Source organism: Zosterops lateralis (genome assembly GCF_965231275.1).
Source record: "Zosterops lateralis genome assembly, chromosome: 16".
NCBI classification, from domain to species: Eukaryota; Metazoa; Chordata; class Aves; order Passeriformes; family Zosteropidae; genus Zosterops; species Zosterops lateralis.
Window position 1 is genome coordinate 9,218,083 of NC_139776.1, and position 128,223 is coordinate 9,346,305.

General features: G+C 49.7%; 5 protein-coding genes across 7 annotated transcripts; 3 read left to right on the plus strand and 2 right to left on the minus strand.

Annotated features, from left to right (window-relative positions):
• Positions 1-312: 312 nt before the first annotated feature.
• ADA (adenosine deaminase) lies at positions 313-19,658 on the minus strand. 2 transcript variants are annotated; one of them, XM_083873106.1, is made up of 11 exons: positions 19,568-19,658; positions 12,356-12,417; positions 9,079-9,201; positions 8,821-8,964; positions 7,902-8,017; positions 5,509-5,633; positions 3,828-3,899; positions 3,461-3,562; positions 2,665-2,732; positions 2,122-2,251; positions 313-1,720 (listed from the first exon to the last, which is right to left on the minus strand). In XM_083873106.1, the coding sequence occupies exons 1-11, from the start codon at positions 19,601-19,603 to the stop codon at positions 1,619-1,621; spliced, it is 1,080 nt and encodes a 359-aa protein (XP_083729232.1). In that variant the 5' UTR covers positions 19,604-19,658; the 3' UTR covers positions 313-1,618. The 2 variants fall into 2 exon arrangements, with proteins under 2 accessions (XP_083729232.1, XP_083729233.1); XM_083873107.1 differs by lacking the exon at positions 19,568-19,658 and adding an exon at positions 13,341-13,407.
• A 19,455-nt stretch (positions 19,659-39,113) lies between these two features.
• On the plus strand, positions 39,114-44,967 carry CCN5 (cellular communication network factor 5). 2 transcript variants are annotated; one of them, XM_083873338.1, is made up of 5 exons: positions 39,114-39,500; positions 41,759-41,975; positions 42,628-42,879; positions 43,062-43,255; positions 43,757-43,860. In XM_083873338.1, the coding sequence occupies exons 1-5, from the start codon at positions 39,441-39,443 to the stop codon at positions 43,778-43,780; spliced, it is 747 nt and encodes a 248-aa protein (XP_083729464.1). In that variant the 5' UTR covers positions 39,114-39,440; the 3' UTR covers positions 43,781-43,860. The 2 variants fall into 2 exon arrangements, with proteins under 2 accessions (XP_083729464.1, XP_083729463.1); XM_083873337.1 differs by lacking the exon at positions 43,062-43,255 and having other exon boundaries at positions 43,757-44,967.
• Positions 44,968-49,119: 4,152 nt separating this feature from the next.
• Positions 49,120-51,374, plus strand: LOC310916094 (P2Y purinoceptor 1-like; the record flags this gene model as incomplete). Its single annotated transcript, XM_083873379.1, has 1 exon — positions 49,120-51,374. One exon carries the CDS (start codon positions 49,120-49,122, stop codon positions 50,170-50,172), a length of 1,053 nt encoding a protein of 350 aa, XP_083729505.1. The 3' UTR covers positions 50,173-51,374.
• An 11,796-nt stretch (positions 51,375-63,170) lies between these two features.
• KCNK15 (potassium two pore domain channel subfamily K member 15) lies at positions 63,171-67,706 on the plus strand (the record flags this gene model as incomplete). The annotated part of the gene is made up of 2 exons (XM_083873442.1): positions 63,171-63,462; positions 66,793-67,706. Exons 1-2 carry the CDS (start codon positions 63,180-63,182, stop codon positions 67,704-67,706), a joined length of 1,197 nt encoding a protein of 398 aa, XP_083729568.1. The 5' UTR covers positions 63,171-63,179.
• Positions 67,707-70,910: 3,204 nt separating this feature from the next.
• Positions 70,911-125,917, minus strand: RIMS4 (regulating synaptic membrane exocytosis 4; the record flags this gene model as incomplete). The annotated part of the gene is made up of 6 exons (XM_083873214.1): positions 70,911-78,653; positions 80,548-80,687; positions 80,934-81,035; positions 81,675-81,787; positions 94,939-95,080; positions 125,821-125,917. 6 exons carry the CDS (start codon positions 125,915-125,917, stop codon positions 78,435-78,437), a joined length of 813 nt encoding a protein of 270 aa, XP_083729340.1. The 3' UTR covers positions 70,911-78,434.
• Between the last annotated feature and the right edge of the window lie 2,306 nt (positions 125,918-128,223).

The window sequence follows — 128,223 nt, forward strand, 5'->3', positions numbered from 1 at the left end:
TCAACTGTCCAGAATCCAAATAAGCAACTCTTCTTCAGAAATAATTTTTGGAGAAAAATGACCCAAAAAAGGCCTGTTTCTTACCACAATCATGCCCCTAAAAGTGATACTTTATCTTTTGCTTTATAAAAGTAAGAAAATCACTCTCTAATCTTCATTTATCTATGTGTATATATGCACCACGTACTTCAGAGATGAGTATTTTACTCTGAAGACCAATATGGAAGCCCACAAAGAATGGAAATACTCCCAGCACACCATCACTGCTGGCTGAGACTGGACCAGTCCATGGTCTGTCTGTGGCAATGGTGACCATGGCCTCTTGTCAAAGGCAACTTTTTGGTACAGTATCTTTGGAGTGAGCATCTTGGCAGACCCCTGGGATGCTAAAGCACACCACACACTCAGGTAAGAAAACAATGGTCTCTTCTCTGGATGCACAGCTCTATTGCTTATTGAGTAAAAACACTCTAATGCCATAAAATCACTAAGGAATTTTTGGTGAGTTTCTCTGTATAAATTCTCCACCAAACTGAGGATCTGAATTCTAGCCAGTGTCATAATTGAGTGAGAGAAGCAATCAGATGGGACCCGAGTCAATGTGTGACACTGGGTCCAAGTTAATTTACTTATTCAGCCTTAAGAGTGCCTAATGACTGTGTCAAATCAGAATGAGGGCAGAATCATTAAACCAGGCAATCAATCACTTTTTTCCAAGTCCTAAACAAAGGTAAGAAGAAGATCAAACTGCAGTTCTCAGGAGTTCTCCAAGATGAGTAAAAAAGTGGGAAAAATCCCAGAAGGCAGATTTTGGCCCAAAGTGATAAAATTATGTTCCAACTTCCTATGCGTGTGTGAGCATGGTCATGGCCAGCTGTGAGCACAGCTGGGGCCTGAGCCCAAGGTGTGCACCTCTGCAGCACTGACATTGGGAGGCCTGATACATGGGAGTTCTTGTCCAAGAAAGGATGCCAAAAAATATTGTATTTTGTTTGAAATGCCCTTTGGACCTGTGCACGGACAGGGGCACCAGCTTGCAGCTTGTTCTTGTTCCAGTCTTGTTAGTACAAGACTAACCCTGGGTAAATATAGCTGTGACCAAATCCTCCCACCCACAGGGACAGGAATAAAGCCTCTGTGTGTGAAAAGGTCCCTGCCAGCACTAGCACACCTCTTCCCTGGAGAGGTGAAGATTAACCCAGGCCACAGCCAGAGTTGAAAGTGGTTATTTCAGCACTGCAGGCAAGGGCCAGGCAGGTCAGTGGGGCAGGACAGGTAAAACAGGGAAAGAGAGGGGAAAAAAACTGTAGGGGAGGTTTTTCTGTTTGCATTGGCAGTACAGAAACACCAGCAGATGGAGGAGGGAGTCAGGCCAGCAGGCAGATCCAGTCTGCTTGCACAACAGCAGGATAGGAAGCTGGATATCCATTCAGAAGAGAGTTTGTGGGGTACAAGTGTATGTGATAGCCTGATTCTGATGAGCATTGTAAGGGTCAACACAGGGCTGCCAGGAACAGAGACTGACTCTGGGCACCTCTTGCCAGTGCTCCCACTGGCACAGAGCAGAGTCAGGCATGGTGAAGAAGGGCCCTGCTCCACGCTGGCTCCCAGGGACAGGTCACGATGCGTTGGGGACCATCCCATAGGCTTCATACAGCTTGTTCAGCAGCTCCTGCTTCTCCTTCTCAGGTAAGAAGCTGGACTGCGCTGCGTTGATGTTCTGAGAAGGCAGAGGGGGAACACAGGGACATTGAGACACATCAGACATGAACACACAGTTGTGCACATCCCAGCACCTGGCTCTGAGCAGCAACAGGCAAGGGAGAGTGTAAAGTTTCCACTCTCAGATTTGTTTCCATGGCCTTATTTTATGCCAACTGCTCTGGCCCATCACTAGCAGCAGTCCCAGGAGAAATGAGACCAGCACAAAGCAAAGGTCTTTAAATACTCTGGAATTTTTGAGATATGTACTTTGAGCCTGGTCTTACTTTCCTGCTTACAAGGCCCGAGCAAAATTTTCTGGTTTCCATTAAAAACTCTTCTGCTTATAAAGAAAAAACCAGCAGTTTGTTCTGGGCTGCACTGAGACAACAGCAGAGCACCCAGCCAAGCCAAACTTACAACTCTCTTGAACTCCTCTTCAGTGAATCCCATGTGTTCCTTCACGATGCCATAGTCCTTGTCAATGGTGGAGTTGAAGATGAGAGGGTCATCCGTGTTTAGGGAATAGTTGGCGCGATCTTTCTTAAATCTGTAAGGAAATCAGGTTGAACTGGTGGGCAGAACATCGAGTCTGATACTGTGCAGCTCTCAGGGTAAAATGTAGCAAAAACAAAGACCTCAGGGCTGTCTCTGCAGATGGCATTGCTGGAGAAAAGCACAAGGCTCAGCTTGCCCCCCCAGCCTCTGCATTGACCTGCCAGGAGTGCCTGGGGTGCAGCACCTCATGCCCCATAGCTCAGAGCAGGGCAGCAGGGACAGGACAGCCTCACCAAGGGACCCCCACACCCCTCCAGCTGCACCAGGCTCTCCTGTGCCAAGGGACATGGATGTGCCACATTGTCCTACATAATTAGATATGCCTTAGCTTTGTAAAGCAATAAAGCAGCTGTCATCAACCCAAATCCTGGTAATTTGTGATTTCACATAATTGAGAAGTCTTACTGTATTACAGGATGTTTGGTGAAGTCCGGAGAACATGCTCCAGTGAGATAACTGGACCAAGGGCAGACCTGTTTGGGAGAGTTAAGCATGAAAACCAGAATCAACCACATGGATCTGAACCCCAGCTGTGGACACGTAGCTCAGCACACTGGTTAAACCAGATTAGAACTGTGGTCACAGCTGCCTCTCAGCACTACCCTGACAGACCAGTGCATGTCCCAGGACATGGATGCACATGACTGTGACAGGGGCCATGGGATGTTGCCCATGGCCAGTCAGGCACCAGCCCTGTGCCAATCACAGTTACAAAACCACTTGCATTAAGTACATATCCCTCTATTAGTTAGATATGTCCATCCTGGAGAAAAGCAAAAGAGATCCTTACATGCACTGTGACTCCCAGGCATTTTCACCCTCTAACCAGACTTGCTCTGGTACAGCAGCCTGATTTACAGAAGGATGAGCCTTCAGGCTTGAGGTGTATAAATCAGTGAATAAACCCTGCAGAATTTATCCCTGGGCACACAAGGATCCATTCTTTCTGCTAATTCCCTTCCACAGGCTGCTGTGCTCAGCAGTGCTCCCTACAGCACATCCCAGCAATCAGACAAGTTTGTCCCCAAGGTTTTTCCTGTGGAGCTTTGGGCATCTGGGCTAAACACAACATCACTGTATGTGTGTGGTCATCACTTGGGTGTCAGGTCCTGTCCCTGGCTGTAGCACAGCTCGAGTGAGGGCTTGTTTTCCACTCAGACAGCAGCTACCTGGTTGTCACACTCCCACCACACCTCCTTACCTCAAAATGCGTCTTTATTTTCAGCAGCTCCTTGTAGAGCTCAGGGTCCTCCACAACATGGTATCCATGGCCAACACGCTCGGCCTTCAGGACATAAACTGCCTGGAGAGCACAGGAAAAGCACTCAGAGCCTCCAAGCACAGCCCAGCCCCTGCCTGCCCAGAGACCCCCATCCCACTGCAGGTACAACCCTCACCACCCAGCTGGCCCCTGGGATGTCCTTTTCCAGCCATCAGGTCAGATCCGTGCCCATGCCCCCAGTGTTCACTCTGCTGTGGGTATGGGGAGGACTGGGATGCCTCTGTCCCCAGTGCAGGACACGTCACACCCCTGTCCCTCCCTGCCCTGAGTCAGGAACTCCTGGTACCTCCTTGACCATGGCAGCCGGGCCAGCCTCCCCGGCGTGGACAGTGCGATGGATCCCACACCTCTCAGCCTCCTGCAAAACAAGGGAGAACCTGTTCCCGTCCCATCACCTGCAGCAAGGTCAGCAAGCTCAGGGGCTGGCACTGCTCTTGGGGGCACAGCAAGGCTCCTGAGCCAACAGCCCACAGATCACGAGCCTTGCAATCCAAGGGCTGCAAGAGCTCAGTAATGTCACATGGAGAGACACTTAAAAATCCTGGTTATCTTCCACTGGAGCCCAGCCAGGCTCTTCACGGGCTTTTAATACTGGGTGAGTTCTCCACTGCCTCCTCTCCAGACAGCAGCAAGCTCTGAGCTCCTCTTTGTCCACCCACTTGCCTTTCTGCATGAAACTTGCAGCAGTTTCACACTTTGGAACTTCTACATTTTTTGGCCAGCTGCAGCCACGTGGGAGGGTGCAGAAGCACCCCATGGAAGAGATGAAGAAATGCTCTGACACTGAGCACCTCCCTCCTGTAAGGGGCTGGGGGTGGAGGCAGCCCAGCCCTAAGGACCCTGCAAATGCAGCTGTGGGACAGCTCCACGATCATCCTGAAAATTTCTTTGCCAGGAGGTCACAGGCCACCTGGGCTTTGGGAAGCCATGGAGCCTGGAGGGAAGCCTGGCTCCTGCTTTGCTGGAGAAGGGCCACCCAGCTGGCAGCAGCAGGCAGGCTGCAAGCCTCATCTTGCAGCAGACATTCTCCACAGACAGTCCCTTCAGGGAGTTGCACTCAGGAATGTTTTTTTGTTTACTTAATACGTATGGGAGAGGGGTTTGCCTCAGCATCTCAGAGCCTGAGTGAGCCTCTGGCACAGAGACAAGATGCATCCTTCAGACAGAGGAGGCTGGACCTGGGTACTGCTGTCCCACCAGGGCAGGATGAGACTGCCTTGCCCTCAGTGAATGAACCCTGTTCTCGTGTCATTGTTTATAATCACCTGTTCACCCAGCACAGCAGTGCAGGCCAGCCTTGTACCAACTCCCACTGATGGGCTGAAGACCCCAGGGTAGCCCCATGTATTTTCAGACCTGAGCACTGCTTGCAAACCATCATCCTTTTTGTCAGTGATGGTGCACAACCTCCTCCTCCTCCCCCCACTGATGGTGGGGACTAACAACCCCAAATTTCCACCAGCAAAGAGGAGTGAGGGTTTCCCCTCCCTTGGAGCCACACCAAGGCTGAGGTTTGGTGAGAGCTCCCGAAGCCATTCCAGTGTTTGCATTCGAGATGATCAGATAAAAGCCCTGCAAATGTGTAGCTTCTCCTCTGCTCCTCGGGTGCTTTCTGCCAGACTGGAAAGGCCAGTCTCTTCCAGCCTTGGCTGTGCTTTCCCAAGCCCCAAGAGCCAACAGCAGTGGGGTGGGGGTTGATTTGGGCTCGGTGTCACTCATGTCACGCTCAGTGCTACAAGGTACCGTGCCAAGCCCCAGCTCTAAGGCCATGTTTTAGCAATGATTCTGCCATTAATCATTTAGGAAATATAAACAAATACTTCTGCTATTTAACTGAATGTTTTTAATAGCTGCAACGAATTTTTAATCTGTCCCAGCTGTTTGCAGTTTGAAAAGCATCCCTTCACATACATCCCCTCAGTATATATTTTTCTTGTAATTTCTTTTTAGAAACTTATTCCACAAACCTCATAAGCCTTCTTATGCTCAGAGTAATCCTCCACCTTCAGGGTCTCATCTCCAGCCAGGTCAACAGCCACCACAGAGTCATTTCGATACTTCTTGCAGAGCTCCACCACCTCTGGAGACCAGCCTGGAAGAGGCAGCACCAGGATTCAGGAGGAAGCATTTGTAAGGCTCACACCTTCAGCATTTTTCTAATCAAATCCTGGTCCTATAACTACAAGGCTAGAGGTATTTTCTTTGGTCTTTTCCAAAATTTGATGCTCTAAAAGAAAGCTGGCAAACTCCTAGAAAGGTCTGTCACCTCCATGATCTTCAGGCAAATAAAAGCTGTCAACTGATCAGTCTGCTGTCAATGAAAGGGAAATCAAATGCATTCACCAGCTATAAAACTGCTCTCATCATGTTTTTCTGCTCACTTCAAGCAGGGGAAAAAGAATTGAAAAACTTCCAAGCAGTGGTGACTGCTGCTGTTGGCTCAAGGTAAGATGAACTGCACTGCCCTGGGGCTGTAACACGGTGTGCTGGAAAAATCCCTCAACTCCTGAGCTTTCACCCCTTCTGGGGCTGGGCAAGGTGAGGGTAAAGGCAAGAACTGTCCCACCAGATGAGCTGTGTCAGGGAGGAGACTGGGCTGGGAGGGATCTCTGGGGGGCCCTGCACTACAGCCATCCCTGCCCCGCTGTAGGGCATCCTTGACTCTCCCAGGGACTCTACTCCTGGTGGGAAGGAGCTGAAGTTTTATCGATTTGCCATCAGTGAAAAAGAGACTAACAAGTATCTTGTGAGGCCAACAACTGCTTCAGAGTCCTCTCTGGCCAGGAGAGATAACCTCTGAGAAAGAAACTGCATCTACCAGCTCACATAGCACTTAACCTTAGCAGAAAGGCCAAGAAACAGAGACAAACAGTGGTGTTAATAATTAACAGGCACCTGCTGTGTACAGACTATCCCAAATCATATGAACACACCAGGATGATGTGTGCATCTATTTTGTTTTCCACCATTTTCCAGCTTGCTGGCTTAGAGTCATTATTTTATTAACAAGTTTAATGTGAGTTACCTCTGGCTGGTATCTCTGCCTTTCTCTCAACAGTTCATTAATTACAGGTGGCTTCTCACAGTGCAGCACATCCTGCTAAAGACTCTTTATCAAGCATGTCACTGGTTCTGGGTATCAGGTGGTACCCTGGGACACAGATATGAGAATGCCACCTCTGCTGGTGGCAGTGCAGTCAGGCTGCACACATCCTTGGATGCTCCTGCCACCTCCTGCCTTTACCACTTGTGCACTGGCAGGGACTGTAACTGCAGATCAGTGTGACTGTGCCTTACAGCTCTCCAGTTTCTACAAAGAAAAACTTTTGTTTCCCTAGAAACCAGAAATACAAGGATCAAGTTTTCAAAGTGTTGTTTGGTGTTGACTGTGCAGGCAAGAAAAACAAAACAAAACAAAACAAAACAAAACAAAACAACAAAAAAACAAACAAACAAACAAAAAAAACCACTCTCAAATCTACCAGCTTCCAAGAATATGATTTTTCACATTTCTAGACACAAATTAATCATGTACTCACTAGGAAAAATCTTTCCACCATATACCCAACTAAGCCTACATAAACTGGTGTGAGACATGAAGATACTCAGAATAAAATCTTCACATAAAATATCTACTGTCACACAGCCTCTCTCTGGCTGCATCCTTCCCTAGAGGAAGATGCTTGCAAAACTCAGCAGCTCACTGAAATGCTGAAAGTTGAATTTTCTTCCTATTCCAGCTCACAGCACCTGTTACCAACAAAGTTCTTTGTCAGAGCTGCTGATTTTATAAAAAACATTTTATATATGTTTTAAGTACACCTGCCTTGCATTTTCAGCTTAAGCCAGCAGAGACTGGCTGCTGGCAGAGGAATTCTCTGGCTGCCCCATGACCCAGGCTAAGGAAGGAGCATCCTGCTGTAGGACCAGGGCAGGGAAGTGTGAGATGCCATGCCTGGTCCTCCCTCCACGACCATTTGCCCTCAGACCCCCAGTCACTCATGGCAGATGCAAGTGCTCACTGTGCCAATGGCTTTACTGGCCCAAGGTGAGCTCTGGCCATTGGGCAGGGAGCAGAGATCACAGCTCTCCCAGGAGAGGACAGAAGAGCCCCTTTTGCCCCTCTAGCAAGACCTGTCAGATGCTGGTTGTACCCACAGACCCCCACTCCTGCATCCAGCAGATCCTTGCCCTACAGTGAAAGGAGCAGAGGACCCAGAATCTCCTCAGCACTGTCTGGTCCTGCATCAGCCCCTCAGACTGGGGCTGTCCCAGACCCAGGGCCCCAGACCCAGGGACTTTCCCCCCACCACGCCTCAGGGAAGGGGAGCAGAGCAGCAGGGGAGCTGCAATACATTACTTGGCATATGGCGCATGCAGCATAGAATAGACCTGGCTTTGATGTGGAAATCCCTTTCTCCATCCTTCAGTCCCTGATTTACGAGCTGAACCACTTCATCTGGAGTGAGGTCTCCCCTGCAGGGAAGAAAAGCCATCAGCAAGAGGCCAGACACTTGCCAGGGAGGCAGGCAGGAGCCAAAGCTCCAGCCCAGTATCCCCTGGAAGGACAAGGCTGCCCCAGGTTCCACCCAAGAGACCACCCAGAGCACCTTTCACACCCAGTACACAGCACTGAGGCAGGCACAGATGACACTAAGGTTTAGAAAGGCCTTGGGGAACTGGGTGCCCATCCTGCCTGAGCAGAGAAACCCCCTCTTTGCCAGAAGAATTCATTAGGGCACACAATTCTCTGCAGCCAGGCAGGGCTGCTGCTGCCCCATCCAAGCCCAGGGCTCAGCACCTACCACAGCACAATTTGGAAGGGCCCCAGAGCACAGCATTGATTTAATGAGAGGCCCATATCACAGAGGGGATGACATCAAAGGAAGAGATCAGACCATGAGCTTGCTCCAACACCACTCACCACCTCTGCCAGCTCAAATTCCCATTTTGTGGTCAGGGACTTCATATATGAACATTTCTTTCCCTCTCACAGGGAAGGGCTTCACCCAGATGGTTGAGCACAGCTGCTCTGCACACACAGAACTCGCTGCCCAGAGCAAGGGATGTTAAAACACTGCAGCACACAGAGGTATTTAAGATGAAAAACCCTATGGATGGGAGAGAGAGGTGGAAGCATGCTGGCTCTTGCTGCATGGGAGGAGAGAGGAGGTTTGTTACAGCAGCCTGTGAATGCACAGTGGCTGACTGGCATGGGGATGCCTTCTCCATGCCCAACCAGCCACCCAGCAGCTCCCCAGCACAGCAGGATCACTCACTCAGCTTGTCCCCAGGGGATGGGAGTGAATCCAGAGTTGGCCAGGAGGTGAGGGCTGTACCGGACCTCCACGTAGCTGACTCCTTCCTTGGCTTTTGTTTCCACAAACTCGTAGGCAATTCTCTTCACTGCTTCACGGTCACCCCTGCAGGGATAGCAGTGAGTCCTGTCACCCTCAGGACCCACAGGGGATCTCCAAGGCTGAGCCAAGGGATCCTGCCAGCGTTGAGGGAGAAAAAGCAAAAAACAGGGTACTTACGCAATGGCAGGCATGTAATAATTAAATTTCTCTAGAAACTTGGGAAGTGTCAGTGGTGTGTCATAGCTGACATAACTCATGAGCTCCTCAACAGTATTCCCAGGGAGAGGGATGCCTCTTTTCCTGGAAACGAAGTCACATATTACATTAGAGAAGGTTATCATATTTTTAATCAGCCCATTTTATACACCAATCCCATCCAAAGCTGGCAGCATCGACCACCATTTCCTCATAGGAAAGGTACAGCACACGCTGTCCTTCCAAAATCTCCTTATGGATGGAGCCCTGAATCTCAGCAGAGAGGAAAGCAAAGCACAAACAAACCAAAATACAAGCCCAGGCTGACCCGGCAGGAACACAGCCAGGGCACATTTTAAGCTTAAGAAGGAGTTCATCTAAAGGGGCTCTGGATTATTTCTTGGCACCTCCTAGACCTAGCAGCAGAATTGCCAAAATTCTTTAGCAAAGTTAATTTCCACTTATGCAGGCTCAAAGGATTGAAAAGTCAAGGAGATGCTCTAAGGCCTGGGATCACACAGGCAGAGGTGTCGTGGCTTGTGGGTTTAGTGCCAGTGAATGAGCTGCTTCCTGAGCCCAGCACCCTGGTGGCATCTCCTGTGACAGGAACACCTCCCACACAGGAACAAACAGCAACAACTGCTCTCACCAAAGGGACAGACGCTCTAATGCCCACAGAAATGCTTCCAAGAGGGAAGAGGCCATTTTTCCTAGGAGCAGCTGGAATACCGAGTGGGTGAAGGAATTCCTTCAGTCAAGATCAAGGGGGTAACAGCTGAGATCAAGGGGACTGCCAGCCAAGGGAGCTGCATCTTCCTGAGCAGGCTTTGCCACCCCTCAACCTCTGCTACCCTGCACAAGCCAAAACAAATTTGGAGTAATAACCAGACATTTGTTTTTAATCCTCTCTTCTGCCACAATGAATTACAGCTGATGGATGGGGGAACTCTGCTAATAGAGACAAAACACCACAGACAGCTTTAGTGCTGCAGTGCCAGGAACCATCCCAATGAGCCATTCAGGGACACAGTCCAAAGGACCCCTGGGCTTGGTAAACACTGCTCCTTCCCCACTCAGCCAGGAAGGAAACCAGCCCCACGTTCAGCCCTCACATACAGTCTGCACAGATTAAGTTGCTGGCACTCAGCAGGGAACACTAATCACTGCCAAGGCATCGGTTTTCCTCTCTGCCTTGCCCTTTCCATGGCACTGACACATCAGTCTTTGCTCTAGGAACCAACCTGTGCCTTCCTCCACCTGCCCCAGGAAAGTTTCCTGCAGCAAAGCCATTTCCCTGACCTCTTTTGTGTGCTTCCTGAAGCACTGCCTTCATGCAGGCATCAGTGGCAGAGCTTTGGGATGATCCACACTGGAATCACGCCTCTGGATGAGGAGAACTGGTGGATAATGCCAGTGTGACTTTTGGAGCTGCTGCTGCCCCATCCATCCAAGTCTCTTTGTAGGTGGATTCTTCTCAAAGCAAAGTGGCCCGAGGGGAACATGTTTGTCCTCACTGCCACCTCGGTGTCCTGCCCAGAGCTCCCTCCAGCCACGGGCAGCACCACACACACCATCCCACCACAGAAAGGGCACCTCTCCTGGGGACACCTAGTCTCTGTGAGGGGTCTGTCACAGCTCTGAGCCCTTTGGCTGAGCAGGAATTATGCCAAGACTGACCCAGACCTGATGGAATTAGAGGCAAAGTTTCTATAAACAGCTGAGTTCAGCAGTGCACTGCCCAAGGGGGTTTGTGCATCCCAGGAGCCTGGAGTTCTGCCTGTGTATGTGGTCAAACAGTACCTAGCAAAATTATTTCCAGCTCTTTACCTTTAAAAATAGACCACAAGCAGCTTTCTGTGCCCAGGGTGAGGTTATTAAGGCAGTCAGTCCCCTACAGCCTTCTGCACTGCCCCACTGGTTTTTCTGTGTGTGAGTGCAAGTTTTAGAGCCCATGAATAGTACAGCCTTGCTCCACCCGAGGGCTGGTAGCTCAGGGGGATGCCAGGGCTGTTTAAAAATAAGAGGGAACTCAGGACACACTCAGGCAATGAAGGTTTCTGCCCTAAGAAAGGATCCTGGCACAGGATCCCCAGACAGCCAGTGCCTCCTGGGTTTCAGGGCTCTTACAATTCTCCTAGGGGACTACACTGGCATTTTCTGTTTGCAGACAGAGGGACCCAGCAAAGCTCCAGGGAGTCAGCACCAACTCTTCTGTTCACTTGGACCTGTATTCCAGCCCTGCAGCTCACCAGCAGGAGCCCTGACTTGAGTTCACCATGCCAGCATCCAGCAAAAGACAGGATGGACAGCCCTGACCCACTCTCCTCTCTCTGACTACACAGCAAAAATAATGGTCAGGCCCTGCAGACAAAGCTACTCCAGAAAGAATATTTCCCCCTAGGACTGTACTGCCTTGGAATCTGCTGGGCTCACGGGATGCCAGAACTACTTCCCTTCTTCCTCAGAACTGACTTCCTCCCGAAAATACCAGAGCTGTGCCTAAGAGCTGTTTCCCAAAATCCTTACTCTTGCCACCTTCTTCATCTGAGAGTATCAGTGACAGCTGGAAGAAATCTTGTTTATTTTGCTTACAAATGTGGAGCCAGGCCCTTGCACAGGTTAATCATTCACCCCATGCTTCCCACACAATCTGCACTGAAGGAAGATGCACGTGGACTCTGTCAAGGAAACCACCCCTCTCTAAGTCACTGCCAAGTGCTTCCCTGGATCACCCCCACACCAGAGTGACTCCTTGGCTGCAGACAAATCCAAATGCACATGGCAGCAGGGCAGGGAAGGGCACCTGAGCTGGTTTTCCCTCCCAAAACATGGAACAGTACCATCACCAAGACAACACTCCCAGCCTGCTGTCATTCCACTTGGTTTGTGATTAGGAATGTGGAAAAAGGAATGAGAATAAAGCACCTCTGCTGTGCCCTGGGTACACTTCAAAGGCAGGCAGCTCTTTATGAGACATTGTCTGGACTTTTCTCATGGTGGCTCCTCTGAGCCTGCCCAGCTCACAAATCCACCACCACCTCATCACATTCCTGCCACCTGGGGAGCCCCACTGTTTTCTGTGGTGTGCTCAGTGTCCTCACACTGTGCAGTCAGGTCTGGGCAGAGACAGAACCAGCACCAGGCAGGTCTGCTGCCTGCAGGAGCTGCTCTGTCACAGATCTGGAGAAGCAGAAGGGAGGATGCATTTGAACTGCAGCTCCCAGAGTTTCCCCAGAGTTTCCTTTCCCCCACAACTCACTTGCCAAAGTACAAGATGGTCTCTGGTCTGATGGCTCCATCCAGGTGGACATGAAGCTCTACCTGCAACAAGAGAAATGTGTCAGGAACTCTTGAGCTGCAACAATAATTCAGAGAGAATTGGTGCTCACATGGGTATAAATGTAGCCAATACAGGGACAAAGTCACAACAAGGAGGCATATAAATGTTTTTAAAATATAATCATTATAAAGTTTATTTTTCAATATCTAAATATTGCCTAAATATTTTGTTATGGCTGCTGCAGCTCACACATTTAATGAATCTTTAGAAATTTATCCTGTTTCCAGTAATTTTTAGGAACTGCTCTATCCTTATTTAGAGTTCAGTAGAAGTGAAAAAAGCAAACCCCAAACCACCTTCATTTTCCAGCTTGCTTCCTCCTTGAAATCACAGGCAACCAAATACTAATTAATTTCCTAAGAGTCATTACACAAAAACTTTGACTTCACTTCCAAGAATCAGCTCCTGATGGGTTGTTAATTACATGGTATTATCAGGGCTTACAGGCACTCTAATCCTACACAAGGGGTCAGTCCCACGGCACAAAGGTGCTGTAAAAAATAATAATAACAAGTTACCCCATAGAGCTAACAAGGTTTCAAAATAAAACACTTAAATTTTTACTCATTAAAAATGAGACAGTAACTCAGGTCTTTTCACTCTCAAGACTTATTCCTCATAATTGCTGAAACATTGAATTTCAGAGAAAGAGATCCAAAAAAGCAAAAGCAAGCTTTTTCTATTAGCCAGCTGGGGCTTTTGGAGGAACATGACAAATGTGATTTGGAAGTCGATCTGGGAAGGAAAATATTAGCTGCAAAATGTTTTAGCTAGATATCAATCTTTCCAGAACTGTTTTCTTTTAAGTAACGAAACAGCCAACAAAATACATATTTGATTTTATCATATTTTCTAAATGGAACTGTAGATTAGAAACTTAATACACAAGGTTCCTTTTACTTACATCGTGGACATTTAGTTACAACATCTCTGCATTTTCCTGCAGAGATGATAGCTGCAGGGTGCCAAGGGTAAGAATGGAGTAGGATTCAGAAGAGGACTGGATATTTGCATGGATAATTAAACTACCCAGGGTTACTAATTAAAACCCACAAACCCTCTGGCGTCAGGGTATGTATCAAACAATAACTTGAGGAGCTGGGAGAAAACTGAGTGAGCGGTGCCTGCAAGTGTCCCAGAGCAAGTGAGCTCCTGGCACAGGGCTGGCAGTGCCCACCTCTGGGGCATGCACTGATGCCCAGGAGCTCATTCCCAGCCCCACACACAGCCCTGCACACCTGCCCTGCAGGCAGAGCCACCTGACTCACTGCCGGGGCTTTCACTGGCCACTTCTGCTGCCAAAGGCAGGGCAGGGACAGTGCTGGAGCTCAGGCCATCTTCACATCATGGCCATGAAGCTGCCACTGAAACACTGGTGGGATGCAAAATGCAGGTGGGGCAGGCTAAGGATTGCCACCAGCAGTCTGATCTATCAGCTGGCCCAGGAGTCACAAACACGCCCACAGACACCACTGATAGCAGATGGCAAAAACATGTCCCTACCACTTCTCCTACCCTTAAGATATGATCTGAATCTACAGAGAGGAAGATTTAAGAAGGGCAAAACCTGATCTTTCTCCCCTCCTTGACTTATGCAATCCTGTTTATGAGGACTAAATGTCCTACAAAGCAGCAGATAAAATAACAGGATACAAATGTGATATGCATTGCCAGATGTGGACGCCTGGCATGTTCTCCACTCTTGAGCTCCAATTCCTATTTCAAAACCATGCAAGATCCATTCCTTGAGGTATTCCAACAGTCCTTATGACTTTCTGATGGAGTTACAGGCTTGAAAGTTGGTCACATTGGATTTAAAAACAAAGCAACCTGAACCTGTTGAGGTCTTCTCCGTCAAACACTTTTCTAGAGTTTCCTGCAAGAACATCCCAACATGACATTTCCATCAATGAGAAAGCGGATTCCATGGCATCCTTCATCTATGTAAGTCACCTCCTCCTGCAACTTCTGCAGGTGAGATGCTTGTAAATCAGCAAGTTCCTCTCCAATATCAGAAACAGACTCTTTGTCCCCTGCCAGTCTTTTTTTTGGGTCTGGAGGCACTTAAACCAAGTGCTAAGAAACTCTTGTGCAATGCTGTTCAACGCAAAAAGTTTTGGGTTTCCTCAAGAGCAGTGCTTCAGAGCAGAGTTTTCTGCAGCTGTGAACTAATCTATGCTATTTAGATGGCCAAAGGACATTCAAGAGAAGATGGAAAGGTGTGCCTACAGGGCTCCAGATAAGGATGCAATCAGCAGAGGCACAACCCAGCAGCTCATCTGCCTTGGGCACCTTGCTCTCCAACCCTGAGGGCTTCCAGGTCTGTGGGAGGCTGCTCACTGCAGATTACATTTCAGCTCTCTTCTTGCCTGTTTGTTTTGAGTAAACAAAGCACAAGTCTTTTCCAGATACAAATGGGTGACACGACCTTGCCTTAAGCCAAGGAAAGTACCCAGATAAGGATGAAAGGGTTTTCTCTGAACTGTGGCTCCAGGGGACGATGCCTGAGCAAGCAGAAATTAGGTGAATGCAGCAGCCCAGTGCTTCTTCCAGAGCTCTCTACTCCTTAGCACACAGCTCCATGTGCTTGTGGTCTACCACTCCAAACCCTTCAATTTATTTGCAGAGAAACCATGAGCACACATATTATATTGGGATCTCAACACCTGGTGAAGGATCTGAACAGCACCACAGGCTGCACCAGCACTGGACAGGAGCCTTCAACCATTCCAGGACCATTGATCATAGAATCACAGAAAGGTTTGGGTTCTAAAGGAACTTAAAGGTCACTTAGTTCTAACCCCCCTGCCGTGGGCAGGGATGCCACCCACTAGACCAGATTGGTAATTTCCCCTCTCACAGCCCAGCTGGATGTGGTATCACCTGTTCTGATGAAGAACAAGAAAGCAGCAGAACTCTCCAAGGCTCTCCTGAGGAAGGAGCTTTGTTCTTCTCCCAGGTACAGTGAGAACCCCTCTGTCCCTCCTGCACCTCCACTGACCTCCCACCAGCGCATCAAAAACCCAGAGTGTAATGCAATACAACTTTCAGTTTCACTCCAGACTTGTTGAAAGCCAGAGGGATGGGTTCAAAGAACGTTCAGAAGGCTTTAAATTGTGCATCCTCAGCACAGACAGCCCCCAGCAAGGCCAAACCCAGACCAAATCCAGCGGTTTCCACTTTTATGCAAAAGAAGTTTTAGCTCAAGCACAACATGTGATTCATTAGTGCAGATATCAGCAAGTTGGTTCAGGTTTTTAAAAAGGAGAAGTTTTAAGAGCTCTGGCTTGACTTCTCTGAAAATGTTGTAATGTTTTCTTTGAGACGTTATAAGCTTAAAAAATAAATTCAAACACAAAATGAAGGTACTCAAATAAGCATGTTCCATTCCAAGATCAAGTCTGATTATTTTAATTTTAGTGAAATTAAGGGGAAAAAGTTAACCAAACATTCAAAGTACTTTCATCCACAGTCAACACAATCTCTCCATTACGGTTTGATCAGTGGACCATGGCAGAGCAGTTACCTGCTCAGCTTGCCCATTACAAGGCATAAAAAGAGCCATTCAAGCTAAGGCACTTGAAGGATTTTCTGTACTAGGTGGTTTTAGGGTCTTTTTTAAAATATGTACAAAGAGCAAAGCCAGTCTGCCCCTTTTATTGTGGGGTTTCCAGGAGACATTAATAGATAATCAGGCAGCTGATAAAGCTGCATCATTTTGAAACCCTTAACAGTGACTTTGCCCAGGATTATTTATCAGTCTCTTAAAAGGTGGCAATTGAGGTTCATTCTATTAATCTCAATGGCTGAAAAGCAGGGTAGTTACAGCTGTAATTTGTCAATTATTAGATAAGCATGGCAAATCACTGCAAAAAAAATCAATTAATTATGTTCCCCAAAGACTGGTTTTATGGAAGTGTGCTGTTAGGAACAAAGAGTTCCTCATCTTAAGTTCATCTCAAATGCTCATTTAGAAGCAAGAGGTGAGAGTGCCCCAAGAGAGTTGTGAAGTGAAGTAGCACAGACCTGAGGACAGCACAAATGCATTTGGGAGATGTACCTGTCACATGCTTTAAGGGGTGAGCCTTTAAAAGATAAACATGGGAGAATACAAGCCCCACAGTGCTCCACTGCAGGAAATATTTGTGCTTTCTACACATCTGGACAATGATTCACGGGTTTGGTGGCTGAGGAAGAGGGGGGTGCTCCAGTGCTGAGCAGTCTTTAGTAGCACCCTCCTGGCACCAGCTACTCGACCTCCACTGACCTCAGTATGAGACTCCTGGTGACATTAATAGGTGATGGTGGCTGTGTCATCCCAGGTGATGGTTCCCAGGGGGTGGCAGGGCCATGTGCCCACCAACCCACCACAAACCTCACACCCACACCTGGCTGGAGCAAGGCACAGCTTCAGAGCAATGAACAGAGTCCTGGCTCTTTGTGCAGCACCAAGACAACTTCGTACTATCACCATGTTTGACAAGTGGATCTGGGAAGGTTATCCAAGAGTGTCCCTGTACCCATTATTAAGGAATTGAGCACACAAAGTACCACTGTGTGTTATGGCTTGAGCTCAGTGCAGTCCCAGCAGCACCAGGCTCTGACCCACACCAAGTCAGGGGTCAGGCTGTGCACAAGGAGTGGACAAGCCAAATCCAACACACCATCATGCACTTGCCATCCCCACAACAGTCAAGGAGAGTCTGCAGCGCTACAGGGAGTGGGGCAGGACATCCACCCAAACCCTCTGGGTACAGCCAGCACAGGCACCTTTGGTACCACCCAGGCTGGCTCAGCAGCCCCTCTTCTCTGAGAGGCTGACACACACAGTGTGCCCTGCAGGAGCACCTGCCCCATGTCACCTCATAGTTATTTTGCAAATGAGCTACACCAGCCACTGGAGAGAGTGGGCCTGACCCCAGAAACCCCTGCTCCCATTCTGCTCTCCACAACACAGCTCAAGGCACATGGCAGCTGCAGGAGAAGACAGGCACATGTCCTGAAGCCCCCAGACTGGGGCTGGCCTACAAGAAGAGGGCAGTGAGCAAGGACATGGTCTCTGCTCTGGTTGTGGAACAGAAAGGGTGATGGTTGACATCAAAGGAACATCAACCTTTTCTGTTCTTTTATGGCCTGTGATAAGCAGGGTTCAAAGTTGTCCTCCCACAGCTCCCTGTTCATCCCTGCAGTCACTGGGAGTCAGCGAGTTCATGAAAAACACAGAGGCTGCCCCAGCCTCACATTCAACTGGAGCTGAAGCTGCTCCAGTTACCAGAAACATCTCTAAAACACAAAACTGACCATTCCCAATGGCAGAGGATGCAGAGGAATGAATAGGGCTTATTAAATGACTTCAGGCCCATTTTTTTTCCCCCAAGCCTGACTTAGCAGGTTCACAGGACTGAAAGGGACTGCCTGAGTCAGGAAAACCAGTCTCATAATTGCCAATAGCCAGACAACAGAAGCCTGATCTTAGCAGTAAAACCCTGCAGTTTTTCCTAGGTCTTTCTCTTTGGTATCCCAGTCTCCCACACACTGGAAAAGTGGAAGCACAAATGAAAGAAGAACTTAAGTTGCTTCTCTTGGCCAAAAGCTTAAAATCACCAGGGTGAAACAGCTTTTTTTCTTAGTGAAGCTAATGAAGCACCACCACCTCCCAACACTGAAGTGGATTTTAAAAAGGTTTTAACCATTAGCAGCTGCCAGTGCTCCCTGCATCTTTCTATCAAGGTTTGCCTGCTATTGCACAGATCAGCTTCCTGGAAAGGGAGCCACAGTGATGAAATGAAACATGAAACAGACCTGTGCACACTGCCCTGTCCAAGTATGTGTGACTTTCCTGGTGCAAACTCAACTGAGAGATAAACAGTTTGGGTGTGAGAGAGGATGCAAACAGCAGCAAAACCCTCCAATCCTTTAGTGGTTTTGGAGACAATCTTCTTCTCTGGAAAAGCCACAAGCAGTTGCCACCACTCATGTTCTCCCAGAGCAGCACCACATCTCTCACATCATTTTTCTTGGTCTCCTCTGCCTTGATTCCTGCTTTCCCACAAGAGCCCAACGTGGCAGACCTGCTCCCTGTGCAGCACCTTACCCAGACCACAGCCTGGGAGCTGAGCCATCCTGCAGCACAGGCAGTGCTCCTCCATCAGATACAGGACTATTGCTACCCACAGCTGTTTTATCTTCTTCCTTCTCTATTTTACAACCTGGATAGTAAACACATTACCTTATGATCCTACCAGAGTATACAGGGCATGGAGAGAGTGAAAGACTGGTGCCTGCTGTCAGAGAGTGCTCCAAAGTGCTGTCATGGGTATCTGAAGAATAACTGAACTAAATGTATAAGAGAAAAAAAACCCAACAACAAAACCACAAAAAAACCCCAACTGAAAGCACCCAAAAGCAACAAAATCAATCCCCAAAACAAAATAAAAAAAACACAAGAGAAAACACCTGTTTTAGCACACAACGACAGTGGTTGAGATGCAGGGCCCTTCAGAGCTTGCCCTGTTCCCCAGGCAGGACACCTGTGCATCCCCAGCCCGGCAGAGCCGTGTCCCCGCAGGCCGCTGGGATGAGCCTGGACCCGCTTCGCTCCGGCGGGATGTGCGGGACACCGGGGATGTGCGGGATGTGCGGGACACCCGGGATGTGCGGGACACCCGGGATGTGCGGGACACCCGGGATGTGCGGGACACCCGGGGACAGCCCGTGCCCGTCCCTGCGGGGAGCACCGGGCCAGGGCAGCCCGGCTGGGACCGCGGGGTGACAGCGCCCACCGAGCATGTCCCGGGGGCACATCCCCAGCGAGCGGCCCCGGCCGTGCCGCAGTTCCCACCCGGCTGGGCGGGAGAGAGCAGGTGCGTCTGCCCGGCTGCGGGGCACGACCGGAGCGCGGCACTTCTGCACCGAGCACGGCACCTCCGCCCCGGGGACAGAACCTCAGCCCCGGGGACAGAACCTCAGCCCCGGGGACAGAACCTCAGCCCCGGGCACCTCCGCACAAGGCACAGAACCTCAGCCCCGGGCACCTCAGCCCCGGGCGCTCCCCGCTCCCGTTCGCAGCCCCTCGGTGCCGGTGCACGCCCCGTTCCCGGCGCTGCGGCCCCGGCAGCGCTGCCAGCTCACCTTGGGTCCCCCGAAGATCCTCTGTGCCCGCTCCATGCTGCCGCCGCCGCCGCCGTTACCGCCGCTCTGCCGCCGCCGCTCCGCGCCCGCCCCGCCCCGCCCCGCCCCGAGCGGCACAGGACAGCCCCGGCTGGCTCCGTGTCGTTCCTGCCCCCTGCCATGGGCAGGGACACCGCTGCTAGTCCAGGCTGCTCCAAGCCCCGTCCAGCCCAGCCCTGCACGTTTCTAGGGATCCCGGGGCAGGCGCGGCTTCTCTGGGCACCCTGCGCCACTCTCAGCGTTCTCACAGGGAAGAATTTCTCCCTCGTGTTTAATCTAAAGCCACCCTTCCTGCAGTCCCGCTCGTGTTTCCTTCAGGAGCTGAGGGCCCAGGTGGACCTGCTCCTCCAACGATAACGCGGGCAGAAAATAGAACAGGAAAACAGTCTCCAGCTTTGGTTGCAGTCTCTACTTGTTGATTGCATTCAACAATGTTTGTTTTAACCTTTCCTGCTCTCAAGCCTGCTGCTCGGTGACTCACTTTATTTTGTCTGGTGGCTTTCGGTTCACCATACATCTGCCTGCAGCTCCTGCAAATTCACACTCAGCTTTTCATTTCCTATTTTCAGTGGCCTGTTTTATGCTGCTCCTCTTCCTCCTACTTTCCTCTCCCCTGGGTGATGCTTATGGCAGCCCACATCTTTGGAGACAGTGAGGAAGGAAGCCACAGAATGGTTGGGAAGCTCTGAAGATCATTTAGTCCAGCACACCAAATAATACAGTTTCATCCAGAGTAGGTTGCACAGGGTGGTGTCCAGGTTGTTTTTGAGTATCTCCAGAAAAAATTACTTTCAGAGTAGTTCTGCCTGCTCCTCTCTGCATGGATTCTCTGATGCTGAGAGCAGAGATTCTGGCACTCCAGACCTAGCATCCCTATCTAGCTAAAGGCAAATTTGCCAAATGGAACCTTCCCTAGACTGACCCTTGAGGAACATCCCTGGGGCCCATATGCAGCCTTGGGTGAGATGAGATCTAAGCTTCCCAAAGGCACTGACCAGAAGGCAGCTGGTATTTCCAAAATCACTGCAGAGCCAAGGACCACAGTTCAGTTCAGTTCATGGCAGGAGTTCACCTGCCCAGGTGAGGCCACCCCAGGCCACAGGCTGGGCCTGCAGGGAGCCTTGGAGACAAAAGTCACTATATCGATGAAAAATACTATTGTTACTTGCCGTGGTGCGTAAGCAGAGAAAGCGCTTGGGGCTGTAGTGGTGAACACTACCACAAATGGTTGCAAAATAAAGTTTCCTCATCTCCTTTCCCCAGCTGTGTTTACTCCAGATGGACACTGTTTGTGGAAGCTGGCAGCAGGGGATTAGCTACACAGAGCTCTGCTTGTGGGGCTGGGGAAGGCTGGGTGCTCCTCCAGCCCTGTGCTGTCACAGCCAGGTGACAACAACCAGCCCAGGGGAGTGAGCAGCCCTGAAAGCAGGGGCTGCAAGCTGGTGCTGGCACTGCCTAGTGAGTGCAGGACATGCTACAGCCTCACTGCTCTGCAGGGAAATGTCACTGGCCTCCCTTGTCGCTCTTCCCTGGCTTTGCCATGAGAGCAGTGATGGAATTTCTGCCCCAAAGCCAAGTAGGCATTGAGAAAACAGTAGTTTTTCAGCTCAGATCCCAAGGTTATTTGGGTATGTGCACTGCAGTGGAGCCTGTGGGAATAACCCAGGGCTTGGCTAGTGTGGAAGGTTCATCAACATGTTCTCTTTTATTAAATACAACCTTTCAGGGATACCCTGACTCCATCCATGCTGCACAGACAAAGCCTATTAGCCACAGCTAACAGGCAGAAATATTCTTTACAAAATAGTGACTGGCAGGGGAAAGTGATCATTAGCTGCCAAGTGTGGGGCCAGCAGCACTCAGGGCTTCCAGGAGACTGCACTAACCAGGCTTATGGAGAACCAGCAGGAATAAACAGCATATATTTTAAAATTGTTTCAAGCTCCCATAGCTTTGAAAGTCCTGAATTTGGAAAACACACCCCTCCCCTCCCTGGGTGTGCACAGATGGTCTGGGCACAAACAACATGGTCCAGGCAGGGTACAAATTAGCCACTGGGTGTGAAACTGCCTCTGGGCAAGGAGAACTCTGGCTCACATGGACCATTTCACCTGCATATCATGGGCTTTTTTTAATCAGCCAGCTGAAAAACATCTATTTTATTTATCTATAGATAAATAAAACTCACAGCATCACATATTTGAGGTCTGACTTCTGGTTCAAAGCAATTACAACATAAATGGCCCTGTGAATGGAAAGTGCTTTCCAAGGATCTTTTATGGGCACAGCCCTGCTGGTGTGTCATGTACACTGGGAGGACAGAGGTCAATTAGAGCATTTATTAGAGATTAGAGGAAATTACAAGGTAAAAAAAAATAGCCTGCGGGTAATTTTCTGCTGGGAGGAGAGTTGATAGCAAAGGTCAGAAAGAGCAAATGGAGCTGAACTGGCCCTATGGACTGGGAATGGTGCAGTAAGGGGTTTTTGATGGGTTTTTTTCTGCTTAACAAATACACGTGTGCTGCAGACTCAGCTCTTTCCAGGAGTGTCAGCACAGTGCATTCATTGGACACCAGTGTGTTGCAGAGCCTTAGAAACACGGCTTGGGCTGATTTTAATTGACCTGACCCTGATCCACTTTATCTATCTTTACCACTGGCTTAATCAGGTGGTTGCAATAGCTGCTGTGCTGTTGGTATTAAATCTGTGTTTCCTTATGGGAACACCACTTCTCTCTGCAGCCAGAAGGCTCAAAAATAACAAATCTGTCTTTTAATGGTGAATTCCCACTTGGGAAACCAGAGGGGCACAAATAGGGCCCTGTCTGGACAAGCACAAGGATGCTCTGGGGCCATCCTGGAGGAAAGCAACTGCTCCTCTGCCCATGTGTCTGATCCCTGAGGTTAATTGTTTATCTTCTGTATTTTTAGGGAAAATTCCAGGCAACAAAGTAGGGGTAAAAGTGATCTTGGAAGCTTTTCCAAAGCTTATTTCCCAGGAGCTATATTTAAACCTGTTCCCTTTCTCTTGCCCCCAGAAGTTAATACCAGCTGTGTGTCAGGGTTGCTGACACCTGCAAACAGCTTTCCAAAAATAATAAGAAGTGTGTTTATGCTGGGCTTAGATCTTAAAAAAGGCACTTTTCTATTTTGGTTTGGGGGTTTTTGTTGGTTTGTTGGTTTTTGTGAGATACCACTCACTGTGAGTATCTCACTACAGCCTATTCTAAGTGTCTAATGGAGGAAAATGTGTTTAGATTAATTAATTCTATCAGTATAAATGCCACTGTCATGTATAAATATGACATAATGCTGTATTGGTTGATTTGCCAGATGAGACGTTCTCAGCCCAAACATCCATTGCTTCTGCAAAATTTTTGGTTTTGAGACAAAGCCTTAACTTATCTCAGCAATTCCCATTTAATTTCTGCAGCTTCCCTGCAGGACAGGGAAAACCTCTGCCCCTGGGTGAGCCATCACTGGAGTCACTGGTGGGAACTCAGCTGTGTCCCTTTTGGCTCCTGCTGGGGATCATGGGACTCTGTGGCCAATGGGAAAGGCAAAAACCCCGCTGAGGATCCACCCTGCTCCCCAAGGGGACTTCATTTCCCCTCTGCTCTCAAAGGAGCTGGAAGCAGACACAGCACTGGCCTCCAACAGCAGGAGCAGATCCTTCACTGCCCCTGGTCTCAGGCAGACTTTCTCCCAGCTCTCCATCAGCAGGGAGTGGGTGCTGGGTTTTTCCTAAGGATTTTCATGCAACTGCTGGGCCAAGAAAGTCAGAGAGAACAGAGAGGGCCACCAAGCAGGTCCTCGAAGGGCTGATGACACTTCATGGGCACCACTGGGCAGACCCCTCTGGGGGGCTCCTGTCTGGCACTGCTCACAAGGAAACCACAACCCTCACACCCCTAACACAACACCAGCCTGAAAACAGAAAGAACCTCTGCAGTAGAAACCCTCTGAGACACACCCCAGGGCTCCCCTGTAAACAGGTTGCATTTTCCCATTTTGGGGCATTTTTGAGCAGCACAGAAATTCACACCCAGCTGATGGCATGCCCAGCATGGGCACAGCCCAGGATGGAGCCACTGGCAGAGCCACGTGCAATCCTGCAATCCTGCAATCCTGCTGCATTATCCCCTAACCAGATTAGGGCTGTAACACAGAGGGCCAATTTGCACCCAGCATCATGTATTTCAACTATTCTGAGCATCTCCTGGACAATAAGGCTACCTGAAATGAGCTAGGGGGGAGTTGGACTGCTCCAGACCCCACCAGACAAGTATGCCACGCCCCAAGATTGGTATAAAAACAGCTTGGAGAGTGAGAAAGCAGAGAGAAGGCACAGAAACACTGCCAGTGCTTTGGGCTGTGGGAAAGAGCAGTGGTCTGAGTCTGGCAGTGTTTCAGACTTGGAAATCCCCTCAAGATCCAGCCTGTGGGATGTCTAAGGATAAAGGCAGTCCCACTCTCACACAGCAGTTTGGGTCCCAGGTGAGAGGAGCACACAGTCCCTGCAGTGCAGAGCAGCCTGACCTCAGCAGAGGCACCACCCTGCCCTCTGATCTTCCTGCTTGGTCAGCCTTTATCACTGTTAAAATCCAGTGTTCAACTTCCTGAACGGGGGCATTATCATCACAAATGGAAGCAGGGTCCACCTTGCCAGAGAGCTCAGCTCCTCCTGGGCTCTGGCTGCTCTTGGATTTCTCTTGTGGGTAAAGACAAGGAGCCAACTCCACACTGTGGTAAGGTGTGACCCTGTTCCTCTTGTGCCAGTGCTGTCCAGAGGAGCTGAGAGAAACCTGAACCAGCCACAGCAGCTAAGACAAAAACCCTCACCAAGATGTGACCTCTGATAAGGACAGACCAACATCATTTTATGCCAAGATCATCCTGAGGAGACCAGGAGATAAGGAGTGGTGGGTACCAGGCTTCCCTGGCCAAGTGCACCCACCACCTTCACCACAATGGATGATGTCTCAGGCACTGGGGAAAGCCTTTGTTGCCAGGGAATTACTGAACCTGCTTGCAAGACTGCAACCACCTTAATATGGTGGGGTGATAAGAGATTCCCCCTCCTGCCTGGGTCAGTGCCCAGAGACCCCCACACCCTGCAGGATACTGAGGACTCTTCTGGTGCCTGCACACCAGGGGACTCCAGCCCAGGTCCACACCAGCCCCTCCCTGTTCTGACCCCAATTTCCACAAAGAGAAGCCCAGAGACGAGAGCAGCACATGAGCCAGGCGTGTTCCAGCACATCCCAGAGGGTTCCGACACCATGCTGGGAAGGTCTCCGTGCAGCTCAGTCTGATTTCCAGCAAAAAAGGATGTGGGGACACGTTCCTCTTTTGTGTTCCTTAAAAGAGTAAACACAAACCTGATCATAGCTGGGTGTGGCAGAGCCGTGACTCAGCAATCTGTCACCCCGATTGCCCTCCTTACACCAACAGAGACAAGACTTGCACCCACATTCACCCCAGTCTGGCACAACCAGCTCCTCCTAAGGGTTTGTAGCACCATCTCAAAAGGTTCAGCTCACCTGCAGACCAAAACCTCCACAGGAACAGCACTGTGGCTGTGGCTGGAACATGACCCCAGTACCCCACTCTGACCTTCCTGCCCTCTCCCAGAGAGCTGGAATAGCCCTTCTGGGTCTGGCCCTGAGCACCCTGAGCCCACAGCAGCCTATTGCTCTGGGACCTGTTGGGGAGGGGGGAGGGAAGTGTTCCAGGCCCCATCCAGAACTCATCACCCCCCACACCCCTTCCTGCAGCACTTCTCTTGAGGCAATTCCACTGGGAGCAGGATGCCCTGCTCCACCAAAGGGTCACTGAACAGGGCAATGCAGATGCAGCTCCCAGGCTGAGCACAAGCCCAGCTGTGGCCAGCTAACACATGTCTCTATTCAAGTCCACTTTTTGAATGAGGACCAAGAGACACACGGGCTGACACCTCTGATTTTATCTCTGCAAGGCAGGCCCAGGGGAGCCAAGGCTTGTGCAGATATTCACGTATGCAAAAGCTCCACAGCCTCAAACCCACAGTGCCCCGAGCTCTTCCCCCCATGATCCAGAGCTGGACGAGGAGCAGGTCTCCATCCTCACAGACAACTCACAGCTACGTCCAGCGAAGGAGCTAGATCAGATGTCACACCACGTTCCATGGCCAAGTGCTGCCTGGGAGTTGCAGAGTCACTGGGCAGAGTGACAGGGATCCCAAAGGAAACCTCTGGCCAGGGTGCTGCCTGCACAGCCAGCAGCTGTGACCAGCAGGACAAGCTTCTCTGGCCCCAGAAGAGACTCTGATGCCCGGGGTTTAACAGCACATGTCACACTGTGGAGGGCTGAGCTGTTCTCCAGCCCTCAGGGTTAAGCAGGTAATTGGATTATCAGCACACGGCCAGACACTGCCACCGGGCCACTGGAGGACAGAGGGGAGCTGAGGACAGCGTTTCTCAGGGCTGTGATGCCACAGGTCAGCCCCGTGTGTCTCACTGGAATGGCACAAAGAAAAAGAAAGGGAAAATGCTTTTGCCGAATCTGACCTTCTTAGAGATAGTTCGGATGGGATAGAGCACCAGGAAATAGAAATATCAGCATTATATTGCCCCCCTCAGACTCTTTCTAATATCACAGCCTCAGCCCAGGCTGCTGCCACAGCAGGAAACCCCAAATCTCCCCAGGTAAAAGCACAACACATCCCCTGCCCAGGGGAATTTAGGAGCTTCCAGTTGAACCAAAAGCCCCTTCTCACTCCCCACAGGGTGCCCAGACAACACCTTCTGGAGCCTGGTTTGTTGTGTGGTGGATTCCCACACACCCCAGGGATCCACAGGATCAGCTTTGTGCTTCCTCAGGGATTTTAGCTGAGCTCTCAGCCCTTCCTCACACACTCATTTTGGGTGGCACTGGGGCTTCCCCCAGTGGAAGGGGCAGCAGGGCTGGTCAGCTGCTGCAGGATGCAGGAGACACAGCTCACACGTGGGGAGGTGCCCTCTGTGGAGTCCCTCAGTACTGGGGAAAGGAGGGCAATTCATCCACTCAAACCCCCACCACACCAGGGAGTTAACACTGGGTTATTCACAGATACAGGCTCTGACCAAGCCATCCTGCTCAGGTGTAATGTTGGGCCAGAAAAGGGAGCAGCACAGACACGGAGGTGGCAGCCAGGTCCAGCCAAGAGCACAGATAATGAGGGAACACCACAGTGATGGGGCAGGTCCCAGGCCAAGCCAGGAAGTCAGTCTGACCATCAGGGCCAGGATCAGCTCCAGGAGCACCAGCAGGTCCAGAGCAATGGTGCAGGGATGACACTGAGCCAGGAAAACAGCCAACAGGTGGAAGGACAGAAGGACCCATAGCCAGGCACCAGTGTGGCTGTGCTGGAGCTCAGCATTGCCCCAGCACAGCCAGGAAGAGTCTGAGGCTCTGGGCTGAGCTTAAATACAGCTCTGAGCCCATAGGGATGGGGCAGGTGAGCTGGTCAGGGCCATACAGCCCATTAGTGCTCTCAGGGCTCTGACACTTGTAAATCACATCCTGCACAGCAAAGCTGGGGGGATTGTCCCCACTCTTCTGCCACCCTGACCCTGTAATGCCCTTAAACCTGGCAGACAGCAGAGTTAGTCCTGGCATTGGTCCATCCCTGCTACTGCTCCGCCCTGCCTGTAGGTGATTTTGGTTCAGGAGATGTTCTTCAGATTTAGAATCTGAAGAGCAGAGCAGTAACTTAAACTGTCCTCCATGATCCCGTCTCAAAGATGCCATCCCAGGATGTCCAGATCACTCATCCTGAAATGCCAGTGAGGGTCTGGCTGATCCCAAACTGAGCATTCATATGAGTTGTTGACTCCTCAAACAGGGCTTGCTGAGCACCACCAGAAATAGGAACACCAGGAGCTACTGCAGGCAGGGAAAGGCTGGTGAAGGGGAGAAGAAGCAGAGGGAGAAGGGGAATAACCAGGTGTTCCCACATATCTCCCCAGTGCGGGCTCCTGGCAGGACTGGTACTACTGGGCTATACTGGAGCTCTGCCTGCCTCCTGTCATGGCAAAGGTGGCTGCCAGCCCCAGGCCCAGCTGGTCACAGCCTCTGCTTCAGCAAAAAATGTTTGAAGATAAACCAGTCTTCACTGTTTTGAGCTGGAATTTTCTGGAGCATCTGGAGATGCTTTAATTTATCTAATCCAGGGCCCTGACCCAATTAATATTCAAAAGGATCTCCTGGAGCTCTTGTTTTGTTCAGTTCTCAGCTTCAAGGGCAGCAGAGAGAAATTAAAAACAGATTATTAGGAATAAAAGAGCTTCAACTTTTAGGCAGCTGACTCTAGTGAAGTTGGCTTCGTTTCCAACCAGGCGTGATGCAAGACTGCCTAGAAAGAGTTTCTCCCCAGCGGCAGCAGAGAGGATTTCCCTAAAGCAGGAGGGGAATATCCAGGTGTGGCCCCGCTCACACCCGCAGCATCCCCGGCTCCGGCTGGGATGAAGCCGCGTGTGCCCGGCCAGGGGCACGGGGAGGTACCGGGGCTGCGGGGACAGCCGGGGAGCCCGGGGCACGGCCCGCAGCCCCCGGGGACACCGAGCACGGCCCGCAGCCCCCGGGGAGACCGAGCACGGCCCGCAGCCCCCGGGGAGCCCGGAGCACGGCCCGCAGCCCCCGGGGACACCGAGCACGGCGGCCACCAGAGGGAGGCAGAGCCCGTGAGCTGCCGCCGGACCGGGGATGGGGGACCGGGGCTGGGGGATCGGAGATGGGGGATGGGGGATAAAGGATCGGAACTGGGGGACGGGAGATAAGGGACCGGGGATAAAGGACCGGAGATGGGGGATCGGGGCTGGGGGATCGGAGCTGGGGGACCGAGGATAAGGGTTGGGGATGGGGGATTGGGGCTGGGGGACCAGGAATAAGGAATTGGGGATAAGGGATCAGGGCTGGGAAACCGGGGATAAGGGATTGGGGGATAAGGGATTGGGGATGGGGGATTGGGGATAAGGGATCGGGGCAGGACTGGGGATAAGGGATTGGGGCTGAGGGATTTGGGCTACAGTGCCAGGGCTGCAGCACCAAGGCAGCCCCACCACAGGCAGACCACGGGTCCAGTCCCCAGCCCTCTGCCCTGGGAACCTTCAGTTCGTCTGCTCGGGTGAAGAGGCCGAGCACCTGAACACACAGGTTATGGCTAAATCCTTCCCAAGGGCTGTTTTCTCCTCGGATGCCAAGGCTCTGTCTCATTCCCAGCTCACACCAAAGATGTGGGTTGTGGGTAGGACACCTTGCAGGCCAGCAGCAGGACCAGGCAGAGAGGAACACCTGGGAAATCCCTGTGGTTGAGCTATCATCTGTAAATCCAGGTCTATCACTGTGCATTACAGATGGACTGTCAGGCAGGTGCATTTAGCAGGGCAGGAGCTCATGGGGACGGGCTGTCAGTCCCCACTGTGCACCCTGTGTCAATGGTTCTGGCTCAGACCCAGTTAACTCCATGACAGATTGCATCAGGTGGGGTCAGAATCCCAGTCCTACCACAGGTTTGGTGCCCAAATAGGCCCCAAATGCACAGTCAGGAAGCCCCCAGTGAAGCCCATCATTGTCACACTCTGTGAGTGAATGGTCCCTTTGGATACTGCTGACACAACACTGCTGAAAAACCTGAACTCTCACTGCCAGCAGAGACTGGGCACTGGCAGCTTCAGACGTGCCTGGAAGAGGCAGCTGAAAAACTGCAAAAATGTGTGGACTGTCAGGGGCCAGAAATCTGCCAGGGCCAGGAAAACATCCAGTGGAGGGGAGGGAAACATGGGGAAGCTTCTGGTTGTTTTTAAAATCACACCATGCCAGGTTCAAGCATAGACTTTACAGTGACATGCAGGAGAACTGTCTCTTTGACACAAAAGTGGCCCAGACAGTGACTCACAATAGTCCAGTGACATTTTAAACACCTGATTTCCAGATAACTAAGAACAACCTGAGGTCAACCCTGTCAGTTGCCACGTTGTGAAAAACACACTCCTTGCAAAAGTCAGCCTTTTGAGGGATGTTGCACAAGGGGTGGCACCTGGACATAGTGGAGCCAGTCCTCTGGCACTGTCAGCATGCTCATGTGGCCAGGACAGTGCCAGCAACACTCCAGGCCAGTGCTTGGCTGCCTCATGGATTTCCAAGACAGACCAAAAGGCCAAGGCTGCCCACCCTCAGCTTCACCAGCTGAAGAAAGAAATTGGGGATGGCAGAGGAAAGTAAACCAGGCCAGAGGACTCATTCATCCTCCCGCTCCCGGCTGTGGTGCATTCCAGGCAGTCTTACTACAAGGCAGCATTTTGTGTGCTGCAATCTATCCCTACACACGCCTGCCTCTCATCCTCTGCCAGGCCTTACTCTCATGAGGCACCTCGAGCCGAGTCTGTAATAAATCAGGCAGAAGCCTCCATCCAAGACACGCATTCCCTGTGTTGTTCTGCTGAAAAATGAGTGCTGCGCTTTCCATGTGAACACCTGCAGCAACCAGGCAGCCGTGCTGACCCGGGGTGTGCTATTGCCTCCCAAATCAAAGGCACGTTGCTGTTCAGACACTGTGAAACTGTGGCCAGTTTGCTGTGCTTAGGACTGGAATTTGGCTCCCATACCTGCTCCTCCAGCTTCTGGGAATCCTGGTGTGGCTCAGAGCTCAATTTCAATCCATCAGCCTCTGAATTCAGTGATGACCATTGCTCTGTAATGAGCTGGTGAGACATGGGCAGCAAAATCCTCCCAGTCAAAGGAGGCTGGGAGGAAGACCTGGGGATGGGTACATGCAGTGCATGCTGGAGGGATGTGCCACAGGCATCTGGAGAAATATCTCCAGCAGAAGAGGTGAGGGCAGGGAGATTTTGCCCAGGGCTTCTGTGGTAACATCCTGGCAGATCCAGCCTGGAGCAGGAGCACAGCTCTGACAGCCATGGGAGGAAGAGCAGCAGCTCAAGATGCACTTGAGGAAGTCAGGAGAGTGAGCAGAGGCCGGACACAGGTGCAGCAGGTGGCCACACTCCCAGTGACAGTGGCCAGTTCCGCAGCAGCGGGGTCAGTGCTGGTCCCTGCAGGGACAGTGGCTGGAGGTGAGGAGTGCACAGCCTGAAGCTCCCTGTGCTCCACAGAGGAGCATGGCCTCACTTGGGGCAGCTGGAGCCAAGGCCAAACTCATCTGGCTTTGCTTTGCACACTGCTGAGATCCTTCTTGTGTTTATTTTCATGCTGATCCCCAGAATGCAGAGACAGGCAGGAAAGTGAGATCTGAAAGCAAACAGGAAAAAGGCAGGTTCTCTTCATTTCTATTTTTAACACTGCAAACAACATTAGTGTCATTATATTTAGGAAAAAAAATATTCAGAATGTTTCCTGTCTCCCCTTTCAATACCTTCAGCTATTTCCTTGCAGATGTTTCCAGGGGCCAGGGCTCAGAGGCAGAAGGAGCAAGGCTGGGCTCTCACCCTGCAGACAAATCCTGGGAGAGGAAATTTGGCTCAAAGCAGGTGCCTGTGGTCCTACATGGGGACAAGGAGGACAATCAGGCCATGGAGGATGTGTCCAGGTCCAAGCAGAAGCTGTGTGACCATGCAGGACCTTTGAGCTGCCTCTCTGTGGGTTGTGGCACCTTTAGTGCCATCACAGGAGGCACAAGGTGAGTGTGATGCAGGGGAAGGCACAGCAGCATTGGAAGGTCGGGGTTACAGGGGGAGGCTGCAGCAGCCAAGGCTGGAGGCACAACTCTGCCTCTCTGCAGGGACCCCGGGCTGAGCAGAGCATCCCTGGACCAAGCTGCTGGTCAAGGGGCTGCCCTGCAGGAGAAGTTGCACCACTTCTGGTGAGTCTGGGGTGAACTGTGGCAGCAGCAAAGAGAGATCTCAAAGCTGAGGTCACACATAGAGAGTGGCTGGTGTCCCTTGGAGCCAGAGCCTCTGCACTTGTCCCTTGTCCCCTTGCACGTCCCAGGCTGGCTTGGCTTCTCCTGCACAGCTCGAGGATCTTCCCTTTGTTCTGACAGCCCTCGGCTCGTTGCCTCACACTCCAGGACTGCGGTTTGCCAAGTGTTTGTGTTTCATCCTCCCACAGATGATCCAGAGCAGGATTTCTGGGTGGCAGGCCAGCAGGATGGCTTCCCCTGCACGGGTGGCAGACCACAGCTCAGCAGGACCACAGAATGGAAGGAAAACCGGGATTTGAATGTGGTCAGCTTCTGGCAGTGGAGAGGGAAATGGCTCTGCTAACCCCAACCACGCTGTGCTACGTGTGGTTTCCAGCAAAATCACACAGCAGCATTGCTCCATGTGGCCTAGGGGGCTCTCTGCCCCAGGAAGGACATGGATAATGTTGGAAAAGTATCATGGACAGCATACCCAGCAGTGAAATCATCTCAAAACATTCTCTGCAGCCTGGGCCAGTAGGGAGGGGAGAGGAGCAGCCTGGCTGCCCCACACACACACTGCTCTGCACACTCCAATTGCTGTGCTGGTGACAGGGGTTCCAGGATGCATTTTCCTTTCTGGAGCTTGGTTCATGAGAGGAGCTGCCTTGTAAGATGCTCCTCTGGGGTTCTGGCTGACTCCAAACCGGCTGGGAGCAGCTCCTGAGACAAGCTGAGCCATCACCAGCCTTGGATAACCAGTGCAGACAGCCACATAAGTCAAACACACCCTTTCTCTATCTCCCTCTCCAAAACCCTGCAGCAGGTGGAAACCCATCCCAAAGGGATGTGATTTGAAAGTACAGGAGAGATGCCTTGCAATTCCCAGTCCAGCCAAGCTCATCTTCCTGGGAAAGAGCAGGACAAAAATGAGACTGTAACAGCCATTCTTCCCTCTCCTCCCCATGTCAGAGAAACCACCAGTTATGGGAGACCCCCATGCCCCAAAACACCTTTTCCCTAGCCTCAGCTTGCTTTCACAGGGAGAAATTCCTACCACCTTCATATGGCCACAGGCATCATTCACAGGGACCTGCTGCAGGGCACCTTGGAATCACAGGATGGTTTGAGATGAAAAGGATCTTAAAAACCATCTAGTTCCCAATCACCTGCCAGGCCAGGGACACCTTTCACCAGACAAAGTTTCTCCAAGCCCCATCGAATCTGGCCTTCTTCTCCAGGGATTTCTCAGGCTCCTCCTCCTGCTCTGCTCCTGTGTGTGCAGTTCCCTCAGACACAGCCCTGCCCCTCAGGAGGAAACACCTCTGTGCAGATGGACACCACCCTTGGCACATCTCGGGCTCAGGCAGCAGGAGGTCTGAGGTCACTGTCCTCTCCAGCTGTGTCCCCATGGTCCTGCAGTTCTGCATTGCCTCCTCAGTGCCCACACAGAGCCCCTGCCTGGGCTGTGCTGGGTGCCAGCCCACCAGAGCCTCCCCACACTGTGGGGGCCACCATTGAGCCTGGAAAAGGCCAATCTTGGCTGTTGCTTTGTGGCCAGAGCACAGAAGAAGCCCAGCCAAGCAGGCTGGTTGCTTTTATTTAGACTCAGATCCTGTATGAGGCTGTCCCCTCCCTGTTCCTTTGGGGGGATTCTCATTTGGGGGCCACCAGTTTGCATTTAGCAAACCACTGCTCTCCCACCTCCCACAGCAGCAGGTCACCGTGCCCTGTGCAGCCCAGCAGCCAGGGGAGAGAACACCCAGCCAAACACCTTTTACAAATCATCCTGCATAGTTCACATTCTCGGCCGGTTTATGAGCATTTTAGCTCCTCATATTGATCAGGGCTGGAGCCGAAGTAATTACATTAATCAGAAATAATTTCCCATGATTTTGAGTCATATTTGAGCTGGTGCCCAGCTCCTCTGCTCACCCCTCTGCTCTCTGCTCCCTGGTACATACTTTCCAGGCGACATCGCTGTTTCCACAGCCATAGTGAGACCCAGAGGTTTGTTTTTCTCAGCTGGATCCCACACAGACTCTAAAGGTTTCAGTCGTGTCTTTATTGATTTGGCTGGGGAAGGGGACAAGTGGAGGTGGTTTATGTGAAGTTCATGCTTGGGAAATGTCCTCAGATGTCTCTGGCAGCAGGAGGGGGCATAGGGAAGGGCTGGGGGTCTGTGACTCCTTGGCATATGGAGGCATCACTTGCTTCAGCTTTTCCAGTCTTGCTCAGAAGATGGAGAGCAAGCCCAGCCGTTGCTTTATTCCCTGGGGTAGAATTTGGAGGTGGGACTCACCTGCAAAGCCTTTGACATGAGTCCTGGGGAGAAGCAGCAGGTCCCTGTGCCTGGGCTTGGGTGGTGACCAGTTATTTGGGGTTTTCAAGTGCTGGATGTGAAGGGTGAACTGGCAGCTCATCACTGCCCCCCAGCCCTGCTTCCCAAGGTCTATGCTGAAAGCTCCTGCAGGAGCCAGGCTTCTTCCAGTCATCAAGGACACTGAGGAATTCCCACTTCACTGCCTTTGGGAAGGTTCCAGCCATGACCAGGGTTTGCAGAGCATCCACTGGAGATGAGGAGGGCTGTCTTTGCCCCAGGTCACTGTCCCCTCCCCAGCACTGCCCTGTCCCAGCAACCTGGATTCACCAGCACCCTGAGCTGCTCCTGCTGCTGGTGAGCCAAGGCCAGCCCTGGGGATGTGAAGAGCTGTGACATTTGGGAACACACACAGCCTGTGTCACCAAAACCTCTTCCAGCACCACACACTTCCCAGGCACAACACCAGCTGCCTCATGTGTGCAGCACTTGCATCCTCAAAACCCTCACCAGAGTCACAGAAAGCAGGGCTGGAAGGGAACACAGCCATCACCAAACCCTCTCTAAAACAAAGCTGATACAATTACAAGGTGAGTTTGGAGACACCTGAAGCACCACTGGCTGCACATCAGTGAGTGCCTCCATTTGCAGGGAGGCATTGCATTTCTCTTTGATGCTGCAGGGGACATGGCAGCTGTGTGAGAACACACAGCACCCTCCAGCAAAACAAGAACTGAAGGAAAAACATGGTCTATTTTAGCCTGAAACCACGAGAAAAAATAGAGGTAGTCAAAAAGAATGAGTAATATGATCAGGAAACATGAGTGAGGCATCCAGCTCCATGGAAAATACAAAGGGTCTGTCAGTAACCACACAAGGCCAGGATCTGGGGATTATGTCTTGTCTGGAAGATAAAACTTCTAGTGATATTTTTTAAAAGAAGTTTATGTTTGATTATGTTTGATGCTCAATTAAAAAAAAAATACTCCCAGAGGATCATGATATTAAATCCATGATGATTTCTGATACTGTTTTCCAGATAATAATGGAAAACCTCATCTGGCTGAAGTTTCCAAGCTTGTTTTACAAAAGTCTTGTTCTTTGAGTTATCTGAGTGTTTAACTTAGTGGGACAATTATGAATTGCTCTTGTCTGGACTGCAGGAAAAAAAATCATACAGAAGTATTGCCCAGGGTTTGATGGATTTGGTCTTTGTCTGTTGTCCCTTCAGAACAGCTGATACAAGGCTGTGCTGTGCTAATGACAAGCCCCTCAGTCTGAAGGATGAGCTCTCACTACAATTTTGGCAAAGCCAAGCCTTTTCTTGGTTGTCATAGTCCATTTGCTCCTCATGTAATCACTCAGCTCCTTCCTCTTGGCAATGTCAGACTTCGAGAGCAGAACCAGCCCCAAGCCCCATTTATCAGTGCTTCTTTCTGGTGAAACCTACCTAAAAATGTCTGGGAAACAGTGAAGGATCAAGTGTCCCCACCAGCAGGCCTGGTTCCTGTCTCTCCTTTGGCAGAGGCAATGCCCAGCCCCTGCCTTGCTGGCCTCACCCCCGTGCCTGGGAGCCTGGAGGGGTCAGCTGCTCCCAGATGTAGCCAAGGTTCCTGGTGCAGTTGCCTGACCATCAGAAACTGGACGGCAGCCCCGAATTCTTTTCTCACAAGTCACTTGGCCAGGCACCAGATGGTAAATACTTTCAGTCCCTGCATCTCGGGTCTGGGGGGAGGCAGTGACCTCAAGGTAAAAGACTGCCTGGCCCTTCCCTTGTCCCTTGGGGTGGCTGGTCCTCCCAGCCTGGCTCTGCTGCCCAGTGAAGGTGTGAGAAGCAGAGGGAATAAAACTGCCCAGACAGGGGTGGAAATAGCCATCACCACCTCTCTCGGCTCTTGCTGTTTGAAACTGGAGCCAGATTCATTCTGGGTAGGAAACAATTCTCCCATCCTGCCAAAAGCAGAGATATTTCAAAATTTCCCAAAGCCATGGTGTTTTCCAGAAGTCTCATGAAAAACATCCAGCAGCCACCCCAAAGTGTCCAACAGCCGAAGGAGACCTGAGGCATCTCCATTTCAGCTCAGGGCTCTTGGTTTTTCGAAGCTGGATGCATGTCCAGCTTTCCACCAGTGCTGTCCACCTCTGTGGGCAGCCCTGCTCCTCTGCAGTGGGGATTTGAGCCAGGAGTGCCCAGGAGCAAAGGGAATGTTGTCCCCACTAAGCCACGGAGCTGGGCTCACCCTAGACCCACATTTCACAGCCAAGACCCAGGACAGCCTCACTGCTCCCTGCCAGAGATGGACATCCAGACCCTGCTCTGGCTTCTCCCAGCTCTAGGGAGGGTGCTTAACACATGATGTAGAGTAAAGAAGGGGGATCTCCAGCAAAGGAAAGGCATGAAGGGAGAATATGCTCAATATCCATCCCAGATGGATGCAATTTCAGCTGAGCAGGGTGTGCAAATGAGAGCCTTTCTGTGTTATTCACGATGGCACGTTAGAACAGCAAACACATGAAAAACTCAGCTCTCTGAAATGTAAATTCACTGGGGCAGTTCCTTCATTTCTATAGAAACAGCCAAGCTTGCCAGCGGCTAACTCAAAGGAGATGTATTCAGATCCCTGTATCAACTATTTTCTTGCACAACTGACCACAAAAAAAAAAAAAAAAAAAAAAAAAAAAAAAAAAAAAAATATATATATATATATATATATATATATATATATATATATATATATATATAACCCCCCCAAAAAACCTGACAATAATACCATGGAAACTGCAGAGTGAGACATATGGACTTAATTACTAGCTCAGAAATCACATGTATGGTACAGAACACTTATAGGGTACGTGCTCCAGAGGGGAAGGGCTATATCTGAGTATTTATAAAATGAACTGCTAATGTGCTGTTCTGGTGCAGCTTTGCACATCAGAACTGGTGCAGGGGCTCAATTCCCATGCCAGGCTCTGCCTGCAGCCCCTGCAGTGCCAGCACAGCCACCTGGGCAGGCCCGTGGGACCCAGAGAGGTGGGAGAAGGGAAGCTAAAGCCCATGTCACCCATGGAAAATCCTCTTTGGGAAGGCAGATCATGGGAGATTTCGTGGGTAGTCCTCCAGCCAGCTCCACTGGGCACCTCCAAAACCCAGCAAGGTACCAGTGAGAATTGCCAATGCCATTGGCAATTGCATTGGAGGTGTGGGCAGCTTGCCAGGCATGGGATGCTGGGTTTGGCCCCATCTCACTGCTTGACTTGGGGGTGTTGAGTTGATTCAGGCTTGGCTCAGGCTCTCTGTCACTGCCTGAGCTCTGACAGCTTCTGACATCAAACCATCACAGTGATGTCACCTCACTACCCCTAAATCTCAGTGACATCAGGTGAGGGGGGAAGTAAAGTCCCCTCTTGTTCAGAGCTGAGTAGAGAGAAAAGAAAGGAGCTGACCCTGTAGGCAGGACACATCAGTGACAGGGGTTTAATGTCCACTTGGCTGCTGTGGGCAGCCCTGAGCCTCAGCCTGCCCTGCTGCCCCTGAGACCACACACACGGGTCTGTCAGCTACTCCAAGGGTCATTCATTGTGGGGAATGAGAGGCTTTTATTTCTGTTACCAGCACGGGCACCTGATTTCTAACTGGGAAATGAACTCATGGCCATTAATCAGGAGTCCCTAATAAACACAAGCCTGGAATAATTAATCGAACTATCCCCTGAGGCAAGGCTGGATCGGCACTTTGGCTCTCCCCAGCCACTCCCAGGATGTTTGGCTGAGCCGGAGCCAGTGGGAGGCAGAAAGTGGAACATGAGAGGTGTCTCCAGCCTTAGGTATCAAACCCTGGGGCTTGTGAGCACCTGTCAGTGGTCCTGATCCATCCCCCTGGCAGTGAGTTCACAGCCATGTGCCGTCCTCACACCTCCTGTACCACAGGCAGGGCTGCCAGAGCAGATCCCTGACCAGCAGGCACGGCCTGGGTGATGCCCGGATGGGGCTCCAACAGGCAGAGCGGAGGCTCCGGGGCTTGCATAAGTGACAGCAGCTTTTGGAAAGTGCCCTGGTATTCCCACAAGCTGCCGCGAGCTCGTTAACAGCCCGAGTGCAGCTAATGAAGCACAGCCAAAGCGGATTTCGGGGCGGTAATGTGAGAGATCAGTCTGTGCTCCTCCCTGCCGGGCTGTGCCCGCCCTGCTCCACGGTTTGGCTTCCAAGCTCTGGCAAGCTGGAGCTGAGGTCAGGATTGCTGCTCAGGTGACTGAGAACCTGTTTCACAAAAACAAAACAGAGGGGGAAAGGCCAGAGGGAGAGATGGAGCATTCCTCTCAGTTGCATGGTTTTGGTGTTCTGCTTATAGCAGCCAGCACCTCCTGTGTGTTTGCAACACACACCTGATGTCCAGCAGCAGCTCTCATCAGGCCTCAATGATACAGGGAGTCTGTGCAAGGCACCAGGATCCATCCCTAGGGCCAGCACAGGAGCAGTAGTCCTGGCCCCAGAACACATCCTGCAGGCAAGGGGCAGGGGTGCAGGAGAGGAGCCAGGGAGAGCTGCAGGACATCCTGCATCCTTATGCTCAGGCCTCTCCTTTGAGCCCTGGGCTCACAAATTATCCTCTCATATCTTGTGATAAGATCTGGGGAATGGGAATATGGAGAAGTGGCTCTGTCTAGGGTAGGTATTGAGGTGCTAAAGTTTGTCTTTCCTAAGAGCCAGCCTCACCTCCTCAGCCACGGGGGGCAAGAGAAAAGCTTGCACAGGGCAGACTGAGAAAGCATTAGGAGACAATGGCTGAGCACCTGCTTTTCTTCCCCAAACTTGGATTTCTAATTCTCACAATTGATTGAAAAGATCATAATACTTCAGGGGCTGAATTTACATTTGCAAAGCTTGAAAACAGCAGTGTCAGACTGCAGCCTTCTCTGCATTAGGTACCCAGGATAATGCAACATGATGTGCATCCAACCACCCCAGGCCAGGTGGCCACAGTCCCTCTCAGGATGGGGATGATGTGGCAGCACCACCACAGCAAGTCCTTTTCCAGCTCCCTTGTGTGACTCACCCCTCTTCCACAGCCTGCCATGCACTGGGTGCAGCATTAAATACAGGGGTGGATGTCCTGTTGCTGCCTGGTCACAGCATTGTCCCAGGGTCACAGCATTGTCCCAGGGCAGCAGGAGGGACAGTCTTGCCAATCTCCTCAAACCCCGGGAGGAAGACACCAGCTCTGCCTGGGCAGACCTTGATCAGTAGGATAGGGCATGAAGCTTCCCTCCCAGGCCAGGAGAAGGAAGCTGGATCACCCCAGCAGCCTGGCTCCCCAGCCTCTCTCCCCTGCTCTCCAGGGACAGCACAGCATCCCTTCCCTTCACTCCTTGTCTCCGTGGACAGCATATTCTCACCTTGAGGAGAGTGGAAATGGCAGCTGGAATGTGGGCTGGAAAAAAAAGAAAGGAAAAAAAAGAAAATCTTGAGGCTTGTCCAAACCTACTCATGTTTATATTGGAGCCTGTGAGTGACATCAGAGCAGGGAGAGTATAAACACCAGCAGGACCTACTCTGGGCTTTAAAACCTGCGAACACGCCACTGCCTCCAAACTGCCTGGGGGGTGATGTGCTGAAGTGGCACAGGGGAGAGAGAGCACCATGAAGCTCCACATGGAGAAGCAGCTCCTCTTCCTCTCTCTGCTCTGCATTCTCTCCAAGGTAAGGGAGATGGGGCAGCTTTAGCCGTGGAGCAGCCGGTTCTGGCAAAGCGGGGGCAGGAGGGACGGGGGTGTCGCCACGACTCGGTGGTGTCGCCAGGCTGTGGTGGTGCAGGGGGCAGAGCTGTGCTCGGGAGAGGTGTCTGAGATGAAGCAGCAGGGTCTGAGCGTTCCTGGGCCCAAGGCTCCGCTGTGCGAGTCCCTGGAGCACACAGGAATGCCAGCTATGCGCTGCTCTCTCGCCGTCCCTGCGCCTCTCCGGGCTGGGCTGTGCTCTGTTCGGTCCCTGCGAGCCAGCGAGCAGCAGCTGGGCGGGAGCGGCTCCTCCAGGCTCCTCCAGGCTCCTCCATCCCCGCCCAGGCTCCCGAGGCAGGGGCCAAGCCACGAGCACCAGCCCTGGCATTACTCAGCTCTCCCCACTTCTCAGAACGCTCACACCAAGCCAGTGCCTCCGATGGGATTTGGGTTGTTGGAGAGATTTTATTTATTTTTTCTCTTGGACTCTGTGAAAGTATTTGCCTATGCAGAGAACAGGAATGTTGAAAAATTTGGGGCATCTCAGCTCCAAGTTCTAATTGCTGCTTGAATCCCCCAGCAGGGATGTCGTGGCAACGTCGTGCCTATTTGACTCTTTTCCCAGAAAGTTCAGATCTCTGACAGGAGCCACATTGTCATCTAAAGACAAGTAAATTACAAGGAGCAGGGAAAAATGAATTTATGGCTTGGCTAATCTTTCTAAAACATCGATTTGCAATAACAACCTCCTGAAAGATGAAAAATGCCCTTGGCTGCCTGGGTGAGCTGTAACAGAGCAATGATTCTCGCCCCAGGTGCACACGAGTGCCTGGAGAATCACCAAGGACCATCGTGCTGCCAGCCCAAACCTGGCCACCACAGCCAGTCCCTCGGTCCCTGCCACATTAATAATGCTGCTCACTGACAGGACTAGAACAAGACCCAAATTACCCAATCTATTTTGGATAGATTTTAACTCCAGTTACTGGCACTGACACTTCTACAGCCCCATGAAAAGCATCTGAACTGCTGCAAATGGGGAACTGATAGAGCACCAGTAGTTACCCTCTCTGTCTGACTGATCATGTCAGACCTGATGCCACTGGGAAAAACTGAAAGAAAAATTGCATCTAAAACCTACATGGTCTGGCTGAACCCATCACTATCCTGGCAGGCTCAGCAGTCACACCAGTACCTGGACCAGGGCAGGGATGAATGTTTTGGCTGCATGTGCCAGCATGTGCAGGGCTGCTGGGGGCTCACAGGCACTGTCAGGCCAGCACTGGCCAAGGATTCACTTCCAAACTGCAGAGCCAACTCTGGTGGCTTCAGGCTCTCTATGCAATAGCTCTGTCACATGTGACATGATGGGAGCTCAGGAGCTCCTAAAGAAGCTGTTGGTGCCAGGGTGGGTGTGCAGGCAGGATGAGCCAAGGGTATAAACATCCACCTGCACAGGTGAACTCCTATGGGCACCTCCCTGGCAGACAATTGGCTGAGCAGGCAAAGGACTGCAGTGCACAGCCCTGCCAAAGTGATTACTCAGTCTAGCCACGAGGGAAAACAGCTCCTGGTCCTTGAAAACGTGCCTATCTCTGGGCTCCTCGCCCACTGGGCCAGGCCAGGTGAGGATGCTGCAGCCAGGGACAAGCAGAGGATGCAGCTGGACCAGTGAGGAATGCAGTGAGGTCTGCCTGGCTTCAGATCCCCACTGCTGATGCAATGTCCTGGTTTTTGGCATGAATGAGAGCTCTTAAGACTGTTGGGAGGTGCTGTGCACTCACCATGTGAATTCAGTCCCTCAAAGCCACCTCTCCAGCTGGGCACAGCCTGATGCCCTGGGGGAAGGCATGGGGGTGGGCTGCTTTCCCTGCCTCCCTCCCTTGCTCTCTCCCACTGGGCTGCTTGAACCCACTGACCTCATTAAATAACCACCACTGCCTGGGATGTTCACCTTGTAGCTCCATCCTCCTCCTGTGTGTTCAGAGCAGTGGCACACTGAAGTCCCCATCTTGCAGAGTGCTGACCCTCTGAGCATCCTTGATTCTCCATGTTTTTCCATAGCTGCCCTTCAAAGGGGACACCAGCTTTCCAGGATGCTTTGAGATATTCCCATGGATTTGCAGAGCCTCCCTCCACCAAAAATCTGCCCCCATGACTGAGACAAGGTTACCTGGCTGTCCCAGTGACAGAGCAGCTGTTAGCCAAAAAACCAGCTGTATGGATTCAGCTTTGCCTCCACAGGTTTGTGCCCAGCTGTGCCGGAGACCCTGCTACTGCCCCTGGGTGCCCCCCCGCTGCCCCCGCGGGTCCCTCCTGGTCCTGGATGGGTGTGGCTGCTGCAAGATCTGTGCCCGGCGCCTGGGAGAGCCCTGCGACTTCCTGCACGTCTGTGACCAGAGCCAGGGCCTCGTCTGTGACTACAGCTCGGCACCTGCAGGGACAGGAGGCACCTGCAACTGTGAGCACGGGGGTGCCCGTTTTCCCCGGGGATACCCCCACACTCCAGCCCAGCACACAGCCCAGCTCCAGCCATGACCTCACACGGCTGCAGGCACCCCACAGCACCACCAGGGAAGTGGTTAAGGCTGGGAAAGCTGCTTTCCCGAGGATGATGAATGCAGCTTGGCCGTGGGGCTGTGCCCCATCTCCTGCCAGCTCTTGTGCTGCCTTCTGACTGAGAATTCAGGGTGGTTTCAGTGGGAATGGACAGGGGAATCCCAGGGACACTTGGCAGTCACCCAGCCAAGATTGGAGCCTGGGGCTCCTGCAGAGACATCTCAGAGAAACTTTTCCTAGCCTGGAAAGCCTGAAGGCAGGGTCAGAGCCAAAGGGCAGGGAGGTTCTCACAGCTTGTGAGCTGTTGCTTTGGAAAAACAGAGAGATGAGGAGAGAGGGCAGGGGAGGGGAGGAGATGGGGTGATGAACATCCTCCTGCACACCCATGTCTGCCCTGCACACCCATGTCTGCCTTGCACACCGCTCAGGCACTTCTGGGGTCCCCCCACTTCAATCCCTTTGTTCAGCCCCACAGTTACCCCCAGCACTGCCCCCCGCCATCCCCATCTCTGGGTCACTCTGTCCCTAACGGGCTCCCCGGCTGTCACTTGCAGTTGAGGACGATGAGGAGGGCTGCGAGGTGAACGGCCGGCTCTATCGAGACGGGGAGGTTTTCCAGCCCAGCTGCAAAATCCAGTGCCATTGCTTGGACGGGGGCTTCACCTGCATCCCGCTGTGCCAGGAGGATGTCCGGCTGCCCACCCCGGACTGCCCCTACCCCCGGCGCGTGGAGATCCCCGGGAAGTGCTGCCCGGAGTGGATCTGTGAAGCCCAGGACCAGCACCTCCTCCGGGATGCCCGGGCAGGTAAAATGCAGGGCAGCTCCGGGGCGGGGCGGGATGCCCACGGGGGTCTCTGGGGATGGCCCCTTCACCCCAGGCTGTGAAACATCAGCAGGAGACACTCACACGCAGGGCTGTGCCTTCAGCATCACAGGGCACAGCACCTGCCTCCAACTACCCTTTCCCCCTGCTGTCCTCCCTTGCAGCCGCCGGGGCGGTGTCCCCAGTGCCGCGATACCCGTGCCAGGAGTGGGGCACGGAGTGGAGCGCCTGCTCGGCCACCTGCGGGCTGGGCTTCGCCACCCGCGTCTCCAACCAGAACCGCCTCTGCCGGCTGGAGACACAGCGGCGGCTCTGCATGGCCAGACCCTGCCCGGCCCTGCCCGCGGCCTTCCCGGCGGTGAGTCAGGGCTGGGGGAGCCGCTGCCCCCGGGGAACACGTTTGGCTGACAAAGGGAAGTGCCAGCCGACACGGGATCCCCACTTACCTGTGGGCCCCCCTCAGCCATGAGCTGACCATGAACCATCTCCTGAAACTTTGCTTGGCAAACAGCCGATGGCAGGTGCAGAGCAGAATTTTGGGGTCTCTGGATATCTGCATCCAGGAGCGCTGTGGGTCCCACACAGCTGAGCTCGGCCATCCCTCCCTGTGACCAGAGATGGATTTGCAGCTCCTGCCTGGCTCCCTGGGCACCCCTGGGAGGTGGCTCTGCCATCCTTTGATTAGCCTGGCACAGCCCCAGTGTGGACACTGCTAATCTGCCTTTCTGCCATGCAGGTGGCACATCCTGCCCACTTCTTTCCCCCTGCACTGCCACTGCCACTTGCCCCTGCTCCCCAGCTGTGAGGGACACACCACCACCCCTCCATCTCCACGCTGATCTCTGTTCTGCCTTTCCAGAGGGGAAGAGGAGGTCGTTTGTAGCTGTGCCCGCCCTGGATTCACCCCGGAGCCAACGCCTCATCCCGGCAAAGAGTCTGGCACACACCCACGGCACTGTGGTTATGGTGAGGATGGAGGATGTTTCCACTGGGAAAACAGAGAAGAAATGATGGATTTTGGCTGCAAAGGAGGCTGGAAACAGAGAATAAGATCCCCGTGTCACCCATCACCTGCCTCCCCTGTACACCCCTCTGCCCCAGGCAGGGTGACTGGGCAGCATTCCGAGTTCCTTAGGCTGAAGGACATGGGAAATGAGGAAATCCTGCTCCAGGCATAAAACCACCCAAGAAACCAGGAATTGATCCTTTCCTGGATCAGTGGGGCTTCTGAACAGGTGATGCTGCTTCTCCACCACATCACACAGCTCTGCTTTGCAGGGCCTTCAAGACAGACCATCTCCAGCAGCTGGAAACCAAATTCCCTGGAGGGAACCCTCATGCCCTGGGCCCCCAGGGAGGGAGCAGGTCATCGAGCTGCACCCCACAAGTCACTGCCACACCAGGCTGAGCTGCTCGGCCATGCAGGAGCTCAGCCAGCCCGTGGTACCCACCCTGCAGCCCCGCAGCCTCCCCGGGCATGGGCAGGGTCCTGCTGATGGCAGCTCTCATCCACCTTCCCCTCCAGAATAAACACGAGCCTTCCCGCTCTGCCTGGCCTCCTCCTCCTCTCCAAAGCGCTGGTGGTTTGGCAGGGCCGCGGCAAGGCAGGGGCTCAGACAGCGGAGACTCCGCTCCGCAGCACCAGACATTCCTTCCCCCTGCCATCCGAGCACATTCCCCGCGAGCCGGGGCCAGGGGAGAAGCCGGGAAAAGAGAAAACAAATCGCTAAGATGAGTCGGGACCGTCTCCCGAAGGGCTGGAGCTGCTCCAGCCGTGCAGGAGTCGGAGCAGAAGAGCTGCTCGGCTGCTCTGGCTGTACTTTCTCCCAGTAAAAAGTCCTTGTGGACGATGGAAAATGCAGCCCAAATGCCCTCTAACGGCCTCGCACAAACGTGCAGGGGGAACCCGCCCCGGGAAGGGCGGCTGGAGGAGCAGCGGTTTGGGTGACGCGTCCAGGTGAGAAATGGACTTTTTAGATCCGTATTTCTAGAAGTAAAAAATAAAGATGTGCTCGTCCAGGTGTGGAGCTTGTCTGTGCAGGGTGAGCCCAGCCCTGCTGCTCAGGGCCAGCTCGGTGGGTGCAGGAAAGTCCTGGCACAGGTGGGGCAGCTTGGAGGCACCTCAATTCAGGCTGCTTGGAGTAAGAGAAGGAAAGAGGGAAAAAAAAAATGTGAATCAAAGCAATGAACACATTATTAGAGTTTATTCTATTCTGGGTTAAAGCCTTCACTCTTACCCAGCCATAAGCTCTGCTGCTGGCACCAGCCCTGGCCATAGCAGTGCCCAGGCCTCCAGTGTTGGGATGTGCAGGAGAGCAGGGCAGGGCTGCACTGAGCTGAGTCTGCAGCCACAGGCACAGCCTCTGCTCAGCCTCCCAAAAATCAATGCTCGAACTCCCCTACAGCTCATCCCTCCTACTGCCAGCCCCACACTTCCTCCAGTTGCCCTGGACTGGGATCTTCCCACCATCACCAGCTGACTGTGCTCATGACCAGGCAGGGGATACCAGGGCAGATCTGGGGGTGAAGGGGCAAAAGGATGAATGGCAGGGGGAGCTCCTCTCTCCAGCCCAAGGAAAAGCCTCCCCAGCAGCAGCAGAAAAAGCAGCAGAGCCAAGGCAACTCACCCTCTCCCTCAGGCCCTGCAAGAAACTGAAAATAAAATGAAAGTCAAGGATGCAGTTCAGTCACCTCTTGGGGGTTAAAAAAAAAAAAAAAAAGAGAGAAAGAAAAAAAGAAACCTCACTGCTCTTGCAGTAAGACATTGCCTACAAAGAGAATTATTTACTGCAATCATCTGGTGCTCAGCCTGAATACAAATCATTAATTCTGTTTGATAGGGACACATGGTGAACCTCCAGCAGGCAGCAAATCGCAGAACAAAAACCTTTGGTTGACTTTTTTCGTTCTCTGGTGGCCATGCCAAGCAAGTGGTGACCTAAAGCTCATGTAAACTTCAAAACTACCACGTTCCTCGACTGACATGGATAAAACGTGTTGTGGGTTCTGAAAATCCTGGTTTTAAGCCAGTTCTTATTCAAGCATGTTGGGACTCAGCCACCAAGGCTGGGGGAGCTGCCAGGGCTGTCACACACTCTCAGATCCTGCCTAGCCACCTCTGGGTGATGGTAAAAATCAGAAGGTCATTTTTCAGGCAGAAACCTGCAATTCTCATCTGGAAAAAATGACTCAACACACCTCTGCTATAATTATCTTTTTTTTTCCCCTCTGCAGAATGTCTCCCTGATTCACTAAGCATCTAAATAATGAATTAATGATTCCAAATAAATCAGAGTTATTTTCCCCCATGAATACAGGGAAATCAACTCTTGCAATTTGATTGCCAGTCTCACAATATTTCCCTCTAAAGCCCTGCTACCCTGGAAACGTGGTTATTTGAGGCTCTGACGCAGGGTCCTGGCTTTGCCTGCTCGTGTGGGGCAACAGAGAAATATTCCACCCCATCCACAGGTAACGTGTGAAGATAAAAATCCCCAAATCAAAAGAAAATTCACTCCTGTCCTCAAGGCACAAAGGCACATCTGCACACAGCTTGGGCTCTGCCAACCCACTCCTGAGCCAGTGATGAGCAGCAGATGACAGCTCATTTCTGTGCAAGCACACGCAGCAGCTGAAGGAAAACTGTCTTACTGGATGAGTAAACAACATGCATCAGAATTTCTTTTCCAAGCCATTCTCACGACTGATGATTTTTAAATGCACAGAGTTGGGTGAGAGAGGGCTGGATGAGCCCTTTATTAAAGTGAAAGATTTTCAGAAACTGAGCACAGGAATGCAGTGCTCAATTGAAAAAAAAAAATCAAGTAGATCAAATGGGTTTTTTTATTTTTCCTGGAAACACACGATTCAGGTTATGTGTTTGCAGGAGCTGTCTTGGCCCTGTGTGCTCATCCTGACATCAGCACTGCTGTTGCCTGCCAGAGCCAGGAGCCAGAGGGGAGTGTCCTCATGCAGGATGTTTGGGCAGAGCTGCCAATAGCACCTGTATTGTGGGGGAAACCATGGGTCAAGTGAACACCTAAAACACACGGGAGGCAGAAACAAGAGAAAAGCTCCGTGATTGTGCCTCCAACAGGTGCAGGGAACAGGAGATGTGGAGGGCTCCAGCCATTCGTGAGCAGCTCTCCCCATACCCTGCCCTGCTCCTCTCTTCCCACGGCAGGAGGCACCAACTCCAAGCTTTCACTCTCAGGACAGGGAAAGCTTTGCCTTCGTTGCAGAGAGCAGCTCATGACCCTTCCCACGATCACAGAAGTCCTCCCAGGCAGCTGCTCTCAGCTTCCCCAAAGGTTGATGCTGTCGGCCTCAGTTTCCCCAAAGGTTGATGCTCTGGGACAAAGGGAACTGCTTGCAGTCTGTTCCTCTCCTCTCACTGCCCTTCCACACCTCCATAAAGTTGCTCAGCAAGTGGCACCCCAAGCCCGGGCTGCAGGAGCAGCTGAAGTGCCCAGAGGTGAAGGGGGCAGGATGGAGTCCCCTCCCTGAGTGCAGCCCATGGAGCCCCTCTGCTGCTGCCACTGCAGGAGCACAGACCCGCCACAGCCTCTGCAAACCACAGACAAGCCATATCTTCACCACACGGAAACAGCTTCTAGACTTCATCTTTTCGGTGGCACACCCACAGTGGTGAGATTTTATTACACAGGCAGGAAATAACCCACAATGTTTCCCACCGCTTATCGGCTCCGGCGAGCGCTTTCTGAAGTCGGCAAACACACCGGGGCTGTTGACACCCAGCTCACCCCTGCCCCGCCCGCGACCCGGGCACCGAGTGCCGAGCCCGGGTGTGAGATGTGCAACTGCTCCCGAGGAGGGAGGGATGGATGGGCAGGGCTCACCCTCCTCCTCCTCCTCCTCCCCGCTGCCTGCTGAGGTTCCAGCCTCCTCCGGAGTCAATTCCCGGAAAGCAGGCGGCCGTGGCCCTTGCAGAGCCCAGCCTTTCACCTCGAGCCGGTTCCCCAGGGTCGTTTTCCTGTGGCTTATCAGGGTGAACCTTCTCCCTTCTGTTTGCTCCTCCGTTAACCCCCGCGCCTGCCTATCTGAGTGGTTTCTGGCCCCGTTTGTGCTGCAGCAGCTGCTCAGCGATGCGATCGGGGCTGCCCTTCCTCGGGGTCTGTTTTGGGGTGGCCGGTTTTAGCTCTTGCCCCAGTTTCACAGTATTTGGGTGTCTTCTGCCCCACGGAGCAAAGGAAGGGCACAGCCCATCTCACGTCCTCCCTGCACGGGTCCGCACCGCTCGAAGGAGGAACGGGGAAAGGGGTTTTGTGCCTGGGGAGGGAGATGGGAGTGGGCAGCAGGAGCAGCTGTAGGGAGAGGGCAGCTATCGGGCAGGGCTCACTCTGCCTGTGCTGGGGGCACCCAGGCTGGCACATCTCTGTGCCGGGGGTACCCAGGCTGGCACATCTCTGCCGGCTGGCGCTGCCTGCGGCACCAGAGATGGCAGCGTGAGCCCCCGCGGCAGCAGGAGCCCCATGGAACGCTGCCAGTCCCCTCCTTACCTCGGCTCCCGGTCCAGGAAAAAGGCTGTCAGGAATGGCAGTGAGGGCAGCTCAAGGGGTGCAGCCTTCCGGCCCCCGGTCTGGAGAACGGGGAGGATTCTCCTGCCCGGGAGCGGGACAGAACAGAAACGGGCTGAAAGCTTTGGCTGCCCTCCTCACATCCCTCTGCCACCTCCCTGCTCCCTCCAGGCACTCCCAGCGCCCAAAATAGCCAAGGGGCTGCGTGTCCCTGGCTCCCTGCTCCGGGTGCCTCAAGTGGGCTGGGGGAGGCGCCCGGGGAGCGGCGGAAGCCGCTGCTCTGAGGCTGCTGCCGGCACATCCTCCCCGTGCCCCGCGGGAGAGTCCGGCACCCTGCAGTCCCAGGCCGGGCTCGGCAGGAGCGGAGAGGTGAGAGCAGCCCCTGTGACAGGGGAAACAGCGTGCCAGGGGACACGGAGCTGCCGCGGGCACCGGTGTCCCTGAGCAGCGCCACTGGGTGTCCCCCCGGCAGGGCTGTCCCCCGGGCAGGGCTGTCCCCCGGGCAGGGCTGTCCCCTGGGCAGGGCTGTCCCCCCGGCAGGGCTGTCCCCCGGCAGGGCTGTCCCCCCGGCAGGGCTGTCCCCTGGGCAGGGCTGTCCCCCCGGCAGGGCTGTCCCCTGGGCAGGGCTGTCCCCCTGGCAGGGCTGTCCCCCGGGCAGGGCTGTCCCCCGGGCAGGGCTGCTCCCATGGCTGCGGACGCTCTCTCCACGTGGGCCGGCAATGGCACCCGGGCTCTTTGCCCCGTGGATTCCGCCTTCACCGAGCGCTTCCTGCCCCCCGTGTACCTGACCGTGATCCCCCTGGGGCTGCTGGGGAACGCGCTGGGGCTGTGGCACCTCTGCACGGGCCCCCGCGATGCCGCCCGGCAGCCCCTGAGCCTGCTGGTGGGCAACCTGGGGGCGGCCGACCTGCTCTATGTCAGCACCCTGCCCTTCCTCGTCAGCTACTACCGGCAGGGCAGAGAGTGGTACTTCGGGCAGGTCTGGTGCCGCATCACCCGCAGCCTCTTCCACCTCAACCTCTACGCCAGCATCGGCTTCCTCACCTGCATCAGCATCCACCGCTACCTGGGCATCGTGCACCCGCTGCAGGCTCGGGGCAGGTGCCAGGGCGCGGCCTCCTCGGGGTGGCTCAGCCTGGTGGTCTGGGTGTGGGTCATTGCACAGATTGCTCCTGATCTCGCCTTCAGCAAGACGGGCGGCACGGGGAGTACGTGCCACGACACCACAGGGAACGAGCACCTGGGTGTTTACCTGCCCTACACCTTCGCTGTCACCGTCACTGGGTTTGTCATCCCGTTCCTCATCATCGTCGGCTGCTACTGCCGCGTGGTGTTCGTGCTCTGCAGGAACGACAGCGTGGAGCCCAGCCTCAGGAGGAGAAGCATCGGCCTGGTGGTCCTGGTGATGGTTCTCTTTTCCATCTGCTTCCTCCCCTACCACATCTTCAGAAACCTCAACTTGTATTTTCGCTGGCGACCGCCGGGGTCCTGCACGCAGGCTTCGAAGGATGTCTACATCTCCTACCAGGTGACTCGGGGGCTGGCCAGCCTCAACAGTGCCCTCAACCCCCTGCTCTATGTGATCACCAGCAAGGACTGGAGGTCCCGGGTGAGGAGCATCCGCCAGAACGCTGGGTGCTGTCTGAGGCCGCCCTTCCGCCGCCAAACCTCCCGCCAGGCAGCTGGGAAGAAGAGGAATGTCAGTCTTTGTCAGGGGGAGGATTCTAATGAGCTCTGAAGTTCCTGACACCCCCACTTCTGCCACATCAGCTTGTGCTTGGCCCCTCTCTGGGGGCAGCCCCCCGCCTTGGCACCTGCTTTGCAGAGATGGTGACAGCAGCGTCACGGGCTCCGTGCTCACAGGGGACAGACAGGACTGACTGTCAGAGAGAAAACAGGGACCAGACTCCAAAAGAGAAGCTGCTCAACTCAACCATTTTGCCTACAGCATGCCTGCAGATGGAAAGAGATGATCACGTTTTCTCCAGTCCAGAGTGTTTCCTTCAGGCTCTCGTGCAGCAGGCTGAGCTGGTTAACATCCCCCTGCTTCCCAGCTCCTCTGTGCCTGAGGGATGGGAGGGAATGACACCTTGTCCCTCCCCTGCATCCCCTCTACTGTTGGTGGGTTTCAGACAGGATTCCCTCTTTCACCTGAGAAGAGGTCCTGCATTGCAGAACAGCTGAGAGGGTGAATTTTTTTTGCAGCAGGGGAGGAGCTTTGGAATGGAAATATTCATTTAAAAATCAGGTTTTAAGTACATTACTAAGCTGTGCCAGTTCCTGGGTGACTGAGCTGTTTCAGGATCTGTGGGATCCTCTACTGCCCACCTCTTTAGCAGAAGAAAAAGACAGTTTTGGCATTACTCCCTCTCTTTTGGAAGAGCACATAGCAGAACTAACAAATGGGCATTTTAAAGTTTTTGGAGGCTTAGTTGGAGTTTTATTTTGGGGGGGGAATGACTGCAGTAGCCTGAACTGCTTTCAGTGAGGAAATGCCAGGAGAGTTTGCAAATCTTCAGGTGGATGCTTGCATCCTGCATCCAGCCTTGCCAGGGCATTAGATATGACTTGTAAAAATTAGATATGCAAATAAAAAGAGAAGCAGGACTGGTGTGAAGGTTTGTGAAGGCAGGATGCGATGGTGAGGTAGCTGTCTGTTGTCACCAGGGGTGACAGATTGGTTTTTGATCTTTTGTTGTTACCCACAACGAACAGCTGTTTCAATTCAATAATGTGATTTGCAGCAACAGCAGCTTTTGGAGCCCAGCTGTAGGAAGTGGACTGTGAGTTAAAATCAGCCCTTTCTGGGAAAGCACTGGCCCACAGACGGATGTTGTGCTGTTTTCCTGACATTTATCTGTGTCAGTTGTTCCTCACACAGACCCACCTTAGCTGGGCAGAGGAGGGAGCACAGCTGGCTTTCAAGTGCAGTTAATGTGTTTGCAGTGCAAATAAACACCTCATGCTTTCACTTGTGAGTCGTCTGGCTTCTTTTAAAGCTTTATGGGAGCCTGGGAGCCAGCTGGCCGTGGGTGGGAGCAGGGGCCTGCCTGCCCAGGGAGTGGTGATGATCTTCCCAGTGCTCTGCAGACAGGGAACGGCTGGGAGACTGCAGGCAGCTGGGGGAGAGTGCTCTGTGACAGGCACACACTGAGGGGTCTGCTCAGCACCAGTCAGGGGTCCAGCAGAGCCTGAAGTGTCCAGCTCCCACCTCATCCAGGGGAAAATCAAAGATAAAGCGTAAATTCACCAAGATCTTCTCTCTCTGTAGCAGGAAGATTGAGACATTAGGATCACACCTGGTCCCTGCTCCTTGCACACCTGCTCCTGATCTGGGCTTCTCCAGAGCTCTGAACTCTTCTCCTTTCCTCAGAAAACACCCATGCCTCTGAAAGCTGTCCAGCTCTTCCATCTTCACACATGGGTCCTGTCTAAGGTGCTACAGCTCCCCACAGAACCACCCTTGGCTCCCAGAGCCCAGGGGAGCTGTGACACCCTGTCACTGCCCCCACTTTGGGCAGGATTGTTTGAAATAAAGCATTCCCTGCATGCTGGCGAGGCAGAGCTGCGTAGGATGTGCCAGCAAACTCTGCTCTCACCCCCTGCATCCTGGTGCCCAGATGTGTCTTCTTATCTTCTCCAGTGCCCCCTCCCTTCACTTTTAATGATGATTTAAAGATCTGTGTCTTAAGAAGCATCTCTGAGCCCCAGAGACAGTTGCAGGCATGAATCTGCACATTTTTCTGTGTTCTGTATCTGTCAAAGCAGCAAAAGCCAGTCAGGATCTGTGTGTTGGGCTGATGTCTGAGATATTTGGGGAGGGATTTTTAATTCTTTGTTAGCCTGTGACTTCACAGTCTGGTTGATTCTCAGACAGTGCTACTTCCCGTGTGAACTGGAGGAAATGAGCACTTTCCCCTTATTAGGTGTGTGTGTAATTGAGACTCAACCCCTGGCACATGAGCCTCTTCACAGCTGGTGATGGGGCAACAAAACTACCCTCATTCCTCCAGCCTTCCCTCCTCCATCCCTCCTTCCTGCCCTCATTGCCAGGGAGGTTCCTTCCCTCCCAAAGAGCAGCTGCTGCTCTCTGTGGCACAGGGAGGTGTGTGGTCACTGCAGGGGTCCTGCTCAAAACCTGTGGGCACTGCTCCCCCCTCAAAACCTCCCAGGGCTCTTTATCCCCTGGAACCAGAGGGTGGGATTGTCCCTGGAGCAACCAGCATGGGCAGCACCCTGTCTGTCCCAGGTCCCACTTGTGGCATGGGGAGAACTTTCAGGAGAGGGTAAACAGGCAGGGGAGGTGGGGAGCTGTCATAATCCTCCTTCCCCTTCTCCCAACACACTGGCAGAGCCACACACAAGCATTTGCTTCTGGCGGGAAGGGGCCAGTGCCACTGGAGAAGCTGTGCCATGGTCACCTTTGAATCATCAGCCCTTTGGGGCTCCTGGCTTATGATGAGCTGAAAGTTCCTCTTTCCCTCCCTTGGCTGTTGCCAGGCTTTGGAGATATCTAAAAGCAAGTGAGAGGAATCCCACCTGCACTCTCTGCTTTTCCCACAGCTTCTCTGGTACAGCAGCATGGAGCAATGGTCTTGTCTGCAAAATCAATTTGAAAGCAGATTTTTAACTCCTTTACCAAGATTACACCCAACCAATAAATCAAACATGGTGGGAATTCTCCTCCTGACACTAATGTGATCAGGATCAAGCCTGGAAATTTGGCAGCATTTCTTGCTTCATTAAATAAACCACTCTTGGTTGAGGATATGTTGCAAACACAGTCAAGGTTTGTTATGTTACAGAGAACTTTGGAGCTGACAGCCCAGGGAAGCCAGTCAGGCAGAAAAAACAGGCACACCTACAGATGCACAGATGTACAACCACTTTCTTCTTTCGAAATGCAGAACTGTGTTTTTTTTGGGATGCAAAACACTTCAGAAGAAGAAAATATTGCTATCAGCAACATCTAAATTCACAGAACTCAACTCTGATTAATTCTTTATTTCATTTTGCACACATTAGCTAAAATCTGGCTCTGACTCAGTTCAGGGGTGTTGGTGTGGCCAGTGGAGCCCTGATTGCTAAACAAGTGTGGGTTGGCTGAGAACCTGGGCTCGTGCCTTGGTGTCAGAGACTTCCACAGCCCAGGAGAGCAGGAGCTGCTGCACACGAGGGCTGGGGGTGCTGAGACACCCCTGTGGGGCTGAGATGGTGCACAGCTCCCTGTTGGACAAACAGGACATGGCTATAAGAGCCCTCAGCCCAGCAGAGGTGTGAAGACCGTGTGTGAAGCTGGAGGAGAAGCAGCCAGAGCAGGAGGGTCTCTCAGGAATGGGTCCCCATTACTGCAGGCACCCAGCAGTAAGACTTTGTGGAGCATCTTTATCTTTTACAGCGTGGTGAGAAGTTGCAGTGTGCACACAAAAAGGGATGAGTCACTCAGGTCACTAATGAAAGGTCACAGCATCTTCAGATCCTTTGAGAGGTATTTATTTTTTCAGCAAAACAATTTCATTGCTTAAGTACCTTTGGCTGCAGTGACAACAGACCTGACAGGTTATCTTATTTACCAATGATATCGACCAGGCTGGGGAGGAATAGTAGATGCAATTATCCAGGTGAACTGGGAAAAATGGTAAATATACCTGCCCCTGGGGTGCTGTCGGTGAATATTTTAATAAAAGAGAAAAAGCTGAGTCTTTGTCTGTACTACGTGGAGTGCTTTGGCATCCGAGGGACCGACAGCTTGTGCAGAAGAGAGCAAATCACAGAAATAGAACAACACTTAGCGTGCCTGTGTGAAGCCATCAGCCCGATAGTACTCCTGCAGTGCGTGCAGTTATAAATAGGTGATGCCGTGCTGCGCGGGACCTGCGGGCCGGGAGGGCGAGGGAGCGGCAGCCCCGGACACGCGCTGCGCGCTCCCGGCCCGGCGCGCATCGCTCTGTGCGCTACACACCACTGCGGCTGCACCCTGCGGGCACCGAGCTGTCCTGGAGGACTCGCCCAGCTCAGCTTTGAAAGAGTTGTGACATTTTTTACGCCGTTCCTGTAAATATCCGCCCGCAGGATAGCACAGGAGCGGGGCAGTGAGAAAGCCCCGGGAGATGCTCAGGGCACCACGACCTGTGCTGCCTCCTCAGCATCCTGAAGGAAGCTATAATTTGAATTTTGCCCAGCACCTCCGCTCTGTCAGGAGCAGGAGACGCTCAGATCCAGCCCGGCTCCCTGAAGAGCCCTTCGTGCCAGCACACTGCCCAGCCAGCGTGAAATTCTTCTGCTTGTTTGGGCTTACGGGCAAAAAGTTTACCCTGAGGAGCATCAGAGAGCTCCCAGGCTTCCCAAAGGTACCACAGCTCCTCCTTGGAGAGGCTGCTTCCCTGCTGTGCTCAGGACATCCGAGGACAGGACAGATTAACTCTGTCCTGGCTGCCTTTGCTCACATGTGGAGGTGCAGAGGTGCAGCTCTGTGCTCAGCAAAGGTGGGGTGAACACACCACAGCTCCCAGTCTGCTCTTACCAGCTCAGGCCACCCTGCAGAACCTCTGTGTCTGTGCAATGGGGAGCTGCTGGCACAGAGGAGAGCTCAGGGGTGGGTTCTCTAGTGGGGATGCCAAGAGCCAGGCATTCTCACGGATTAGGTGTTACTTCGTTTGGAGGCAAAAGTCCCCCTTTGGAAGTGTGTTGTGCTGGTCACACAGTGCCGTGCTGAGAGTCCAGAGGAGATGGGGATGCAGTTCCTTTGGGATGCAGCTCATCCAAGAGCCCAGCAGTTCTGCACTACCCATCATGAGATGCTGAAGCTTCCTCAGGGCTGTTGGAGAAAAGAATCTTTCTGTGTGCAAAGCTGAAGCACCAGATCCATCCCTGTAACCAATATCCCACTGCACTGGGCTGGGGTGTGGGAAAAGCTCTGGCAGGGTGCCCCAGGGCAGACACCAGCAGCACAAGGGGCACAGTGAGGGAGAGGGACTTCACAAGCTGAAACATTATTTTCCTTTCCAGTGGGACATGTAGAAGCAGAGGGTGGCTCATGGACAAAGCAGCAGACTGGGAGTACAGGACACATCCTCTCCCAAAGGCATAGCACAGGGATGAGATGTGACTTGCAGCCACAGCTGCCATTCCCAGCCTGGGTGGAGCTCTCACTGCCTCCATAACGGGGGCTGTTCACAGTTCTCAAACCAGAAACCCACAAATGACCGTGCTCTGAGTCTGTGCCAGGTCCTGTGTGGAGGTGCCCAAGAGATACCCAGAGCAGCACCTCCTGTCACTGCTCAGAGCCTCAGCTCCACCTCAAGAGACACTTAAACAAAGGACCTAAAAGTCAGTTAAATGTTTCAGGTCACAGAGAAGCTTCTGGTTTATTTTCCCATTTACCTCAGGTGGTTTGCCTGCCTCCAAAAAGCCTATTGTTAGTTTAATTCCCTCTGACTGATTCATGGCAGATCTGGCATCCCAGTGCCTGGAACAGCTGTGATTCCTGTGCCACCATTTGCTGTTCCCCAGGGACACCCCACAGCCCCTGAGCATGGCTGGAAAGAAAGGGCCAGGGCTGGAGCAGGGTGACAAGCAGCTGGGCCAAGTGAACACAGGGACATTTTTGCATTTGCAGTTCAGAGAGGATGAGTCTTACCTCCCCAGTTAGTCCTTCTGGAGAAAAGCCTGGAGAGAAACAACCGGAAACTCTTTGTATACAAACAAGACTTAGTAAGATCTGCAGTTTTAAGGTGGAGGAAGAAATAAGTCCCTAGCACGGTGCTTACACTGCAAGAGAAAACAAATATTTCAATTTGTTCTGTTCATTCCCCACTGGGAACCTGCTGTGCTCTCAGGCATGGGCAGCAGGAACACTTTCACAGGGCATTTACAGCTCCCTTGGTTGGAAAATCACTCGTGGCCCCAAATCCAGGGCCATTCTGGCCAGTGGAGTGTGGGACCAGCCATGGAGCATTGCTAGCTCCATGGGGGAAGAAAAATGAATCTTGGGGGAATCAGACCCTGCACTGAAATAAGTCTCTGCCTGGCTGGGAACCTCAATCAGCCTCTCAGCACCGGTTCATCAGAGGAAAACAGGAAAAGACATCTTGAGTTTTACTTATAAATGCACTTTTCTCCAGTTGAAGTCCTGGGGCCGGTTTGTTTCCTAGCAGGTTATTTTTAGCATCGAAAGGAGCCATTTGCTGTAAACTGTCTGCCCGGGGAGCGGAGCTGCGGGGGCCGCGGGCGGGACTGTGGCATCGCCCGGCCCCGGCCCCAGCTGCGTTCTCCATCCATCCATCCACCCATCCATCCAGGCTCCAGCGCTGCCTCCTGCCCCGCCAGCCCGCGGTGGGGACACTTTGGGACTGGCGGTGCCGTGGGGTGCGGGGGGACCGGTCAGCGCTCCCACCTTTGTCACTGAGGCCACCCAGCACAGCACAGCCCATCCCTCCCCTGGGCTGTCCCGCAGGGTCCCTGCAGCTCCTCAGGACCTTTCCAACCCCTGCAGTGCAGTGTTACTGTGGTGTGGGCTGCCTTGTAGGACAGGGGCAAAGCTGTCACCGGGGAACCCTCCAGAAGAGCCTCACATAATTGTAATTCCTTCCCAGAGCCTTTGTCCCCCGCCACCTCTGACCTTCCTGGCAGTCCCGCAGGCTGTGATGCAGGGAAATAAGTCATTTATAGCACGGTGATGCTGCCACCCGTGGTGGGAGCGGGGATCAGGCCCTGCTCTCCCTGTGGCCGTGTTCCCTGGCTCAGTCTGTGCTGGTGGCTGTGGCAGCTCTTCTCCAGGCTCACCTTGCCCAGAAGCAGGACCCTTCTCCACACACACTCCCAAAGCCTCTCTCCATCACAGGGGTCCAGGGCATGGCAGTAACAGGTGCCCTCTGGCACAGGCAGCAGCACCACGGAGCCTCCCATCCCCAAACCCAATCCAAACTGGTTGACAGCTTTGATTTAACAGGCTCCTGGCAAATATTTCCACAAAATTTTTAGTAAAGGCATTATTATTTTATCTTATTATTTTATAATTAAAGCCAAGATCCTCAAACAAAATAAATGAACCGACTGAAGCATCCAAGATCAAGAACTTGCTAAAGCAGAGCAGCACCTTTCCCGTTTGGTTGTGGTCCAGGCGCTTTATGGCAGGTACTTTGTGCCTGGCTGATGTTCAACTGACAGCTTTCCAAGCATATAAAAAACTTATTAGGCTGAAAATAGAGTTTGTGACCATAAACTGTCAAAAGTACTGTCAGCATTTCCAGTCCAGGTCTGCTTTGTGTACAGCCACTGGCAGATGAGGCTGCTGGAGGGAGTGGGCTGGGAGGATGGGGCTGTGTGTCCCCTCATAGAACCCTTTTTGGGTAGGAAGGGGAGTTGAGAAAGGTTTCCCAATGAGTTCTGGGGTATTAGGAGGTGGCATGATGAGGTTTAGCATGGCTGGCACTGGGTAAGATGGTTGAAGGCAGTCACACATGGAACTGTGTCCAACCTGCTCTGGGGTTGGGAACCTGGAAGTCACATCCATGGGAGACCATGCAGAGGCAATCTGCACTTACAGCCAGTTTATGGCCAATGCTTCATTAGTTCCCTTGCTGGGCTTCCACATCACAATGCAGAGCAAAGTGCCTGCAGCCATCTGAGCTACAAAGAGCCCGGGAGGGAGGCAGCAGGAATCCTCAGAGCCAGGGGAAAGCTGTGAGGTTCCTGAGCCTGCAGTAACTCTGAGCATGGCCAAAAAACAGATCTGAGGCAGCTCCAGCATGCAGGAGGATGTTTTACAGGATGATTTGTGGAGTCATGGGACAGAAGCAAACACTGCCTCCAGCCTGGATGAGATCAGGGATGCTGTGTCTGCAGAGGAAGGCTTTGCCATGGCCCTTCACACAGAGAGGAGGGATCGCTCCCTGTGCCAGGTCATGGTGCTGCCTGGCTGGGGGCAGCTCAGCAGTGCCTGGACTCTGCTGTGGTTTAAGGACATCATCTGGGCAGCTGCAGCTGGTTGTTATTCATACCCTGATACCTAATACTGTTTAGAGATTAACTAATATCCTGTGGCTTTGCCAGGCTATCTCTAATCTAAGTATAAATGGCATTAAAGCTAGAATAGCTGATGCTTTTACTAAAGCAAACAAAAACATCAATTTGGTGTTTAAAAATAACCAAAAAGAAGCACAGTACATCAGGATGGTCCCCAAGCCCTCAGAGATCTGGAACACCTTGCAGCTGAAAACAGGGAAGGGGCTGACACCTGGTGGGACTTGGGATTGACTCAAGCAGACCCACACAACTGGTCCCTGTTTAGTGCTTTTTGTCTGAGACTGCTAAGCAGCTTTGCTTATTTCAATCCATTAGAACTAGAAAAGCTTTTTAATAAACTCCCTTCCAGCCTGGAATTAGTAGATGTGGGCCAATTAGACACATTAATTAGGCAGTGGTTTAAACACAGATGAGGTTTGACTTTGTTTACCAGCCTCAGAGGAAGCAGCTTCTCAAAGTTCACCTCCAAAGGACTGGATAAAAGGAACAATTGCTCCCCGTTGCAAGCACCTCCCCACACAAACACAGCACGTGGACTTACATTTTATTTTCAGAGCTCCTGCTTTTTCTTTGCCTCCCCATGCAATAAAAATGAGACATTTAATCTCATAATGCAACTTCTCACTGAAAATCAATGACAAAATACATTATCTTGCCCGCCCTGAACCCACGGCTCCAGCTTGACCTTCCTCAAGCAGAGCAAAGTTCCGAGGAACACAAAGGTTGAACTGATGTTTTCCCAGCAGGGAAGTGTAAAACTTTCCTGTGCCTCAGGAGGAACAGGACAGGATGGCCCTCCACAACAGCCATCTGACACAGTTTGGTGTCACTCACACCCTGTGATCACTGCAGGCAGGAAACAGCCGTGTGTGAGCAGTGAGAAACAGAGCGGGCTGAATCCAGCCTCAGTTTTGGAGCCTCCAGTCCCACTCCAAACACAGTCCTGGCTTGTTACTGGGGGAGATGGATCTCCCATTAGGAGATGTATCCTGCTACCCTTTTTCCTGCTGAGCAGCATTTATTCTACAGGGGCCTCTGACCTGCAAGAGGTCAAAGCAAGTCCCAAAAGGAGAAATCAGTTACATCCCAATCTCTGTAAGTCCCAGCGCAGCAGGAAAAGCCCATGCTGGAGGAAGACTCATGTCCCAAGACACTGAAAGGAAAAGATTTCCTCTGGGGTCAGGAGAAGACCTTGAAGCCAGCCAAGGTCAGCCCACCACAAACCCCAAAGAGGACAGGGCTGGCAGAAGGAATCACTGAGAGCTGCTCATACTGTGGCAGCAGAGATGCTCCCCCTGTCCCCAGTGCCCCCAGGCCCACAGAGGGGGAAATGCCACCCACAGACCCCTCCCTGTGTAGGCAGCACCTTGGGCAAGCCTTGCTGTACCATCTCTGCTGGAGCACTGCTGGCTCCCATCACAAACACGGGTTTGGAAACAAACTGTGCAGGATTTAGTTCATGATCAGCTGAGATTGATGCTGCTCCTAAAGGAAACTGGGCAAGCACCTTGTGCCTATTGTCACCCACCAGTGGAGAGCATCTCCCAAGGTTTTCCATGCTGCAACCTACAATGGTGTGTTGGCCCAACATCTGCACAGAGCAGCTGGCTTTCAGTAACAGGCTACAGCATCAGCTTAACCCTCCAAATATCACCTGGGGACCCCAGAATTTGACATGCGAGGCACTGGAGGCCTCAGAACCCCTCCTAAAAAATGTGTGACAGGCACCCAGAGATGCAATCATCATAAGATCTCCTTCCTCTGTAATGGAACCAACAGAAGCTCAGTTAGCAGCTCTGGCTCCTGTCTCCAAGGTGTGAAGTCATTGCTGACCAGTGGAAAAAATTACCAGGTGAAGTGCATCTTCATGAGCAGGAGGCCCCCACACATCTCTGGGGCTGGAGGTCTGACAGCATCCCAGGCCCCGTTAGCAGGGCTGCAAACACACCCCAGAGAGCACAAACCACACACATTCCTCCAGCAGAGGCTCTCCACATGATTTAGGAGCTGCAAGCCCTGGGATGTCGAGCGACACGCCGGCAGCTTGTGCTGCTCCTGATGGACGCCCAAGTCTATTTTTTCTCCAATAACAACTTTCACTAATGGTGCTGGCACGGAGGCTCAGCAAAGAGGAGGGAAGTGGCAAGTGGCCAGGGTGAAAGAGAGTTCACAATTACAGTAGGAAAGGCCACTGTGTCCCTTGTGTTGGCCGTGGAAATGCTGAGGACAGGGATGGAAGGGGCTCTAGGGGGTCATTGAGTCACCCCCTCCTTCAGGAGAGCACCCACTGTACCCAGAGCATTTTCAGCAGACACCCAGACATCTGCTTATCTTATTTTTAAACTCCTCAAGTGACAGGGTGCCACCATCTCCCCCAGCAGTCTGTTCCAGTGTTTCACTGTCTTCATGGTTAAAAAGTTTTTCTTATGTCCAGTTCAAACCTTCATTGGCGCAACTAAATCCCAAAGCATCTTCTCCTCTCCAGAGAGAGAAGCAAGATGGATGAAGAAGGATCTAAGCCTCATCGTTTTTTTCACTTGTGTGTTTTATTCCCAGCCAAAAGAAGAAGAGTTTATTTTCCTGAAAGAGATACTATCTCCTGCAACACACAACTCAGAAGTGTCTTTCTATTTTTGAAAGTGAAGTATAGGAGTTACATAAAATCTATGGTAACCAGGAATGAGAAACAGGGTCTTCAGTTTGTGGGCTCTGCCTCCTACCACAGCTAATTTCCCTGCTCCTTTGGGCTCACCTGGGCTGTCCACAGCACATCAGTGCAGAGAGGCTGAGCTCACTGCACCCACACCAGCCCAGGGTGGACAGGCCCTGTGGGGGTGCTGGAATAGTATCATAAGTTTCTTAGTTGTAGGTTTGATGTAAATTGGACTTTAACCCTAGCCAGGTAAAGCTACTGTCTTGGAATGTGCTTATCAGAGGTTGATAAGAGTTGCCAAGACAACTCTAATCCTCTGCCCTGGGTTTCGATCGTCCTATTGTGTTTTCCCCCATCCCATTGTACTTCTCCCCCACATGTCCACCACCCCCCAGACCCCAGACCTTCAGGAGAGGTGAGCCTCCCAGGGCCACATCCCAAATCCACCTGATTTGTTAATGTTGTGTATTGCATTTTGACCTTACCCACCTGGCTTTGTGTGATTGGTCTTGTAACCTGTATCCACCCCTGAGATTTTGGGGGAACAAAAACCCCCTGTAACCGAGGCCCGGGGTCACTCCCCAGAGGCACAGGCCTGGAACCAGGGGCTGCTCCCTGAGTTACCCGAATAAAACCTTTTCTCCCTGAGCCTGGAGTGTCCCCTCTTTCTAACCACGGCCGAGACAGCTAAGGCAAAGGGGCTGCGGAGCCAAAAACCCACGCGAAGGTACTGTTGGGTGTATCACAGCTAGCAGGGCGGCCCAGCTGGCGCTGAGCTGACCTGAGAGACAGATACGCGAAGCAACAAGGCCCCACACCCCCTGTGCCTGCAGCCTCTCACCAATGTGCCAAAGAAAGCAGCAGAAACACTGAATGTTTTTGTTCCTTTCTGCCCTCTTAAAACAGCACTGAACACAACAGGCCAGACTCTCTGCTCTGGTTAACCAGCTGGGAAAAAGATGACACAGATAACACAGACAGCTAACACAGACAAATAACACAGCTAACACAGAAAAATAACACAGATAAGGCAGACAGATAACCCTGGTGACACAGACAAATAACACAGATGACACAGATAGATAACATTGGTAACACAGATAACATAGACAAAACAACACAGTTAACACAGAGAGATAAACAGCACAGGTAGATAACACAGACAAAACAGATAACACAGTTAATGCAGATAGATAACACAGATAACACAGAGAGCTTGCACGGGTAACACAGATTGCACAGGTAACACCTGCAGTGTTCCTCAGTGCCATGGCTGTGAAGTGCCCCAGAACTGGGCAGAGCAGCAAGGGTGAGGGCTGTCCGGGCAGGGAGGGTACCACAGGGTACCTGGGGACAGGCACACAGCCCCAAAGGCCCCTGCTTTCGGGAGGGCAGGCAAGGGGGGTGTAGGCACGAGAAACTCCTCAGACTGGGAGCATCCCGGGGCAATTTCGAGGAACGGGGCTGTTACCGCTGTCACTGGCACGGGAATGAACCGTGGCCTTGCTAGGGCTCATTGACACTGCCCGGGGCTGCCGGGCAGGGAGGGCTCGGGGCACAGCGGAGCGAGCCTAGGTGTGCGTGAGAGCTGGAGCCCGCACGGGCCGGTGCCCGGGGCAGGCAGGAGCCGGTGCCTGGGGCAGGCAGGAGGCGCCGCGCGGTGCCCAGGCTCAGTGTGCGGTGCGCGGTGCGCGGTGAGCCGTGCTCGGTGCTCGGTGCGCGGTGCGGGGTGAGGGTGCGGGGTGAGCCGTGCGCGGTGCGGGGTGAGCAGTGCTCGGTGAGCCGTGCGCGGTGCTCGGTCTCGGTGCGCGGTGCGCGGTGCGCGGGCGGTGCGCGGTGCGCGGTGCTCGGTGAGCCGTGCGCGGTGCTCGGTCTCGGTGCGCGGTGCGGGGTGAGCCGTGCGCGGTGCGGGGTAAGCAGTGCTCGGTGAGCCGTGCGCGGTGCGCGGTGCGCGGGCGGCGCACGGGGGGCGGTGCGCGGTGCCGGGGGTGCGCGGGGGGCGGGCGGGGGGCGGCGGCGGCGGGGCCATGCGGAGCCCGGGCTGAGCGCGGCGGCCGCCCCTCGCCATGAAGCGGCAGAACCTGCGCACGGCCGCGCTCATCCTCTGCATCTTCTCCTACCTGCTGGTGGGCGCCGCGGTCTTCGATGCGCTGGAGTCGGAGGCGGAGAGCGGCCGCAAGCGGCTGCTGGAGCAGAAGCGCGGGGAGCTGCGGAGGAAGTACCGCTTCTCCGCCGACGATTACCGGGAGCTGGAGCGCCTGGTGCTGCAGGCCGAGCCGCACCGCGCCGGCCGCCAGTGGAAGTTCGCCGGCTCCTTCTACTTCGCCATCACGGTCATCACCACCATCGGTGAGTGCGGGCAGCCCGGCATCCCTCCATCCCTGAACCTCTGCACCCCGTGTCCCTCCATCCAACCTCCCTACACCCCGTGTCCCTCCATCCCTGAACCTCTGCACCCCGTGTCCCTCCATCCAACCTCCCTACACCCCGTGTCCCTCCATCCCCGCATCCCATGTCCCTCCATCCCCATGTCCCTGCGCCCCATCCTTCTCCAGCCGCACGCCTCCGGCACCCCTGGGAGCTCCAGGACAGTGTGGGGGTGCCCGCATGGCAGAGGCAGGTGTCACCCTTGCAAGGCTGGGACATCTCTTCAGGCCAGCCTCGAGCTGACCCTGGGGGACCCCAGTGCCCGGTGGCGGGGAGGGAACCCACGGGCAGCCTGGGGCCGCCCTGTCCTGGGGCTGGGGCTGTGCCTGGACACGCTGTTGTCCCACGGAGGCAGCAGCTTGCGGAGCTCCTGCGGGAGCCTTTGGAGCAGGCGGCTGCCAAAGTTGGCAGCGGTGTGGGAGGGCAGAGATGGGGGCCCTGTCTGTGCCCTGCGCTGGCTGCTGAGCTGGTGAAGAGCTGTGCAAGGATTGTTGGCTGCTTTGCTGGCTCAAAACTCTGGGTGTTTGGCTGTCACGGAGCCAAGAGAGCCACGAGCCACTTCTCTGCCTGCACAGTGCTGCTCTGCCTGCACAGAAACCTGCAGAGACAGGGGTGTCAGCTTGGAGGGGAGTGATTGACTCACATTAAAGTCCCCTGTAGATGCATTTATCCATACTAGAGCCCAGAGAATGAAACTAAATTGAATGAGGGTTCCCTTAAATTAGGTGAGATGAGCCACATGGGAGTTGAGCATTGTTTAATTAATCCACTTTGATTAATCCATGCACCCTTGGCATCCCGTGGGGGTGGACAGGGATCCTGTGCTTGTGCCACTGCTTGTGCTGGGATTTCAGTGAGCAGATGTGTTTTGGAGGCAGGAATCCTGAGGCCACATTTTGCCCTGGCACAGCCAGCTGCTGCCTCCTGTTCTTCAGGACAGGACTTTAGCCTTACCAAAGGGCTTGGGATGGCTGAAATACCTCTGGGAGCTGGAAGCATCATCCCTCAGGACAAAGGCTGGTGGGATCAACTGCACCATTACCAGAGGATGAGAGGTGGAAGAGGGACAGGTATCCTGCAGGCCTTGCCTGAGGTCTCCATGTGCTCCCATGGGATGCTGTGTGGGGTTGGGTCAGCAAACCACGGTGGGCTCAGGGCATGGTTTGGGTCCCTCCAGCAGGAGGGAAAGATTAATGGCTTCAGCAAAAATCCCCATCATCACCTGACAGTTTATAGCTTCATTTACATGATTTTCTTGTTGGCTGTGACAGACAATGGCTGTGCTTATCACACACCCCGTGTGATAAATAATTTCAGCCCAGGTGCCATATTTCTCAAACACTGACATGTTAGAGCTCTTTATATTGGGCTGTGCTCCAAATCTCAGTTTTAATGTTATTGTAGCTGTGTTTACTCTTTCTAATTCCCTTTGTCATTTCAAAACCATCAGTCAAACACTCCTTCAACAGTCTCTCAGGGTATAACAATTGTTTTTCCACTTACTGCTCTTCTGGATCATTATATTTACATCCTCATTGCTGTCATTGTATTATCTTGTAGCCTGGGACTGGTGATTGCACTCGGTTATTAAGCTTGGATCTGACTGGGAGGTTTTGCCACTGCAGTCTCCTGTCTGCTCTCTATTTCAAAAAATGTGGCATGCAGGCATTAAACTCAACATTTTTTTTTGTCGTGTGAATTTGTGAACAGAGAGAGCAATTAGAAGCTGGTCCCTTGTTGCCTGCTCTCAGTTCAGAGCACAGCATGGTGAAGGATAATGCTGACCTCAGCCCCTCAGCCCTGTCCCGTGCAGGAGTTTCCTGGAGCAGGAGCTGTGCTCAGGAGCCCAGGATATCATGGTTATCCTCCTCTGGTCCTTCCATCACTGGGTGCAGCACCTTCCCCAAGTGTCCTGGAAACCCATGGGCAGCAAGGACTGAGGTGAAGCCAAGTCACATCTTAGAACAAGACTGTGGGGCAACAAAAGGGTGTTTCCCCCCCGTGTTCTCCATGCAAAAGTCACCCAAATTCCTGCAGAAAGAGAAAATACAAATAGCTGTTTGTGAAAGGCCTGGCAGCAGTGCAGGAAGGAGCTGGTGCTGTTCTGCAGATGCCTTTGGAAGGGAAGTTTCAGGCCCTGGTAGTTTCTTGTAAAAGCAACTCAAAAGAAAGGCTCAGATGCCTTTGGATGCCTTTGGATGCCATTACTCCCCATGCCACATGACTCCCTTGTGTTACTCATCCTCTGAGGTCAGGGGCCATGGATTTCTGCAAAGCTGCTGTAATTGAGGTGGGCACAGAATGGCTGGAGTCCGGAAGATTGCAGTGAGTGCTTCACTGTGCCTCACAGTGTAATTGTGTGTGTCCTTGAGTCACAGCTCTGAAACTTGGGCCAAGGTGGAGAAATTAAATCTCAGAAGGCGTTCAAGGAGAACCTTGTCCTCCTGGAGCTCCTTGTCCCCAGGAAAAGGGCTGAAGGGCTGAGGTGGCATAAATGCTCCCTACCCTGCATCTAAAACAGCACAGCCCCTCCTCCCCAACAGTCTGGTGGGGCTTTAGGTCTGAGTCCTAGTGACACTGGAGTAAATCTGGAGAGGGTCTGCAGAAGTCCTTCCAGACTTAGCTGCTCCTGTGGGGACTGTCCCTATAGCACAGGATTGCAGGGTCACTCTGGCTCCTGCCCAACAGGCCACACAAGTGCTCATAGAGCTGAAACTCAAATGTATATGTGACACTGGATGGCTTGGGAGGAGGAGGAGCAGGTGACAGGGGAGGTGGCAATGCCCCTGCAAGGGCAGTTGAGGATGGTCCTGGCTGGGTGTGTACCTCCTCACAGGGTGATCTGACACTGTTGGTCTCAGCATCTTGCAGAGCCTCTGTTTCCCCCTCACTGTGGGGTTCAGGTTGCCCTGCACACCTGGCACTGGCACAGCATCATGGCCTATGAGTTATTCATGAGCTGCAGAAGGCTTGCAGACCCCAGTCCAGCTCTAGGCCTCCTCTTGGCCTCTGTGACACTGGGGGCTATCAGGAGGGTACCTTCTCTCTTTAGAGGTCAAATGAGGTTCTGCCTACACAATACCAAGGATGGGCATCCCATGGCCCCATTAACATTGCCTACAGCTCTGTAATTGAGTCATTTTCCACTCTTCCCCCCATTTTTCTGCTGCTCCTCTTGGTCACAGAGCAGCCTTGCTGAAAACTCCAGTGAAGGCTTGAGGCCATCTTTCCTCTCTCCTGTGTCCCTCCCAGGTTATGGGCACGCTGCTCCCGGCACAGACGCTGGCAAAGTCTTCTGCATGTTCTACGCCATCCTGGGCATCCCCCTGACGCTGGTCATGTTCCAGAGCCTGGGGGAGCGCATGAACACCGTCGTGCGGCTGCTGCTCAAGAAGATCAAGAAGTGTCTGGGCATGAGGACAACCCATGTCTCCATGGAGAACATGGTCCTGGTGGGCTTCCTGTCCTGCATGGGCACACTGTGCATCGGCGCCGCAGCCTTCTCTTATTTCGAGGGCTGGACTTTCTTCCACGCCTATTACTACTGCTTCATAACCTTGACCACTATTGGCTTTGGGGACTTTGTGGCCCTGCAAAAGAACGAGGCTTTGCAGAAGAAGCCCCCATACGTGGCTTTCAGCTTCATGTACATCTTGGTGGGCCTGACCGTCATCGGCGCCTTCCTGAACCTGGTGGTGCTGCGCTTCCTGACGATGAACTCGGAGGATGAGCGGCGTGATGCCGAAGAGAGAGCCTCGCTGAGGAGAGCCCGCAACAACATCCACCTCAAGCCAAAGGAGGACAGCCGCAGCAGCAATGCCATCTTTCTCCCCGCGGAGGACAGGACCAGCCAGATGAACCTGATCCCGCTGGTGCAGGAGGATGCGGAGAGGCAGCGGCGGCAGTCAGCCACCTCGGCAGCGGCGGTGCCATCCTTCTGCACCTGCCTGTGCTACAGACCCCAGGTGTGCAGCAGCCCGGCGCCTTCCCACCCTGAGACCCTGAGCTGCCACACCAACCCCGTCTATTACAACTCCATCTCCTACAAAATCGACGAGGTGTCCCTGAGCACGCGGGGTCAGACCGGCTCTTCCCCGGGGAGCACTTTGTCTTCCAGCAGCCCTCGCTGCCGGCAGCACCCCCGGCTGCGGAGGAAATCCATCTAGGAGCGCGTGCCGAGCTGCACTCAGCGCTCCAGTCTTACTATGATGATAAATTAAGAACAGAAATGTCAGGTTCTTCTTACTCATTTCTTCTGTTCCTCTCCCTCCCCCCAGCAGGAGCCTCTGAATCCTGTCGGGAGATAATGATTCCTTTTTTTTGCAGGCACTGAATGACTTTGTTAGTTTTTCTTTGCTTTTTCCTCCCAAGTAGGTTCAAGCATTTGGGACTGGCAGGAGCCCTCCCCACCCCGATGTGAAGCCCAGTGAGCTGTAGGTTTGCTCTCCCACCTCCCTGCTCCCCAAAGGGTGCATTGCCGCCCTCCCACCCCATTCAGCCTTGCCTGTGGCTGCTGCCAGCACATGATTCTTGCTCCATGGGCTGGGTTGCATTTGGTGAGTGTCAAAAGCAAAGTGTGTGTGAGTGAGCCTTGCAGGGCTGGGGACCTTTTAAATTCTCCCCTGGCACCAGGTGCAGGTAAGTCAGTGCCACACAGGCTTGCAGCTGCTGGGTGGGCAGGAGGGAATGGGCTGCAGTCCTGTAGCTCAGCACATGAGGACAGCTTCATGGAGGAACTTCATCTCCTGTGAGCAGCCCTCTCGGTCTGAGCTCGGGTTTGTGGCTTGCTCAGTGCTTTTGGAAGCTGGAGACCCATGCACTTGCCCACCAGCACACCTTGCCTCTTATACCTCACCACCACAGGTAGGTCCCCCTGGATGAAATGCCTGGAGGGACACTTTTGCCCCATTCCCAGGGGAAGCTGAACTCCTCTAGTCCAGTCCAGCCCAGCCCCACCTCTCCTCTGTAGAGCCCAGACTGTACTAAGGGCAGCCCCAGGGAGAGCCTTCCTGAACCTGAAAAGGGCTTGGTCCTAAGGATATTTATTTCTTTCTTAGCTAAAATCACCCCTTCCTTCCCCACCTTTCCTCCAGCTGGCAGCCCAGCAGCTGTGCTGTCTCCTTGCCTCCTCCCAGTCCCTGTGAGCCCATGGGTTTGTGCTTGTTGCTGCTGGGGTTATCTGAGGTGGGGGTGGTCCCATCTCCACGTTCATCCCTGTGTGGGATGTGGTACCTGCACAGCCACACCTGGGCAGCTGTTTCTAGCTGGTCACCCCAGTGTGGCTTTTGTCCATCCTGTCTCATCTGCATGAAAGCAGGGCTCTGACAGTGGTAGGAGCTCTATTTTTTTTTTCTCCAATAAGGGACATTTTCACTCTCAGTTCTATCTAAAGTACCTTCCGAGGAAGATTTTGTGGGGAGATAGCCCCTTTTCCTGGTGGAGAAGGCATGCAGAATTGCCAGCATTGGGAAGGTCTCAGGGCAGGCTTTGCTCTCTTCTCCTTTTGTTCTGGGTGGCAGCTTAATAAAAAGTGAATCCATCTGGTGGTGGTTGATTATTTGTCACAAGGAAGAGCAAAGGGATGTGTCCAAGCCCCAAACCCCTGTGGGCAGGCTGCACAGCCTGGGCACACAGGCAGTGAGGAGGATTCACAGGCTGCTGGGCTGCCACCAGGGGCTGGTTTGTGTCACCTCCACCTGGGTGCTCCCCAGGCCCTTTGGGGTGTGTGACATTCCCAGAGCTGAGAGGTCCAGCGACTGCCTTGCTTTGCACCAGTGGGCCCAGATCTGCACCAGCTGGTGAGCCTTGGTTTAAAGAGAAAGGGGGAGGAGGGGGGGAACAAAGCAAGCTGTGAGTGTGGAAAACAGGCTTAAAAATGAGGTTTTCATTGGCTTCTCAGCTCCTCAGTGTGTCACTTCACACTGATCCCACCGGCTCAGCCCTTTTGTTGCCATGTCCCACCTCCCCCACCCTCTCCACAGACTTCAGCCCAGGGTTTGGCTGTGCTGTGCTGCCCTTTGCCATCAGAGCTGAGCAGATGGAAATCTTTCCCTCTTTCCACGTTGAGCCTTGGACATCCTCCCAGTGGCCAAGATGGTGCTGCACCTCTCACCCTCATCCACCACGGTGGAAAGAAGCAGGTCTTCAATTCCTGCTCGTCACACCTGCATGGTATTGCCCTGGTGAAATCCACCTCTGGTGGAGCTGGAAGCAGGAGAAAACCTGAATCCAGCGGCTGAGCCAGCCTTGCCCATTCCCTCTGGATTCAGCAGGGCACTGCCCAAGCCCACTGCCCATGATGCAGCCATGCCAAGGCACAGGGCAGCGGCAGCAGGTTTGGTTGGTGGTGTGACCTCCACACCCTGGAGGGCAGTGCTGGTGACAAGGTGACAGTGCAGAAAGTAGGGCACCTGCTCTGGTTGCTGCTGCTTCCATGAGGCCGGAGCTTCCAGGCAGCACTGCTTGGCTGCTCAGTGACAGCCTGAGCCCCTTTCTGCTTGGGAAGAGGGTGGGAGATGCTGGGCTGTCCCCTGACACTCTAGAGAAACCCTCCTCCCCGTTCCATCACTGCTCCCCCAAGGGCTGTAGTTGGGGCAGGTGGGAAGCTGCCCCTTGGTCTCACCCTGATGAGCTGCAGAGGGATTTGGAGGCATGACTAACACCTTTTAAGAAATTCTTAGTGAACTATGACTTTGTGATCCCTCATTTCCACGGGAAAAGGACTTGCAGCAGCTCCCCAGAGAATGGTGCCTATTGTCAGCCCCACCACCTCCTCCCACAGACCCCTCCAGCAGGCACCCCCAGACATTTCCCACCCAAGGGCTCAGAGCTCCAGGTCATCCAGGCAGCAGCTGCACACCCAGTAACACAGAGGGTCTCCTTTCCCTGGGGGTCCCCAGGCTCCCCTGCACCCACACTGGATGTTCCCAACGGCCTGGGCCAGGGGTGGTTTTCTTTCTGCCAGTACAGTCTTCACCTCCAGGGTTTCAAAATCATCCTTGAATGGCCAGGGCTGACAATGAAGGGTCTTGGAAAGAAAATAATAGGAGCTTTAGACTAGGGTGGTAAGCACAGCACAAATGGGAGCAAGCTTAGCTCTGTGCCTGGAGATGCCCACAGCCAAATTACACCCAGAAGTGGCTCAGAGAAATGCAGGTTTGAAGCTGGGGCTGACTGAGGGGAGGTGGAGTGACAGCCCTCCACGGAGCACGGGGACACACCAGGCTGAGCTGCTCTCATTCCCTACAGGCACAAGGAGAAGGTCCAGCTGAAATCCTAGACGTGGAAGATAAAGGTGGTGGCAACAGAGAGGGGCAGACACACTCCAAAGAAAACCTCCAACACACCGTAGGAAAAAAAAAAAGGTTTTATTATCACCATTATCAACGTCTTCATTAGCTTAACACTGAATTGTAAATCACTCAATCATTACATATTGTCTGAATAAAACCTACAGACAGGAAAAAAGGTATAGCAGAATCCTCTCCTGACTACAGACGAGTGGCCATGTCCCACCTTCCACCCAATGCAGCCCAGGCACTCCATGAGCCACTCGCCACCTGGGCAAGCAAGGCTGCCCAGCTCCATTGCCTGTGTTCCCTCTGGCTCCACAGAGATTACACCTCACCAAATGATGTTAAAAACCTCCAGAAAGTTTTGGAGAGGGTTACAGAGGCCAAAAAAGAGCAGCTCTCAGCTGCCCCCACTCCTAGGGAAAAGCAAGAGGAGTGTTGTAGTGTGCCTGCAAAGATAACTGGGTTTTGTGGAGCAATTAAGTAAAAAGGTTTAACTTGTGAAAGCAGATTTCCCTACAGCGGCCATGCCCTGGCAGTGGGGAAGGCAGAACTCCAGCACGGTGGCAGGTGGGGTGGGAGCAGGGATGGGCTGGGGTTGGCCCCATCCCCGAGCAGAGGCCAGCTCTGCCGCACCGCCCCGGGCTCCCGGTGGGCAGCGGGGATGGAGGCTCAGTGCAAAGACATGCCGTGGGCAGCCTCAGTCCCCTCGGGCTGGAATAAGGCCTCGTGTCGAGAGGGAAGTGGGGACCCATGCAGGGAGCAGAGAAAGCAAAGGGAAGGCGGAGGAAAGCTCGCTGGGAGCTCCCCTTCTCCCTGCCCAGCGCAGAGGCAGCTCCCGGTCTTCTCCTGGCTGTCAGTAATGGCACATCCTGCCTGCCTGGGCTGCCGAGCCCCTGCACAAGACCCCTGGCTCCTTCCAAGGATGGGAAAGGAAGCAGTCTGAATGCAGGACTGCTACAAAACGTTGGCAGGACACGGGCATCCCTGGTGGGTGGCAGGCCATGGCAGTGCTGCGTGAGGGGGTCTCAGGGGAGGCACTGCATTCCCAGGATGCCCTTTCACCATGCAGGGAGCAGCTTGCAGGGAGCAAGAGAAAGACCAATCCTAGTGTGGTGAGGCTAGGGGAACATGCCATAGGATTCACCCTCCAAACCTTACTTTCCCTGGCTCCAAAGCTAAAACCAGCTACAGGTCAGAAAGATGGAATCACTCAAGCAGAGATCAGAGTGCACCACAGGGTCAGGAGCAACAGCCCCAAAGAAAAAAACTGCTGAAGGATTTGAAGCTCCAGGCTGGCATTTAGTGGGACCTGGAGTCCCAGTGGGCATATATCCTAACATTTGGTGCCCAAGAAACTATAAAAACCAGCTCTTACAGAGCTTGTGGGATGGCTTCAGCAGGGTGTGCCTCAATCACTCCCTTGGTTGGTTCTGCTCTCACCATGGCTCAGTGAGTGGAGCTGCCTGGGCACAGGGTGTGCCCACATGGCCTCTCTGCCAGACACAGCCCTTTCCTGCCCCTACACAGGGGCTCAGCCCACATGACATGCCCAGAGTAAATGCCCATGGACCTGGCCAAGGTGGGTTTAACAATACTGCTTTGGTTGCCATTTTAGCTACTGGAAAGTCATAAAGGGACAGTCCTTGGGTCGTTGCCTCTGTTGCTGGTGCTCTGGAAAGGGCTGGTGCAGGGTCCTTCTGTTGCAGCCACTGAAGTGCAAAAAGCCAAATGCTACAAAGAAACTCTCCCCGGTTCCTCTCCTCCACCAGGGTAAGAGCAGCTACCACGGGGAAGGGAGGGCAGAGGGTGCCTGTACTGTGAGAAGAGCTTGAGGCTCCCCAGGGATGAGTGTGATGCTGCTGTCGTGGGTGAGCAGCTGGGGATGGACGTGAGGCTGCCTGGTCACTGGGATGTGGCCACTGAGCAGAGGACTCTGGCAGTGAGAACTGAAGCCACATCTGGAGAACACCTAATCACTTGCAAACTCCCTGTGGAATCACTGTGTTTACAGACCCACACCTTGGCTGGTGTGCACTGGGGTTAAACACAAAAAGCCTTTCACTGATCATTGTCTTTTCACTGATCATCCTCTTTTCTAAATGCTTGGCTCAAATCTGGCAGCTGTAATTTCATTTTAGATACTCCCTCCAGGTCACAATACACCCTGCACTCCTCCACTGATGGCATTTTGCATTTACTCATCTCTCTCTCTCTTCAAAGCCTTTCACAAAAACCAGGAATTCTTCCAGAATTCCTTGGGGTTCCCAGGACCACTGGGACCTGCTGCCTGCACAGCCAGCAGCCTGGAAATCTTGAGAATAACATGGACACACCATGGGAAATGCTGGGAGGAATCCACAGGCAATGGACTGGGGTGCTGTTTTGAAGCTCTTTTATTCTATGCACTGCATCAATGATGGAGCTGACTTAAAATCCAGTAACCTGATCCTGCCACTTTGGAAAAATCAGAGAGCCCAGAACTAGCAAATTTCTGAAGAAAGGCACAGAACAGCCTGTGCCTGTTTTACACCTTGTTCCCCTGTGATCCCCTGCAAAAGGTGCAACCTCTCTGCCTTGGGTGGAATTTTCTAACAAAATGGACAAATACCACCTATGAAATGGACAAAATAACCCACAGAGCCTTTAGAGAAGAGCAGCCCAATCTGCTGCTCTGAAAAAAACCCCTCCCTTTAGCCTGCCCCAGGTATCTGGAGGAAAATAGGCAGCTGTCAGGCAGAACTCAAGTGGCCCCAGAGTGCAAAGGCTTTTTTGCTTTATCAGGGCTACAATGGCAGTGGGAACCATTCTCGTCAAGTTACAAATACTAGATAGCCTAAGAAAAACAGGAGATTGAAACAGTCATGAAGTTTATACTGAAACTATTTTTTACCTCTGTAGTATGAAGTCACCTACAGCTGTTTCTTTCTTCAGCTAAGAGAGATCTCATGTCGATGGGCACAGACACTCACAGAGAAGTCTATAGGATGAATATATCTCACAAGGCAACAGCCCAGTCTTTGCTTTTTACAATCAAAGTTAATATGGATCTTTTTCAAAAGTGATGTTGCTGAGATTGAAGACAATTATAAACTGTATCAACAATATGTACTACAGCCTGCAAGTCACAATCTGTGCACACCCAATGGAATATATTATTGCTTGGTAGCCTATTAGACTTTGTTTATAAAAAGATTTTTATACAGAGTACAGGATTATGACAAAACTAGCTAAGTAGTTCTCATCTTGAAAATACAACATCGATTCTTTCAACAAAGTAGCTGAGAGTTAATGAACAATAACAAATATTTAGTAATAATTTAATGGCCAGTTTGAACAGAATTTCTTATAGGACTCTTTTCTGGTGTTTATTTACATATGCCTCTTTTCTTTTGGAAAAAAGTTGATAAAATATAACAAGGAACATAGAAATCAAAAGAATGAGTAAACTTCATACCAAGAACATCAAACATTTTTGAAAACACTAAATTATGTTACCTGTTAAAAAACATACATATCATTTTGTCTTTAAAGAAAAATATTTTTCCTGTTTTAAAATATTACCAACAGCATGTAATAAACTAACTTAAAATGAGTTTCATAAAAAAGTTGTCTTGCTGTCTAAACATTACTAAACATGCTTAGGTTGAGATTCTGTTAACTGCCTCAACATCTTAAAAACAGCTCCTTTACAGGAACTTGTGATATTCATACTCCAGAAGACCTGCAAATTTAGAACAGTACAATGATAAAGGATCTGGGAGCTAGAAACAATAAATATATATTTTCATTCAAAGCAAGTAATTCTGCAATGTCCTTTGAAACAATCCATAACCAAGAAATGCTGCCCTTACCCTGCCCACAGTGCCTGCAGTGCAAAGGGATGCTCCAGCAGTTCTGGCTGCAGGATGAGGACCCATGGATTGAATTGCAGAGTGAGGATCTTGGCCATCCCGGCTGTGTTGGGGCAAAGGGAAAGAAACACCAGGAGACTGGGAAAATATTACTTTTTTTTTTGCCAGAACAAACCAGGAACAACCATGGTCACGGCTGCTTTTTGCTCAGAGCACAGAGAGGACAAAGCCACACATGAAGCTGCTCTCCCTGTGTGCAGAGGATTCCCACTGGGGAGAGATCTTTCTGCTCTCAGCATCAGAATTTCTTTGTTTTCCATAATGCAGGTAACATTTAGGGATTGGCTCTCTATGGTTTTTTTGGCCAGGAATGCTCCCATTACCTTTACAATGTAGCAGTTCGTGCACGAGGAACAAAGAATCAACCCTGAGTTGGGCAGGTATTTCTCTCTCCTCAGCCTCATCCCTCATAATCATTCACCAACCAAAAAATACTGTGACACTTTTTTTTCTTTTATTTAAGTCTCCTGCTCTTTCTCTCTCCCTCCCTGACTGTATCTAACAGCAAGACTCAGGCACTGGAAAAGACTCAGCCAGGACTTGCAAAGGGAACAAAAGTTCAGTTTTCAGCTGCTCATCACTATGGCAAAATGCTGCTTTATACACGACCACACTGGTAATCCCAACTCTCATATCACACCACCTTAAGACAGAAACTGGCCAGCCAATTTTTTTTTGGGAAAAGTGAGTTAGGCTTTATAAAAATAGGCTATTCCAGACTTGTCTTGGATGCTACACTGGGAGACTTGAATTGATGGGCTAAAAGAACTAGAAGAGTTCCTTTTTGACTACAATACACCATGGCCAGTGCAGGAATCACATGGATGAATGAAGCAAGAATTTAAACTGTAGGGTAGCGTGCAACCCTCCTGGCCTCACTCTGTCCTGTGGGCACTCACAGAAGGGTTCCTGTGAGTCTGCTTTGTCAAGGAAGGTCACCTGTACTTGCCAGTTCATGACTGTGCTGTGCTTGGCAGCCAGGGATTGTAGTGTTCACTCACTGGGGAGAAACAGGATTTGGAGTGAGTAAAACAAAGTGAGAAGCACTGGACCACAATCAACCACGTAAAAAATGCAGAAGAAAATAGGATGGAGCAGACTGTGAAACTGCCTCCAAACTACAGAACTGGAGATGTTAACAAAAATAACACAACTAGAACCTTAACTTCTTTATTTTACCCTGACAGTGACCTTTCAGCATGATTAAAACCAGACAGAAGATAGTCCTTGGTGTTAAGGAGTCCTGTGGTAACAAAACTGATCATCACTGAGCCTGCAGAGCTTTCAGAGGGGCAGGAAACAGAGACACGTTGCATCTGCCAGGCACACAGGAACTGAGCTTTTCGACAGACAGTCGTTAAACAAAGTTTTCTGGGGAAATATTTTTGGCATGTGTAGTCTCCTACTCCCCATTAAAAACTGCAAAAAATGCTGCATTCATCTTAATGGACACAGGAAATTCAGGATTAACTTAGCTCTTACTGGTAGACAATGTCCAAACTAAGTACCAGTACAAATCTTTCAGCATAACTTAAGACAGAAGCCCTGTTGTCAGGTCTGGCGTTTACCTGGAGCTCCCTACGGTCCTTTTAATGTCATAGTTATTAAAAGATCCAGTGCTACAAACCACTAAATCTACCTAATCTATTCTAGTTCATACACATATTGTACAATATTGCCTAGTACTCACTACATACCAAGAGGAAAAGATGCCAACTTGAATTACAGTAAATGTGCTTCTTTTTTAAAAATAAAAATAAAAGAGAGAGCGTCACAACATAGTTTGACCAGCATGCAACAAACTTTCTTCAGCTAATATATAGAAATTGTCTAATACGATTAGAAAAAATAATTAGTGAGAGGCCAGAGACATATTTAATCAAGGAAATTAAGATATTTATCTGAAATGTTGAGGCTTTTGCCACTGAAGACTCAAAAAAACTAGTCATTCTATGTCCCTTGTCCTCCTTCCCTTTCCTTTATATTATATAATTCTTTACAGATTATTGTAAGGCCTATATAATTTTTGCATCTATCCTGTATTTTATCTCAAAATAATTTAAAATGCCATAGACAAGCTAAGACCAAAAGCAACTGCTTTTACCACCCACTCAACACTCATGCTTTTACTCTAAAAAAGCTGAGGTCCACATGCAGAAATAAATGCTCAGTATTTCTCTATGACAGGCCAAGAATCTGCTCATTCCTACATGGCACATGGGACCTTCACTTTTAAACCACAAAGCAAAACATCTTCAAAAGCTTATTCTGGGACAGCAGTCATCAGATCCTCATTTAGGAACTAAGACAAAACCTAGCCAAAACAGAGCTATCAACAGAAAATCTTTGGAGATTCTCTGTGATCCTGGGTAATTTAATTGTCTGAAGGATCCAGCACACTTCCTCCAGCACGTGGCTCTGCTGGCAGCAGCTGCCACAGCTCAGCAAATGTGCTTTACTCATTTAATGAATAGAACACACGTGCTGTGATCACCGTGTCATCACATTCCTCACCCACTACCTCTCTGTACTTTGGGGATCACATCTCCTCTTGCAGGACACTTGACAATGTCTGTGTAGTACCAAGACTGCCTAAAGCTCCCCTCTCTCCACAAGGAAGGTTATGGGCTCTCCAGCACCTTCTTCTCAGATGGCAAACTGAGATTTCTTTTTTCTGCACCCTCAGAACCCTCCATTTCCTCTCCCACGGCAGAATAAAACAGGCCTGTTTCAGGTCTGGGAAGGAAGGGCAGCATCTCCAGTAGATATGTACCAGTACCAAGGAGATGAAGGAAAAAAGCAGGAGATAGAAGACATCATGACTCAAGGATGCACAGCAACAAGTAAGGGAGTCAGCAAATTGCAGAATGTCTTATCTGACAATACAAAACACCTCAAGCTGCAAGTGTGATGTTCAGCTCCCACTTCTAGTGTTTTGGGGTTTTTTTCTGAGCAAAATTGCGGTTAATTAGCCTGCTAAACTCGAACTCTGTTTAAACTGTCTGCTCTAAGTAGGCGCTACTTGTTCTCCCACCAAGTATGCTTCATCAGCAGCGTTAGACACGTAATGCAGTAAAGACACTTGCTGGTAATTTGGCACAGTTTGAAAACACAGCAATGACAGTGTTACAGCTAACATGACTCAGTGACAGGGAACTGATTCTAAAGAAAGAGTTGCAGGTTTCTTTCTTCTTCTTCCTCTCAGAAAGAAAGACATAAAAAGACCTAATGCTTCCTCTTATACTTTCTGTTCCTGCTCTTTTCAGGCCAGACAATGACCTCTAAATTTTTCAGGTACTTTCTCATGAAAGAATTCACATTAGGAATTCCCAACACGCACAGCTAAGAGAAATTCATTCCTTACTCCCCCCAAATTCTTTCGAATGCTGCAACTTTCCAGGGTTAATATTGATCTGAAACAAGGGTCCAAAATGACAGCGAGAGAAGTGAAACAAGAGGTGTATGTCTAATTTGACAACTAGGACTCATGCCCCATGGCACCTCCTCCTCGGACAGAGAGGGCACAGTGCCCTCCCCCTCGTCTTCTGTCTAAGGTCACTGGTTTATCCTCCTCTTCCAGCTCCACAAGAACTGATTGAACATGCATTGCGCTTGAGGTCAGAGTTCCAGCAAACAAAACCTTGACAGCATGTTTAAAAAACAAAAGCAGTTCCCCCTTCCTTACTCACTAAGACCTGTCACAGCAGGGTCCCACTGTGCTCTCCAGAGAAAGCTGTGAGGACTGACGCAGGAGCGGGCCTGTAGTGGGATCTACCATCGAGGAAGTTGGGAAGAGCTTGTACCAGCCGATTGCTAAAGTTGACAAATCCAGTTCTTCCAGGAGAACCCTGGCGACTCCCATGAAGTGCTTGCGCTCCATGCGTCCATAGTTTCCCCAGACTATCACCTTAGGGACAAGAAGGGGGAAGCACAGTTAATCCTCCAACTTTCACACTTCATTGGGAAGCCCAAGTCTGACCAATCCTTCTACTCATCCAACTTTCTGGGGCTTTACTACAGCCTAAGATGACCAGAAATATTTACTGTACCAACAGGTGGTATGAAGCCCTGATATTTTTTTTATTTTAAGCACAAGTTTACAAATCCTAATGTTATAGGATTTTTTTTCCTCCCCTCATGGAAAAGAGGTGAATGTGCATGTGGATAAGACACCATTCTTCTGGGCAGGAGCAGCACCTGCACAAAGTATCCTCAGGGCTGCAGTCCAACACCTACAGGTAAAATCTGGTCCTGGCATGTAACAGGCCTTGGACACACCAAAAGGTGGCCTTGGGAGGGGAAAGGGCAGGATGAGCTCCTGAGCTGGAAAAATAAACCAACACAAAAAAAGGTGGGCAACAACTTGGGCCAAAAGCCAACAGTTTGAGGAGAAGAGCACGTAAGAAGAGCACATGGAGCTTGTGCCACAGGGCAGATGGAGACGAGGCATGGCCACTCACCTGGAGGAAGGGCAGGAGCCAGGAACACGACACGAGGGGCACACATGAGGGACATGCAGGGCAGGCAGCACAGACGGCCGAGAACGGCTCACAGACACAGGAAGGGCTAATGAGAGAGCTGGCAGAGGAGCAGGGAAAGCTGAATCACACTTACGACACGATGGAGACCAGTGGGTGGAAGAACAGATGCAGTGAGGGTCATGGGCTTAGGCATGCTGGAGGTCTGCACGTGGCCAGGTGGCCCTGTGTGGTTCAAGACAAAGGTGACGACTGACTGCAGAGTGAGTCCATGTTCTGAAGAGGAGAGGATGAGCAGGATGGGTTATGGTGACAATTAGTGATCTCTGGCTAATCCTGACAGCTTCTTTCCCTAGGCTCCTAACAACCACAACACTACAATCTTCTGTAAAATGAGGTAGGAGAGACAATGAATGTCAATCAAAACCCAAAAATTCACACTCTAGGTCAGGAGGAGATGGAGCAAGCCACTGCACAAATTTGGTTTGGTGACACGGCCATCAGCAAAAAGCCAAGTTCCTCTATCTATTTGTGGAGAAAGTGCCTTTCCTGGCAGCAAGGCAGCAGGTAAGGAAACCCACACAAGGCAAGAGCAGGCCAAGCCAGGTCCCACTCCATTTCAATCATAAATGTGCAGTCTTGTTACATCAGGGGAAAAAGCTTCTAATCAAAGTAAATGAGGTAGAAGTCACTAAAGAAAAGGCTCCAGCAGGTTAGCTGGCAATTTGTACGCCAGTGGAGGTAAAGAATAGAAACTCATGGATTAATTACATTAGTATTGCAAATAGATTTTATCCATGTTTTATTGGATGGAAATTATTTTTATATGATTAAACAATGCAAATCACTCTTTGCTCTGGAAACACAGGTACAGAGTTGAAAATATGAGTATGGCAGAAAACATATGGCAGTAACAGAAAAGAGGTAGAAAAAGGTAGGATATGTGGTTGAGTAATGGCAAAGCAGAGTGCCCTGAATGTGTATAAACATGGAAGGCAACCCATGCTGCAAGATCATTTAGCACCTGTAGGTACCACCCATAGCCTACCTGGGCAGGAAAAAAAAAAGAATTTAACAAATTTAAAAATCAATCCTTTCCTTGTAGGCACTCATAGTACCTGGCAGGGTGTCAAATAATCATCAGCTTGAGTATGAAGAAAAAGGGATTCTTTTCCCTTTGTTAAGTTCAGATTGAATGCATTTGGTTCAATGAACACATTGGCTTTTTCTCATTTATGTTAATTAACCAGCATGACAGGACTTAGTACCTTCCATGAGAGGTGGAAGAGAGAGAGGGGCAGACCTGAGACTTGCTCATCTTACCTGTAATACTTTGCCCTGGGGACTCTCAGCAAACAGTAACACCTGATTGTACAAAGGGTCTAATGACTTGCGAGCCACTTTTGTCTTCTTTTTTGCAATGCACACGCCATTCTCTAGCAGGTAAGCTTTGATGTAAGCAGCTGGAAAAAGAAACATGATCAAATATGAAGAAAATCTTCATGCTCACTTTAGAAAAGACAAGAGTGCCATGTCTCAGGTGTTTCTAAAGAAGGCAGCAGGGAAAAGATTTACCCAAACAGCCTTGTTTTCAGTACCACGCACAGGCTGTTTAGTTCTGCCAAGGGAAAATTCAAATTTTCCCTATTCACAAGCAATGTGGGAGGCTGGGGCTCAGGGAAGTACTTTCGGAGATCAAAGCAACTTACCTGGCAGCGTTTTGGAGCCAGGTTTTGGTGTCAGTCCTCGAGCCTGAATGATATCCACTTCAAGCTGCCCATTTCGCTCTTGCAAGCCAATTTCCACGTCCCCTAAACCAAGATGTCAAAATATATAGAAGACTTTCAAATTAATACATCCTTGGGTTACAAAAGTGTTTAAAAAACAATCTTCATGTCCCTCCTGCACAAGCTGTAACAAACTGTATGTGCCTGATTTCCTCCTCTATTACTCTGGAGCAGCTCCACAGTGATTCCAGACCACATTTTCAAATGCAAATTTGACTTGGAGCCCTCTAAAATGGCTTTGGTGGCTCAGTCTCCTACTCTTTGTGGCAGCAAGCTTCTCATCTCTCCCAAATGGAAGAACCTAGGACTGCAGGCTGCTTTGGAAAACGCAAGTATGGTGGACCATAACAAAATTCTTTCAGAGCCTGGAGGGCCTTAGAGAGAAAGAAAAACCCCACAGGATGAATTTTCAGGATTTTGGCTGCATTTTACTTAGTCTATGCCTTTCAGAGCTGAGGAAGAAAAGCACAAAGCTGCTGCTCTCCTCCTAATGCCACATTTGCTGCAGTCAGCAAAACCTTTCAGCCCAACTCACTCGATTTAACAGAGAAATGGAGCAGGACAGTGTTAGATCAGCAGATGCTGGACACATTATTAAGTGGCTTGTAGGAGCTGTCTGTTCAAGACTCAGTTAAAGCCACCCAAGTCCCTTGTGCTCCTTACCCATCGAGGTGGTGGCCAAGGTCTGACGGCCAACGAACTGTGCAGGGCCCATGCTCCCCAGGAAGTCACTAAACTGCCCAGCAGATGCCAGATGGACTCCACTGAAATTCAAGCTGCAAAAGAAAATTATTTTGGCAAGTGGTTAATCTGCATTTTAAAGCAACTCAGTACCTAAGGTACCAGATATATCTTTGAAATGAATGACATCTATGGAAGCCTTTTTTTGAGCAAAACTCAATGATTTCCACACAGTTTAGTTATATGGAATCTGTTTAAAATCTCCTTCCTCATCCAAAAAGCCCAGTAATAGCTGCAGTCAATATTGGTTTGGCTATAATTTTCTCTAAGGAAAATCTCTGCCATCTCAGGCCCATATCTGGCCTGTCACCTCTTTGGGTAACAGATATCTAGAATTTCTTATAGGATCTCTCTTGGTAGCCATCCCTTCCCAGTCCTTATTTCTGGGGAGGAAATAATCCATTTAGAGCAGTAGTTAAAAGTGAGATGGGCAGGGCAAGCATCAATCTTCTTGGGACATAATTCCTTATTTATTTATCACATACACACACAGAGCAATACATCCCCTTTTTGATCAGAGAGCCCATTTCCTACTGCTTAACACCAAAAGCCTCCACCCTGTAGTTTTTTATCTGCTTCTGGAGTCACAAAGAGGATCTGAATATGGGTGGCAAGGCTACTAGGACAACATCCTCAAACACCAGCAGCATCTCTGCCACAGTCACCACAGCAAAACAAGAGCTGTTGGGAGGACAGAGCCTCCAAATCTCATCACCAGGCACTGAGGCTGGCCCATGGCAAGTTACAGGTGCTGGTCACTGCACTGGGATGTGTGTAGGAGCACAAAAGCACCGAACTTTAGTACACTGATCCAAACTGAGATTTACCCAGTTGTACCCTGATTTACGCAGCTGTTTTGGAGGTTGTAGAAGAACTTGCTGCAAATGGTAAGGAGGAGGCTCAAGGCCAGCATTTGACACCTACATTTGTCCCACAGGCATCTGCCAAGCCATGACACAGCTGCTGAGACACACGTCAGGAGCTCTGTGCCGGGATACCCACGCTGCCGTGCCGGGCACTGCTCCCTGCCTGCTGCGTGCCAAAGGCAGCCACAATTACAAACCTCCTCCACTTCTCCAAACATCCTTGGAGGGGGGAAATTACCCACGGAATGATGCAGCCCCCTGTTCCCCAAATCAGTTTCTCACAAAGGATGCTGTGAGGAGGCTGCACATCGGGTACAAGTGACAGCAGAGAGGGGCCCTGCCTGCGGGGTGTGCTGGGGACTGCAGGCTCTCACACAGCTGAGTCAGCCACAAAGGCTTGGTGATGCCCCCCTGCAAGCCAGTTACATTTAAAAGGCATTAAAAAGAAAAGAAATTCTTTTCCAACCCCATTCAACCAGCAGTGTGTTAATTTCAGGTTGGGATTTCAGCTCTCATTAGCTATTTGCAGACCTGCTCTCAGCCTCATGGGAATATTTATTTATTCTGACAGGGAAGGAGGATGCCAGCACACATACCTCAGCATCTCACCACACATGGGGACTGAAGAGGACATGTCACTAGCACAAGTTCATGGGGTGGCTTAGCTCCCTAAGTGACAGGGGCACTGCATTAAATGACCCAACTTTTCCATGGAATGCTGCACCTCTCCCCTACATTGACCTGGCTCTTTGAGAAACCTGGTTACTGCTGTTAGACAGGGAGAGCTGCTGAGCCACGAGCATGGAAAAACCTGCCCTTGAGCTCTTTATGAATGTCACCTTTGTGAAAAGGGGTGGGGAGTGTCAGCATCCTGGGTGACAGGCTTGGGAGGGGCTCTGCTTGGGTGTATTTTCCTCAGTTCAGTGTTTTTTTTCACCCTGCACCCACCATTTGCACCAACATTGCAGGTGATATTTTGAGATACCACAGAAACAGCACATTTGGTATTGGTTGCAGAGAAGGTTTAACATTTTTCTCAGTTTCCTGTGTCACCTAACCCTTAGCAGCACAAGGTGCATCCCCAGTGTCCACACTGCTCCCTGTGGGCACACAATTCCTGCCCCACCACCCCCCTGACATCTATCAGCCCTGCTCTGGCAGCCATCTCTGGGACCAGGGCAGAGGTGCTGAATTTGTGGCTGGGCTCCCTGGGATAAACTGTGCACAGAGAGAGAGAGAGCCTCAGGGCTGGAAAATCTGAGGGACATGGGATGGGGGAAGCAGAGGAAGAGGGAGCCCAGAGCCAGATGGGCTTTATCAGGCTCGTGATTTGCCCATACAAGGAGAGAAGAAGTGAGTCCTGGTGCACGAGGACCAGCGAGACTCTGTGACCCTGTTGGCTCAGGCATTTTGGGCTGCACACAGAGTCAAAAAAGGATGAAAACTAGTGCCTAGAGAACTCAAAATAGTGCAGGAAAAAGAAGACCTGACAGACAAAGACATAAGATTCAGCAGGAGATGAATGGACCATCAGCCAGAAGGTAAATGTTTTCTTTATTCTCTTCAACTCATGGAAGATAAATGGGCCAAACTCGGGTCTCGCTCCTGCCCTGGGGAGCGTGTGACCTGAACAAGCACGTAAATAACAATCTGGCACGACAACTCACAGCCGTTCAGGGAAATGTTCACTGCTGTGCTCGGAGCAGATGCTTGGGCTAATTAGCAAGATGCTGAGGACCAGGATAGAGGAGGGGAAGCCCAGGATTGAGTGAAGCTGAGGGCTATGAGAGTTCACAGCACACCCAGAACTGGGTCTTGGAGCAATTCCTCTCTAGGGTAAGTCCAGCCATATTACTGCAGAGGAGATAAAAGGTGGGAGAAGACCACCCAGAGAAACCCCACATGCTGCAGGACAGCAAAGGAGAGAAATCCTTCTGGCCCCTGAATACTCAAAACTATTCACTAAATCACTTCCTCTTACCTGCCAGGGAGAGAAATCACATCAAAGGCTGATGCCAAGTATTCCTCTGCACTATACCTGTGTGGAGAGAAGGCTCCTATGCTCTCACAGCAGCCCACCCCTCCTCTGGTCTAGCAGGAGGTGTCCCTGCCCATGGCAGCAGGGCTGGAACCATGTGATATTTAAGGTCCCTTCCAAGCTGTTCTGTGATTCTATCTATGAATGATGCTAGCAAAGGCTCTGCCCAGCAGCCTGCACCAATGATATAGAGGAAAAAAGCAGGAGAGTATGAAGGACAGTGTTAAAAAGCAGAAGACCAAGAGCTATTGGGCTAAAGGTGAACCAATGGCAAATGGAAGTGTTTACAGCAAAGCAAAGGCTGCTGTTACCCTCCATAAATTCAGAAGTCAGAGAGCTCTGGTTGACCTTGAAATGATGAATGTTCTGCAGTGAAAACTACTGCGAGAGGGCAGGGCCCTGCTGCAGGGTCACCCTGGCTGGGCCACCAGCACAGAGCCTTGCAAGGAGGGCAGTGGAGCTGCTGCTTCAATGAAGCTGCTGATCCCAAGGGGAATGGCAAAGCTCACTTAGAAACACAGGCCAAGGTCAAGATTCCATCAGTATGGATAACAGGCCGAGTTAATGGGTTTACTAGCACTATAAGAAAGTCAGTATTAGATTAGACAGTTAATGTTCCCCACTGTTGTTATATCTGACTGGGAAAAGAAGACAATAGGGAATTACTTCTGTAATAGATTATGCCATTAACTGGTAGAACTGGCTGCTGCATTGCACAGAGGCTGACCTTTTGCAGGGCTGCTTTATTAGACACTAGAAACAGCAGCTCTAAATCTTGGCTTTGACCAATTCCTGGACATATATTTGGGTATTGCCAATAACCCTGGAATGGAAACAATTTTTCTCTGGAAAAATCATAAGCTATCTCCAAGAAAGCCACTGCTTCTCCCTTGAGGGGAGAGGGAAGGGAAAAATAAAACAGCAGAAATTTAGTATGAATGTGAATTAAAAACAGCAGGAACCATTTAGCAGAATAGACTAAATTTCAGATGCTCAAATCCAGCTTGGTGAGCTGTCTGTCAAATGCTCAGAGAAAAGCTGGGATGGTGAGGTGAGGGGGACAATGCACAGGGAGATTGGTGGGACAGGCTCTCCCCATTCACTCGTTTTTCCTGCAGTTAAAGCAGGGAGGAAAAGAGCTCCAGGGAGCACTGTGACTTCTTTCAACTGTTTAAATGCAGCCCAAGAGCCCTTCCCTGGTGCTCTGGAGCATGCTGCAGGCTCAGCAGACTTTTCCTGCCTGCCCTTTGCATATACTGAGCTGTTCTGACCTGCCCTTGATCCAGAAACCAGCTTTCCAGCCGAACCACCACACACTGGATGTGCTGCAGACAGGCTCATGAAGGGATCTGCCGCAGGTGACAGTGGTGACTCCACCTTGGGTGACAGCCAGCAGATGTTTCACACACATTGGAGCAATCCTGGAAAGCCTTTCCCCTCCCATTGCCCAACACATCTCTCCCTTAAGGGGAACAATCACTACAACCTGGTTATCACCGATATAGATGTCTTTTTTTTATTGCATCTAAAAAGAAATGCTAAAAATAGCCGGAGGAATAAAGAGGGAGCGTTTTGCAGCTGACTTGCAAACAGCAGCTGTCAGAGGCAGCAGGGCCCTGTGACAGGACCATCTCACGCTGCACAGAGCTGCACACAGAGAAGATTAACAGGTGACACTTGTCAGCCTTTTGTCTAAAGGGCACAAATCCTCCACTGAGCGAGGGCAGCGCAGCCTTTGAACAGCAAAGTGAAATTAATTATCTCTCCTCTGGCCCTTTGCTTTCACTAATCATGATTTACAGGCTGTGCTTTGCCACAGCCAAATGGGAATGATTTTAATGGAGTTAAAGATTATGGGTTTGCTGGGGAATTGGTCATAAGTTGAATGCAACGTTGTTATTGACCGGAAGGCAGAGGGAGAGCACAGGGAGGCCAGCGATGCCTCCAGCGTGTCAAGGACAAATGAAGGACATTTTTCTGGAAGATGCTCAGACCACGGTCTTTAGCTGTAGGCAAGGAGGCAGAGCAGGGACAGCAGAAAGATGACACTGGGTGCTATTGATCCTGGGATCTCTGAGTCCACCCATGCAGCAGAAACCTGCATGAATGTTAACACTGCCTGCACAGGTACCAGCTCCCACCAAGGCTCAGCACAGGCTGCAAATCCCATTCCAGCCAAACGGTAGTAATCAATGGCTATTGCTGTGCCCGAACCGTCCGTGGCACAGGAGCCAGCAGGCACAGCTGCCTCCCGGCACGCTGCAGGCACGGCAGCGGGGACACAGCGTGTGACAGCGGGGACACAGCGTGTGACAGCGGGGACACAGCGTGTGACAGCGGGGACAGCCACGAGAGGGAGACAAGAGCCCGCAGCAGCTCCCGCACGCCGTCCCCATGCAGAGCAGCCACCAACCACCAGCCCGGCTTTATCTCACAGATGACCGAGCCCGTAAACCATTCCTGTCTTTGTGTGACACGTTTATATGCAGAATAAAACTGGCTGTGCGTACAGACTGGGGAACGAGAGGCTGGAGAGCAGCGCTGTGGAAAGGGACCTGGGGGTCCTGGTTGATGGCAAGTTGAATATGAGTCAGCAGGGCCCTGGCAGCCGGGAGGGACAACCCTGTCCTGGGGGCATCAGGCACAGCATCGCCAGCAAGGGAGGGGATTGTCCTGCCCTGCTCTGCACTGGTGCAGCCTCACCTCGAGTCCTGGAGGCAATCTTGGCACAATAATATAAAAAAGACACTGGGTTATTAGAGAGAGGCCAAAGGAGGCCATGAGGATGGTGATGGGACTGGAGAGGAATCATTACGGGAAACACTGGAGGTAACTTGGTTTGTTCATCCTGGAGGAGACTGAGGGGAGACTTCATTGTGGCCTTCAGCATCCCCATGAGAGGAAGCAGAGGGGCAGGCACGGATGTCTTGCCTCTCATGACCAGTGACAGGTCCTGAGGAAATGGTATAAAGCTGAGACAGGGCAGGTTTAGGCTGGATATTAGATTTTCACCCAGAGGATGGTTGGGCACTGGAACAGGCTCCCCCCAGGGCAGTGGTCACAGCGCCAACCCTGTGTGAGTTCTAGAAGCGTTTGGGCACCACTCTCAGGCAGAGGGTGGGATTTCTGGGGCCAGGAGCTGGACTTAAGGATCCTTGTGGGTCTCTTCCAATTCAGCATATTCTACATTCTATGGATCTTAGAAGCTGTGTGCTCAACCTGGGGCTGAAACTGCCCAGACCTTCTTCTTTTAAACACAACATTCCTAATCCTGATTATTTAGGAAATCTGTGCAGCCTCTGAAGACTGTGTTCTTGTGCTGCATGCTGTAGGTCAGGGTGTATGAAATCTGTCCTCTGTGGAGTAATTTAAGAGTGGCTTAAAGGCTCCCTGCCAGCTGCTTGCTTCTCTGCTCTTCCAGGGTAGCAGCATTTCCTGATCTACTCCTTGCAAAGATCCATGTCCTTCCCCTCTGTGTGCAAATGATGCAGTCACTTCCCTCATGGCACAGCAGCTGCTCCTTGTATATGACTAGATGGAGAACCAGCTTTTCAGAGTTTGCTTGTAAACTGATCAGGATTTGAATGCCTAGACGGACAACACTGATTTCAATGCTAAATGCTATGAAGAAACTGCAGAGCAGCTGTGCTGATCCCTCTCACACAGCATATGTGGCTCTGCTCAGTCCCTTCTCTGCACTCCCGCCCGCTGGTGGCTACTGATTAGCATGCAGTGTGCAAAGGCAGACACATTTAGGGAAAATGTATCATTAATTTCTTTTCCTGTCCGTGTGGAGTTCGTCTGACCTCTTTTCTAAATCTATTTTTAAATTGCTTCTGGGACTCTGTATGCCAGGTACCCCATTATGCTGTTGCGAGCATTTGCAGAATCAGCTTGTCAAAATCTTGTAATACTCACAGGAAATATGGTCAGAATGCATCTCCACAGGTCAGCAAGTCCACACCCAGGTCCCAAGGCCAGAGCAGCCTTATTTACACCATCCATGACAGCTGCTTTTCTAACCTGTTCTTGAAATCCTTCCCTGAGAGTTTATTCCTGTGCATGGTTTTAAGTTTTCATTCCAAATCTTTTTCCAGTCCTTCCTCTTTACAGATCAGTCCTGAACATCATTTGTGAATTATCAGTTCGAAAAACAGACCACATATTCCCTTTTTATCCTCTTGATACTATTCTTTTTTTAAAGTCTTCTATGACTTTGAGACTGGTCTTGATTGTACTAATGTGTAAGGGCCACACCCTTGCTGCTGTGCCTGTGCAGATGAAATACAGAGTGAGGCATTCATCTCCTCCCTTCACAGGCTGGGCACCCTTTTGTCCAGGAGCTCTCTCAGGAGAAGAGAATCTTGTGTCCTCCCCCTTGGACCAAATCCCTGTTCCTGCCTGTCTGTTTCACAGGTTGCACACCTTGACTCCACTGCCGTGGGTTCAGTGAGGTGGTGAGGCCAGACAGCTTCAACACAGCCACCCTCGGCACACCCAGACAACAGCAATTTTCAGAAGATAACACTTCGTCTTGCTCTTTTCATGGACTCATTTACACTACCACACAAACACCTATTTGCCATCATCTCAAGCCTCCAGAGGCGATACATTCTTGAAGAGCTGCTCCACCGTGTCTGGTATGTGCACGGGATGTGTCTGGGCACAGGGTGCAGAAATTATTGTTCTGTTCTTGTAAATTAAAGAGGTTTGTGGGGTTTTTTGTCCTCTCATGGCACAAACTTGCAATTAATAAGCAAGTTGCCTAAACACAGCCATGCATCTCAGTGGTTTGACTTGCACAGCTGGCCTAACAGATACACCACACGTCCACATCTAACATGGAGCTAAACTTTCCAGCTCTATCTTTAAAAAACAGGGACAGCAACACATTCCTTCAGGCAGAAGAAATGGGGAGAGGGAAGTCTCCTCTGAGACTGATAACATATTTGACAGTTATTTTATTTGAGCATTAAAAAAAACCCATCAGAACTCCAATTTCAGGGAGCAGTAATGTTCTGTGTAACAATCACACTCATCCATATTGCATGTTAACGTCTTTTAAATCGCATCTCACAGGCAGGAGCCAAGCAGATACCTATCAGCTAAGAAGGAAAGCAGAATTTGCCAATGTCCATTACCCCACCTTTCAAATATTTATGGTGTGCATGAGGAATATGCATCCAACTACACTGCCCAGGGACTGGGCACACAGCCCCTTAACCTGTCAGAAGTTGATGTAAACGCTGCAGGAGCCTTCACTTTGCCTGGGAAGATTTTCCATGAGAATTTATCCCTGCAGAACCCAAACCCACCCTAACCCCACCAACTGCACACCCCTCCTCTGCCAGGCAAGATCTCCAACTCTGCCTCTCAACAAGCTCTGTTTCTCTCTGGGCCACTCCACTTTCAGTAGCATTTTTAGCACTGTGACGTGCTGTCTTATGTGCTGTAACACATTGTACTCCGCTCGCGTATCCCGTTCCTTCTGCTGTATGAATTCTGCCACTGAAACAGTGCTATAAAAACTGTGCAGTGAATTCTGTACAAAGACCTCCCCCACTCCCTTCCCCACCTTGCCGGGCTTGCTCCATTTTTAGCAATCACTAGTCATCTCAGATGCACTGAATAAAAGATAGCTACCTGTCTTCAGTGAGCAATTCTGTCTGTTCCCAAGAGGATGCTGAAGGTGGGATACACTGCATTTCCTGCTGTAACTACAGCTCTCAAGGTCACATCCTTTCCAAGCTGTGCTGGTCAAGCTTTGCCAGCACAAAAGGATGTGCTGTTGCTGAACAGGCTGAGGAATTTCTTGATATATTACAGAAATAATCTCCATGCCTTTACTGGTTTCCATCTCAAAAGACACTGCTTTCTTACATCCTGAACTGATATTAACAGCACATTTCATTACATTTTTTTAAAGGACTTGGATAAAAAGAGGCCTGAAGATAATCTGTTATAAAAGCGTCTAGAAGTCTCCTGGCTTTGGAAGTCAAAAAAGAAACATTCAGAGAAAAGCTGCAACGTGAATCTCCTGAATGGGGCATTCAGGAATCAAGTCTTTTGGTTGTTCTTGAATGCTGACGGATAATTTCTGGTGGAAAAAAGTGAATTTTCACACAGCCATGTGGTCACAACCCAGGCCAGTATTTTCTCCTGCCTCCTGTTAATTATTGTTCCACAGTGAAGCAGACAAGGGCAGGCAGCTCCCCAAGCCTAAGTCCCAGTGTTGGCTCCCATCAGCCCAGCAGGAAAACTGGTACCAGAGACAGAAGGAAGCCAAGAGGTGCGAGATGCCCGTGCTGGTGACACTTGTGTCCTGTGGCTGTGTCCTGCCCCTGCCCGGGGCACAACAGGGCAGAGCTCAGGTAGCACAGGCCTCGCCATGGAGAAGAGAGGTGAGATGTCTAACAACAAGATGCTTTCTTGCTGGACCTGCACACTCATCTCAGATAATGCGAGAACAATCCTCCAAGTCTTTGTTAGTCACCACCTGCTGTGCTTTTCTGAGGTAAAAATCACCTGATCTCTCCAGAACTTAATCATCTCAGCAGTAGCCAGCAAGAACAAAAACCCTATGAGTACCACTCACAAGGCACTATGGCAGCTAGCAGCCTTTTGTTCCAGGTCCATTTTTATCTTTCTGCTCCATTTTCAGGAAGAAAAGTGTTTGGCAGGAACAAGTTACATGCAAGTCCAGAATCTACTGCTTTTTGAATGCTGTACATGGTCTCGTGCAGCTGCAGCAAAACCCAGCCAAAACAAGATGTAGATCATGCAAGAGCCAGGATGGAGCTGAGATTCTACTAAATCTCACAGGGTTGTTTGTGAGTTATTCCTATATTGGGAATTGTATCCTTGCAGCAATCCTGGTGTCCTGAGCCTACCCCATACGCACTTACTACAGTGGGCAACTGTTTTCTCAAGCAAATCTTTAAGTATAGACATAGGAGAAAATATTCAGTGCTGTAGGGATTTGTAACCAGTGCTAAGATCTTTCTGAATGAATTATGAATGGAAACATCTGTGCATGTGAAAGCACAACCAACCTGGCTGCAGCAGATTCTGTTCTCCAATGACAGGGGAAGGACAGACAAGGCTAGAGAGCACATCACTCCCAAGCCCTGCCTGAGGGCAGGCTGTAGCCATAAAGATCACCCCCAAAAAGAACAAAAAGGTGGCAGTGATGCTTGAGATCTGCAGAGGTGGAAAAAGAGCAAGACCCTGAGGTGAAATATTACTCCAAAATAGCAGGTAAGTCCTAGAAAGTGTAAGAAAAACATGGTCTTAAGAGCCAGTCTGTTGTGAAGAACAACTTAGCAGACACAGCGAGGGCTTGACAGATGGTGTCCTATGTCCTCCCTGCAGCACACAACCCAGCCTGGCTCCAGCACCTGATTCATGGGGCTTGGTGCCTGCATGGGGTGGGGAGAGAGTGAGGGAATGAAACCTGCACACGGGAATGACTGAGAACAGTTTTGTTCAGAGTAAATATCTACTTCTACAAAGTCCCACATTGAGTTATATTGTATTAATCTCCTATACTAGCACATAGCCACTGTGCAATAGCAAATCTGGGTAAGAAGGTTGGAGGACTTTTTATCAGGCAAAAATTTACATGAAGCAGTTTGTTGACAATGTCAGTGCTCCCTGGCATGCTGTAAGCTTTAATTCCAGGAGATGCATCATTTAGCTCATCTAGTCTCCAGTATACTTCATCTTCAGGTAAAGGGGGTATTCAAAAGAAGGCCTAGCATACCTCAGAGGTTTAACCTGCATAATAAGCCTCTCCATGAAAAAAAAAAAAAAATCTGGATTTTATGCACTCTGGTGCTCACATGAAAAGAGCGTTGCTCAAAACCATGCATTTCAGAATACTCTTTGACTGTAATAGCTTGCACCAGCACAGAGCAGATGCGGCAGCTGCCACCAGCTCCCTGAAACAAACCTGAAAAAGCGGTCAGTGAGCAACGCTTTCTAAAAGCAGTTTGTATGGCTGAGGACAGGTATTTAGGCCTGCTGCAGCAAAGTTTCACCAAATCTTTGATCATTTCAGCATGCCTCTTTTGCAAGTTGTCCTTTTAGTCTTTAAATTGATAAGGATTATAAAAACACATGGAAGTTGAGAGGTTTTGAATCCATCTTCTTCCAGGTGTGAACACACCAAAGGGATGCACAGGTGGAAAGAACTAGAACAGCATTGCCTTGCTGAAAACCATGGGTTTGACAGTCACTGGTGAAAACTCTCTGACCTGGGAGTATCTGCACCAGTCACACACCCAGCTTTTATTAGAAAGAAAATCAACTCTCTGCAGCTAACAGAGACATATGAATCTTCATTCTGTCTCCCTGGGAAGACAGCTACAGCGAACGAGAGAGGTCAAGAGAAATCTGATTTAGAAGAACACATTTTTGTTCCTCACAGCTATTCCCCAAACAATTCCATTCTTTGCTGCAGGAAAAGAAAGCAGAGAAACTCCCCTCCCACCATGTTTCAAGAGAATTGAGCCCTCTTAGCTCTTTGTACACTCAGCCCTATTTGCTTATCACTTGTGGCTCAGATAGATAGCTGCAATTCCCGCTGGGTTCCCAGAAGAGATTAATTACCCCACCTAGGAACAAAGCATCCAGGAACCACTTAATCACACTTTTCAGAGAAGAGAAGGAACTACCCCATCGCTGGCCGAGGTGCTGGCAAGGATATTCTGGCGGCATTCAAGGTTGGAATACCAAATGTCAGGCTTGTTCTAATAAAGACACTTGGATTGCAAGACAGGCTTTTCCTTTTTCTGTCGAGCTGATAGCTACGTGCCACCTGCCTTCAGGGTGAGACAGCACTTGTAGGGGTGCAGTATTCTGCTGGCAGAGATACTCCCCCTCCACAAAAGCCCAACAAAGCAGCTAGTGTATGCAGTGAGAGGACACAGACCATTCAGGCAATTACACCCCTTCCCAGGAGGGTAAGCTATGTAAATAGAAAAAGGAAAGAATTTTGCTCTGCATGAAAGCACATTCTTGCTCCTCATTGCCCAGGGACTGAACTTAATCACTAATCCTCTGCATCTAGTAGCGGAGGCAGAACTCCAAGCCACAGGACTGTGCTGGTGTAGCAGGAATATTTCCCTGGAGACAGCAGCTCACAGAAGAGATAAGGTACATCACAGCTTTTGAGTGACAAGATTGCTATCGCAGTCTGTGCCTCATTACTATTTTGAACCTTCAGCACAGATCTATGATGCCTTTCCAGGATTAGCCTACTTCTAAAGCTAAAGAAAGTCTCTCTTAATTTACAGCCTGTTACTTATTTAACACCAGAATCACATTAATTGAGAGTGTCTTTGGACTATCTCAGCATTTTAGCTGTACAGTGCACTTGGAATATCACACAGGACTAGAGAGCATACAGAGTGATGCCAAGTGTGGTCCTTGGCTTAAACAGAACACCTTTTAGGTACAGGAACATTCTGGCCTCACACCTAGAAAGCACAAAATCAGATGGTATGTACTGCCTTCTCCTTTAAATACTGTGGGGCTTTTGCTTCCAAGGATTCTCATGAACAGTCATCTTTGTAAAATTATTAAATTTCCATATATGGCTTCAAGTAATGGAAATACATAAACCAGAATTGGAGACAAGTCAGGTCCCAAAGTTCTGGCCTAAAGATCCCCTGCTGTGCATTCTGGTATGAACTCTGAATGCAAGCGTGTTCTTACTTCTCTTGGGGTCAGAACTGTTTTCTGAAACACATTCTTTTAGGACACTGTAACTCATATGAAAGAAAATAAAGTTTTTTTACCAAAGTACATGCAGGCTCCAAACCACATATTTTGATATCAGAATTCTGCTATGCTATCATGTATTTTATTACTTTCACCCTTTACAGCACCTTGAACCTTCCGCCTGCCCCAAACCAAAGGGCTATTTTGAAACAGGGGAAATGGACAACTATTGTGCAACATTAAAAACTACTGGCTTATAATTTACGAGCAGTAATGAGCCACTGCTATTGACCCTGAATTACTCATGCAAAGGCAAAGCAGTTAAAAGTAATGGGTATCTGCTTCAGCTCAGAGTAATGAGGACACTAAAGATAGTATATAAACAGTCGAGTGTGTGCCAGCTAGGCAGACACAGAGATCTGCTCTAATTGGATGGGCAGTACACCTGCATCATAGGCCAGTCAGAAAAACACATTGTCCATCATGCTGGAGGAAAATTAATAGGTACAGGGACAGAGCATCCCACGAGTGATCACCCAGCTCCCTTTTGATGACTTACTTTCCCTCTGATCCATAGCTGTTCATGCTGTCCTCGATGGACTCGTGGCTGGCTTGGCGGACGGTCCTGCTGGGCATTTCCACAGCCAGGCCAGTTTCTGTGCTCCTCTGGATGGCTCCTTTCAGTCTCCGACCATCACCATCTAGGAACATGAGGGGAGAAAAGGCAGTCAGCCTCTATTCCCAGAGCCTTCTGCACTGACAGAGCCAAGGAGAAGCAGAGAAGGTCTTTTGGAAGCCCAACCTGGCACCTGTTATGCAACATTTCCCCCACTCAGCCCTGCTTCATCAGCAGCTCCCGAATCACCTCTGGAACACACTCACTGCTCCACCATGCCAGGCCCCAGCAGATACTCAGAGCATGCACACCCTCCCTACCTACTCCAACCATTTGTACCAATTAATTATCCATTGAGCAGGCAGCCACACCAGCTGGCTACACCCAGAGCTACCCAGTCAGGGAACACAGTAGCAGCAACCACAGGCACAGCTGAGGTCTACAGCCTGATGCCTCCAAGCCTTTCCCAAATCCCATGTTGCTGCCTCAGGTTGTGTGGAACAGCACGAAGAGTGGCAGTTCCTCCTGGTGGGCATTGAGTGAGCAGAGGGAAAGGAAAGGCCAAGCAGCACCAGAGGTGCTGTGAAAGCAGGAGCCCTCCCAGACCAGCCACAGGGGAATAGTTGGGCACAGCCAAAATGTTCCCTGGTGGCACTGGAAAGCACCAGCAGTGGAAAACCCTGGAGAGGACTATTCCCCCCGGTAGACACCCTCAGCCACAGCATAGAGGGAATTAAGTAGGTTCTGGTTCCTCCTGGGTGCAGTCTTCAGAGGCTCAGCCCTCTGAAATTAACAGCTGCTATTTTCATCCTCCATCTCAAGCAGTCTGTTTCTCAGAACAAACCATGTTATGTAATGAATATGTAATGAATACCATTACTATTAATTGCTGTAGCTGGTGTTAGGAAGCTCCAGATTTCATCCCACATAGAGCACTCATCCTGAAACACATCTGCTACAAGTTTTCCGAACAAAGCAAAATTATCTAAACCCTCTAAAGATGCCCAGTCATTACCCTGGATTCAGGCAACAAACCTCTAACCCATGGTGCTCTCAGAAACCTTCCAGACTTTTTGAGTACCACCTCCAGAGGAGAAATGACCCAGCTGCTGAGTCTGGAGAACTCAGGATCGCCAAATATTAAAGAAAGCAAATCTTTCAAAGAATCACAGGATGGGAAAGGTTGGAAGGGACCACAGTGGGTCATCTGATCCATCCTCCTGCTGAAACAGGGTCATCCTGGAGCACACTGCACAGGATTGCGTCAAGGCAGTTCTTGAATATCTCCAGTGAGGGAAACTCCGCAACTTTCTGGGCAATCTGTTCCAGTGGAACCACACAGTGAAGTTCTTCCTCATATTTAGGTGGAACTTCTCATGAATCACTTTCTGAACTACTTTGGAAATACGAAGGTATCTGCCTAAAATACACTGTTACTTGTAGCAGGCTGCTTGACCTAAAATACTTTCTTTAGATCTTGGTATGAAGAGGGACTTTGGAAAAAAAATTCTGTAAGATACCAGAAATGCTTCCTATCCCACTTCTCCAATTATATCTACATGGAAATGCAAAGACAAAAATTCTCCTATAAATACAGCTGTAAGGTACCTTTTCCTCTACTATCATGAGGTTTCCAACTGGGTAAACGTGCTGGCCCCAGGGCTCTGTACCAGCTGCTGTCCCCACATATGGTGTAGCCTGTGTACACATGTCCCTATGAGCTAAGGGGATCGAATTTGCACGTTCTGGGTTAACATTAACTACAGTTTTGTACTGTTTGTGTGCCTAGAGCAATGAATGAAGCACATTGTATAAATCAGGAAGTTACACAAACGTAAAACATATTTCTCATGTGCTTTCAAAATCTGAACCTTCAGGCAAGAATAACAATATGAGCATCAACAAAAGCAAAGCTTTGTGAAATGGCTGTGCCTACTCTCCCAATCAGGGCCGAGCAGCTCCTTTTGATGGACTCTCTTTAGCCTTGTGCAGCTCACTGGAGCCTCTGATGGGGTCTGTAGGTGCCTCTGAGGGCACATCCCACAGACATGCAGGCAGACTTGATGGTCCATTTCATTTGTTTCACATTCACCTCCACAAACAATCTCTGAGTCATCCACATGCACCAGTGCTCATCCCTCCTTCACGTGTGCACTCAAGAGCACTCATCCTCCTGCCCTTTGAGGTTGGCCCTCACAAGAGCTTTGCTGGCAGCCAGAGTCAAAGCACCAAATGACAGAAATGTAGGAAACAAATTAAAAATGCCTCATTGCCCAGCCATGCAACATCTGTTTAAAAAAAAAAAAATCTCTTCTCTCCCCAGTCTAATGAGATGTGCCTGGAGACACTCAAAATTAAAAGACTATTTATCCACAGCTGGCAACAAACAAGAGGCTTGGGACAAAGCAAGGATTCGAAGCAACACAAGGTGCTTGCTCTAGTCTATCAACCATCTCCTGATTGAAAGCCAGGGAAATAAAGCACAAGGGCCCAAAGGCAAGGAAAGGCAGCACTGTGGGAGCACCAGGGCACCAGAGATTCAGCTGGCAGAGGGCAAGTTCAGTTGCAGAGCACCACATGCACAGCTCTCCGCTGCTGGGTGGGTCATTTTCTAGTAGTCCTGATTGCTTTTGCAGATTAAATAAATAAATAAAGGAAAAAATACAAATAAAAAAAAATAAAAGGAAAAAATGGCAAAAGTTTAATCAAGAATCTCTGTAAAATAAGACAATGGGAATAAAGGACAAAAATCCTTTGTTCCTCCCTCTTCTTCCAGACAGAGATGCACAGCAACTCCTGCATCTTACAAATGGTCTCTCATTATTCTGGAGAAAAGTTTCTCCAACCTTTCTCCTCCTACAGTCTATTTTTGCTGAAAGTTTCCTTTGAACAGAAGGGAAATAATTTATTTTGAGAAAAAGGCAAGCTCCCAAACAACAGCAACCAGAGGCATGACTGAAGCAGGGTAAGAGATCACCATAAGCACCAGAGATGCCATCAGAAAGGAGATATAGGTTCCTGAACTGTCTACCCCCTTTAGCTGGGAGAGGAGGACAGATCAGGGAAATAAAGATAGATGACACTGCACTTCCCATCCGTGAGCCAAGCAACAGCCACCTACCATTAACCTCCTCTGGTCAGTTTAGAGCATGGCACAGGGGCTGTGCCTCCTTCCCCTTCCTGAAATCCTTGTGCTTCGACACCTTTGCCAATCAGAAGGTAAATGATATGCATCTATGTAGGTGTTGCCTGACAAAATCATTTGTCTTAATTTGTCAGTGGTATCTAAAACAAGTAAGAGCAGTATCGACATTTTCTGCAGCGTCACCAGATTTATTCCCCTGCACCTCTTCCAATTAAGCAGCAAACAACAGAGGTTAAGCAGTCAGTCAAGCCTGCAGTGCAACACATCATTAGGAGAGGGTTTTACTTTGAGATGACCTTGGGAAGAAGAAATTTTTTGGTCAAATACCCAGGATGAAGATCCACAGCACCTTGCTGACGCCAACAACCAGAAGGGCCCGGCAGCCACTGCCAAGTTCTCAGTGTTGACAGGTGCTTCGGTTTTGCTCTGCTCAGCCAAACAATTTATGCTTGGCTAAAGAATATCTTCTAAAGCACGATCCACTCTCAGTTTGAAGGTATCAAGAAATGAAGAATCTGCCATTTGCCTGCATGGTTTACTTTACTACCTGACATTTAGAGATGTGGCTTAAGTTTGCCTGGTTTCAGCTTTCACACACCAGGGTTTTTTAGTGCCCTTCTCCACCCCAAGAGCTGCTTTGTGTTCTCACTATCAAGACTTTTCTGCAGTGCAGATGAGTTACCTCTCAATCTTATTTTGACAAGTTAAATAGACTGAGATCTTTATGTCTCTCATGCTCTGGTATTTTTTTCTCCTGGCCTTGAATCTTTATAACAATCTCCTCAGGTTTTTAAACACCTTTTTGAGAATGGAACTGGACTCTTCATTTTAGTGCAGAAATGCATACAGAGGTAAAAATCAGCTTGTACTCTCACATCTTCACTAATTCTGCTGGAATCTCCCAAGACCACAGTGAGCTCCTGGTCGCATCACAGCTCTCCTGGAGGCTGTGCAGTCCCTTGCCTGTCCTGCTGGTACCAACTTGCAGAACCTTATATTAAAAAATACGTAAGAAAACAAATTTTATTTGAAGACAAAGCAAGCAAAGCTCCAGACAGCTTTATACAGCTCTTCCACCCTCAATACTATTTATTCTCTTTCTAATGTCCATGTTGCCTGTGAATTAAGTGAGGTTTAAACTCATGCTTGCTCCAAATCAAATGAAAACACTGAGCACTACCATGCCTTCAAGAGAGCCCTCCTGCCTTTGAGGCATTTCCTTGACAACTGCTTTTTGATATGTGAAGCAAGCTTTTAATCCATTTATCACTATCACATTTTTAGGGTCATGTTGTTCTAGGACAAAACTCTAACATACTTATCACGTTTACCCAGATATCTGTGTCTTCTGAAACTTGGAGAAAAAAAGTCTCTCACAAGACCCATTTTCCCTACATTATTTTTGATTGATATTAATTATATTCCATCATTTTGTTCATTATTAATTAGATCTCATTATCATGCTTCCCCTCATTTTGAGTGATGTCAGATCAGCCAACCAAAAGCTCCTTCCAGACAGCCCAGTATGAACAAAGAGGAGCAAGGTGACTGTGCAGGAGCCCTGTGCAGAGCAGAGCACCTTCTGGAGAGGTCCCTTAACTAAACTTCCAGCTGTCAGCCACACCAAGAGGCAGCTCTTCTCAAGGATGGTGCCACTCTCATGGAAGAGCTGCCACCAAGAACTGGATTTGTCTGAAATCAAGGGGGTGGGAAAAACAAGAGCAGCACTGCTCCCTTCTCTCCCCCAAGGAAAGAGTAACCACTTCTCATGGCCTCTTCTACATCACTCCCACGCACAACTCTTCAAAGCTCTTCCTCTTCTACTGACAGGGCTCTCCATGCTCAGAGGCCAGCAAGACTTGAAAAATCTGTGAGTCCTGCAATAGCTCATCACAAGGTCATGATTATATAATTATTACTCCTACATGGAATTACTCTACAATAGATATTTATTGATGGCATTTCTGAGAAGACAGAGCATGTCCCTCTCATTGTTATCCCTACACTGTCTCCTCTCTTGTCACTTCCTTTCCCTGCACCCAGGTCCTTGTTATCATCTTTCTCTTTTCTCCTTTGTTTTCTATTTTCTCCTCCACTGCAGTTTGCTACCATGACAAAAAGAAACCAGCTTGATGCATGTGCTACAGACCCTCCTGTACTTTAGAATTAATTGGTATTGATTTAGCCCTGAGATCAGGCATTGACTGAATTTCAGCTTAATCAGCCTGGCTCCTAAATTACCCAACCTCTTCTGAGCACAGAGCACAGTGTCACCCAAAGCACATGGAACACGCACCACCAACATGGGCCACCCAAGACACCAAGGGTCTGGCAAAACAGCGTGGGTAGCTGTTATCCTTTCCCAAATTTCAGCTTGAGATGCCAGGGGGAAAATCAGGAAGGGAAATCAGTTGGATGGTTACTTTCATTTGCTCCTATTGAAAAACTCTGGAAAACAGAGCATTTTGTGTTTCCCAAGAAAGTTAGTCCAAGCCTGAGCGAAGGGACTGCATTCCCACTGCCTTTCTTACCCAAGTGTAGCAGTATGGAACAATTCCCATCCAAACATGCTGCAGGGCATCAACCTGGGCAGACTCTGCTCTCTGGATTCACACCTGGGCTCCTCAGCACATGAATCGCCTGCTTTGCTCCAAAATACAAACCTGCACTTACGAAGTATGAAGAGCTGCCAGCTCCAGCAAGGGAACACAGGAAAACCCATCTGGTAGAGTCAAGGAAGCCTTCAGAGCACGTTTGAGATCACACAGAAAGCAGAGACAGGACAGGACCCAATGCCTGCAGAGGAGATTTGCCCAGAGCTATGTCCTTTCAGTTTATGCTGAATCTGCCTGCTCTACCCTTGGCTCAAACACGGGCTCACAAGCCCTTTCATTTTCCACGGCCACTAACTTCACTCTTTGGTTTTGACCCTAAAAGTTTTTTGTCTTTTGTCCCCATGAAGATCTGCCCCTGAGAAAAGATGAAGCAGGTCAGTTTGGGGCTGAAAACAAAGGGAAAACATCGAGCACCCATCTGGATAATATCACCTGCTGAGGTGAGGAAGGTTCTTAATTCCAACAACTGGTCTTTGGCATGTCTGTGGGCAAAAAGCATCAGTGGGAGTCTCAGCTCAGCACTCCATACTGCCAAAGCACTGACCATTTAATCTCCTACCTATTTTCAGCTACTCTGAGAAAAGAGTCAGCACATTAACTTCTCCACTTGAAACTTTGTCACTGCATTGTTGCTCCTGAAGTGTTTAAAGAAAAAAAATTTTTTTTCTGTTTAGTCAGATGCTGACTCCCTGCGACACGTACCAAGACCTGTGTACTATGAATCAGTTCTGAGATGAATAAAAATTCCATTGTTCAGCTTCAAAGGAGAAAAAGTCATCCCACAGCCCTGCATGAATACCCAGCACTTGTGACAGCCTGGCACACGCTGAGCTGTGGGCTGTCAGGGTGGGCAGCACAGGCCCCTTTACAGGGGTGTTTCTGTTCAGAGCAAGCCCTGATGCTCTCCTAAGGGCTGCTTCTGCTGAGGAAAAAAAAAATACAGGATTGTCACTTCAGAACGCAGTTTAACGAGATGAACTCAATCTCATCACGCCTGGCAAGCCCTGACATCCTGCCAAGCATTCCCTACATCAACATCCTAATGGAGTGTGAATTATGAGCACCTAAAGAGAGGCAGTTTGTACTGTGCTCCAGAACATGCCAGGCTATCATCACAGCCTGAGTAATCCACCAGAATGACAGAAAATGGCTGGGGATAAGCAGGGGCACTAATCAGGCTGTATGCTTCATTCCCCTTGTCCTAGTTTCAGACACCAACAAAATCACACCCTTTCTTTCCAAATTAAGCACAGAATCTTTATGGGATGGAAAAAAAATATTTCAACATGTTAATTCTTATCTGTGGAGGTTAGGTACATTCACAGGGTTAGGAAAGTTCAATCAACTCTTCTTGTGAGAGCCAGAAAAATAGTAAGATTAGCAACTGTTTGCATTGATGTTACAGCTACTGACTCCAGCTGAATGCAGAGCAGGGCCAGGACATCTCACCTGCATGGGAAACCTCTGGAGAGGCCAATGACACACCTCTAAATTCCCACTGCAGCACAGTCCCAACACATCCCATTGCTGATCCACAAGGGTATTTTAGCACAGAAAAGCTTTCTCTCATCCTAGAGCTCAGACTGGTCACCCACACCAACAGGCAGTGCTGACACCCATGCCCAAATGTGTGGATGTCAAACCAACTCCCCCTGAACCCAGAGGTTTGTGTTCTTCCCCCTCACCAATAGAAGAGAAGCAAAAATCATCCACAGGGTTATTTTGATGAACAGCCTCTGAGGCTGCCTTCCCTAGTTCCGCCACAACCCAGCCCAAACCCCAACTCCTCAAACACTTAAAGCAGCATTTTTTCCTCCATGCTGGCCTGAGCTGCAGTTTGGCTTAAATCCAACTGTGGCTGTATTTAAGCAAGTCTCCACCCCAGTAGATGTTATCATCTCTTGTAGCTTGGCTGGGGCATGGGTGGAGCATCAATTTTTCTTCCTTTCTTCACGAGTTCCATTTTCATAGTTTAAACATATTTTTTCTCCTCCTTTTGAAGTTAAAACCAAATAGTTCCCATGGTGCTATTTTTAATTTTGACCTTTTTGATAATTCTATATGAAAAAATTAAATGGCCAAAATTTTCATTTAGAAGTGTCTAAAGAAAAAGTTCTGCAACAAACATGTAGCCAGGAAAATCACTTGATTTTTTTTTCTTTCCCTGTCAAAAGACAGAAAGCCAACAGCCAAAAAGGTAAACACATATGTTCCACTGTCAATGAATTTCAAGTGGAGTTTTTGACTACCATAAAAATTTGTTTAGCTCTTCACTATAAAAAAGTTCACGAACAAAAACGTTTGGTTCTTTCAGAGTATTTCATGGGAACTACTTTGCAGCTAGACCCAGCTCTTCAGAATTCTTTCCATGTCTTTTTTTTTTTTTTTTTTTTTTTTTTTTCAGAATGAGGATCCAAATAGCTTCATCTGATGGCTGCTTTTGCATTTTTATTTTTATAAGAAAATGGAACACACTGCCCCCTTCTCTTCCCCCAATCTGCCAGGCTTTGCAGTAGAGTCTGATTAAATGAAATGTCCATAGCCACATCCAGAAAATTCACTGCTGTAATATTTCTGCAGCAACCCAGCAATGAAACCTGAACACTGCCCTGTCTGTAGCCCAGGTCTCCAGGGAAAGACAAGCAGGGAATTGCTGATGCTGCATCAGTTTGTCTGGGACATGTCTGGGACAGACACATCCCACATCCCCGGCCCTTCTTCATCTGCTGCTCTTTGCTTGGGCAAGGGGTGATGACTTAGAAGTGTAATCTTCCTATGATATTTATAGTGCAATAAACCACAGATATACACACATATTCCCACTGCGTGGCAATTAGGGGATTCAATCTCTCCACTTCTTAGATTTTGGGTTTTAAGCCTCACCAAGAGTTAAACTCCCCTCTGACATCAGCCCCCCTGGGAAGCCCTTGGGGTCTGTGGTCCAAGTTTGGACCAAGTAAAGGAAAATTTAGCTGATGGGCTCAGAGAACATGTACATTTGGCACGGGCAATTAAATTAACTCATTTATTTAAACAACTACACAGTAATATTTACTCCTGAGAAAGCTGAGGGAAGTGTCACACACAAAATCAACAACCAGTGGTGCTCTACATGTCCTCAGTTCCAAACCCTTAGAACTTTGCCAGCTATCAAGGTATGTGTATCAGGAAAACATCAAAGTAGATGAGTGGTTGGTTAGTGTGCCAGCACCATTCCAGGGCTTTTTTCTTGTTAATTCACAAGGAGAATTAGAGGTCAAGGCAATTTGTGTCCCGGTGGCTGGAAGTCCTCCAGCTAACCAACACAGGTTGTGAAGGCCAGGTGAGGCTCTCTACTTAATTACAAGGGAATTGAACCAGAGCACCCTAATGTCCTAATTCTGCCATCCATCTCACACTATTAATAACTGAGGATGTTGCTTAAGTCCAGGTTCTGAAATATGAATGAGCCTGAGCTGCAGAAAACCTCTCAATTTAGAAAAGGATCACAAAAATGAGGTGAATTCACAGAAATAAAGCTACTAGAAAGAGCCATTGTAGAGAAGGATGGCATGAGATGAAAGAGCTGCCCTGCCCCCACTTCACTAAACCAAGAAACTTTGCATGAGGCTGCTGTGCCCTTCCCGAGCCTGCTGGACCTGCCTGCTCACCAACTGCCCCTCCTGGCAGAGCCCAGCAGCTCGCTCTTCACTTGGTAACTTTTGGGAAGCAAGCAGGGGCAAAGTAACTTGAGCAGCCTGTTTGCAAGCCGTGCTTTCTGCTGCAGAAAAGGACTCAGGTCATGAGCCTCCTGAAGCCACCAAAACCTCCCAAAGGTGCTGACACACCTTTCTGTCCCAGGGGATGCTCAGCTCCAGTGGTCTGCTTTCGCCTACAAGGTGAATTTTAAATTGAGATTGGGTATCAGGCCTCTTCTCCTAGGGGCACTATTTATGTCTCTCTCTCTACCCAGAGCAATCTTTTCCAGCATTTTTAGAGTGTGCACATCTTGGACTTCTCCCCCAGATTTGGCTGAAACCACAAAGTATCTGCTACATAGTAATGATGGGAAGAGAGTCAAGATAGCAGCTTAAGCATTAAAGAAGTATTTGCCTCCCTCAAAATCACAGCTACTACACTGCAGGTAAAGTTTAGTTTTGGTACAGACAAAATGCAGAGGAAGCAGCTGACAAGGCCATATTTATTAATGAGATCTCTTCCCTTTTCTTTTGTCCTATTGACACTCTTTTAGGAGTGTCAAAAGCAGCTTTGTCATGACCACGTGTGTGTGAGCACAGAGAGCAAACGGTCTTGGCACAATGAATGAGTCATGCAACCTTTTGTTCACTCGTTATAAATACAATTTAAAACACAGCCCCATTTCCTTAACAGGCACAAAGCCACAGAACCCTGGAGTCATTCATGAACCAGAATCCTGCTGCAGAATGGTGTTTAGAACAGCATTTGATTTGTGTTTAGCTTGGGTTATAATTATTTCATCATATTTTCCTTAAGGAAACGAATGATCAAATTCACAAGGAGTTGACTTTAATTATACACACTGCTTAATAACTTGTGTCCATTTGGAAGCAATTATTTGATCCACTGTGGAAGCAGAGGGGAGGGGGGACAATAGTCTGGTTTCCAGAGAAGTTAAACAATTTCAGGCATTGAGTTCCTAATTCCAGACAATCTCACCAGAGGTTACAACTACCTGTATCAGGTTTCACTGAAGGTGCTTCCATGGAATATCTGTAACAAATGCTGGAGGAAGCAGACCAGCATGTTCTCCCCCTGTAATTGCTTAGACTCACATGGAGACATCCCCTGACAGGTCTATGGAGCGTCTGTTGTGCCAGGCAAGTACCACAGCCCACCACAGGTGCACTAAAGGGAACCCTTTTCTCCCCAAATGGTACCAACTTCTGTACAAAATCCTGTTTCTAGCACACTTGTGGTGCTGACAGGAGAGCTCAGAGTGACAGCATTTCCCAAAGCCTGCAAATGGATCTGTTGCGCTCATACTGCTTCTCTCACACAGATCCCTTTCCAGGATTGAGGTTCTGGATCTAGTGCTGGGTTCTGCTTGGGTGGAGCGAAAGGAGCACCCTGCCCTTCACGATTGCAGTAATTTCACTGCAGACATCTCATGACAGCTGGAAGGGAAGGTCAGGGTTCAATGCCCAGCAGCAGGACAGGAGCAATGGTTCCTTATGATGCTAAGTCATTCATGGTGACGAGGAAATCAAAGTGAGTTTGTATCACTGCAAACAGCCCTGCCAATCAGACATCATAAATATCTTCAACTGGGGACAAGTCAGGCCGTTACACATGGAAAACACCATCCAATACCAAAAACAGAGGCGCTGGAATTTAACTAGCAGACACCTAAGAAAAAAAACATTCAAGCAAAATTTTCACAGCCCAAAGCCTGAAGAGACACATGCAAGCTCTCATCTGAGTGACACACTCTCCCACAGACGAACATGGCAGACACATAACTGCCTCCTACATCTGCTTGCTGCATGCACAAAAGCAGCACTGAGACAGAAAAAACATCCCAGATTACTTGAAATCCTTTGGGAAATTCAGTTCACTGTTTGTCTATGCAGAGTATTGAGCTTTCAATAGAGGAGAAAAAAGCCCTTTGGCCAGAGCTGGAAAATAAACATAACGTGTTCATCTCTGCTGAAAGATACTGCAGAATGTGGGAAACCAACCAAAATATCATGCCTGGCTGCAGGTTACTGAGGGATGGAAGCAAAAAGTAATCAGATTAATACAGATCAATTAATACAGGAGATTAATACACTTTAGGAACAATACCAATACCTCATTTTCTCAATTATCAGCAACTAGATGCAGTAAAAAATCAGTCCTTTGTGAAGAAGAGGCACACCAGTGTTCAATATTGTATTGAACGGAATTTGCATTAATCTCTCACAGTGAACAACAGCCACACACCAGCACAGCACCCTGAGAAGCAATGCCTGACACGTACCTGGCAGAAAGTTCACCAAAATCCCATCCTCTGTGCCAAATATTTCTGAGCGAATTCTGCAGAAGGAGCAAGGATGAACAAAATGCTTTAGAGTGCCCTGCTAATCTCTCTCTACTACGAGAGCAGAAAAGAGAGCAGAAGAAGCAATTGTGATACAGCCAGCATCAGCCTTGCAGGCAACACTGACAGTTCAGTGAGATCAAACATGCATTAAAAGGCAGTGTGTGAGTGAAAAAATAGTTTTAATGTAACCACAAAAAAAAAAAAGTTTGATGGGAATCTCTTTATAAAATGTGCAGGCAACGACTGCCTGACAGTAACGGAAGAAGGTCAGGAGAGGACACCGTGCTTACGAAGCACCTGCATCACTGTCACTTCCAGCCTTCTGATACCTGCAGGTAACTTTGATGTGTCTGTTCTCAGATTTAACAACTGGGCTGACATAAGGAAGCCTTGGGATTTCTCAAGATGTTACTGGCAAGGTCAGAGAAGTACAATCCCCTTCCATCACCACCTGTGCTCCGAGCACTCCCTTTCACTCCACTGTACAGTAACTGTGCCAGCGACCTGTGCCAGCCACCCACCCCACCAGGCTCCACCCTTCACACTCATTTCAGCTGGGAAACAAACTGAAGGAGGCAGGACACACAATTCTGAAAGTGAACCTGAAGGTGAGACCCTCAGTCCCAACCCATTCACAGTCTCTGATCACAAGTCACAATTACAATCGAGCTCAGGAGTGAAATAACATCCTTTCCTCTTCCTCCTGCCTGCAGAGACAGGAGTTCAGGGCTCTGTTTCCTTGGCAACAAAAAAGAGCATCACAACAGCCTCCTCGCTAGCAAATGACATACGAAAATGTGTCATTTTTTTCTCTCTCCAGTGTCTTTTATCACCAGGGAATAGCTCAAACTCAGAACTCTCCACTCAGCAAGAATGAAAATAGATATCCATTACTTCTATTTAAAATGCAGTATCTTTTAAGCTTGTCCAGAGGTAGGCAGCAAGTAAGGGATTTTCATTTATTAAGTTAAGCAAAAAAAAGAAAAAAAAAACCCTAACCTTGCTGAAGTTCACCTTTTAAGACAAATTGTAGAACTTGAAAAGTTTGGGGAAAAAAATGCAGCTCATAAATTTATGAGCTGCATTTTAGATTCTGTTAATATTCACTTTTGAAAAGCATTAGAAATGAAGATTACAAATTTAATAATGCAACACATGGGAGGAATTATTCTCCTCCCCATATAAAAAGGCAATTTGCTCTTGCCTATAAATTGACTTTCTATTACTGTCATTAAACCAGCATAATGTGCTATAATTAGGGTCTGCCCTGCCACAGCTCTGTGGCAACCCACAGCCAAGAACTCATCATGCCAACTTTAGCAGACATCCTCATGGTGGCAGGGACAGTGGCACTGCTGGGTATCTCCTCACTGCAGGACTCTGGGGTGCTCATGGACATTTATGAGGGGTCAAAACCAAATTGGATTAAATTGATGAGGAAAAAATTCAAGAGAAAGTCCCTAAGCCACGAGTCAGTGGAAGCTGGGCCAGCATCCTGAAGAAGCATCCTAAGAAACGTTGCCATCTCCCTGACTTTCTCCAGATACATTGACAAACACGAAAATCTCTTACTCCTTCCCTTTTGCCACAACAAAGCAAGATCACAGTCCTCAGACTGCAGTAGTTTCACATTCATTTCCTAAGCTGCTTCCAGGTTCTCCTGCTCTGTAGTTTGTGCACTCTGGGTGCCCTGCATGGTCTCTGCAAGCCCTGTCCCACCTGTAGAGTATCTGCCAGTCCCCTCTCACTCAACACGCTCATGTCTAACTCCACACGTGTCTGGACCTTCAGGGATGATTTTGCAATGCCCACATGAGAACCTACTGAGCAGCAAAAGCATTAAAATCTAAATTCAGTGGTTTCCTCAAACAGGCAACTACATTTAAACAGCTCAACTGAAAGAGCATCAAAATTGTGCTGGCAGGTATTTACTGTCCTATTTCCCACAGCCCTTTCTCCATCTTTAAGTTACTGATGAGTTGTGACATATGGAAATAACAGAAATCTCAGTAACAGAAACCTCTTTGCCACTTCTCAGCACTAGCCCCACTCTTCCCTTTCACCAGCCATGTACCTAAACAGCTAGATGTTAATTCTGTCATCTGCCTGGTGTTTTTTTACCATTTTCACTCATACTTTATGCAGCAGGCAGCTGGTAGACTTGCTCACATCTCAGTTACTTCTGGAACAAATTTGAGCAACTATAGCACGGAGGGAGCAACTGCAGTTGACAGCATCTGCTGATGGGGTTTGTCCTTCCTTTGCTCATGAATTGTCCTGAGTTTTAAAAGAAAAGCAGCTGGTACTTGTTCAAGATTACCAAAGTATCAGGGGGTCAGTGCAGCCCCCAGCAGCTGCTCTGTGCCTGAGGAAGGAGGTTGCCAGGCCAGGCCAGCACTGTTCCTTCAAGCACCACTGGCCAGCTTTGACAAAGATGTGCCCTTTGACAAGTCAGCTCTTAAGATTGCTGGATGACAGTCAGTTCACTTAAAAACTTCTCATAGTTACTCAAATATTCATTCAAAGGAGCTTAATGGTTTGGAATGAACACGAACGGGACTTGTGATAATCAAAGTGAACCCATTTGCAAGTCTGACACATGCACAGAAAGCACTTTGCAGCCTACACCAAAGCCTGGTTTAGTTTCCCTGCTGAAGCAATTTTTAGGTCAGAACATGTGCAGATGTTTGGAGGTCTGTGCTTTGTCCTTGGCCTGTTTTGGAGAAAGATGCAATATTTTGCTTCTGCTCCAACTGCACATTTTAATCAGAGAAACCACAAGGCCACACAATTTGAAGTCACTACTGAATTCTATTCCTCTGGATCCATGAATGACTAGTACATCCTCTATCACATAAGCCATATTCCTGATTGAACTGTCCTCCTGTTGTATCTATTCTCCTTAGAAATCTCCCTTTATGAAGCATGACTTGGCTCTTCTGAACATTATACAGTATTTGTCTTTCCCATGTATTTTCTGCTACGGATACGTGACTTTTCCCTGTATTTTACTGTCATATGGAACAGCTTTCCCTTTCAATAGTCACAGCTGCTTAATGAATTCAAAGTGTGACATTTTGTTTTCCACGGTGAGGTGTGTGAGAAGTGTAAACCATGGCTGAGAGATGAACTAGAAAACACAGAGGGCACTGAGCCCTTCCCACCAGCCAGACACAGCACTCTCAACAGCACCCACTGCACCCTGCCAGACTCAGCTTCACTCAATTAATTGACAAGACTTTACTAAACAAATCAGAATGTCAACTTCAGGAAGTATATACAAGCTTCTGTACACAATACAGTTTCACAATCCCCAAAGAGATCCTCTCGTGCTTGATACTCGATGTGCAATCCCACCTGGACACTTGGATGCTTTGCTCAAACAACAGTTCCAGGACCCAAGGGGATTCAAAGCCTCGAAAGACTTTCCAGAGCACTGCACAATTTCCTCTGATGTCGCCCACACAGGAGGCTACAAATTGGCACCAGTGGTTGTCAACATTTTGTTTTGATCTTCTGGCAAACAAATCCACCCTCTGAAATGTTTGCAGGATGCCGAGATAAAAAGCAGCAATGAATAAAACCCCAAGAAGTTTGAAGGGTTTATTTTTACCAAGTAATCAATACCTTCTGGCAGTCTTCCTCCAGCTCTAATAATACCAGTGGGGACAGTGACCCTTGGCAGGTTTTGTACAGTGCTCTACAAACATTATCTAATTAACCATCACAATCCACTCCTACGAAAAAGAAAGCATGATCTGAAGTTCTTCTACAGCAAGAGAGAGAGAGAGAGAGAGAGAGAGAGAGAGAATATGAGTGTTGGGAAGGGCTACTGATAACAAGGTTATAGTTTGGGAGTTCCAGCTCTTGCACATGCAATCTAACCATGCTGTCCCTCAGGGGCCAGCTCCAGGGAAATGGTGTGTTTTTCACACAATCTGTCCTTAGCACAACCCTTGGTTTCACTTTGCTGTGAGAAAGCACTAGGACAGTGTCCGAGCCAACTCGGTTAATAAATCAAATGACAATAAAGCAGTTGGAGGGAGATGAATTACTAAAATCAAAGCAACTTAATGTTCAGAAACAAAACTAAACTCTGTAAGCTTGGAACTACTGAACACGGAGCCTGATTTTCCTCAGAACAGCTTTACTGACAAGCTGCAAACTGCCAATCCAGTCCACCTGTACCACTTGATGCTGATCATCAATATTAAAGATGGAACAGGAATCTCAGGTCATCAAGTCAACCATGAAAGCATCTCATCTAAAAAAGGGGATGATCACCTAAAAAGTCTAAGAAACAGGTCGAAATCCAGAGTCAGCACATGTGTCAATATAAATCCAGGTCTGGATTCTTTCAAACAGGGTATTTTTCTATTACTTTGGGGCAGCCATTACAGAGTCACAATATTTAGTCAACCTTTTACTTCTACAGTCATTAATCATGCACCATTTAACTACTGGTTTGTCATTTACTCTCTTAATCCTTTTCAAATCCTTCTGCTTATTTTCACATCTTTTTTCAATCCCATTCTATGTGTCTTGCTAATTACACTCCTTAACTGTCATAGGCTGTTTCAACAGACATGTTGAGCCAGACGTGGTTTGATCACTTGCTGTGTTATGTGCCCAAGGAATCATTTGCCATTGAGATATTTAAAATATAAACAGTGTTACTGGAAGATGATCAATTGTACTTAATGATCTGGACAGCTGCCTATAACTCTGGGGAGGAAGGGCAAATGACCATTTAACGATGTACTCAAACCCAAGATTTCCAACCTTGTAAAAAAGAACAATGACAAAGGGTTTCCATCTGCTCAAAATACAGAATTCTGCTTCCTTGGCGGACAATACTGTTTTCAAAGTACTGTTATTTGCAATTTTGCTGTGTCCTGAGCCAACCTTTCCTACCAGCCTCAGAAGACTCCATCTCCAGAAGTCAGCACACGACAGCCTAAGAGTCATAGGCCACCAAAAGTAAGGTCACATCCAAATGAGAGATGCCAAAACCTGATGACAGATGAATGAGACAGAGCAGACATCACCTAAAAACTTAAAGAAAAGGGAATTATTCACAGCCAAAAGGAAGAGGTACTGTGACGTATATGAGAAAGCTGGAACTGAGGGAAGTAAGTGGCCAACCACATTGGAACAACTCTCAGAAATACCCAGAGCACTGGAAATGTCAGCCCAGCTTTGCACATCCACACATTCACTTCCAGTGACAAGCCTGACTACACAACTTGACACGGAGCAAATGCCACCCTGAACACTTTCTCTCTTGAATCTCAGTCTTCATTTCACTTCTACAGCCATGTCCTGACCTGTCATGCTGAGGAAGCAAACCTTAAAAGCACATGTATGTAAAAAAGAGATGAGTTTATGAAGAGCCTGGAAGAGTAAGCAACTCATTCAGCCCAGAGAGCTAACAGAGGCAGGAGAGGGCCATTTTATACCATCATTGTTAGCTACTAATTCAGTATCTTCAAAGATAGGAAGAACTGAACACTTCCTTCTCTTCCATGCCCATCTCCTCAGACATGGCTATCAGCCCACACCAAGGAAAGCTGCAAAGCTCAGAGAGGAGCAGAACTCCCTGCACTCTGTACACCTTGCAGAGTTCTGTCTAAGCATGCTTTGCCACATGCACTGAAGCCAAAATGTGCAGCTAAAACAGGTGAGGGAACAAATACCTTCCAAGACAACATCAGCATTATGCGGGAAGGTTGTGCAGCTTCCACGTGCCAAGAAAAATGCCGTGGACACCATAATCCCCAAATACTCACATCATGCAGCCCCATTAGATCAGCAGCTCCTAATTAATTCAGAGTGCAGATCAGTCCTCAAACACCTTTTGCTATCACTAAGACCTACTGAAAGTGATGAAGAGGAATCATTATGCATAACACCCTCAAGAACTTGCTGTAAACACATTTGGCAGCACAGGGAGGTTCCTTTATGGCATAATCCATTTTTATGTACACCTAATATTTTCAGGTTTTCAACTGATTGTCAAGAGTGTTTGTAGAGGCTGTTAATGAATCTCGCTGCTAAAAGCAGTTACAATTCTGTAGCTATTAATACAACGTGACATCAGTTATATCAGCTTCCGAGTGAATCACAGTTTGCAATCTTGTAGGTGTTCGATAGCTGTTGTCACATCGAAATAGAACATTGTTAAATATACTCCAAGTCTGTCCTAGTTCCGCAGCTCTTTTCCCCCTTTTCTGCACTGCAGCCTTAGTGGACTGAACACCTGCAGGTCTGAAGAACTCAGGAGAGGAATGTCAAGAGGAAAAAACAGCTTGACTGTTAGACCACTCGGATCAGCAAGTTTTAAAATGTTCACTTATGACTGCAATTTCCTCTCAAATCTGATGATTGTAAGAGGTTAAAAGAACAGGTCACCAAACCTTTTATGATGTCTAAACCCTCCAAGATGTACTTGTACCAAGATGTTAAGCTTTTTTTTTTTCCTCCTTGTAAACTGAAATAAAAGGCTGATAATCCTTCCTGACATAGCAGTTTAGCATTAAAGCAGGCAAAAACCAGTTTTCAAACCATTAACTGAGTATTAACTGAATATCAGATTCCAAATGCTGCTTTAATCTGCATAACTGACATTCACAGAACTCTCCTGGTCTTGGTCAGCTTGTACATAAAAGCACATTCTTAACAAAACTGGCACAAGCCTGTGAAGTTTTTAATATTTTGCTCAGTGAAACGTTTTCAGACCATCATGTTTGTCCCTGTTTCAGGATTCAACCCTCTCACCAGCATTTTTCATGCAGGTAATACCCTTTTTGGGTAATCTTTGGAAACCCAGCCTTATTGCTCCAGAGCAAAGATGTGTTAGAAAATACACAGCTTTCTGGATTTCAGGAAATGAAACAAAATTATGGCCTGAAATAAGACTTCCTGATTTTTACGGTCACTCTGTCCAACAAGCTTGCTGCCTTTCTGCAGCAGACAGCTGCAGTGAACAGGCTGTGAAAACAGTCGAATCCACCAAATAAAATGGACTGTGGATAATTTGCCTGGTATTATTCCTAGAGCAACAAGCCAGATTTTGCCTCGACCAACCATGTAATATTTCATAGAGTGTTTTAGTAGGTAAGCCAGGCAGTACTGAGACAGAAATAGAAAAATATTGAAATAGGGCCCACATGATGCCAGGTTTAGAGACACTTGGCTTGGACTGGGTCTTGGGAAAAAGTGAGTTTAGGACATAACAACGTCTCCTGTGCAGGAGCAGTAAAAGCGTTTCTGCAGAGACTGAGCAGCCAGGTCACAGGAACAGACCTACTCCTGTTACTAGGCAGATGCCAGGAATTCAGTGGAAACAGATGAAAAACAAGTTTATAGAACGATTAACTTGGGATTCTGGCACGACTCAAAGCAGAGCACTGGGCAAGATGGGAGAGCTGAGAATTAACGTTGTGAAACAGTTCAGAAGTGGGTCCAGACAAACAGATATGATTGAAAAATCAAGTTCTGCTCCTTCCCCTAGCCTCAACAGGTACCTTCTCAAACCTCACATTTACCCTCTCAGACCCTTTAGACCAGATGTGAAAATCACAGGCTCTGAGTTTTATCATATATGATCCCTTTATGCTGTAGCACCACAGTGTGAAAAACAGCTCTGTTGTGCACCCACATACCTTGAATTGCACATCCACAGCCTGTACGCACTGGATAGGCAAATCCTTAGTTAAATATCTCTTTGCCCTTGCCATTTGCAGAATCTTCACATGCACAATAACCTACCCCAGATCCTCCCTCTCCTGCTCTAACAAAATACCAAGCAGAAATGAGAAATGTGCACTGGTGGAAGGTCCACAGGCTGCCATACAGGAAACATTTCCACCTTTGTTATTTCTTGCCAAGGCTCTAGCTTCTATTGAGAATAGCTTTCCCTATGTCAAGGGAAAAGAGCCAATAAACATGTGTGAAAGAGCCAATAAACATGCTAATTTTGGAATACCTGGCGAAAATATAGAAATATAGGAAGACAAGGGAAAAATAAACCTTGGGGAACACTGAAAACCCTGGCGGGACACAGAGATAACAGCAAAAACTGAAATAATTTTAGGCAGGCCTAAACCACTGATCAAGACATGATGAAACCTCCAGGTAGCCATGGAGGAAACTCCACCCAAAGGTGTGAGGCAGCTGTCCAAAACCAGCTGTGCCCAGGGCAGCTGATGGCTCCTGCTAAGGAAGGGGAAGAGGGAGCAGACCACTGCAGATGGACATCAGCAATAGCCTTTCTCTGGGCTGAAAGGACTGAAAGGTCTCAAAACGAGACCAGAGTGTCTTTCCAATTGAGTGGTGTCAGAGCTGCCTGACAGGAGTGTGGGTGCCTCTGATGCCAGGCAGGACACAGCTACTGCAGTGACCACCTGATGGAGGGAAAGCTGCTTCCTCGGTGCAGCAGACAGCAAATCCAGGTGCTTTTGAGCCCAATCACGATCATGGGAGTGTTGCTATGCTAAAAGAAGGAACCATTGCCTTACTTAAGCCACTCAAAAGCCCAGTGAGAGCATCTCTTCTACCCTCAGCCCCGTAACTGAATAAATCTGTATGATCCCATAGCACAGCACTCCTCGAGGCCCCAGATGGAGGAGGAGAGTACATTGACGGCAGCACGCGTCGACACCGCAGTACCAGCGCGGGTGTCATGGGATGCCAACGTTGCCATGGCAATGTCCTCATCGCGTGTAACATTTTGACACTGTCTGTTCTGCGAGCAGCAGCACCGATGTGGCAGCCTGCAAAGCCAAGAGGAAGCGGCTGTTCGAGTTTCGCCAGGCTTCTTACTGCAGCCGGCAGCCAATTCAAACTGTCTGGGCACTGGAGTTTGACCAATCTGGCAGCGCCGCTTCCTAAAGTGCACGAGGAAGCTTTTAACAGAAACTGTTCCATAAATCACCCCGAGTTAACACGCGCTGTCTGCCAGGCTGAGCGCTGGCCTGCACGCCCACTCTGGGCACTGCCTGCCCTGCTTTCCACACCAGGGTTTTCAGTGTTCCCCCACCAACTTCCCTGAACTGCAGAATCCCAGGGAGGGTCTGCTCCTCTGCTCTGGCTGGCTCTGCACAACCAGAGCAGCAGCCTCAGCCCCACACTTGCAGAGCTGTGCGGTGATGTTCTGAACTGCCAGAAGCAGACACAGCCCCAAATCCCGTTCACCTTCAACAAATACCAGAGACCAAAACTCACGGGCATTTTTGAAAAAGCCCAACTTTGCACATTTAATATTTAAAATGAGCATTGACTCTTGCAGAAAGCTTTATTTTCTCAAGGTACATTAGATAATGTGATTTAAGCCTTTCCTCTTTACTTACATTAAAACAAAAATCCCATATCTGAAGCAGATGTACTGTGGACTATGTGATCCACAAAGGCAGATGTGTGGGGACCAACCCACATAAAAACCCCTGGGTTTTTGGCAAACATGCCAAATTCACCATTGGAAGGCAACAGTGGGTTGCCAAAGCAATTCCTTCTGGTCTGTGGAAATCTGGGGGAAGGAAGAATACTGACAAGCTTCAGAAGTTAGTCTAGAGCACTGTTCACCCTTATTGTGAATTTAATTCAAACTGCTATAAAGGTGGAAGGGCTTTGCAGAAGTGGTGCAGAGCAGATGCTCTAATCCCACAGGCTACTGGTGAGGTCTCAGGGCAGGAGGGAGCAGGGCTTCAGCCAGAGGGACAGCAGCACAACCGGAATGTAAGGGACAGGGAAAGTTACTGGGGCCTGAATTGTCATGATACTTTCAGGAATTAATCAACTACAGCAGCTGAAAATCCAACAGGCATTAGAAAGGAAAAGCCTTCTCTTTTTTCCTTCTGAAAATCTGATTAAAACACAAATATGGATATAAAGCAGCCACCTTAAAATCTTGAGTGAAGGTTTCCTAACTTTTCACTGGAGCTGTGATGACATGAATAAAATTCAAGAAAGGAAAGGTAAATAGTAAAAATGAAAGAAAAAAAAAAAAAAAAACCAAAAAAAACACCCACCCACACAATCCTCCCAGGATGCTGAGAAGTGTTAAACAAGAAGCTGGATTTACAACAGGGAAAAAAAAAAAATCTTAATCTTCTTAGACATCTTGGCTGCAGCACAATTAACATGTTTTCCATCCACGTGGCAGGATACATTCCCTGCTAACTGCAAATATGCATACTGCTGGTGGGCAGCTGGCAAAAGTCCCACACCACTGGGAAACTGTCACCACTGGGAGATGTCAGCCTCATCCATATTGCCCAGGGAGCTGAGCGAGGGGCAGCCTGTCCCCACACTCCTGTCCCTTGGTGTCACTGCTGCTTCCTTGCTGAGGTGGGTCACTCTGCAAGTCTGAGCCCACCAAGAGCTGAGCTGCTGCTCCTCAGAGGATGGTCAGCTCCAGACAGGGACATAACCATGTGTTCCTTGGGCAGAGAGACTAAAATCACTCAAATCAGATGTCTCCAGTGTCAAGCACAGTAAGAACCACTATTATCCTCATTGCAGCTGCCAACTGTGAATGACACCTTGGCACTCCCTTGACCTGAGGATCGCAGAATGAAGTGATGAGAAGGTACCTGACAAAACAGGCCACTCTGGATGCATTGAAAGCAAAGGTTTTCAAGGATGCTGCACTTCATCCATGGATCCTCAGTTACAGAGCATCTCCTCCAGCTCCCAAAATCATCCACAAGCACTGCTGTATTCCTGGAGCCCAGGGAATAAAGCATCTTATCACAGACATTTACCCCACCTCCCAATCCCACAAATATCCCATAAGCATGGATCTTGCTAAACAACAGATTTTGAATTCAGACCAATACCCATGGGATAAAATAGCTCAACCCTCTAAATCAACGCAAGGAAAATCACTAAAGGCACATGTAAAAACCAGTAATTTCAGAGCACTGAAAAAATTAACATACAAATGCCAGAAAGGGAATGAGTAGCCAACAGCACTCATGCTGGGAATGATCTGGGAAATAGCATGGATCATACCCTGAGTGTTGGCCAGGAGCAAGAGTGTGTATTTACAGGAATACTGCATACAAAGTGTGGGAAACAGATACTCCTCACTGCAAGGGGCCAGACAGCAACCGGGGCATTGTCCACACTGCTCCTCCTGCACAATCCCAAGTCCAGCTTGAAGGCCAACCTGGAAAACTGTTTTATGCAAAAAAAAAAAAAAAAAAAAAAAAAAAAAAAAAAAACCAAACACAAAAAAACCCCCAAAAAAAACCCCAAAACCATCCATCAGGTTTCTTTGGCCCAAACAGCAAAAGGAGGGAGTGAGATGCCAGGCAGCAATGGCTGTCATTACAGTAATTTCCTGGCTTGGAATTACCAGCACAAGAAGGAACAGTTTTGTGAAGAGTTGCTTTGAAGAGAGCAGTGATCAATTGCTTGCCATGTTGCTGGACGCAATGCAATAGCAATCCACTATATCTGTTCAGATTTAAGCTAAATTTTAGGGTAAACTATACTTCTGATTAGGAATAGATTAGTTGCTTGGGGAGCAGATACAAGTGACCCCTCTACATGTAAATTTGCAAGAATAAGGACACAGACAATAGCTTAAGTTCCTCTTACTCATAAAACAGTTTTGAAAAAAATGTGTCATTTACCTCCGTACACGGTGTACTCTCCAAATTGTTGAGCACTCAAACATTTTAGACTGGTTTCTGCAAGGCTGTATAAGTGCTTTGTGTTTTGGACAAAGCTGATATAATATCCTGACGGCATGAAGGTAGAACACTAACCATCTCAGTGATTTAACTGTGGCTGGATTTGACCAAAATGTAGGGCTACAGACCCTGCTGTACCCTTGTGTGGTGGGGCTGTATCAGGGCTACTCAGCCATTACAAGTGTGCTGTTTTGCAAAAGCAAAGCCAAAGATGTAACTTAAATGCAGATTACAAGGCAAGAATGGTTTGACAGAAAGCACAGAGTGCCTAATTTGTGTGTCATCAGCAGATGACTTAAGCAATGGCACAACTGGTGGATTATTGTGTTGCAGAACCCCAATTGTGACACGTGTTGTCATACAGTATAGCATCCTCCCAGAAAATAAAACCAAACCCCAAGGGAACAGCATTTGGATAGATGGGATATTCAAAATGTGTTGAACACTTCCGCAGAGGAGCAGAAATCCTTATTCAAATATGCTAATGGTGCTTCTCAACAGATGTCTGTGGGAGAGAGGAGGAGACGGCAGGGCTGAGAGTCTTGAGTGAGTCAGGTCTCACTGCCCCACCAAAACCATCAATGACTTACAGACCATTTCCTAAATTAAATTGTTCACATTTCTAATCTAACTGAAGGCATTCAAATATAAGCAAATAGTGCTTCAGAAAACAATTGCACAGATAAATTATTCCTCCAAACAACTACTCCAATCAAACTTAATTCTTCTCTACACAAAGCAGATCCACACACTCTGTCAAATAGAAATGTTGAAGAAAAGTAGTTACAGCATTTCACAACTTGTCCTAATGCAAGAATCTGACAGGACAAAGATAATTTTCTTTTGCCTGGAGAACAGAGTGCTTTTGAATTAATAAATGTTGCATTAGAATTAACTGCACATGAAATAGAAGCAGTAAGAAAACAGTGTCTCCTAGATAGAAAGCTTTCCAGGGAAACATTCTTCTACTCGGAAACCAGCTGACAGCAGAACAGGAGAAACGCTTTCCTGTGGTGGCAGGGGGTCACATACAACCCACCCTCAACAGCTCCTGCACACACTACTGGTACCCAGCATCATCCTCTGAATACCTGCAATGTACATCAGACCACCTTTGAGGGAAGGAAACAAAAAACTCTGCTCTCCACGGCTGCAAGTGTGCGCTGCAAAAGCTGAGAGGACAGCACAGAGCCACCATCATGGCCCACGATTCCATCCCCATCACTCTCCCCTGTAAATCCACACCTAGACAACCACCAAAGGAACTCCTACACAGCACAGTGTGGCAGAGTGCTTGAGATGCTGGGCTAGCAGCTCTTCCTCCTGCCTTACATCAGCGTTTCTAACAATTCCGGACACGGCGCAGGTGGCTGCTGCAGGCTGGGGCGTGCTGGAGGACTCTGCAGGATGCCCCATGGGAGACAGGAGTGGGAAGCAGCTGGTGGCCCAGGAAGGCAGGCTGGCATGCTGAGTGCTGACCGATGCCACGTCACCCTTCCCCGTGCTGGCCCATCTGTGCCACCGTCCCCATCTGTTGGGTTCTGCCACAGACCGCGAGCGCCCCGGGACTGACGCTGACATTTCGCTTTGCCTTTCTACAGGCACAGCATGAACTTGGCCCAGGACCACGGCCCTCACGTGCAGCCACAACACCCAGAGCAACACAAACAAGGACAAGGTTTCGAATCCTTGCTCCTACTGCTGACTCATTCTCAGGGCTCCTGCTCTGCTCCAGTCTCTCATGGCCACTGAAGACAAAACCTGTTGTCTGTAACTCTGGTGACACGTGCAGCAGCAGCAGGGCCTGAGAGCAGAAAGCTGCCTCCAGTGCATAGGGCAGGTAAGGGACAGCAAGGATTGTTCAGCTCTACCTGACCGGGTACACCCATGGTGTAAGAATCAGTCGTTGGGTTTAGGATCTGGATTAATTCGTAACAGGGTCTGGGATCATCAGCCTCTGCAGGTCTCATCCACAGCATCTTCCTCCAGGCTGCTGGTCCCTTTCATACTCTTTCCTCTGATGGAAGACTGATGTCACAACAGCTCCTCCAGAATTGTTCTCATTTTTTATTTCAACTTAATCCATTTATGAAACAAACATGTTTACCTAGAGCTAGAATGTGCCCAGCAGGGAGAGAGGCATTTCTTACAATCACTAGGCTAACCTACAGCCAAAGATACACTCCTCACTGCACAAGAAGAGGGAAAAGCCCTGGATTTTGCTGCCTCCTGCACCAACCGAGAGAGGTGGCTTACCCCTGAGGTAAGGCATGGCCAGGTGAGCTCTAGGGGCTATCTTTGCATGGTTACAGGGATAAACTATCCTTCCATTTCTAAAAGATTGATTAAAAAAAAATAGCTAACATTCTAGATGGACGAATAAGTTTCCCTGTTTCCTATACGTCTGCCACATGAGCATGGTTACCTACCTTACAAACAACTAACAAAACTGGTTAGAGGCTTACAGAGCTCCAAAAATTAACTTTGGATGAAGCAAAACCAAAGCAAGCACGAAAAGGACTTAACACGCTTAGGCTATATTAACAAAAAAAAAAAAAAAAAAAAAAAAAGTAGAAATGGACTAGTTAAGTCTTGAATCATAATTTTTTTTTAAACCATATGTACCCCAATACAGTGCTGCAACTGAGAAATATCCATGGTAACATGAAAACACACATAGGGGCTCTCTCTATTTAATAGCTTTGTAACGCTTTAATGTTCGAAATTATAGAGAAGGTCAATGCTTAAAATTACGAGGAAGTTCAATAGATAAAACCCAAAGAAAAGAATATTCCAAACAAAAGAATATTCTAAACTAACCTAAATGTCCACAGCCCCTTCTTACACCCCAACAGTTTAAATGTTCCTTATAAATCCATTAAATTAGTATTTCACGTACTTCCTCATCAAAGCAATTGATCGTAACACAGTTCCTCTGCCAGTACTTTATAATGTGTGAAAGCAGCAGCTTGGGCTGAATTTTATCTCTAATTCAACTCTTTTCTGAATGAGCAGCTGACACGAGGAAGGCTTACTGTCAGTATCTAGGAGACATTTTGACTTTGGAAACCATTTTCTTTCTGCCAGACACTTGGTCCAGCTGGCTGAGACACGATTTGATTCTCCTGTCTTGCAGCCAGGACAGGGGTCTGCCAAGCTGGACAGTTGCTGTGCTGAGGTCCTCACCAGGGAGGGGACACCTACAAGTCCCTTACAGCTGCTCTGTACCTTCCCCTGCTTCCTGACCAGAGCAGCCCTGCTCTTCACACTTGTGTACATAAGGAACTGTGTGTAGATGCTCAAGCTGGATCTGGATTCCAGAGTAGCTGCATTTGCAGTGTGACCCATGGCTACAGTCCCACACATTCAAATCTGCATCTCTGTCCCTGTCAGGGCGTGCTTCAGATGCCTTCTGCCAGTGCAAGCAGGTGTTCTTCCCAAGAAAACCAGGAGGTAGGATGAAAGGAGCTGGTGCACTACAGTGTCTCACCCACTCAGGCCACAGCACAGCTGGAGCACATACAGACCCGAAATGTGCTGCTGGGTCCTACAGTTTAGGCATAAGAAAGGAAATCCCATCCCTTCCAGTGATTGTTCACATTTCCCTATCTGTCTTGCTTTAGGTATAGTTCTTGTCCTCTGTAGTACACGGGGTGCTTTTCTGGAAGCTCTCACCCCTCCAGAGCTGAGCACTGCTTCTGACTTCCCAGCTCCCAGCAGGTTCACCACTGCTACAGCAACTGTCCCAGCTACTCAAACCACCTCCTCTCTCCTGCTCAAAGCTTGCTTCTTCTGCATGTGCAGCTCTAAGTCAGTTGTTGCTACTCTCCACAAAATCTTTACTTTCTGTTCTGCTTTAGCCAGGTTTCCAATCTTCATACTCCACTCAAGGAGCAAGATGGTTCTCCTCCAGACCATTTACCCTAAGGATGACCTTCATCCTAAACTGGGGAGAGCTGTGCTGAGGCCACTGTCAGTTAAAGGGGGATTTCATACTACCCATGCCCTCAGTTTTAGTTATGAGCTGCACCGAGATGCACCACAAGCTGCCCACAAGGCAGGTGCCCACAGTCATCATGGATCCTGTTAATAACCTACACGCACTTGCCACTTGGCAGTTCAGTCCTCAGCAGTTTGGTTCCTTCTGACATGTTCCCACAGGAATATCAGCATTCCAAAGAGCTGATTCCAGCCAAGACCAAGCGTATGGCAGCTCCTCAGAACAGCTAAGATTTGTGCTCACAAGATTTGTGTTAGAAACAGGCATTCTAGAAATGTGCCCACAAAGAGTGTGTGACTGACTTTTACCTCTTCTCACTCTACTACTCCATAACCAAAATGTAGGATAGACATTTGCATAAGTTAAATCAATAATTATTCATACAATAATTGCAGTTTAAAAATCCTTAAACTTCACTGACATTGCTGGGGACCTCAGTGGAGCAAAGACAGTGGCACTCAGCCAGCAAGAAGGCCAGCAACATTACCATGCTGAGATCAAAAGAGTTATTAACCCCGAGTCCTTGAACTACTGAGTGCATTTTGGCTATTTCAAAGCCTCACTGTAACTTCCTGGCAAAAAAAAAAGGCCCCATATTTGCTCAGAGCATCTTCTTTGTAGACGCAGCTGAGGAATGAAAAGGGTATTAGAACACTGAAGTCCACATCCACCTCTTTGGAGAGACGCAGACATGACATATCTGAAACTCCATCACCCCCGTGCTCTGGAAGCACTCAAATGTGATCCAGCCTCTTGTTCCAAGCCCTGTTGCTTTCCTGCCTCCACTGGCTGCCTGCTTCTGCACACTAAGAGATCATCTGCACCCAGTTCACTGCCCAGAACTCCAGCCAGACACACTGCAGGGGTACCAGGCAAAGCAATTGTGGAAGATGAGAAGAGGCTTCTCACCTTATGTCCACAAGGTACACAGCAAAGAAGAACAAAAGAGCCATGGCAGAAAAGGAAATAGTGTATAAGTAAAAGGATATTCTGTGTTTTTCAAAAGCAGAGCCATTTTTCCATACCAAAAGGCTGAAATACTGAAAGCCAGAGGTAGTGTTACCACTGCTCAAATGTGGCCAGGGCTCTCAGCACATCTGTAAATTTCCTTTTAGGCTCCTTTGATATAACCCACCCATAGTAAATGTAACACCTCAAGAATTTTTCTTGTTTGTAGATTTAAGCGATCATTAGGCTGTTTTCCCCTATCAGAGGAAAACGTCAAATTTCCTTCAAGCTTGACCATTTATCTGCTCTTCTGCTTTTTCCATAGGACGGCTATTCTCTTAAAGATGTGGTTCTCAGCTTCAGACAAAATGGATGATATGTCTGTTTGAAATAGGATTGTTTACTTTGTCAATGCCCCTGGGATCAATTTCATTTTTTTTCTGCCACCTCCTACAGAGAACATCTTGCCAAGTGCAGCATTCATCTCCCTGAATGAGCTATCGAGATCTATTTTTTTGACAGAAATCATGCTGCAACCCAAACTGGTCAGAATCTCTCACAATTTCAGAAGCGCGCATGGGTATGAATAATATAGAATCTTATCTGTCACAGTTTAAGCATTTCTCTTATAATTTCTCTTTCATGTCATCTGTTTGCTTGAAAAAAAATTATACACTTGTAGTTTTAACACCAGAAGTAGAAAGCAGCACACGTTCTTCCTGGCTGGCTGCTCATACGTGTCTGAACATACACTCACAGGCACGAAATACAGGAGCAACACTGCAACATCCCCACAGCACTGAATCCACCCTGAGCAGCTTCACTAACCAGGCAACTCACACAGGCAAGATCTGCTCATAAGCTGCTGGAGAATGAGGTCTTAATTGTAGATTTATTTAATCCAGAGACAAGTATTTGTGTTGTATTAAAAGCAACTTATTAACATTCATGCATGAACGTTCACTAAGTGTGAATAAATACAATTCAGTGCAAAAGCGTTTTTTTTAAGCACTGGAAGAAGCATTCACCTAAACTATCACCTTGCTCAGAGCAAGAGGCGTTGGACACCAGGGAATGAAATTCTGTCCCAGGCATTGTGTTGGGTTCTCATACTTGAGCATGTGTCACTATCAATCATTCCTGAAGCAACACCGCTGAGACTTCCCAAAGCTCCCGTTATTGTCTTGCACGCTCCTCGGCATTCCAACCAAATCTGAAGCGCAAACAAACCATCAGCAAAATTTTTAGACAAAAATTTGAAAAACTGTATCTGTTGGAGGAGACAATCCTATGCCTGCCACCCCTGCATGATGCTGATGACAAGTCTAGGTTAATCACACAGATGATGAATTGATTCTTACGTCAACTCCTTTAAAAACAACATCGTTACAGGTGTAGCAGCTGGCGGGCTGATGTATTCCTGCTGGCATCTGCACATCTTGAGATGAGCCACTAGACAAAGGAGCACGCCGGCATTTTGAGGGATGCAACCATGACAGTCAGTGTTAAAATACGCTTTAGTTACCAACTTTCGTTATTTGCCACACACAAGATTCACTTACAGGTTCAGTCCCTGGTTCAGTGTGCACGAGGAAAAGCATCCCTCAATTCCCAGGGAGGCACGGGGAATGGATAGAGGGCTCTCCATCCACTCCTGCACACCCCTCCCCACCCACGCAGCGGCTGTGCTGCCCTCTACTCCCAGCACCTTCCCCAGCACCCACCACCCTTCCTCTCCCGTTCCACCCAAAGCCTCTCCTGCTGTTCTCTACCACTGCCCGTCTTCTTTAGGCTTGGTCTCATTTTATGACTACCGCCAACTGTCTGAGGCCAGAAAGGTCTACCTGATGCCGGCAAAAAAAAAATCACTGCATCCATTCTGAAAGGCTTTTGTTTTGGGATTTACTCTGCCCTCATTTAAACGGAATCCTTTTATTCCCCTCTCCAAAAGCAGCACGGTGTAGGGCGCTAAGGACCCCTGTTAACAATCAGCCCGAGAGTTGACGGTGTATAAATCAGAGCGGACACACCACCCGGCAGAATTGATGCGTTCTCCCTGAGCGCTGCCCTTCATTCACCCAGAGGAGGATGGAGCGTGAGCCGCTCCATTTGCAGATCAGCCGTGTTTGCTATCGATCAGCAGCCGGAGCGTGTCTCACCGCTGGCACACACTCCCAGTGTTCACCTCCTCGGGCACAGGCATCCCCTCGCCAGCCGTGCCCGGCACACCCGCGGGGATGAAGCCCCGGCTCCCCCGGCCCACGGCGGGCCCGGGATGGCGCTGACCCACCGCACACCCACAGCCCTGCCCACACCGCCACACACGGCCCCGGGAACCGCCGCCCCCCGAGCGCTCCCGCCCCGGCCCCCCGTACCCGCGTCCTCCTCGTCGAAGCTGTTCATGCAGGGGAAGTAGATGGCCAGGGCCTCGAAGGAGGCGGAGAGGCTGAGGCGGCTCTGCGACCGCTCCATGAAGAGCCCTTGTCCGGGGGCGCCGCCGGGGGTCTCGCCCGCGGCCGCGGGCGGCTTGGCGAGCTTGGCCGCCCCATTCTTCACTCGGAGCACGGCCCGCGGCGTCTTGGCGGCGGCGGGGCCGCGCTGAGGCGGCGGGGAGAGGAGAAGAGAGGCGGGCGAGGCGAGAGAGCGGAGCGGCGCGGAGCGGAGCGCAGCCACCTGCTGCCGCCCGGCCCGGCCCGGCCCTGCGCACCGCCCGCCCCCGCCCGGCCCGGCCCTGCGCCGCCAACCGCCGCCAATCGCCGCCCGAGGGCGGGACGGGACGGGCGCGGGGCGGCCCCGGCACCACCGTGAGGGGGCTTGTCCACCCTGCCCGAGCCCGGCCTGGGGAGTCCTCAGGGTATGTTCTGCCTTGTCCGCCCTGCCCGAGCCCGGCCTGGGGAGTCCGCAGGGTATGATCTGCCTTGCCCGGCCTGGGGGCGACCCCAGGGTATGTTTTCGCTTTGCCCAACCTGCCCCGAGCCCGGTCTGGAGGAGCCCTGGGTATGTTCTGCCTTGCCCGGCCTGGGAGAGCCCCGGGTAATGTTCTCGCCTTGCCCGCCCTGCCCCGAGCTCGGCCTGGGAGAGCCCCGGGTGTGTTCTCGCCCTCCCCGGGCCGGAAAAGAGCTTTCGCATCCCAAGCGCAGAGATAGCGCAGGTGTAGATCTGGTTGTGAATTGATCTATCTGAGAAAGTGAAATAGACAGAGGAAGAGATGCAGGAGGAAGAGCGTGGTCCTGGCTTTGATGTCACTGAGCGGAGCGGTAGAAAACAACCTGGAAGCTTTCAGGGGTAGAACCTCGAAGCTTTCTTTGGAAAGAGAGAGGATATAGGTGTGAATGGAGGAGCAGCCCGGCTCCCAGCCTTCTGCCACTCTCTGCCTCTCTTTAGACACACAAAAAATCCCTCCCCAAAACATAAAAGCCACTATTTGGATGTATACAAGCTCCCAGGCAGAAAGCACTTAAACCAGGAGGTTTTCCTTGATGTGTTACATTAAATAGGAAGGCTGGTGCCTGTTGTGGCTCAGCATTAAGCCCATTCTGCAGCACACTGTGGGATTGAAGCTGCTGTGCTCTGTGAAATGAGCCAATTTTAGATCCCTCCCCAAGTCTCATTTTTTTTAGGGAGAATTAGTGGCTCAAGACTGCTGGCTGTCCACAGGTGCTGCCTATGGCAGAGACATCATAGCTTCTTCTATTCCTGCTTTGGGGACGGAAATGCAGTATATCTTTATTTATTCCATGAAAAAAAAAAAAAAAAATCCTGGGATGGCATTAAACAGAGTGTTTTCTACTGGTGACATGGTCTGCACAGAAAAGTTGCTGTTCTCTCTGGGAACAAAGGAAGATGTTCCTCGTGCTTGGTCTGTCCCCCCATCCTGATAACTAAATGCCATCCCACTGAAATGGCAGGCCTGCTTGTGCTAATCCAAAAATACATATTAAGAGTCCAATATCTCCCTTAGGAGAAGTGTGGCTAACACTACTACATGTTGAGTGCTCCAGAACAACAGCCTGTATTCTCCATTCTCAAACAGTTCATAAATCAATCCATTTAAAGTCTTCTGCTGAAAATCCCACCAGAGCTATATTGTATTTGTGGCTGCCAGTGCCAAGAAGCAGCAGGAGCAGGGCTGCTGGCAGGGAAGGGGTGCCAGGAGGGACAAAGGGCAGGGACAACCCTGTGACCAGGGACAGTCCCTGCCACGGGAGGTAGAGCAGGAGGCTCTATGGCAGTGGCTCCTATCAACACACCAGCTCCAAAGTCATCCATGCAAAGCCAAACATCAGTTCAGGAACAGGTCTGAGACAGCCCAGGCAAGAGCTAGAAGTCCCCCAGGCTTGGAGGTTAAATGGAGCTCCTGAGAGGGAGCAGAGGGGGTAAATGTGAGGCCCAGATGAAGCCTTATGGGGCAATTAAGCCTAACTTGTGCACTCTCAGCCTTGACATCCAGGTTTTTCATTATTGGGGATGCATCCAGAATGGCAGAGGTCATATGAATATCAGATGCCAAGAGGAGTTTGCAAGACTTCCTAAAAGAAAATATGTTATTTAATTCAAAAACAAATCAAAACTTGCTCTGGAGTTAGGGAGTTATATGAATTACTTCATCAAAGCTGGGCCAGGCAGGCAGTAAAGCAGAAGGAACAGAATGAACTTATTACAGACAATGATATCTCCAGGTCTGAGTTTTGAAAAGCAGAGGAATCAGTGAGGAATGTATTACCATATGTTTAAGAAGAGATTTCAATAGCACCAATCAAGGCATTAACAGCAGCTAC

Excerpts from the sequence above, each read along its gene's own strand:
- ADA (XM_083873106.1), bottom strand. The coding sequence starts at position 19,603 with ATGGAGCGGGCACAGAGGATCTTCGGGGGACCCAAG. Across the intron at positions 12,418-19,567 it reads GGATCTTCGGGGGACCCAAG|GTAGAGCTTCATGTCCACCT; the intron begins GTGAGCTGGCAG and ends CTCTTGTTGCAG. Across the intron at positions 3,563-3,827 it reads CGGCTGCCATGGTCAAGGAG|GCAGTTTATGTCCTGAAGGC; the intron begins GTACCAGGAGTT and ends TGTGCTCTCCAG.
- CCN5 (XM_083873338.1), top strand. The coding sequence starts at position 39,441 with ATGAAGCTCCACATGGAGAAGCAGCTCCTCTTCCTCTCTCTGCTCTGC. Across the intron at positions 42,880-43,061 it reads CCTCCGGGATGCCCGGGCAG|CCGCCGGGGCGGTGTCCCCA; the intron begins GTAAAATGCAGG and ends CCTCCCTTGCAG. Across the intron at positions 43,256-43,756 it reads TGCCCGCGGCCTTCCCGGCG|AGGGGAAGAGGAGGTCGTTT; the intron begins GTGAGTCAGGGC and ends CTGCCTTTCCAG.